Here is a 144,179-nt window from a genome sequence, read left to right as displayed (position 1 = left end):
TCCAACATCTGGTTGCGACAACCAGATAGAAAGGAAAGGGGGAAAAGAGGGAGAGAAGCAACCGTGAGTACTCATCCAAAGTACTCGCAAGCAAGGAACTATACTACATATGCATGGGTATATGTGTAAAGGGGCATATCAGTGGACTGAACTGCAGAATGCCAGAGTAAAAGGGGGATAGCTAGTCCTGTCGAAGACTACGCTTCTGGCCATCTCCATCTTGCAGCATGTAGAAGAGAGTAGATTGAAGTCCTCCAAGTAGCATCGCATAGCATAATCCTACCCGGCGATCCCCTCCTCGTCGCCCTGTTAGAGAGCGATCACCGGGTTGTATCTGGCACTTGGAAGGGTGTATTTTATTCAGTATCCAGTTCTAGTTGTCATAAGGTCAAGGTACAACTCCGGGTCGTCCTTTTACCGAGGGACACGGCTATTCGAATAGATAAACTTCCCTGCAGGGGTGCACCACATAACCCAACACGCTCGATCCCATTTGGCCGGACACACTTTTCTGGGTCATGCCCGGCCTCGTAAGATCAACACGTCGCAGCCCCACCTAGGCTCAACAGAGAGGTCAGCACGCCGGTCTAAACCTATGCGCGCAGGGGTCTGGGCCCATCGCGCTATGCACACCTGCACGTTGCGTACGCGGCCGGAAGCAGACCTAGCCCCCTTAATACAAGCGCGAGCTTACGGTCCAATGCGGCGCGCGCCACTCAGTTGCTGACGTCAAAAGAGCTTCGGCTGATACCACGACGTCGGGATACCCATAACTACTCCCACGTAGATGGTTAGTGCGTATAGACCAAATGGCCAGACTCAGATCAAATACCAAGATCTCGTTAAGCGTGTTAAGTTACCGCGAACGCCGACCAGGGCCAGGCCCACCTCTCACCTAGGCGGTCTCAACCTGCCCTGTCGCTCCGCCACAAAGATCCACTCGCGGGTACTCCTACGAGCCGACCCGACTTTAGTCCTCACATGTGTCATGTATATAGTATATAAGTATATACCCGTGATCACCGCCCAGGTGATCACGGCCCGATAGTATAGCACAGCAGACGGACAAGAATGTAGGGCCACTGATGGAAAACTAGCATCCTATACTAAGCATGTAGGATTGCAGGTACAGGTAACAACAGTAGTAGCAAGGATAGGCTATGCATCAGGATAGGATATCGAAAAACAGTAACATGCTACACTACTCTAATGAAAGCAGTATAGAGAAGAATAGGCGATATCTGGTGATCAAGGGGGGGGGGGGGGCTTGCCTGGTTGCTCTGGCAAGTAGGAGGGGTCGTCGACTCCGTAGTCGAACTGGGTAGCAGCAGTGTCGGTCTCGTAGTCTACCGGAGAGAAGAGGGGGAAGAAACAGTAAATACAATGCAAACATAAGCATGACGATGCGTGACATGACAATGAGCGGTGCTAGGTGTGTCCTAACGCGACAGTAGGTGGTACCGGCGAAGGGGGGAACATCCGGGAAGTATTCCCGATGTTTCGCGTTTTCGGACAGACGGACCGGAGGGGGAAATTTGCTAGTTCGATAGGTTAGGGAGGTGTGGTGGACGAACGGACTGCGTATTCGGATTCGTCTCGTCGTTCTGAGCAACTTTCATGTTGAAAATATTTTAATCCGAGTTACGGATTAAAAGATATGATTTTCTAAAGATTTTATTAATTTCTAGAATTTAATTATTTATTTAATTTAATTCGAAATCTGGATTTATGACATCAGCATGATGTCATGCTGACATCAGCAGTCAACAGGGGTTGACTAAGTCAAACTGACATGTGGGTCCAATGGGACCCACCTGTCATTCTCTGTTTAGGTTAATTAGGGTTTAGCTAAAAAAATACTGTTTAATTAAATTAATTATCTAATTAGATTAATTTAAACAGGATTAATTAACTTAATTAATTTAGTTAATTAATTTAAAATTATTTTTATTTTTATTTTTTTATTTTTTATTCATTATTTTTTATTAATTAATTTATTAATTAATTTATTATTATTATTATTTTATTTATTATTTTTATTTTTTATATATTTTTTTTCTCTTTTTTTTGTAAACGTTCTGTGTGGGGGGGGGGGGGCGGGGGGCGCGGGCCCCGTTTGGCAGTGGCCCAGAGGGGGCGATGCGGGTGCGGGTTACGGGCGCGGGCGCCCGTTAGTGTGCGCCGCCGCACCCAGAGGGGCGCCGGCGGGCAGGGCGCCGGCCGGGGTAGGGCGAGGCCGGGCCGGGGCACCAGAGCCAGCGGGCGTCCGCCGGCGAAGCTGCAGGAGGGCGGCCAGGGGGGGCGCGCGGGCGCGCGGCCGGGATGTCGGGCGTGTGGGGGGGGAAGAAGCAGCGAGGGGGGGGGGGCGCGGTCGAGGCCATGGGCCTGCACGCGACGGCGACGGGAGCAGCAGCAGGTAGCGACGGCAGCGGGCGCCCGTGCTCGAGGGGAGAAGGGCGCGATGGCAGTGACGGGCGGCCGGCGGTGCGGGAGCGCGTGTGGGGGCGGACCGCGGCCAACGACCGGAGCTTGGGCGACACGGGCATGGCTGAGCGCGAGGCTGCGGCGCGGGCCACGCGGCGGGGCGAGGGAAGGAGAGGAGGACGAGGCGCGGCGGTGCTCACTGTGGCCGTAGGGGGACTAGCAGCGGGGCGCGGGGAGGAGGCGAGGACGACGGCGACGCGGTGTCGGGGTGCAGGCCGGCGAGGAGGCGAAGGCAGGCCGGCGGGGCAGCGCTCCGGCGAGGGCGAGCTCCGGGCGGCGACGCGGGGTCGGGGTCGCTGCCCCCCGATCCAGATCGAGTGAGAGACGAGGGAGAGAGGGGATCGTGGGGGTGTGGGGTGCGGCTAGGGTTTCGGGGGGGGGGTAGAGGCCTAAGTAGGCCATGGGCATGGGCCGGCCTGGCTGGGTCGTGGCCCAGTTGGGCCAAGGGGTCCAGTGGGGGGGCTTCTCCTCCTTTCTTCCCTTTTTTTCTGTTGCATTTTCTTTTCTTTTTATTTATTTTCTTTTCTGTTTTAATTCATTTAAAAGTATTTAGGCATTTTATAAAAATGTGTTTTCTCCACAATAATTATCAGTGCAATATCTGGCACCCACCGAACATTTTTGTTTAAATTTTTGAAAACTTTTATTATTGACATTAAATTGAATTTAACTTTTGAAACGGTTTCGAATTATCCCGAGATTAATTACAGTGACAGACGTGACGTGCCATCATTAACGCGAGATTACTGTAGCATGATTATCCGGGCGTTACAAATCTCCTCAACTACAAGAAATCTCATCCCGAGATTTAGGAGGTTGAAGGAAACAGTGCGGGGTATTCTTCGCGCAGACGATCCTCTCGTTCCCAAGTGGCCTCATCTTCAGAATGGTGCGACCACTGGACTTTGAGAAACTTGATCGCCTTCTGACGTGTGCGGCGTTCAGCTTGGTCGAGAATGCGGACCGGATGCTCCTTATAGGAGAGGTCTTGCTGCAATTCGAGCACTTCATGATCCACAGCTCGGATTGGGTCCTTGAAGCAACGGCGGAGCTGTGACACATGGAACACATCATGAACCTGAGAAAGGTTCGGCGGTAGCTCCAGTTGGTATGCCACTTTTCCACGCCTTTCGAGAATAGTGAATGGGCCAATATAGCGAGGAGCTAGTTTGCCCTTGATTCCGAAGCGGTGAGCACCCTTCATAGGTGTGACTCGAAGATAAGCCTTTTCGCCAGGTTGATAGACCATGTCTTTATGATGACGGTCATACTAACTCTTCTGACGTGACTGAGCAGTCTTGAGATTCTCACGGATAATGCGGACTTGTTCTTCGGCATCTTGGATAATATCCGGACCGAAGAGTGGGCGTTCCCCAGTTTCTGAACAGTTCAGAGGGGTTCGGCACTTTCGTCCATATAACACTTCGAAGGGGGCCATCTTCAGACTAGCTTGATAGCTATTATTATAAGAGAACTCAGCATACGGGAGAGATTCCTCCCATTTCTTGCCGAAGGAAATAACACAAGCTCGAAGCATGTCTTCGAGAACTTGGTTGACGCGTTCAACTTGCCCTTGCGACTGAGGATGAAACGCAGTACTGAATGACAGATGAGTTCCCATGGCTTCTTGGAAACTTGCCCAGAATCTTGAAGTGAATAAGCTACCACGGTCTGAGCTGATAACCAATGGAATACCGTGGAGTGAAACAATCCTGGACATATAGAGCGTTGCCAACTGGCTAGCAGTGATTGTTTCTTTGACCGCCAGAAAATGTGCAACTTTGGAAAGCCGGTCAATGACGACAAGAATAGCATCATTACCTTTCTGTGATTTGGGAAATCCAGTGACGAAGTCCATCTCAACATGGTCCCATTTCCATTCAGGAATAGAGATAGGTTGCAGAGTTCCAGCAGGCCTTTGATGTTCTGCTTTGATACGACGGCAAACGTCACACTCAGCAACATATCGAGCAATGTCTTGCTTCATATTAGACCACCAGAATCTCTGACGGATGTCTTGGTACATCTTTGTACTACCAGGGTGGATACATAGAGGCGTATCATGAGCTTCTTTCATAACTTCCGGTGTCATATCCAGGTTTTTCTCTGCACATGGCACCACTAGGCGGCCCTTGAAGTATAAGGTGCCATCTTCAGCAATGGTGAAGAATGAGGGCTTTCCTTCTGCGAGGTAGCGCTTAATCTTGTGGGCTTCAGAGTCATACTTCTGTAGCCTTTTGATGCTGTACTCGAGATCTGGGTTAGCAACTAGGGTATTGAGGGAACCCTGGGTAACAACGTGGAGGTTCACCTTGCCAAACTCCTTAGGAGGGGGAGCGAGTGCACCCGGAGGAACAATATGGAGGTTCAGCTTCCTGAATTCTTCAACAAGCGAGGCTGAACTTTGTGAACCTGGAGGTGGTTGCAGTAAGACTTGCGGCTCAAGGCATCAGCCATTACATTAGCCTTGCCTGGCGTATAGGAAATACCCAAGTCAAAGTCTGCAACAAGCTCCATCCATCTCTGCTGACGGAGGTTCAGGTCTGGCTGAGTAAATAGATACTTCAGACTTTGGTGGTCAGTGAAGATCTCGCAACGATTACCGAGAAGGTAATGTCGCCACTGCTTAAGCGCATGAATGACAGCAGCCAGTTCGAGGTCGTGAACTGGGTAGTTCTCTTCGTGAGGGCGCAATTGCCGAGAGGCATAAGCAATCACTTTGCGGTCTTGCATTAGGACACAGCCTAATCCTTGACGGGAAGCGTCGCAGTAAATGACGAAGTCCTTCTTAGTATCAGGTGGAGCTAGAACTGGGGCAGAAGTCAACTTGTCTTTGAGTGCCTGGAAACTTTCCTGACACTTGTCTGTCCATTGGAACTTGACACCCTTATGCAACAGGTTAGTCAGAGGCCTGGCGATCTTAGAGAAGTTCTCGACAAATCGACGGCAATAGCTGGCGAGACCGAGAAAACTTCTGACTTGCTTAACGTTCTTGGGAGGAGTCCAATCAAGAATAGCCTGAACTCGCTCGGGGTTGACGGCAATACCATCCTTAGAGATGACATGCCCAAGATAGGTTACTTCCGGTAGCCAGAATTCACATTTGGAGAACTTGGCATATAGTTGATGCTCTTGTAGCTTTTCCAGCACAAGTCGAAGATGTTCAGCATGTTCTTCTTCGTTCTTGGAAAATACCAGGATATCATCCAGATAAACCACGACGAACTTGTCGAGGTAATCCATGAATATATAGTTCATCAGACGAGAGAAGGTGGCTGGAGCATTGGTTAAACCGAAAGACATGACGGTGTACTCGTATGAACCATAGCGAGTCACGAAGGCGGTCTTTGGGATATCCTCTTCGCGAACACAGATCTGGTGGTAGCCCAACCTCAAGTCGAGCTTAGAGAACACTGACGAACCCGCCAGTTGATCATACAGATCATTGATCCGAGGAAGGGGGTATTTATTCTGAATGGTAGCTTGGTTTATAGGACGGTAGTCTTGAACTAACCGGTTTGTCCCATCCTTCTTCTTGACAAAGAGGGAAGGTGCTCCCCAAGGAGAGCAACTTGGGCGAATGAATCCTTTGCGAAGAGATTTGTCAATTTCCTCCTTAAGCTCAAGGAGTTCATGCGGCGGCATTTTGTAGGGTCGCTTGGCTATAGGAGTGGTGCCTGGTTTCAAGTCGATGATGAATTCGACAGCTCTAGCAGGGGGAATCCCTGGAAGTTCTTCAGGAAAGACGTCGAGGAATTCACTCACAACGGGAATGTTTTCAATGCCCTCTAGTGGTGCAGCATTCAATGCATTCAATGCATAGAGCCTTGCCTCGGCATTTTGCACCAGATGGGCTTGGTAAGTAACTATCTCATCTGAAGGGTGTAGCAGATGGACGGTCTTAGTGGCGCAAACTATAGAAGCAGTATGCGCTTTCAACCAATCCATACCCAAAATGAGGTCGATGTTAGACGACTTCAGGATAATGGGAGAGGCATAGAATTCCAGCCCTTCGATTTCCACGGGGACGTCGATGCCAACCAGGGAGGTTTGACACTGTCCCACGGGGGTTTTGACCAATACAGAGGTGTTCATCTCCTCACATTTAACGTCGTGCTTGTATGCAAAATCTTCTGACATGAATGAATGTGATGCACCTGTATCAAATAAAACGGATGCTGGTACTGAATTTACGAGGAGTGTACCCATCACAGTAGCAGGTTAGTCTTGAGCTTCGTTGAGATCAACGTGGTTGGCATGAGCACGACCATAAGACTTAGCATTGTTGTTGCGGGGCTGGTTGTTACCACGGCCCGTTGCTGGAAGGGCAAGTTGATTCTGATTCTGATTGCAGTCCCTGGCACGGTGACCTGGTTGTCCACACTTGTAGCACAGACCATTATTGGGAGTGGGAACAGGAGCTTGGGATGGTGGAGCTAGAAGTCTTGACTGCCTAGATGGTGGTGGAGGCAGACGAGGTGCAGCATAGGTCTGCCTTGGGGCAGATGCATTTGGACGGTACATGCTGTTCGGGATCCATATCTTACGCTTCTGTGAGGGCGAGCCCGAAGATGAGCCCGTGTCACGGTTGCGTCTGTGTGAGCTCTGGTATTCCTGCAGACCAGTTTCGACATTGATGGCCTTGTTCACCAAGGTGGCGAAATCAGCAAAGTCATGCACTAGAAGTGCGAGCTTGATGTCAGCTTGAAGGCCATCACGGAACTTCTCCTGTCTGCGTGCATCAGTTGCAATGTCCTCTTCAGCATAGCGAGACAAGTCCAGAAACTCCCGCTGATAAGCTTCAACAGTTTTGTTGCCTTGGGTGAGGTTGCGGAACTCACGCTTCTTCCGGTCCATGACTCCCTGAGGAATGAAGCGGGCACGGAAAGCTGCTTGGAAGTCTGGCCATGTGATGATTGTTCCAGCTGGCAGAGTACGCCTGTGGCTGTCCCACCATTGAGCTGCGGGTCCCTTCAAGAAGAAGGAAGCAAAGGTGACATAGCTGGCAGGGGCTACATCAGCAGACTCCATCTCATAGGTGATGTCACGGAGCCAGTCATCAGCATCCAGAGGCTGAGTTGAGCTGCGGTAGATGGTTGGGTTGAGGCGTATGAAATCTTGAAGAGTCACTTGGGCTGGCTGCTGGTTCATATTGGGGCGAGGAAACCGAGCCATCATATTTTCCATGAATTGGCGGTTCAGTTCAAACTGTTGGATCATACCAGCCATGTACTCAGGTGGTGGTGGGGCATCGCCACCACGACCACGACCACCTGGTCTAACCATCCTGCTAATATATAACAGGGGTAGTTCAGCATTTGAGAAATATTTGCAAAGACAAGAATCATTCACGATGAAACATGCATAACGAAAGGAGCACGATAGCTACTACATAGTAGTCGGCATAACTTACAAAAGGGGTCATGCATAGAGTTCAGTACATAGAGTTCAGTACATAGACTAAAACATCATAGGCGGCACACAGGCTCGCGGCGAATGCAACTAATAATAACAGCAAGCCTACATCAGTCCCAAGAGGTACTGTGGAGGTAATCGTAGCCCGACAGCTGGTAGTGAGGCAACGGATAGCCCTCCACGTCAGCAGACTGGGGGGCCGCAGATACTCAGGTGTAGAGCCCGACGCTCAGGTGGCAGAAGAGGACCAAGTGCGGGGGAGTAGCCTCCCACCTCTGGCCAACCGACACCGTGGGGCATCACGGTCCTGGCTGGGTAGATCGCAGTACGCGGTAGCTGTCCAGATCGGACAAAGGGGTGCAGCAACGTCAGAGCACGGTAAAGGTGCTGACGGGTGGTGTACATCTCGTGGCGAAGAGCTCGGTTAGCTCGATCCAGCCCATCAGCATGCAGAACCAGGTTCTGATGGTAGAAGGGCTCTCGGGTGACAGTGGAGTAGGCAGCAGTATAGTATCCCTCCGCACCAATATCAGATGCGATAGCAATATGCCTGAAAGGGGAGGTGTCCAACTCCCGATACTCTCCACGAAGACGTGTCAGAGCAGCATAGGCAGCATCGTGGACAGCCATATCGATGGTCACACCAACACCATGTGCGGTGTGCAGCACAGTAGTGGAGTCATACTCCCGAGAGTAGAGGTGGACGATGGCACGGTACTGCTCCTGGTTAAAGTCCTGGTACTCCTCGTAGACGGTGTACTCAGGGTGCCAGCGATAACCCAGATAGGTCATCATGTCAGCTAGCACAGCAGGTGATCCCGAGGCACCAATGGCCGTCGTGTGGCGCACGATCTGCCTCGTGGGTTCCATCTGAAAGCAAAGACGTTTCAAAGGAGTCAAATGACAGTGTGTGAATTGTTCAAAATACTATTCTAAGAAACAACTATGGCTTATCCAACTTTGGGGTGAATGCGGTCACGGGATCCTAGTGTTAGTTAGTAAATTCGTTTAACCCGAGTAGAAGAGAGTTCAGAGTCCCAGAGTAAAGGTCGAGGAGTAAAAGATCCTAGTACCACCCAATGGCGACGTGGGCCCGTAAGACACACAGCCATGTTAGTAAAAGTTTTGTAATGTCTAGACTCGAATTCGGCCAAGGAGTGTGGAAAGGGGGATTCCTACAGGCAGTCGGCTCTGATACCAACTTGTGACGCCCCCGATTTGACCGTACACTAATCATGCACGCAAATGTGTACGATCAAGGTCAGGGACTCACGGGAAGATATCACAACACAACTCTACAACATAAATAAGTCATACAAGCATCATAATACAAGCCAGGGGCCTCGAGGGCTCGAATACAAGTGCTCGATCACAGACGAGTCAGCGGAAGCAACAATATCTGAGTACAGACATAAGTTAAACAAGTTTGCCTTAAGAAGGCTAGCACAAACTGGGATACAGATCGAACGAGGCGCAGGCCTCCTGCCTGGGATCCTCCTAACTACTCCTGGTCGTCGTCAGCGGCCTGCACGTAGTAATAGGCACCTCCAGTGTCGTAGGTGTCGTCGTCGACGGTGGCGTCTGGCTCCTGGACTCCAACATCTGGTTGCGACAACCAGATAGAAAGGAAAGGGGGAAAAGAGGGAGAGAAGCAACCGTGAGTACTCATCCAAAGTACTCGCAAGCAAGGAACTATACTACATATGCATGGGTATATGTGTAAAGGGGCATATCAGTGGACTGAACTGCAGAATGCCAGAGTAAAAGGGGGATAGCTAGTCCTGTCGAAGACTACGCTTCTGGCCATCTCCATCTTGCAGCATGTAGAAGAGAGTAGATTGAAGTCCTCCAAGTAGCATCGCATAGCATAATCCTACCCGGCGATCCCCTCCTCGTCGCCCTGTTAGAGAGCGATCACCGGGTTGTATCTGGCACTTGGAAGGGTGTATTTTATTCAGTATCCAGTTCTAGTTGTCATAAGGTCAAGGTACAACTCCGGGTCGTCCTTTTACCGAGGGACACGGCTATTCGAATAGATAAACTTCCCTGCAGGGGTGCACCACATAACCCAACACGCTCGATCCCATTTGGCCGGACACACTTTTCTGGGTCATGCCCGGCCTCGTAAGATCAACACGTCGCAGCCCCACCTAGGCTCAACAGAGAGGTTAGCACGCCGGTCTAAACCTATGCGCGCAGGGGTCTGGGCCCATCGCGCTATGCACACCTGCACGTTGCGTACGCGGCCGGAAGCAGACCTAGCCCCCTTAATACAAGCGCGAGCTTACGGTCCAATGCGGCGCGCGCCACTCAGTTGCTGACGTCAAAAGAGCTTCGGCTGATACCACGACGTCGGGATACCCATAACTACTCCCACGTAGATGGTTAGTGCGTATAGACCAAATGGCCAGACTCAGATCAAATACCAAGATCTCGTTAAGCGTGTTAAGTTACCGCGAACGCCGACCAGGGCCAGGCCCACCTCTCACCTAGGCGGTCTCAACCTGCCCTGTCGCTCCGCCACAAAGATCCACTCGCGGGTACTCCTACGAGCCGACCCGACTTTAGTCCTCACATGTGTCATGTATATAGTATATAAGTATATACCCGTGATCACCGCCCAGGTGATCACGGCCCGATAGTATAGCACAGCAGACGGACAAGAATGTAGGGCCACTGATGGAAAACTAGCATCCTATACTAAGCATGTAGGATTGCAGGTACAGGTAACAACAGTAGTAGCAAGGATAGGCTATGCATCAGGATAGGATATCGAAAAACAGTAACATGCTACACTACTCTAATGAAAGCAGTATAGAGAAGAATAGGCGATATCTGGTGATCAAGGGGGGGCTTGCCTGGTTGCTCTGGCAAGTAGGAGGGGTCGTCGACTCCGTAGTCGAACTGGGCAGCAGCAGTGTCGGTCTCGTAGTCTACCGGAGAGAAGAGGGGGAAGAAACAGTAAATACAATGCAAACATAAGCATGACGATGCGTGACATGACAATGAGCGGTGCTAGGTGTGTCCTAACGCAGCAGTAGGTGGTACCGGCGAAGGGGGGAACATCCGGGAAGTATTCCCGATGTTTCGCGTTTTCGGACAGACGGACCGGAGGGGGAAAGTTGCTAGTTTGATAGGTTAGGGAGGTGTGGTGGACGAACGGACTGCGTATTCGGATTCGTCTCGTCGTTCTGAGCAACTTTCATGTTGAAAATATTTTAATCCGAGTTACGGATTAAAAGATATGATTTTCTAAAGATTTTATTAATTTCTAGAATTTAATTATTTATTTAATTTAATTCGAAATCTGGATTTATGACATCAGCATGATGTCATGCTGACATCAGCAGTCAACAGGGGTTGACTAAGTCAAACTGACATGTGGGTCCAGTGGGACCCACCTGTCATTCTCTGTTTAGGTTAATTAGGGTTTAGCTAAAAAAATACTGTTTAATTAAATTAATTATCTAATTAGATTAATTTAAACAGAATTAATTAAATTAATTTATTTAGTTAATTAATTAATTAAAATTATTTTTTTATTTTTATTTTCTTTATTTATTTATTCATTAATTTTTATTAATTAATTAATTAATTTTTTTATTATTATTTTATTTATTATTTTTATTTTTTATATTTTTTTCTCTCTTTTTTTTTGTAAACGTTCTGTGTGGGGGGGGCCCGTTTGGCAGTGGCCCAGAGGGGGCGATGTGGGTGCGGGTTACGGGCGCGTGTGCGGGCGCCCGTTAGTGTGCGCCGCGGCACCCAGAGGGGCGCCGGCGGGCAGGGCGCCGGCCGGGGTAGGGCGAGGCCGGACCGGGGCACCAGAGCCAGCGGGCGTCCGCCGGCGAAGCTGCAGGAGGGCGGCCAGGGGGGCGCGCGGGCGCGCGGCCGGGAGGTCGGGCGTGGGGGGGGGCGCGGTCGAGGCCATGGGCCTGCACGCGACGGCGACGGGAGCAGCAGCAGGTAGCGACGACAGCGGGCGCACGTGCTCGAGGGGAGAAGGGCGCGACGGCAGTGACGGGCGGCCGATGGTGCGGGAGCGCGTGTGGGGGCGGACCGCGGCCAACGGCCGGAGCTTGGGCGACACGGGCATGGCTGAGCGCGAGGCTGCGGCGCGGGCCGCGCGGCGGGGCGAGGGAAGGAGAGGAGGACGAGGCGCGGCGGTGCTCACTGTGGCCGTAGGGGGACTGGCAGCGGGGCGCGGGGAGGAGGCGAGGACGACGGCGACGCGGTGTCGGGGTGCAGGCCGGCGAGGAGGCGAAGGCAGGCCGGCGGGGCAGCGCTCCGGCGAGGGCGTGCTCCGGGCGGCGACGCGGGGTCGGGGTCGCTGCCCCCCGATCCAGATCGACTGAGAGACGAGGGAGAGAGGGGATCGTGGGGGTGTTGGGTGCGGCTAGGGTTTCGGGGGGGGGGGGGTAGAGGCCTAAGTAGGCCATGGGCATGGGCCGGCCTGGCTGGGTCGTGGCCCAGTTGGGCCAAGGGGTCCAGTGGGGGGGCTTCTCCTCCTTTCTTCCCTTTTTTTCTGTTGCATTTTCTTTTCTTTTTATTTATTTTCTTTTCTGTTTTAATTCATTTAAAAGTATTTAGGCATTTTATAAAAATGTGTTTTCTCCACAATAATTATCAGTGCAATATCTGGAACCCACCGAACATTTTTGTTTAAATTTTTGAAAACTTTTATTAGTGACATTAAATTGAATTTAACTTTTGAAACGGTTTCGAATTATCCCGAGATTAATTACAGTGACAGAGGTGACGTGCCATCATTAACGCGAGATTACTGTAGCATGATTATCCGGGCGTTACACCCTATGCAGTCAGGAGAAGGACTGTTGTGGACTACATGTTCCATACTAAAGAACAGCAGGATTTCTATGAGACAGTGCTGGTTGACAAGAAGCCCATAGTTTGTGATATGAGATGGGTTGACTGGGATTATATCAAGAAGAATGAAGAGCACTATCCTGGAGTTTATGACAGTTTCACGTCTTGTGGAGTAGAAGACTTTGTTGGGCAGAAGCTCACAAAGTGGAATGATGAGCTCATTATGCAGTTTTACTCCACATCTCATTTCTACCCAGATGGGAGGATAGTCTGGATGTCTGAGGGTACTAGGTACCAATCAACAGTTGAAGAATGGTCTGAATTGATCAATGTACCAAAGGAAAATGAGGATGACTTGGATGTCTATGCCAAGAAGAAGAAAGATCACAACTCCATGCTCACATGTACAGAGAGATCCCAGATGCTGCACTTGAGACACACAAGTTTGGATCTGTACATTACCTATTGTCAGGATTGCCTACAATCAAATGGATTTTAAGGCATACTTTGCTGTCCAAGTCAGGTGATCACAAGATGATTAGAGGCCATGCAATTAATTTGCTTCACATATTTGATGTGCCTCAGAAGTTCAAAGTCATGAGCCTGATTGTGGAAACAATCAAAAGGACTGCTGCTGATCAAAAGAGGAGTTGTGGGTATGCCCCACAGATTCAGGAGCTTATAAACTCCAAGATGGGCACTGGCACATATCTCTTGGACAAGGAACACCTGCCCATCTACCCTGATTTTGAGGACAACACTGTTGTGATGGATGACAATGAACCATCTTCTGTGCAAGCACAAGAGAAGAAGGAGAAGGCAAGGGCTGAGAAGGCTGCAAAAATGCCAACTACTGAAGAGGCATCTCAGATTCTCCTGAAGAGCAAGCAAGATCAGCTTGGCTACTTGATTGCCTCCACTCTGAGGATTGAGAAGGGCTTGGCCACCCTAACCCAAAACCAGGAGAGCTTGGAGAGAATCATGGAGCAGAAGTTTTATGCTCTTGATGTCAAAGTGACAGAGATCCAAACTGCATTTGAGCAACTTCAGGAAGATGTGGAGGAGAAGAAGGGCAAGTCAACTACAGATGCTTTTGCTAGAGTGCCCAGAGGTCAGAGATCTGCTGCAGTTCCTGTTCCAGACACCAGAGCTACAGCATCAGCACCAGCAGCAACAGCTCCAGTTCGACCTCTAGCGGCTACTCCACCAGCTCCAGCTACTTCATCTGAAGCCTTCATCCTTGGAGTCATCTCTACACCATCCCATGAAGACCAAGCCTGAGAGTCGTTTTGCACTATGCATTTTTTATGAACTTTTTGGTAACTTGTTGCCAAAGGGGGAGAAAATGTATAGATCATAAGCTTCGAGAGAGAGTGTTGCTTTCGGTCTCTCTTGTCTTTTTGGTGGTTGAACTTCATTTTGTGTGTTTGCTCGTTTGCTTAATACTCTATGCCTTTGTGATACTTGGATGATCATGTGTTTGATCATATGCTACCTCAATGCTTGTTGGATGACATTATCCTTTTATTCCTGTATGATCATTCACTTTGCTAGGTGATGAGTGCATGTATTTAACTATTTTCATTTTGAGCGCTCCACCAAGATGCATGTGACATGGAAGAGTAACCCATGATCCTAACTCATTGTGCATTTGCAGTCCAAAGCAAATTTTAAATAATGCACAAATTTAGGGGGAGCTCTTACTTTTGACATACTTCTCAAAGCGACAATGTTTTTCAATCTTATTATCATTTGTTGAAGCTTTGATCTATATGTTGTCATCAATTACCAAAAAGCGGGAGATTGAAAGTGCAACTATCCCTGGGTGGTTTTGGTAATTCCTAACAACATATATCTCATTGAGCTAATGCTACTTCAAGATGAATATTTCAGGAAAGCTCAATGATTGGCATGGCATGGATGAGAAAAGTGGATCCCTCAAAATGCTAAGGACAAAAGGATTGGCTCAAGCTCAAAGCACAAGACTCTACATTTTCTATTTTAGTGATCCAAGATCACATTGAGTCTATAGGAAAAGCCAATACTATCAAGAGGGGATGAGGTGTTGCTTAATGGCTTTCTTGCTCAAGTGCTTAGTGATATGCTCCAAACCCTCAACTACTTTCTCATATCCACATATGACCCAAACCAAAAGTCTAACTCGGCCCTACCGATTCTTTCTATCCGGCGCAACCAAGTTCAGATGTCATAGCCATTGCCACAAACCCTAGGCAAATCGGTCTCACCGATAGGGATCTCGGTCTCACCGAGATGGGGTTGTAATCTCTCTGTTTCCATTTGTAACGTTTCGGTCAAACCGAGATGAGCGATCGGTCCCACCGAGATTACAATGCAAACTCTCTGTTTCCTTTTTGTAACGTTTCGGTCTTACCGAGATGAGCGAATCGGTCCCACCGAGTTTGCCTGACCAACTCTCTGTGTGTCCATTACCAAAATCGGTCTCACCGAGTTTGAGTAATCGGTCTCACCGAGATTACGTTATGCCCTAACCCTAATCATATCGGTCCTACCGAGTTATCATGTCGGTCCCACCGAAAATCCTAACGGTCACATGATTTGCTAAATCGGTCCGACCGAGTTTCTCAATTCGGTCCCACCGAGATTGGTAAGTTGTGTGTAACGGTTAGATTTTGTGTGGAGGCTATATATACCCCTCCACCCACTCTTCACTCGTGGAGAGAGCCATCAGAACATGCCTACACTTCCAGCATACATTTTCTGAGAGAGAACCACCTACACTTGTGTTGAGGTCAAGATATTCCATTCCTACCATATGAATCTTGATCTCTAGCCTTCCCCAAGTTGCTTTCCACTCAAATCTTCTTTCCACCAAATCCAAATCCTGTGAGAGAGAGTTGAGTGTTGGGGAGACTATCATTTGAAGCACAAGAGCAAGGAGTTCATCATCAACACACCATTTGTTACTTCTTGGAGAGTGGTGTCTCCTAGATTGGCTAGGTGTCACTTGGGAGGCTCCGTCAAGATTGTGGAGTTGAACCAAGGAGTTTGTAAGGGCAAGGAGATCGCCTACTTCGTGAAGATCTACCCTAGTGAGGCAAGTCCTTCGTGGGCGACGACCATGGTGGGATAGACAAGGTTGCTTCTTCGTGGACCCTTCGTGGGTGGAACCCTCCGTGGACTCGCGCAACCGTTACCCTTCGTGGGTTGAAGTCTCCATCAATGTGGATGTATGATAGCACCACCTATCGAAACCACAGGTAAAAAATCTCCGTGTCAACATTGCGTTTGCCTCCTCAAACTCCTCCCCTTTACCTTCATATGCAATTGTTTTACATTCCGCTGCTATACTCTTAGAATTGCATGTGTAGGTGGATTGCTTGACTTGTGCTAAGTTGCTAAAATCTGCCAAGAACTAAAATTGGGAAAAGGCTAGATTTTTATTTGGTCAAGTAGTCTAATCACCCCCCTCTAGACATACTTTCGATCCTACACTTCCCGGTGCGACAGGATCCGGACGCCTGCTTCGCCAGCTGTCTGTGAGGGGGGTGAGAGAGACAGAGGCCACAACGCAGTCTTTTTTAGATCTGGTGAAGAGGGTGAGAGACAGTGAATATAGCAAACCCTAACAAAGGAACGTTGAGCCTCCAGCGTGTATATATATGTAGTGCGGCGAGAGTGTGGAGAGTGCAAACCCTAGCGAACAAGCGCTGAGGCTCAAGCTTATATATATAGTGTAGTACGGACTGAGCTCCGGTGCCTTAACTGCACCTGCTTTTGGCTATATGACCGGTGGGCCAGCCACATTTTGGGCCCACCTGTCATAAACCCAAAGGCAGGTGCACTAAAGTCAATGAAGCTGCGTCCATATAGTACTCGTGTATACGACTAATATATAGTGGAGTGGTTTTCTTATTCTCTCCATAACAATCGTTTTAAATTGTGTAAGTACGAAACGAAAATTTTTATTTAACGTACCAGTGAAGAAAACTACTACTCCCTCTGTTCCTAAATATTTGTCTTTCTAGAGATTTCAACAAATGACTACATACGGAGCAAAATGAGTGAATCTACACCGTAAAAATGTCTATATACATACGTATGTGGTAGTCCATTGCAAACCATTTGAAAGACAAATATTTAGGAATGGAGGGAGTACTTCCGATGAACTAACGATCCACGCGTCCTGGTCGCACTTCCTGTCCTTCACGTGCGGTACACTACCCTCCCTTAAGTGAACAACCACACATGCGCCAATTATCGGAAACGTGTGAGAGTGTGTACAAATAAAGAATTTTAATTTCAATTATCGGAAAGGTTTGAGAGTATGTACAGTTTGCCCTCTCTAATAATTATGGTTTGTTGTGTTCGGCCTAAACTTGGTCAAACTTTACAAAGTTTGACTTCAGCCAAATCTAATATGCGGAGTAAATAAAAATGGAGGGCTACTACGTCCATCCGGGTTTTTAGTCCACACCATTTTTTAATCAAAGTTAATAGCTGGACAAATAAAATTACAGGGGAGCTGGAGACAAAGTTGTGAGAAGGCTTAGGAATCAATACAAAACTTATGCTCTTAGTACCAACGTCGATCCTTCTTCGAGGAAACATTTGGTTCATAGCCAATTGTGTGATAAAATTGCACCAACGTGAAAGACGTCCGCGTCTCCAACGCAACCAAGGTGAACTGATGAAGGATATCATCTTTGTGGGTAACAAGCAAAGAGCACTGATGGAAGACAACTTGTTTTTCATTAAAAATCAATCATCTTCACCAGCCGACGCAACCATGAGGCGCAACCATGAGCATCGATAGGTCATCGTGGTGATGCATCATCCATTTGGCATCAAGTTTGGGTGAGGCACCTATGAAGTTCAACAAATCCTCACCATGGTCTGTTTCTTCTCAGTAGTCAAGCTCGAGGAAGGAAGAACCACGTGGCAGAGGACAGTGAGGCGGAACAACAATGGCCATCCAATTTTGTGCACTTCCACTAAAATTGAGGAAGACATGCCCGGGTATGGAGATACGCATCGCTGTTTCCAAAAATATAAAAAAGGGATGTAGTGTTGTTACTTTGTTTTACAAGATTAACAACGACATCTCAATTGTCAATAAGAATTATGAAAAGTACACCAACAAACAGAAGCATCATGATTATCTTGATGGGAACTAAACCAGGATACCCGAGAAAAAAACATTTCTTCATTTAACCAGTGATAGTATTAGATTAGCAGCAACAATAGGAGCATATGGACAATGACCGCACAACCACCATGTACTTTTTGTCGAAACAAAATGTATACCTCCACCGAGGCATAAATCAGGACAACTTTTTGAGTGGCATTTCCTCTATAATAGTAGGTGATGTTGGACCAGCCGACGAACCCTAGCTACTATATATACATGGGGAGCTGGGGAGTAGTCGCATAGAAGAAAACCCGCATGCAACGACCTGGGGAGCTGGACCAGTACAAGAAGTTATACCTCAGGTGGGCGAGATGTCGCTTAGGCGGGCAGGCGAGATCTGCCCACATGACGGCAGCGAACAAGGGCGCGGAGGACCTTCGTCCGCGCCAGCGCCGTCTCCGAGAGGACAGTGCGCATCGGCTTCCTCCATCGCCGACGGCGACAACGTCAACGCTGCACCTCCTCACCTCCCGCAGCGGACGGGATTCAGCCGGATCTGTGACCACCGGTGAGGAGAGAGATAGTGTGGACACTGCCATCTTGTTTTGATATGGAGAGGGTGAGAGAGCGAGACGCGAGAAACTCTATCAAACAAGAGGCTATAATGGAGTAAAACAATCTCTCCATAACAGTGGTTTTAAATAGAATACGCGCGTTCCCGTAAAAAAGAAATGAAAACTGGCGGACAATTTTTTAACGTACCAAGAAAGAAAACTCGATCAAAAACACGCCCCCGCTTCCAGGTCGCGAGAGTCGTCACGCACGCACACATAGACATAGACATGCATATCCGTGTTTACGTAAAATTCCATTTCCATCTCCATCTCCAATCATATTTGTCCAACTGGCACATTATTTACGTTGTTAATTATATACGCGGCAATATGAACGTACATCATCTCTTGTTTGCGGGCGTCCGGACCGCTGCCACGGCCGCTCCTGACCAACCCGAACCCTCTTCATCACCCGCGCGTGCTTCCCGCCCGAAACGGTCAGTGCCGCATTCATGCCCGGCCAGAGCGGACGCGACCTCTCACTGGCGTCGGCATTGAAGCGGCGCGTCGGCCGAGAGAGCATCGCCCGCGCCGCTTCCTGGTGCACGCGACTGCTCCGCGTTCAAAGGTCACAATAGCCGGCCACAACATGCATGTAAAAAGTTCTTGGGAGTCCGTGCTACAGCTAGCTGTCCTCCCCAACTCGTCAATCTCTTCCAGTAGTACTAGTACTCCATGGCGCGATCCATCGACAAGCAGGCGGGAAAGTTATCGTATACTCGGTTTGTGGTGAGTGGCATGCCGAGCGACCGTGTGGGGTCGAGCCATTGAGGAGGGTGAGACACGAACGCGACAGACGTGATTTAAACGTTGGTTTTGCTCAATGGCGCGATCCAACGAAACGTTGGTTTCTCTTCGTTTCCATTTTTTCTCCGGAAAAACGAAAACTTTCCACTCCATTTTCATTCCTACTCCAAGGTTGCCCCGTTACAACATTCCATCAAATACAAAGGAAAACTAACACGCATGCCGATGCATCTCAATGATTCATAGATCATAGCCGATATTTACTTCACAACTAAAGACAAAAGTTGTGAGAGCGTGTACGAAAGAAAAACTACTGATGGGGTCACTACGACTTAAACCCTAAACCCTAAACAGGATTTAATTTCCTGTCCAGGTAGAACCTGTCGAAGGAAAGACGGCTAGCACCCTCGGATCATACGATGCTTTTGTGCAGTTCCACTAAAATCGAGCTGAGCATCCCTGATGGCAAAGATATTGAAGAAGTGTGATTAGAATAATAGTACTGGCACTAGTTCATGAGACATAAACTCATCACAAGTAGAAGCCGGTAGAAGTAGAGAAAGATCGACATGGATATGGAGCTACGTGGGGAGCTGCGGCAGTGGAGCAACCCGGTTCCAAAAGGAAGATGGACTACCTGGGACGTCGGGCTGTAGCTAGAAGGGCGGTTGGGACGCGGCATTGGCCCATACAGCGGTGACCCCCGATTGGGACGCACCGACTGTGGATTTTCTCCCTCGCCGATGTTGACCGCGTCTACGTAGAACATTGTTCCCTTCCCCCAGCTGCGGGATCAGGCCGGATATGTGTCCAGCGGTGTGGCCACCGTCGTTCTATGCTTGTGAAGAGAGCAACCCAAGCAAGCAGGCTTGTAGCTTAGGCTCCTGCTAGTGTATATATAGTGGTTTTCTTTTTCTCTCCATATCAACCATTTTATATTGCGTACGTGTCATTGAAGAGTGAAATGATGGTTGCTTCTTCCAACTAACTTACTGTGTGATTTGACTGCTCCTTTAGTGCCCCCTACACGTACTCCCCCTACGTGTATGCAACAGTCACACGTACACATGGACGCAAAAACGCGCGCGACGCCCTAATGCATGCATGTCCGAGCACACGACGGAACACACACGGTCACGCTCAAGTGCTCAACCTACACGTGCATGCACACACATACTCGGCCAAGGTGAGCTAGTGACCGTATAAACACCGGAAAATGTATATATTGAGCGCAATGAGCGTATTATGAAGTCCACTGACCGTATTTTTACAAATATACAGTGACAGACAGTGTATTTATCTCGTTTGAAATTAAGCCATATTAACCAGAGAGGAGGCAGTATGGACTAGCATTACTTTGCTGTGCCCTGTCAACTTGCCGAACGAGGAGAAGCTTGCAGGACGGGAGAAGCTTGCACGCGGTGGCTCGCGGGACAAGGATAAACTTTTGACTAATGCAAGCTATTCTTCGCTCAGGCGGTGGACGTGCAATAGTTAATTCGGTGTCAGATTGCCAGAAGCATACACTATACAGTACTATTATTGTTGCACTTCCCGAAGAGGTGAACAACCAAGCGCAAAGTTTACTAGTACTAGTGCTACTACTATAGTCTATAGAGGTATGTACTACTATACTAGTACTAGGAACCGGATGGAGGAGCGTATGCACTCTTATTATATTTTTAAAATGTGATAAAGCAATCTTCAACACATTTGGTTCTCTTTGAGGGTTCTCGCATGTGATAATGGAGTTGATTGCATGGAACACCCGCCACAATTCTCGCTTAATTCTGGCTCATATCCTGTTACAAATAGGAGCGCTCGGTAATATTTCCTCTTTTTTTTGTTATTCAGCATGTAAACAGGCCAGCAAACCTTGCGGCACATCTTTGTGCGAACCGTGCTTGCTGCACTTTGAATGTGGCCAAGAGCTGGCTTGATGAAACACCTCGCTTCCTACTTCTTTTTTTGCGTGGTACCTCGCTTCCTAGTGACCAGTGTCTTGGCTGATTGTCCTAAGAATGCTTATATATGAATAAAGCTCTCTCATTTACCCGCAAAAAAGATTAAGCCACATTAACCGGAAAGGAGGGAGTATGGACTAGCACTACTTGTTGGTGTGTCCCGTCAACTCGCAAAACGAGGAGAAGCTTGCAGGACAAGGTGAAGCTCGCTTACGCCTTTTGACTAATGCAACGTACCCTCGCCCAGGCGGTGGACATGCATCAGTTCATTCGGTGTCAGATTGCCAGAGGCATACACTGTAGTACCGAACATGCGGAGTACCATCATTGTTCGACTTCACGAAGAGGCGAAGAGCCAAGCGCAAGGTTTAGTAGTACGAGTAGTACTACTACTAGAACCGCATGGTGGAGCCTATGTACTCTTATTTTTCTTAATCTCTGATAAAGTACACATTTATTTCGGAGAAGGGCGGAAAACGGCAGCCCAACATGTAATGATGATATCGATCAACCATGCTCGAATATATCTTGGCCTCCGTGCGAGCCCGTTTGTGTGTTCTCGCTCCTTGTTTCTCTCAAGGAACGGCGGGTTGGCCATTTTGCCGTCAATTGAGATTGGTTTGCTCACACTCCGGTCCCACATGTCAGTGATATGCCAAGAGGAGGTGCGTTGACCGACTGGCCATACACGTACTTGGTTTTGCACCTTCATACTACTCCTCCCTCCGTCACAGTTTACAGGGCGCGCTTCATTATGATGCATTTCTCTTAATGCATTTCCACCACCAGAGAGACTTTAGACGCGTTTGGTTTAATGCTCAATTAATTAGGGCGTGGTAACCGCAATTTTCTCTCGATGTAGTACTACGGAGTGGAGTAAGTGCATGCATGTGTGTACCCAGGGTGGAAGCACTGCATGCATGTGTGTACGCATTATTTCCTCTAGTAATAGACGCCGTGCTATAACTACCAATGCTATTTTTTAGGCTGATCGCTAGTCGCCTTGGTCCCAGAGATTTTCTCTTTTTGTAAAGCGTGCTCTATAAACAATGACGGATGGAGTAGTATGAGCGGATTCAAAGAAGAGCGTATTGATGGTTGCTTCTTCCAAGCAACTTACAGTGGGAAAGGTGGGGCTTATGATTTGACTGCTCATTAATCACTATTAATGTGGCGCAACGACCGGTCCGAGTCTCCCATGCGGCTGTGCACTACCCCCTCGGTTCTTAAATATACTCCGGAGTAATTGTCTTTCTAGAGATTTCAATGAGTGACTACTCAAATATTTGTCTTTTTAGAGATTCAAATGGACTACTACATACGGATGTATATAGACATATTTTAGAGTGTAGATTCACTCATTTTGCTCCGTATGTAGTCACTTGTTGAAATCTCTAGAAAGACAAATATTTAGGAACGGAGGGAGTACACATACGAAGCAAAATGAGTGAATCTACACTCTAAAATATGCCCATTTGAAATTTGTAAAAAGACAAATATTTAGGAACGAAGGAGTATAATTTTGTGCATGGCACATGGACCCGCATGCCGAAGAGGCTTCTGACAATGCTATCAAGCATCCAGCATTTGTTTACATAATTAACATACTATACAAATAATTTTCCAGCGACATGAAATTGTACAATGGTGTGAGCTTTCAGCTTTTGTTTCATGTGTCTTGCCATCGATGCTCTTTTGGAAACAATAAAAAACTAACTTCCTTGCTAATCAAAGCTAATATTTACATCACAACTGAAGACAAAGTTGTGAAAAGGTGTTATATTAAAATTGATCCATGCTTTCATTGGCAGCAACGCCCCCAGCTCTGTCTAAATCAACAAGGCATGTTGGGAAAAAAAGTAGCTGTCTGGAGCATGCAACATTCCGATCATTTTGTGCAGTTCCACTAAAATAGAGCTGAGCGTCCCTGTTCCAAATATATTAAGTGTTATTACGATAATAGAGGACTGCTAATGAAACAATAAACACACAAATAGAAGCTGGTCACCCTTGCAGTCTCTCTTAAGACTAACTAGTTGGAGAAGATTAGGCTCGGAGTTGGATGAGGAGGATAGAGCAAAAACCAATCTCCCTTTGTGCAGTCGCACTGAAATGTAGAGACGTTGCCCGTGTAACATTTTGGTAGAGTTGCACAAAACACTCTTAAGAAAAAAGTGATTTGTGCAGTTCACCAAAAGGTCGCAATAGCAACGAGGTGAAATGGATAGCCCTGTTTGCAAAAATGAGGTAGAAAGGAAACAATTACTAGCCAATAACAGTTGATGACACATGCGACGACAAAAATGAAGCATATTCCTTGTCCTAAGGGAAGATAACAACACGGTTGAGTTTGTCTAAAACGGTGCGAGGATGAGATTGCAATATGGAAAGTATGCTGGACGAGCTACGTTTTGGGCAAAGAACTATGGAAGATCCACATGCAACGACGTGGGAAGACGGGCAGTGGAGCAAGGCCAGAGGGGATACCTGGAGGTCGTCGGGATGTAACTAGGTGAGCGGTGGCGGGCGGAATCTGCCCATACTGCGGCAGCGAGCAGGTGGCGTAGGCCCTACCACGCCCGAGCTTGGTCAAAGAGAACGACGTGTACCGCAGATCGGGACGTGCTGCCTCGGCGCCATCGAATGGAGAAACGATGCACGTCCTCCCTTTTCGCCGACGGACGGGATGCGGCCGGATCAGTGACCAACGGTGAGAGAGAGAGAGGCCACCGCAGCCTTGTGTGAGATACTCTAAAGAGAGACAAACCAGGCAGGCAGGCTCCATTGTAGTATATAGTGGAGCGGACTACCTTTTTCTCCATAAAAATCGTTTTATATTCTGTGTACATGCCATTGAGCGATATAACTTTATTTAAAAATAACGCGCCAACGCATCAAGTCGAACTTTGTTTCGTGCACACGTGGTACACGACCTCCGTAGGTAAACAACCGCTACACGCGTTCAAATTAGCACGTGGGCTGCCATTTCGTACAGAAATGAGCTCCACCGTGTACCCGCGCGGGTGTGGCTGGGCACGAAGCGTGAGTACATGCACGGTGCACCTATTCTCTTCTTGTATACGTACACCACCTACGTGGGGTTGTGTGAGAGAGATACAAACATAGAGAGATATAGTGTGTGGGTTCGTGAGAGTTTTTTTGGGGGGTGGTCAATCAAAAAATGTAACATATGCAATGTGTGTGAAATAGAGTCCTGGATATATCATATATATAGAGGGGGCGATCCACGAGAAGAGAGTGGAGGTATCATCGGCTTGAGGTGTCCATAGACTCGAAGAGAGGGATGATGTGTGTGTGTGCGCGCGCGCGATCGATAAAGAGTGCCATCGAATTTGTGTGTGCCCACGTCAAAGATATAGAGTGGCTGGCCTACTGGAACATGAGAGGGGACAGGTGCAGTTTGTCTCTATGGCATGGATACCTACCTACAGCGCTCGACTATCGGTGTGTGGTGGGGGGGGGGGCGAGGGAGGCCTAATTAACTATAGAGGTACAATGGCTGGTATATGTGTGGAGGAGGAGAGAGGCCTACCTCATGTATTAAGGGAGATCGATCTACCTCATGTATTAAGGGAGATCGATCGGCATCCATGCATATGTGTAGGAGAGGAATAAGGTTGGGAGAGAGACAGAGCTAGAGTGTTGGAGGGGGTGGTAGTGGAGTTGCTTCTAACAAATGGTGGGATAGGCTTGCTAGACAACCGGAGGGAACGCCTGCAATATCAATAAGAGAGGGGATGGCTGCCTGTCTGTGCACGTGTGTGTGAGAGACAGGTCAGGATGCATGCACGAATGATGAGGGGGGGGGGGCGATATGGCTGTGGTAAGCAGACATAACTACATAGGAAGATCAATCGTCCTTTGTCAGAGAAAGGAGAGACATAACTTGTGAGGTACGTCGATCGATGGGGGATAGTTAAAGTCGACCTAGGTATATGTTGGGAGATCGATCGGTATACATGCATGTGTGTGTTAGAAGCAAATGAGGCACGGGGAGAAGGATAGAGAGAGAGAGGGATGCATCTAGGAGGTGGTGCGAGAGTCATACTATATCGAGGGTGGAGGAGTGTGCGAGTACGAGATCGATGAAAAGAGCGGTGGGAGTGAGGCATGGACGGTGATAAGAGAAGAGGGGAAGCTTGTGTTTTGTGCTAGGCACACCTTGCTAGAGAGGCATATCGATCGATGTGTGTCGTAAGAAGGAGCTGGGGGGCCTACACACACCGTGGGTGAACGACCTAAAGTGAAAAGACGAATTAGTGCGATGGAGCTAGAGAATGCTTAGGGAGGGTGAGAGGGATGCTGGCGTCTGCATGCACGAGAGAAAGTTAGTGCTAGCTAGCTACAAAGATAAGAGGATTGTGTGGGTGTAAAAGACGAATAGAGATCATACTTCATTATAAAAAGCGAATTCGGATATTTGAAGAATTTATCATAGTGTTTTAAACCGACGCATGTGTGAATATATATAACGGTGATACACATGGTGTGGTTATGAACATGTTATACTACATTGAATATATTTCATCTCTACTCTTACAAAAAAACGGAGTTGTTGATGATGGTGCCATCCTGCAATATAGGCCGTCTGATTTATATCTGATGGATAGGAAGGAAACTATGGCAATTTTGAAAAAAGATACCCACACCCTCTCCATATTTGCAAATTAGGCCTCCCCTTGATCATGTTGATGTTTTGTGGAACGCATGGGCATCTTGCTAGTACTACGTATAACATATAGAACATTGATCATAATTTGGGCTAATGTGTGGCTTTTGCAGCTCAGGTCTAAATACTTGTCATAATGTAGGGGGCGGGGCACTATACTATGTGTGATAAACACGTATGGAACATGGTTTAGATTATGAATATATAGTTAGTACATCAAATGTACTATTATTTGGAATCAACATCAAGTGTATTCAAAAAATAGAATTCGAGTTCATGTAGTACACATAGTTCATATCTATCTCTATAGTAATCATGTGGTGTGTTATTAAGGTAATACACGAATGATGGTTGAAGTTGGCAACAATCATGATTGTAGATTCTTATTGAAACAGAGAAACGAATTCAAATTCTGTTCGAATTGCAGCGGTAGTATAGACATTTGGAATGCACTAAAATGTTGGTATGAGTAGGTTACATGCATTATACAGCAAGCGAAAAAATTTAATTGGACATAACATGGATTCATACTCCCTCCTTCCATCTATATAGGGTGTAATGCGTTTTTTAAGACCGCCTTTGACTATTGACAAGATTAATAGTACATGACATGCACAATGTGAAAATTATATCATTGAAAGAACCTTTCACAGACGAATTTAACGGTGTGCTTTGTGTAAGTTGCATGTCATATATTATTGCTCTAATATTTGGTCAAAGTTAGCATCGAAAAACGCATTAGGCCCTATATAGATGGAAGGAGGGAGTAGCTTTGAATAGCATTTTATAGTAAAACGGGGCAACACGGGGAAAAACGCATTCTTTGTGTGGTGTGAATAGTTTTATTTTTTCGTTTTCTTTTTGGTTGAGGGAAGTGCGAATTGAGTTGGTACGTACAAGTACAATATTACACGTTAGGCTTGTCCCTAAAATTCAACCCGCGCCTTGTTATATCCCGAAAATTCAGATATCGTGCTCCCAAAACTGGCGCCTCCACAACCCGCGCCTTGCTATCCTGAAATTACAACGCGTGCGAAAACTCCCTCCAGCTGCCAAATCCCGACACGCGAAATCCCCCTTCTAACCCTGAGCCGAAAGGGCTGCTAGTTCAAATCGGTGGGGGGTACTTTTGTAACACACCCTACATTTTGGACAAGCGCGTCCCTAAGTCATGGTTCACCCCCTCCCATCGCCTCCTTTTTGCCATTCGAAATCCCAGGCCGCCATAACCTCTCCGCTCCAGCCGCCAAACCCCACCCTCCTCCGTTCGCCACCTCACCGCTGCCCAGCCGAAGCCTCTTCCCCGACGACATCGTCCTCCGCAACAGCTCGACATCCCTCATCCATCTCCCCGGATGAGGATCCGTCGTCCATCTCGTCGTCCCGCCGGTTCAGCCGCCCCGTCCTCCACCTGCAAGGAGTTGCTCCGACGATCGCCTCGTCTATCGCGGCTGCTCCATCCCCACAGCGCCGCCTTAACCTGCTCCACCGGAACCGCAACATCCTCACCGACTCCTCGGACGAAGCCGAGGCCTACTCGGCACCACCAAAGAGGTTGTACACTCATCGCATTGCACCTTCTCCTTAGCTCGACCTCCCGGCGCCGACGGTGCTCCATCCCGCACCCCCATGGAGCGGCTACCTTGAAGCCGGCGCCGCGGGCGACATCTCCACGGCGGCTCTCCCCCAGTGTGAGGCCCCTTCGGTGGCGGCGGCAATACCAGCCGGATCTGCTGCTGCTCCGGCTCTCGCTCACTCGCTCGCGCTGCTACTGCTCCGGCTCTCGCTCGATCGCTTGCTCGCCCAGCTAATGCTGCTCCGGCTCTCGCTCGCTCGCGCTGCTACTTCTGCTCTCCCCCTCGCTCGTGCTGCTGCTCTACTCCGATTTAGCTACACTTCAGTCGACTGAATCGACTTTTGGGTCAGTCGATTTTCAGGGGGTGGGGGGGGGCTCGCCGGAGTTAAGGAAGAACCACCCCCAGAGGGGACGGGGGATCGCCGGAGAGGTACCCCACTATCTATCTTAGGGTTCAGGGTGGGGGGCGAGGGCCTATAGGGCTAGCCGGGGCGGTGGCGGACCGGCGGTGGGGAGTTGTTTCGGGGCGGCGAGGCGGCGGCGAGGCCGGTGGTGGCTGGCGGCTCACGGGGATGCAGGTTGAAGATGAACTGCAGGCCCTCCCTAAACTACATGTCAAGTGCCTCTCTGCTACCACTGCGTTCAGTTTCGACAGTAACATTCAGATTCCACAGTAAATTTCAGTTTCGACAGTTAAGTTCAGAGTCAACAGTTTTTACCTCATCATTTGTAGTTAGGTGGTTTTTGGTGATGTAAATTTTACATCTATTTTACATCATCTATTGGAGATGCTATTAGAATCCCACTTGAGATTGACGATGTCTGTCTTGTGCTGCTTTAGCCTTGACGTCTTACGGCTCACCGGGGCTGCTCCAACGACAGAACGATCCATCACAACAGAGCAGTGCCCTGGACGCCGTCTATAGATTCCTCAGATCTTCCTCCACACCTCCGACAGCCACCTCTGCCTCAACTGCTTCAGCGACCAACCCAATGATGCTGAGGTCGACACGGCTACAGCAAAGAGGTTGTACACTTGTTGCATCACTTATTACTATACATTCATGTCGATCCATTAGGGCTATTTTGGTTCGACGGAAAAACATAGCAATAGGGAATTTTCCAATGGCACTCTACTATTCAATTATTCATGCATTTTGTTGGAAGGAATGAAGCAAAACATCCACCTGGACCTACTTTTCAAAATCCTATGCATGAAAACAAGACCAAGTGCATTAGTGGCAGAATAACATTCTAACTGTACACGCTTTTATATGGTTTCACTTTATTTTGGCCATGTTTCTTTGCATTCCTCTGCTCTTCCAATTCCTGTAAACCAAACACCCAAGTTGACAGAAATCCTGTGTTTACAAATGCTTTGTGTACCATGTGCATTCCTATCCTATTCCGGTGTTTTTCCTATCCCTGCGTTTTTAGAATCATGCAAGCCAAATGAGGCCTTACAGAATTACTTCAGTTACAGGTAGGTGTCGAAGGGAACTTTGTGTGGTTTGTCCTGCTCCTGCCGCGACGTCGTCCACCTCACCTGAGGTCTTCCATCGACAGAAACATCCACCAAACCAGACATCACGACTCCTGATCGTCTTTGTCGCCTCAGATCTCCTTCCCTGCCGCCGGCACCCACCGCAACGGCATCACCATCATCGACTCAGTAGATGAACCTGAGGAGTACACGGGTCCATAAGAGAGGTCGCTCTCTTTTGATTCTGCTTATGTTATGCATTGCTTAAAATTACCTGCTACTTTATCGTCCTGTTCACCTCTTGGACTCCAAGTCAGGTCCAAATTAATGTTCAAACTTGAGTTCTAAATTAGTTGTGGGGCACATATCAAGGAAACAATGAATAGTATCTCTGTCTAATATCTGGTTCACCTAGGGTATGCCTATGTTGTTCATCTTGGGTGGGAAACAAATAGTAAAGCAATCATCATCTGTATTTTTATTAAATTAAAGCAATCATCAGCCTGCTATCATTATTTATGGATCCATCCACTGGTTGTTACCATCACTCTAAATTTCTGCATGCTCTCCTTACATAATCTCACCATATTTTTTCGTATGCATGTCAGATATTGTACACAGTCATGTTGAACATGTAGAGAAAAATAGAAGAGTTTTGTGCGGCAATACAATGTCATGCAGACATCGCTCCATGGTGGGTTCAATGGCAAACCCTCCCCACCCCTCTCCAGATTGTAATCCAGAGGAAGATATCTGTTCTCAGGCGGATTCAGATGCCGCTGACCACTCCTATTTACCCCCCAAGGTGTTTGCTCTACCTTGGCATGATGATGTTAGTCATATCATGCATATGTTGCCTTGCAGTGCCTACTTTTGACATCATATATGTCATCTGCTTAGTTTAGACATGTTCTGTCGCCACCTGTTTAGTTTCTATATCATATATGGGAATTATGCAGTCTCATGTCTTTTAGCCAGCCATAATATATGTGAAATGTGCAATGCCATCCTGTTTAACCAGGCATCATATATTTGAATGATATCTTGCCCATCCTTTTCTTCATTACATTTCCATTTGTCGACAATGTTTGTACATTAAACTACTCTTCCTGTGAATCAACCATTTGGGTGGGAGATTGAAAAATCTGGAGTGAAAACAAGGCCTTTAGAGCAGACAGTGCTACATGTCGAAGCAGATCTCTTGTTGGGTCCCGATAGCTCCTCAGAGATGGATTCAGAGACAGATGACTAGTCCTATTCCCCCATCGAGGTGTATGCTCTAACTTGGCACGGCGTTTTAGTTATTCATCATATCTTTGAATTATGTTATGCTATGCTATCTAGTTTAGATAGACATCATATATGTGAAATTATGTCATGCTATCCGTTTTAGTTAACAATATACATGTCAACTATTTCATGTCCTCTTTTTTCCACACTATCTATTGCATCTGTCTCTCATACAATGTCTGTACATTCAACTATGTTTCCTGTTTATCAGCCATTTGAATTGTAGCGGGTGATGCCAGCATCTAGCGGACTAAAAACACGGTCTTCAAATAAAACAGTGCTACCTCTTGGTGGAGATAGCACCCCGGTTGTACATGCACGAGAACCAGCCCTACCACACATAACCCAAACTCCCGCAAATTGTACCCCTACTGCGATGGACAGAGAACTAGCTTCACCCAATCTAACCCCAACCCCAGCAGATAGTAACCCAGTTCCTGTTGACACAGCACCATCTCCACCACAGAGCTCCCAAACAAGAGCAGTTAGTAAGGCAGCTCTAGTGCCCAAAGGGCCAGTACTACCACGGCGAACCCCAACTCCACCAGTTAGTACGCCTATTCCTGTGGAGGAAGCACAACCAGCTAGTCGTAGTTTAGCATCTATCGCATTTGATGTTGTTAAATCGTATGTGCGTATCTTCCCATCTTGGAAATATTATACTGAAGATGAAGGAAAATGCCAGTTGCAGGTGTTTGTCCAGGAGTTATGTGTAAGTAATGTTATTCATGGCAATTACTTTGCTTTGTCCCATACATCCTACCTCCATGATGGTTATAATACAGCAAATTTTCCCATTTTTCTCTATAGAGAAGGACCAATTTGGAAACTCAGGATGAGGTAACCTGTGCTAATACCTCTACTATCTTCAAGAATGCTTGGTGGCAGTATCGGAATTACCTGAAGAAAACGTACTTCACCGGCAAAGAAACTCATCAAATTCCCTTACGTTCTCCTGAGACACATTTACTGGACGATGACTGGGAACGCCTTGTTCTGTACTGGTCCCGAACCAAGAATGTGGTAAGGTCTATGAGCTCATTTTCTTCTTTAAGTACTATATTCTTGCATCTTACTGTACTCTGTTCATGTAGAACAAGTGCCTAAACCTGAAGAACAACTGTTCTAATTTAAGATTCCATTGCTATCATAGTTCCAAAAAGCGCTAGGCGTTAATTGTGCGTTTTGCCACCGCCTTGCATTTTACTAACCAAAGCGCATGCTTATGCACAGTTATGCACAGATTAAGCGTAGTTATGCGCAATGCGTTTCGCCAATGCCTAGAGCCTAGGCGCGCTTAAGCGCTCGCTTAGGCGCGCCTTTTTTAACTGTGATTGCTATCGTGCATACTGCTTTGCTCTTGTATCACTATATTTACTCATACAAACTTATTTTAAATTGAAGGATCCAATCGAAACTCCAATGGCACAACAGGTATGTTCACGCATGTTTCTTTAACAGGCTTGCTCTTATCAATAGCACTGTTGATTTCAATTTCAATTGTGTATATAGTTGACTTCTCATATCATGCACATTACTAGCATCACAACAGAGCAAATAGTGTTGTTGTACATGTAGACCCGTGGTACCCATCTGAAATCTTGTTGTGCCGTGTAGTTTCCCACGCTTTGTATTCTTTCACTGCTGCTTTGTCTTGAACTGATATGATTTGAACCGTGTCTCCATTTTGGTTTGGCAAGACAATGCAGTGACCATAGGACATAGATATATGTTTGTTTGATGCTTTTATTTTGTACTAGTACTTGGCAATAGAAGACTTGGTAGTTTAATCCTGTCCACCTTACTAATGAACTGGTTCACCGAAATGAGTTTCATATACTAGTACATGCTAAACCTGTTATGTGTCTGCTTGTTTCTTCTTTTAGAATGCTGATAGAATATTGGAGAAGAGTGCCTTATTAAGCAATGGTAAAGGAAGTAATGCAGATAAGGTTCAGGATAGTGACACATCCTTGTTGGTCTCCAACAAAGCTGATAAAACAACTAAGGAAGACTTATCTCGATGACAGTGAGACAACCCCAAAGTCCTGTCTTGGTTTAGTGTTCGAGTTACTGGCCACTACCGCTTGCACAAGCTATTCAAACTCACTGTCTGAATCAGTTCGGTTTCTTGAGTCTCAACTATAAGCTGAAAGACATCGATCAGCTGTGCTGCGACAAGAAGCGGAAGGACTGCGGAAGTCCCTGGAGCATTCAGATGCATACTTTCTGGTGCAACAGCAAGCGTTGGGGGATTTTAGTGCCAAACAGGACAAAGCTAATAAGCTTGCTAAGCTTATTGCCAGCATGGTGGATACCACGTTTCTTGAGCTCTTCTGAAGTTGTTTCAGTTATGCTCTTGTTTTGCTGCCGCGTTTATTTGCACGGGTGGCCAATTTTGACGGCCAGTGTATGTAATATGCTGCTTTGTTCCCTATATTTGCACTGGTGTTGAACTTTGATGCCCAGTGGATGTAATATGTGTAATAGCGGTAATAGACTAGCGTTAATTGCTTGCTTACTTATTTCCTTATTGTCTTTGAGTTGTTTGCTTGTAGTCACTGCAGTTCTTTTTCTGTGTTTTTCTAGTGGCCACAATAACCTATCTTTGGAAACTAGGCCAAAATAATCATGGCAACACACGGACTGTTGTTTCCATGGGCCTCCTACGGGCCGTATGATCCATGCGCCTTCTACGGGCCGTAGGATCCATTGGTCTTCTATACGGGCCGTAGGATCCATGGGCCTTCTAAGGGCTGTACGATTCATGGGCCTTTTACGGGCCATAGGATCCATGGGCCTTCTACGGGGCGTTTCATAATTTCGCCAATCATGGGCCATACTATTCGTGGACAATAACGGGCCGTTAATAGGCCGTATTTGATAACTCTATGAAAACAGCCCAACGTTTTTTTGACATGAAAACGTCGCAACGTATTAACGGGCCACAAACGGGCCGACTGTAACCACGGGTTGAATTTGGCCCACAAGCAGAAAATGACAGTAACGGACCGTAAATAAACGAATGTGGAAATGAGCCCAAGAATAAATGGGCCCCGAGAAGGCCAAAAGATAACATGGGCTGGAAACGGCCCAATAGAATAATGGGCCGTTAATGGGTATAATGTGATACACTGTTCATTATGGCCCAGTTTCACCACGTGCCGTTAATGGGTATAAAGTGATACACTGTTCATTACGGGCCAGTTTTACCACGGGCCGTTAATGGGCCGAGAGTAATAAGGGCCTCATATGGGCCGAAAGACGTCATGGGCCATACATGAGCCGGAAGTTAAAACGGGCTGGAATTATATTAGACGGCCCAGATGACGCTACTAGGCCTAATTCGGATAGGCGATAAACGGGCCCTGGGTTAGCGGGCTGTAAATGGGCTATATGCGAACAGGCCGTTCATAGGCTTGCCGTGGGCCGGCCCGCCACCTTTTGACCAAGTCAAACGGGCCGGCCTTTTCACAGGAATGGGCCTCTGTTGGGCCATGCCACGTGTCGACGTATCATAGGCGCTTTGGTCCAATGAGTGGATGACATTTGTCCCAACGGTGAGCCGACACGTGTTTCCTCCAGCCAATGATGATTTTACACATGGAAAATCCCCATTGGTCGGGGCTGTTAACGGGTTATATGATCCAAAACCGGACCCGATAGCTTAACGGCGTTCCGTTACGGTGGGTGCCACGTGTCGGTCACCCTTGACGAAAGCACTTATGTGACGCGCGATTTATCGTCATGGAAGTGGACGGTTCCGTGATGATAATTTTGGTAATGTCATGGAACACTTCTACGACATCACAGGTATGACTATCTTGATTCTGTCATAAATTTGTCATGGATGTACATGCATGACAGAAAACGTGACCTACTGTGAAAAACACGTATCATCACGGAAGTGTATTTTTTTGTAGTGATATCGTGTGACGAATAAAAATATAGCCTCGAGTAAAATAACGATGGTCGTTAGAAGAAAAAGGGGATGCCACTCGGGGGCATCCCCAAGCTTAGTTGGTTGCTCATTCTTGGATAATAGCTTGGGATGATGGGGCATCCCCAAGCTTAGGCTCTTCTATCCTTCTTTCATCCATCGTAAGATAACCCAAAACTTGAAAACATCAATCACACAAAACTCAACAAAACCTTCGTGAGATCCGTTAGTGTAAGAAAAATAAATCACTACTATAAGTGCTGTATCAAACCAATTCTTATTTTGTTTTTGTATTATATCTACTGTATTCCAAATTTTCTATGGCAAAAACTCATCAAAGAAAACCATAGAGCCATCAAAATAAGCACACAACACAAAGAAAACAGAATCTGTCAAGACAGAACAGTCTGTAGCAATCTGACTTTTGTGAATACTTCTGGAACTCCAAAAATTCTACCAAATTAGGAAGACTGGGGTAATTTGTATATTAATCTTCTGCAAGAATAATCAGGGAAAAATCTCTTTTCTGTGATTTATGAAAATTATTTTCGTGAGCGCAAAGTTTCTGTCTTTTTCAGCAAGATCAAACAACTATCACCCGAGAAGATCCTAAAGGCTTTACTTGGCACAAACACTAATTAAAACACAAAAAACACAAACATAACAGTAGCATAATTTTTCTAACACTCAAGAAAAGAAAGCAAAAAGCAAAAATAAATTTTATTCATTGGGTTGCCTCCCAACAAGCGCGATAGTTTTACGCTCTTAGCTAGGCATAAAGCAAGGATCTAAGTTTTGTTTTCCGAAGTTTTGGCAACTTTTGTAAGGGTTTTCTCAAACCCGGGAGGATCTTTACGCTTCCTTAAATTCTCCGGAAAAGAAACCATCTTAAGATCCAAAATATCCAATCACTTGTTGCTAAGAGTAATCAGAGTATTCATGCGATTGATACTACCATTGAGGTGCTTGAGGGGTTTATTATATTTCTGTATTTCAACCATATGTTTATGCAAATCACCAAGTTTATCCAACATTTGAACTCCCTCAGGGGTAAAGGAAAACCCCTTCTTTTGAGGAGGAATTCCCAAAATCCCTTCCAAAATTTCATAGGCAGCGTTTGCATCAAGTTCAATAAAATTTCCTTTAGCGGCAAAATCCAGAAGTTGTCTATGATGCAAAGCTAATCCTATGTAAAAATTACGAAGCAAAACCTTAGCATCCCCCTTTAGATTGGAAATACGATATGATTCCATAAGCCTATACCTGGCATCTTTCAAATTTTCTCCTTGTCTTTGCTTGAAGTAAAGAACTTCAAAATCTGGTGACAAAGGAGGAGTAGGGACGCTAGCCATCAGGAAGAGACAAGAGGTCGGTGAAAAAGAGAGGCGAATTAAAATTGCAAATCTTTGTGTAGTGGGGGAGAGGAAAACGAGAGGCAAATGGCAAATTTTGTAAATTGCGAGGAGATGAGATTTGTGATTAGGAACCTGGTTATGTTGAAGATCCTCCCCAGCAAAAATTCCTTTTGATCGCTCTCTGACTATAGCGCCAGAAAAGCTCATGTCTGCTAGGACTACGTCGGTATTTCCCCAAAGAGGAAGGGATGATGCAGCACAGCGATGGTAGGTATTTCCCTCAGTGAAGAAACCAAGGTTATCGGACCAGTAGGAGAACCAAGCAACACAATGTAAACAACACCTGCACACAGAAAACAACACCTCGCAACCCGATGTGTTAAAGGGGTTGTCAATCCCTTTCGGGTAACGATGCCAGAAATTTGTAATAGATTGAAATAATAGATCACAAATAAAATAAAGTGCAGCAAAGTATTTTTGTATTTTTGGTTTAATAGATCTGAATAAAAATGCAAAGAAAAAGTAGATCGCAAGAAAATATATGAGGAAGAAGACCCGGGGGCCGTAGGTTTCACTAGTGGCTTTTCTCGAGAAAGATAGCAAATGGTGGGTAAACAAATTACTGTTGGGCAATTGATAGAACTTCAAATAATTATGACGATATCCAGGCAATGATCATTACATAGGCATCACGTCCAAGATTAGTAGACCGACTCCTGCCTGCATCTACTACTATTACTCCACACATCGACCGCTATCCAGCATGCATCTAGTGTATTAAGTTCATGGAAAAAGGAGTAATGCAATAAGAACGATAACATGATGTAGACAAGATCCGTTTATCTATTGCGTAGATATAGATCCCATCCTTTTATCCTTAGTAGCAACGATACATACATGTTGTTTCCCTTTCTGTCACTGGGATCAAGCACCGTAAGATCGAACCCACTACCGGGCACCTCTTCCCATTGCAAGATAAATAGATCAAGTTGGCCAAACAAAACCCAAATATCGGAGAAGAAATACGAGGCTATAAGAGATCATGCATATAAGAGATCAAAGAAACTCAAATAACTTTCATGGATATAAAAAGATATAACTGATCATAGACTCGAAGTTCATCAGATCCCAACAAACACACCACAAAAAGAGTTACATCATATGGATCTCCAAGAGACCATTGTATTGAGAATTCAGCGAGAGAGAGGAAGCCATCTAGCTACTAACTACGGACCCGAAGGTCTACAAAGAACTACTCACGCATCATCGGATAGGCACCAATGGAGGTGGTGAACCCCATCCGAGATGGTGTCTAGATTGGATCTGGTGGTTCTGGACTCTGCGGTGGCTGGATGAATATTTCGTCGACTCCCCTAGGGTTTCTAGAATATTGGGGTATTTATAGAGCAAAGAGGCGGTCCCGGGGGGGGCACCTGAGGTGGGCACAACCCACCAGGGCGCGCCTGGGCCTCCTGGCGCGCCCCGGTGGGTTGTCCCCTCCTCGGGACTCCCCCAGGTGCAACGAGGGCCCAATGTTTTCCTTTTGGCCCATAAAAAATCATCGTGGAGTTTCGTGGCATTTGGACTCCGTCTGGTATTGATTTTCTGCGATGTAAAAAACATGGAAAAAACATCAACTGGCACTTGGCACTATGTCAATAGGTTAGTACCAAAAATGATATAAAATGACTATAAAATGATTATAAAACATCCAAGATTGATAATAAAACAGCATGGAACAATCAAAAATTATAGATACGTTGGAGGCGTATCAATCATCACGTAGATGGGGTAATCATCAATGGTGAACATCTCTATGTTGATCATATATACTATATGATTCACGTTCGACCTTTTGGTCTCCAGTGTTCCGAGGCCATGTCTGTACATGTTAGGCTCGTCAAGTTTAACCCGAGTATTCCGCATGTGCAAAACTGTCTTGCACCCGTTGTATGTGAACGTAGAGCTTATCACACCCGATCATCATGTGGTGTCTCAGCACGATGAATTGTCGCAACGGTGCATACTCAGGGAGAACACTTATACCTTGAAATTTTTGTAAGGGATCATCTTATAATGCTACCGTCGTACTAAGCAAAATAAGATGCATAAAAGATAAACATCACATGCAATCAAAATATGTGACATGATATGGCCATCATCATCTTGTGCCTTTGATCTTCATCTCTAAAGCACCGTCATGATCTCCATCGTCACCGGCTTAACGCCTTGATCTCCATCGTTGCGTCGTGGTCGTCTCGCCAACTATTGCTTCTACAACTATCGCTAACGCATAAAGTAAAGCAATTACATGGCGTTTGCATTTCATATAATAAAGCGACAACCATAAGGCTCCTGCCAGTTGCCGATAACTTTTACAAAACATGATCATCTCATACAATAACGTATATCACATCATGTCTTGACCATATCACATCACAACATGCCCTGCAAAAACAAGTTAGACGTCCTCTACTTTGTTGTTGCAAGTTTTATGTGGCTGCTACGGGCTTCTAGCAAGAACCATTCTTACCTACACATCAAAACCACAACGGTGATTTATCAAGTTTGCTGTTTTAACCTTCAACAAGGACTGACGAAGTCAAATTTGATTCAACTAAAGTTGGAGAAACAGACACCCGCCAACCACCTTTATGCAAAAATGGTTGCATGTCTATCGGTGGAACTGGTCTCATGAACATGGTCATGTAAGGTTGGTCCGGGCCGCTTCATCCAACAATACCGCCGAATCAAACTAAGACATTGGTGGTAAGCAGTATGATGATCACCGCCCACAACTCTTTGTGTTCTACTCGTGCATATCATCTACGCATAGACCTGGCTCGGATGCCACTGTTGGGAAACGTAGCATGCAATTTCAAAATAAATTCCTACGCTCACGCAAGATCTATCTAGGAGATGCATGGCAACGAGAGGGGGAGAGTGTGTGTACGTACCCTCGTAGACCAAAAGCGGAAGCGTTTGACAACGCAGTTGATGTAGTCGAACTTCTTCTCGTTCCGACTGATCAAATACCGAACGTACGGCACCTCCGAGTTCTACACACGTTCAGCTCGACGACGTCCCTCGATCTCTTGATCCAGCAAAGTGTCGAGGAAGTATATGAGTTCCGTCAGCACGACGGCGTGGTGACGGTGATGGTGAAGTGATCCACGCACAGCTTTGCCTAAGCACCGCGAGAATATGACCGAGGGTGTAATCTGTTGAGGGGGGCGCCGCACACGGCTAACAGATGTTGTTGTGTGTTCAAGGCGCCCCCTCCACATGTATATATAGGTGGGAGAGGGAGGGGAGCAGCAAGGGGGCTCCCCAAGTAGGAGGAATCCTACTTGGGCGCCTCCCCAATTCGGCCTCCCCCCTTCCATAAGTTCCGCAGGGGGAAGGAAGGAGGAGGGAGGAGGGAAGGAATGGGGAGGCCGAATCCCTCCCCTTCCTTCTCTCTTGCCCTCTTTCCTTCTCCTCTTGTTCGGCCCATATGGGGGAGGGGGAAGCAGCCCCTGCTGGCTGGTGTGTTTCCCCGCTTGGGCCATTCGGCCCACATCTTTTGCCGGGGGTGCCCGGAACCCCTTTTAGTGACCCGATATGTACACGGTACCCTCCGAAACACTTCTGGTGTCCGAATACTATCGTCCTATATATCAATATTTACCCCTCGACCATTTCGAGACTCCTCGTCATGTCAGTGATCTCATCCAGGACTCTGAACAACATTTGGTCACCAAAACACATAACTCATATATACAAAATCGTCATCGAATGTTAAGCGTGCGGAGCCTACGGGTTCGAGAACTATGTAGACATGACCGAGACACCTCTCCGGTCAATAACCAATAGCGGAACCTGGATGCTCATATTGGCTCCTACATATTCTACTAAGATCTTTATCGGTCGAACCGTTACGACAACATACGTTATTCCCTTTGTCCATCGGTATCTTACTTGCCCGAGATTCGATCGTCGGTATCTTCATACCTAGTTCAATCTCGTTACCGGCAAGTCTCTTTACTCATTCTGTAATACATCATCCTGTAACTAACTCATTAGTCACTTTGCTTGCAAGGCTTCTTATGATGTGCATTATCGAGAGGGCCCAGAGATACCTCTCCAATACTCGGAGTGACAAATCCTAATCTCGATCTATGTCAACCCAACAAACACCTTCGGAGATACCTGTAGAGCATCTTTATAATCACCCAGTTATGTTGTGATGTTTGATAGCACACAAGGCTTTCCTCCGGTATCTGGGAGTTGCATAATCTCATAGTCGAAGGAATATGTATTTGACATGAAGAAAGCAATATGCTAAGCTAACGGATGGGTCTTGTCCATCACATCATTCTCCTAATGATGTGATCTCGTTATCAAATGACAACTCATGTCCATGGTTTGGAAACTTAACCATCTTTGATTAACGAGCTAGTCTAGTAGAGGCTTACTAGGGACATGGTGTTTTCTCTATGTATCCACACATGTATCAAATTTCCTGTTAATACAATTCTAGCATGAATAATAAACATTTATCATGAAATAAGGAAATATAAAATAACAACTTTATTATTGCCTCTAGGACATATTTCCCTCACTAGCTACGATGACTAAGACGGGCCCCGCGTTGCTGGGCTCGAACTAAGGAGGGTGCCCGGCCGAGCCGCCATCGCGCTCCGGTGAAGGAGGAGGACTCCGATTGAGCTCGAGTGTTGCTGGATCTAGGCCTTATGAGCCACTGTGGTTGCGTAGACATTTCTGTTTTCTTTTTCTGCATCAAGAAAGGAGTAGAAGGCCCCGTCGGGGCATGTAATGAACCATGGCGCTTGCGCCATTATGCTATGCTCGTTATTTTTATATTATGTAGTGACATCCGCGCTGCTACTCGGTGTGGTCAGGGTGACTTAGCTCGATGTGCTCGTGGTAGACTCCCATGTTGTGAGGGCGTGCCCTTTCAGGGGCATCTTCCAAGGGCTTCCTTCTTGAAAACTCGAGAATCGTTGAGCCTCCGGAAGCATCATGTGGCTGCAGGGTTAGAAAACCTCATGAGGTGCCATACCTCATGCAAGCCCCCAAGCGTGGGGTTGGTCGTAGCTAGTACGCCACGTCGCGATGCCCGAAGGCATGGACTCAAGAGGCACGCATGCCTGTGAGCTTGTTTGAGAGCGTCCCGCGAGATTAAGGTGCCAAAGCTGGGGCAACAAGGTTTTGGTGGGGTGTGGTCGCGGGCGAGCCCAGGCGCACACACCGTACCCAGCCCCCACACGCGGGACGCGCGAGGAAGAGCGACGAGCAATTGCCACTCTTCCTAAGACAAGGTTTCAGAGGGCGAACACTGTGGGGAGAGAAAAGAAAGAAATTTCCTAACCCTTGCGAATGAAAGACATGAAAGTTCCAAATTTCATTCAAGAAGTCGAAAACCAGCTACAGAAAGCAAATAAAAGAACAGCTGCGTCCAGCACCTAGACTAGTCTTCTTGTCTTCCCACCAGCGCGGAGCATGGGGCCTCCACTAGGACGTGGGTGGGAGCCCCCGTGAGGCCCAGGGGCAGCACTCAGGAGACTCCGGGGCGTGTACAGCCCCAACTCATTATTACGTGAGAGTGTCACGGGCGGAGATCTTCACAGGCACGGGGCCTTGGTCATGGGTAGAACTTCCGGAGGTGCTGGATGTTCCAGGTGTTCTGGATGGGGACCCCGTCCAGCGTCTCCAGGCATGCGGCGTTAGGCCTGGAGACGCGGGCGATCCTAAACAGGCCCTCCCACATGGGTGAGAGCTTATGAAGCCCTTCCCTGGAGAGCACCCGCCTCAGGACAAGATCAGCCACCTCGAGCGTCCTGGAGCGGACACTGCGGCAGTGATACCGCCGCAGCGCCTGCTGGTACCTCGCTGCATGGAGCGAGGCTTGGCAGCGACGTTCCTCCCCCAGCACGAGGTCCATCCCCCACAAGGCGTCCTGGCGCACCTCGTCGAATGCCAAGACCCGCGCGGAGCAATGCCTGACCTTGTGAGGGAGGATCGCCTTGCCTCCGTAGACGAGGAAGAACGAAGTCTCGCCCGTGGGCTTGGTTGCGGTGGTGTGGAAGGACTACAACACGGACTAGAGCTCATCAAGCCAGCCCCTACTGCAGGCCTCGAGCTTCTTCTTGAAGGTCCTCGCCTTGAGGCCCCTCAGGACCTCCGCGTTGGCGCGCTCGGCCTGGCCATTCCTCCATGGGTGTGTGATACGTCTCCAACGTATCTATAATTTATGAAGTATTCATGCTGTTATTTTATCATTCTTGGACGTTTTACAATCATTTTATAGCAACTTTATATCATTTTTTGGGACTAACCTATTGACCCAGTGCCCAGTGCCAGTTGCTGTTTTTTGCTTGTTTTTTACAGCAGGAAATCAATACCAAACGGAGTCCAAATGCAACGAAACTCCACAATGATTTTTATGGTCCAGGAGACATCCTTTGGGCCAGAGCAGCACATGGGGGGGGGGTGCCCCAAGGGGGCACAACCCACCAGGGTGCGCCAGGCCCCCTGGCGCGCCCAGGTGGGTTGTGCCCACCTCGGTGGCCTCCCGCGCCCCCTCTTTGCACTATAAATTCCCAAATATTCCGAAACCCTTTGGGGTTAACCTAGATCAGAAGTTCCGCTGCCGCAAGGCTCTGTAGCCACCGAAAACCAATCTAGACCCCGTTCCGGCACCCTGCCGGAGGGGGGAATCATCTCCGGTGGCCATCTTCATCATCCCGGCGGCCACCATGATGAGGATGGGGTAGTCCACCCTCGGGGCTGAGGGTTTGTACTAGTAGCTATGTGTTTAATCTCTCTCTCTCTCGTGATCTATATCATGGGTTTTGTTAATATAGTCGGATCATATGATGTTTCTACCCACTATACTCTTGTTATGATGAATGGAATCTTTACCCTTTGAAGTTTTGTCTTGTCGGATTGAATACTCAGAGATGAGAACACATGATATATGTCTTGCAGTATGAATACTTGAGGTGACAATTGGGGTATCTTATTGATTCACTTGATATATGTTATGGCATTCAATTCGCGGATTCCCGTGGTGATATTGGGGTAATCTATGCACAGGGGTTGATGCACGTTTTTCTCTGACGGAAACTTCGGGGTCTCTTTATAGTTATTTGTGTGGATTGAGTATTATGAATATGAATTTGCTTTGGTGTTATTATAGTACGAACTCTAGGATAGATCAAACGAAAAAAAGCTTTGTGTTATTTTAGTACGAACTCTTGAATAGATCGAACGGAGAGAATAGCTTTGAGTTGGTCTCGTACCCTACAAACAATATCTATCTTTTGTTCTCCGCTAATAGGAACTCGGGAGTGATTCTTTATTGCACTTTGAGGGATAATCATATGATCCAACTATGTTAGCATTGTTGAGAGTTTGCACTAGCGAAAGTACGGACCCTAGGCCTCATTTTTAACCATTGCAATACCTTTTTGTGCACGTTTACTATTTGTTACCTTGCTGTTTTTATTTATTCAGATTATAAGAATATATTTCTACCATCAATATTACACTTTTATCACCATCTCTTCGCCGAACTAGTGCACCTATACAATTTTCCATTGTATTGGGTGTGTTGGGGACAGAAGAGATTTCTTGTATTTGGTTGCAGGGTCGTTTGAGAGATACCATCTTCATCCTACACCTCTCACGGATTGATAAACCTTAGGTCATCCACTTGAGAGAAAATTTCTACTGTCCTACAAAACTCTACGCTTGGAGGCCCAACACGTGTCTACAAGAATAAAGTTGCGTAGTAGACATCAAGCTCTTTTATGGAGCCATTGCCGGGGAGGTGAGTGCTTGAAGGTATATCTTTAGATCTTGCAATTGAATCTTTTAGTTTCTTGTTTTATCACTAGTTTGGTTTATATAAAGAAAACTACAAAAAAACGGAATTGAGGTTGCATAATATTATTGATCATCTTTATAATATCTTGAAAATGATGGATCGGAAAATTGTGCTCAATTGTTAGAAGAAGAAGTCAATAAAATGTTTGGCACAAAATATTTATGATGAGCATGATTGCAATGTTGTTAGTATGAATTATTTGCATATCCAAAATGCTAATGATGATTGCACAAGTCATGACAAAAATGTTTCTTATAAGCATGCCACTTTTTGCAGAGTGAGTTGGGAGTGCCTTTGCACATCAAAAAGGGAAGATAGATTTTGTAAGAAGCATAAATATTTAGAAACAAAAAAGTTGCAGGAGAGGCTAGATGATTGTGCTGAAACACGTAATTTTTTTGGCCATCCTTGTGAACTTTGCAATGAATGTGGTCATTTAAATCTCCAATGCAATTTCTTTCATGATCAATTCGTGTCAAAAAATTGTGATAACTTGATTACCCTTGAGCATCATAAAGAGCTTAGTCTTCTTTTGGGGTATGAAGAAATGAAATGTATAATTACCTATGTTGCTGACCATTAATGACTAGTTCGAAGACCAGGAGCAGGAAGGGTATTCCAAAATTTAATCTCGAGAGATTTCTTGATTTTGATCTAGAAGAAATTTACATGTTTTGTGCGGTAAATTGCATTGATAATCCTTATATTGCCAACTATCTAAAGTCAAGAAAACAAATAGAATATGAAGAGAGTACTAATGAAAGGGAAAAGGAAAATGTTTCCCAAAACCCTCCTAGTGTTTATTATGATGAATCATGTAACGAGGAGGAGCTTCCTATCCAACCAATCTCATCAATAATAAGAAGAAAAGATTTAATGAACCCACACATGATGTGGTGAAGAAGAAGAAAAGAAGAAAGAAGAGAGGTAAAAAGGTATCTCTCCCAAATAATGTTGCTCCTATTATTGTTGTGCCTCATGAAAATGAATCAAAAATAATTGTGGAAGATGATGCACTTGATGATGATTTTGCTATGCCTATTGCTTGTTATGATGATTATGATTGGGAAGATAATGATACTTCTTATAATATTGGAAATCTTTTTGGCACCAACTTGGGAAATTAGGATGATATCAATTGTTATACCATTGGTGCTATTCATACTACTAATGATGAGAGTGATTATGCTTATGATATGCCAAGCCACAAGCTTGGGGATGCTATGTTTGATGAGGATGACATATTTGAGAATTTATTTGCTGCAATTAATGTTTGTCCCAAGCTTGGGGAGGCTATGTTTAATGAAGATGATCTTTTTAGTCCCCCTACTTTGATTGATAAAACTTATTTTGATGATAGCATGCCTCCTATTTATGATGATTACATTGATAAAAGTGGGTTTGGAAGAGTGTCAACTCTAGGTAGTAGTGATCCCACTATTTTGGAGGGTGTTGAATCTCATTACAATATTGATGAAAGTGGATTTGGAGAGGTCATGACTTTATTTAGTGATACATCCACTATTTTGGAAGAGTTTTCAACTGACTATGGCAATAAAGTTGCTTTCTATGATGATTATTATGATGACATGTATGCCATAGAGAGTAATGAATTTTCTATGCTTATGGATCATGAAGAGAATGCTTTATGTAATGTTTATATTGATGAATCTATTCATGATGCTACTGAAAATTATTATGAGAGAGGAACTTATGATGCATGATGTTCTCTTTGTGTTTCAATTCTTATCTTTTAGGTGAGCATCATTGACTCATCATGCCTAGCTAAAAGGCATTAAAGAAAAGCGCTTGTTGGGAGACAACCCAACACTTTTACTTACTGTTTTTGTGTGTTCACATGATTATGATACTGTATTGATCATGTTTTACTACTTTTGTTTCAATAAAGTGCCAAGTAAAGCTTTTGGGATCATGTTGGGTGATAGTTGATTTGACCCTGCTGAAAAACAGAAGCTTTAAGCTCACGAAAATGGGTCCCATTTTTAACAGGAGAGTGCTTTTGAGTTGATGCTTTTTGCAGAAGTTTAATATAAAAATTTCTCACGTGGTATAATTTGTTTAATAATTATTGGAGTAGCAGAAGTATGGTAGTTATCCAGATCATTACAGACTGTTCTATTTTTGACAGATTCTGTTTTCAATGCATAGTCTGCTTGCTTTCTAGTTTCTATGGCTTATATTGCTCAATATAAATTGTAGAAATGATATGCTACAGTAGGAATTGTGTGAGAACAATTATGAATCTTGTCTTTGACAGTACCAAAAGTGAAATGGTTTGCTCTTTATCATACTAACCTATCTCACGAAATTACGTTAAGTTTTGTGTGATTGAAGTTTTCAAGTTTTGGGTTAGATATCGATATAAGGAGAATAAGGAGTGACAAGACCCTAAGCTTGGGGATGCCCAAGGCACCCCCAAGTTAATATCCAAGGAATATCCAAGCAACTAAGCTTGGGGATGCCCCGGAAGGCATCCCCTCTTTCGTCTTCAACATTATCGGTAACCTCACTTGGAGCTATGTTTTCATTCGTCACATGATATGAGTTTTACTTGGAGTGTCATTTTATTTTGTTAAGATCTGCTTGCTATTATTTATAATAATGTTTTGCATCTTTCATTTCAATAAAAATGTCAAGGATAGCCTTTACCATGCGTATCTTGCAAGTATACATGTTGCTGTTCAAAAACAGAAAGTTTATCGATGTTGCAAAAATTCCCGAGGAAAGTCAGAGTGTGATAACAATTTTGAAACTTTTTGGATAATAAGATCTGATAAATTTTCTACAGTGTGGTAGAATTTCATAATGTTTGGAGTTGGATAAGTATTGATACTCTTGCATTCTTTACAGACTGTACTGTTTTGGCAGATTGCTGTTATGTTTGCATTGTTTGCATATGCTTGCTTGTTTAATGAATCTATTTGAGGATAGGAGTATTCAATATGCAGAGGCATTTAGTATGCAATGTTGAATAATAATTTTAGTGATTTTCTACAGTAGAGAATGATAAGGTTTTTTACATTGGTTTATACTAACTTATCTCACAAGTTCCTGTTGAGTTTTGTGTGGATGAAGCTTTTGAGATCTAGGAAAACCGTGATATGAGAAGAACTAAGGAGACACAAAAGCTCAAGCTTGGGGATGCCCAAGGCATCCCAAGATAATATTCCAAGAAGTCTCAAGCATCTAAGCTTGGGGATGCCCCGGTAGGCATCCCACCTTTCTTCCTTCAACAATTATCGGTTAGTATCGGTTGAGCCTAAGTTTTTGCTTCTTCACATGATGTGTGCTATCCTTGAAATGTCATTTTGTTTTGTTTTGCTTGTTGTTTTAATAAATTACTTAGATCTGAAAGTTTTTTTTAAATAAGAGAGAGTCCTCAAAATAGCTACCTATTTACTTAACTACTCGCATGATCTTCACTTATATCTTTTTGGAGTAGTTTGTCATTTACTCTCGTGCTTCACTTATATCCTTTGAGTAAATTGTTGAATAAATTGAATGTCATGAAGTTGAAATCATATCATGCCTAGTGGTAGCTTCACATTAGGTTTAGAAAGTGAAATCTTTTGAGGCTTGACAATCACAATATTGGTCATACAAGCAATTCACGAATAATTAGTATAAGGAAGAGAACTTTCACATGCAAATACACTGTCGTTGAAATCTTTTGCGATTGTGAGCCCCCATCAAAATATTATATGCCAAAATTGTTGACATTGGAAAAGGAAGACAACGTAATGATTTATGTTTGTTCATATTCACATAGAAGTTATATTGTCATAGATCCTTCAACATGTGGTGCTTGCGCCCCATCTTTGCTAGGCAAAAATTCCGCACCAAGTAGAGATACTACTTGTGCATCCAAAAACCCTTAAACCCAAATCTTATTTTCAAGAGGCCACCATACCTACATATATGCGGTATTTCCCTGCCGTTCTAAGCAAATTTGTATGTGCCATCTCTAATTTTCAAAAATAAATTTCTCTTTTGTGTGCTCGTACCGCTCGCGAAGCGGTGAGTGGTGGCCAATATTTTCCATGCTAGATGTGTTATTCTCACGTTGAGTGTTTATTCACTTGTCATTGAACGAGAGTAAGGCAAAGGTATTAGGGATGCCCAGTCCCGAAATGAAAATGAATTTACTTTATGTTGTCAAATAATAAATTCCTTGGAAAGTGTTGGTATGGAGGGCACCCGTGGATACGGCTAGCCATGGAAAGTGAAAGTATGGTGGAAAAAGGAATAACCTTTATTTTCTGTTTGGGAACCGCATATGATATATCTAGCATGGAAAGTGGTGGGAGCTCTAAGTCATTTTCGTTGGTGGGAAAAGTATGCCTCTCAAAATGTTTTTATCTCTCAATTTTCGCTTTGAGCTCTGGCACCTCTACAAATCCCTACTTCCCTCTGCGAAGGGCCTATCTTTTACTTTTATGTATTTACTTTCATGCAAAGAGTCAAATTTATTCTCTCTATTCCTTTTTATTTTTCTCTTTTGGCAAGCATCATATGGTGAGGAAAGATATAGGCACATATGTCCAGTTGAATATGGGTAGCATGAGTTATTATTGTTGACATCACCCTTGAGGTGAATACATTGGGAGGCAAAACAATGAGCCCCTATCTTTCTATGTGTCCGGTTGAAACGTTTTGCTCATGTGTACAAGGTGAGTGTTAGCAATCATAGAAGACTATAAGATGGTTGAGTTTGTGGAGCTCTTACTTAAACTCCGTTGAATATGTTGAATTGCAATTGCTTGGTGACTAAGAACATAGGTTGTTGGGTTTCAAGAGAGTTCATTGTTTAAACCTTAACATGTGAATTGGTTGCCACTACAACATGAGAAATTTTATGAGAAAGAATTGCGGTTATGATGCTAGGAAAAGTGATTGAAACTATCATTGATCAAACTTATGCACTTTGCTAGCATTCACACTTCATAAATTATTTCTTTTATCATTTGCCTACTCGAGGACGAGTAGGAATTAAGCTTGGGGATGCTGATACGTCTCCAACGTATCTATAATTTATGAAGTATTCATGCTGTTATTTTATCATTCTTGGATGTTTTAAATCATTTTATAGCAACTTTATATCATTTTTTGGGACTAACCTATTGACCCAGTGCCCAGTGCCAGTTGTTGTTTTTTGCTTGTTTTTTACATCGCAGGGAATCAACACCAAACAGAGTCTAAACGCAACGAAACTCCACAATGATTTTTTATGGGCCAGGAGACATCCTTTGGGCCAGAGCAGCACCTTGGGGGGGGGGGCGAGGGGGCACAACCCACCAGGGTGCGCCAGGCCCCCCTGGCACGCCCAGGTGGGTTGTGCCCACCTCGGTGGCCTCCCGCACCCCCTCTTTGCACTATAAATTCCCAAATATTCCGAAACCCTTCGGGGTTAACCTAGATCAGAAGTTCCGCTGCCGCAAGGCTCTGTAGCCACCGAAAACCAATCTAGTCCCCGTTCTGGCACCCTGCCGGAGGGGGGAATCATCTCCGGTGGCCATCTTCATCATCCCGGCGGCCACCATGATGAGGAGGGAGTAGTCCACCCTCGGGGCTGAGGGTTTGTACCAGTAGCTATGTGTTTAATCTCTCTCTCTCTCTCTCTCTCGTGATCTATATCATGGGCTTTGTTAATATAGTCGGATCATATGATGTTTCTACCCTCTATACTCTTGTTATGATGAATTAAATCTTTACCCTTTGAAGTTTTGTCTTGTCGGATTGAATATTCAGAGATGAGAACACATGATATATGTCTTGCGGTATGAATACTTGAGGTGACAATTGGGGTATCTTATTGATTCACTTGATATATGTTATGGCATTCAACTCGCGGATTCCCGCGGTGATATTGGGGTAATCTATGCATAGGGGTTGATACACATTTTTCTCTGACGGGAACTCCGGGGGTCTCTTTATAGTTCTTTGTGTGGGTTGAGTATTATGAATATGAATTTTCTTTGGTGTTATTCTAGTACGAACTCTAGGATAGATCGAATGGAAAAAATAGCTTTGTGTTATTTTAGTACGAACTCTTGAATAGATCGAACAGAGAGAATAGCTTTGAGTTGGTCTCGTACCCTACAAACTATATCTATCTTTTGTTCTCCGCTAATAGGAACTCGGGAGTGATTCTTTATTGCACTTTGAGGGATAATCATATGATCCAACTATGTTAGCATTGTTGAGAGTTTGCACTTAGCGAAAGTACGGACCCTATGCCTCATTTTTAAGGATTGCAATACCGTTTTTGTGCCCGTTTACTATTTGCTACCTTGCTGTTTTTATTTATTCAGATTATAAAAATATATTTCTACCATCAATATTACACTTTTATCACCATATCTTCGCCGAACTAGTGCACCTATACAATTTGCCATTGTACTGGGTGTGTTGGGGACACAAGAGATTTCTTGTATTTGGTTGCAGGGTCATTTGAGAGAGACCATCTTCATCCTACACCTCTTACGGATTGATAAACCTTAGGTCATCCACTTGAGGGAAAATTGCTACTGTCCTACAAAACTCTGCGTTTGGAGGCCCAACACGTGTCTACAAGAATAAAGTTGCGTAGTAGACATCAGTGTGCCACCAAAGCATAGCATATCTGCATTCCAAGGTTAGCACAATATGTTTTGAAAAGGTTGCTCGGGAACTGTGAGCCATTATCGGTGATGATGCGGTTAGGAACCCTGAAATGGCTCACGAGGCCCTTGATGAACTTGACGGCCGAGCCGGCTGGAATGGTGCGGACGGCCTCCACTTCCACCCACTTGGTGAACTTGTCGATGGCTACGATGAGGTAGTGGTAGCCCCCGGGCGCTCGAGGGAATGGGCCCAGAATGTCCAACCCCCGGACTGCGAACGGCCATGAGAGCGAGATGGTCTGGAGGCTCTGAGCGGGCTGGTGGATCTGCTTGTCATGGAACTGGCAGGCCTCACAAGATCTTACCAACTCAGTGGCATCATTGAGCGTCGTGTGCTAGTAGAATCCACTGCAGAACGCCTTGCCCACAAGGGTGCGCCATGAGGAGTGATGCCTGCAGTCCCCGCCATGTATGTTGGCCAGCAGCTCGCATCCCTGCTCCCTGGAGATGCATCATAGAGAAACATCCGGGCGCCTTCGGTAGATCTCACCATCCTGGATGTAGTATGCAGTGGCCTAGCGGGCCACATGCTCCGCGTCTTCCTCCTTCTCCGGCAAGGCACCTCGGAGCAGGTACGCCTTGAACTCCTCGGACCAGCACCCCTCCTGAGGCTCGAGCGCAAGGAGCAGGTGGGCTCCTGAGGTTGGGCCGCAAGCTGGGGCACCCAAGGGGGCGCCGGGGGAAGCTCCTTCTGAGGCGATGCTGGTCCCGTAGCGGGGGGAACTGCTGACGGCTTGAAGAGCCGCTCCTCAAAGACGTCAGGCTCCCGAGGTTGACGCCCAGACGCCCTCTTGGCGATGTCGTCCGCCTCCTTGTTCGTGCTGCGCGGCACATGCTACAGTTCCAAGCCTAAGAATCGTTTCTCAATTTTGCATACCTCCTCAAGGTATGCCTCAATGTGCTCGTCCTTTGGCTTGTACGCCTTGTTGGAGAAGTTGACAAGGAGCTGGGAGTCACCCCTAATGGTGAGGCGCCTCACCCTCAGAGCCGTTGCCGCCTTGAGGCCGGCGCTTACGCCCTCGTATTCCGTGATGTTGTTGGATACCTTCTCGCCATGCTGGAAGCAGAACTGCACGGCGTAGTAGAGCCTGTCCTGGGTGGGCGAGATGTGCACGGCCCCAGCCCCCGCGCCTGACGCGCAAATGCACCGTCGAAGTACATGACCCTACCATCCGGTGCTTCGTCCACGGGCGCGAGAGAATGGTCCTTGCCCACTTTTCGGTCAGGGGCGTCAGTCCACTCCACCACAAAATTAGCGAGGGCCGCACCCTTGATGATCCTGGTGGTGCTGAACTCCAACTGGAACGCCTGTAGCTCAATGTTCCATTGGGCGACCCTTCCCATGGTTTTAGGGCTCCGGAGTACCCTCTCCAAGGGGTAGGCCGAGGCAACCTTGATGGGGTGGCCTTGGAAGTAGTGACGCAGCTTCCGGGAGGCAACGAGGAGTGCGAGCAAAAGCTTTTGTGGCATGGGGTAGCACGCCCACGCATCACGCAGCACCGTGCTGACGAAGTACGTTGGATGCTCGACGAGGGAGGAGGCGTCGGCGGGGTCTTGTGCCTCCTAAGGCTTGGGAGTCTCAGGAGCTTTGTCACTCGGCGGGGAAGCCGTGGCCTCAGGGGCGCCATTGTTGGGAGCCCTGCTGATTGGAGGGGTGGCCGAGGCCTCAGGAGCACCATCCTGAGGCCGCGGCGTCTTGGCCGGTTGCGGGGAGCTGCGCCACGCGGCCTTAACCGGACGCTCCTCCCGGACCGCCACGAGCACCGCGCTGGCAGAGTGAGGCGTGGCGGCCAGGTAAAGCACCAGGGGTTCGAGGGGGCGCGACACTACCATCACCGGCGGGCTGGTGAGATACCTCCTGAGGTCTTGGAAGGCCGCTTCGGCCTCCCGAGTTCACTAGAATGGGCCCTTCTTTTTCATCAGCTTGAAGAAAGGTAGGGCACGCTCACCTAGCTTGAAGATGAAGCGCCGCAACGAGGTCACGCAGCCCGCCAACTTCTGCATCTCCCTGAGGGTTTGCGGTGAGCTCATTCTTTCTATGGCCTTGATTTTCTCCGAGTTGGCCTTGATCCCTCTATGCGACACCAGGAAGCCCAGCAGCTTGCCAGACGGGACGCCAAACAAGCACTTTTCCGGGTTGAGCCGCAGGTTCACCTTGCGCAGGCTGGCAAATGTCTCCTCCAGATCTTCAACAAGGATTCTCGCCTCCCGAGATTTCACCACTATGTCGTCACATATGCCTCGGCGTTCCTCCCGAGCTGGTAACCAAGAGCGATGTGCATCAATCGCTGGAAGGTTGCTCTGGCATTGCGCAGCCTGAACGGCATGTAGGTGTAGCAGTACACCCCGCACGGGGTCAAGAAAGCCGTCTTCTCGACATCCTACACTGCCATCTTGATTTGGTGATAGCCTGACAAGGCGTCTAGGAAGCACAGTAAATCGCACTCGGCAGTGGACTCGACGATCTGGTCGATGCGCGAGAGAGGGAAAGGATCTTGCGGGCAAGCCTTGTTGAGGTTGGTAAAATCGACGCACATGCGTTCCTTCCCGCTCTTCTTGGGGACGATAACCGGGTTTGCCAGCTAATCTGGATGCCGCACTTCCCGAATGACGCCGGCTTCTTGCAGCTTGTGGGTCTCTTGGACGATGAACAACTGCTTCTCCGGGGCTTGTCACCGCGCCTTCTGTTTTACTGGGCGCGCGTTGGGGCACATCATCAGGTGGTGCTCGATTACCCCATGCGGGACCCCGACCAGGTCCGCGGCTTCCCAGGCAAACACGTCCTTGTTCGCGCGGAGGAAGCTGACCAGCGCCTCTTCCTGGTCTGGAGGGAGGCTCGCGCCTATGGTGAAGGTAAGGTCCGATCCCCGTCTTCGTCGACCGGCACCTGCTTCGTCTCGGTCCGATCTTGAAAAAACAACTACTTCTTCTTTGCTGGCGCGGCGCTCGGGCCCTCCGAAGCGCCCCCCGTGCTTGGCTGTGCGGCCGCCACGCTCCTGAAGGCGATCTTGAGGGCCGTGAGCGCGTCCTTGGTATGTCCCGACACGGTGAGGACACCGCTACTTCCCGTCATCTTCATGAGGTTGTAGCCAGGATGAGTCACCGGCATGAACTTGGCCAAGGCTGGTTATCTGAGAATGGCGTTGTACGGGAGGCCGATGCGGGCGATATCGAAGACGATGAGCTCAGTGCGGTAGTTGTTGCGTGTGCCAAAGGTGACTGGGAGGTGGATCTGTCCCAGAGGGCAGGCGGAGCCGTTAGCGATCCCAGAGAAAGGCTTGGTGGGGAGGAGCCGACCGTAAGGCACATGAAGTAGGCCGAACGCCTCCACGGAGAGGACGTTGAGGCCAGCGCCGCCGTCGATGAGGGTCCTGGTGATTGCTACATTGCAGATGGTGGGGGTGCAGAGCATAGGGAGCGCGCCAGCGGCAACCGTGGTCTCGGGGTGGTTCCTTGAGTCGAAGGTGAGGTCGGCCTTAGGCGCCACCCAACCCGGAGGGGCTCCCCGCTGCTCGTGGGCGGCGCCCACCCAGCGGAAGAACTGCTTGGCGTGGCGGTCCGAGGCCGGCGCTTGCGCCAAGGATGGCCGCGACAGCGTGGGGCGCCGGTGCCGCGAAGCGGGCGATGAAGAGGCCGCGTAGCTCTTCCCAGGAGGCCACTGAAGACTCCGGCAAGCCAAGGAGCCAGGCACGCGGCACACCCATAAGGGACATATGGAGCCATTTCGTCATGACCTTGTCATCGCTGCCAACTGCCCAGACAGCCTCCGCATACGCCTGGAGGAACCCCGCCGGATCCGCCATGCCATCGTATCGAGGCGAGAACTCCGGCTTGAACTTTGGCAACCATTGCACCTGCCGCAAGGCGGGGGAGAAAGCCCGGAAGCCCGCAGTGCTTCCGAACATGCCTGGCGGCCCGGCCAGTGGAGCGACGCCCGCCATGGGAACCGTACAGCAAGGGCCAGGTACAGCGGATGAGGAGGTGAATCTTCGACGCACCCCTACCTGGCGCGCCAAATGTCGGATTCAGGGCTCCATAGACCCGAGAAAGGTTCGAACTCTGGGGTGCGTGCGAAGAACTCAACCTCTCCAGCCTACCAACTCGTCGCTCTCATAGCCTAGCTCAATGAACGGGAAAGGAAAGGGGACGCGACAGTTTACCCAGGTTCGAGCCACCTTGCGGTGTAAGACCCTGATACGTCTCCAACGTATCTATAATTTTTGATTGTTCCATGCTGTTATATTATCATTCTTGGATGTTTTATAATCATTTTATAGTCATTTTATATCATTTTTTGTACTAACCTATGACATAGTGCCAAGTGCCAGTTGCTGTTTTCTGCATGTTTTTTACATCGCAGGAAATCAATACCAAACGGAGTCCAAACGCAGTGAAACTTTTTTTGAAATTTTTTGGACCACAAGACATCCGGTGGGCCGGAGAAGCACCTGGGAGGTGCTCCGAGGGGAGCACAACCCACCAGGGCGCGCCTGGAGGCCCAGGCGCGCCCAGGTGGGTTGTGCCCACCTCGGGTGCCCCATGAACTGCCTCTTTGCTCTATAAATACCCCAATATTCCAGAAACCCTAGGGGAGTTGACGAAAATCAATTCCAGCCGCCACAGAGTCCAGAACCACCATATCCAATCTAGACACAATTGATGGTAGCTGAAACTTAGCATCATTTGTGTGCAGGTGTTGTTTACGTAGTGTTGCTTGGTTCTCCTACTGGTTCGATAACCTTGATCTCATCACTGAGGGAAATACCTACCGTCGCTGTGGTGCATCATCCCTTCCTCTTTGGGGAAATACCGACATAGTTCTAGCAGACATCAAAAGGAATTTCTGGCGTCGTTGCCGGGGAGGATTAAGTCAAGATAGTATCCCGACAACTCGCCAATTCCTGGCGCCATTGCCGGGGAGACATCATCAACATCTACCAGGTTCCTAATCACAAATCTCATCTCCTCACAATTTACATTATTTGCCATTTGCCTCTCGTTTTCCTCTCCCCCACTTCACAAAATTTGCTGTTTTATTCGCCCTCTTTTTCGTTCGCCACTTTCTTGCCGGGTCCGTTTTTGAGTGCAATCTTGTTGCGTAGTCACAATGACTCAAGAGAACACCAAGTTGTGTGATTTCTCAAATACCAACAACAATGATTTTATTGGCACTCCTATTGCTCCTCCCGCCACTAGTGCAGAATCTTGTGATATTAATACTGCTTTGCTGAATCAATTTTTTGGTACTCCTAATGAGGATGTCGCGTCCCATCTTAACACATTCGTAGAATTATGCGATATGCAAAAGAAAAAAGATGTGGACAATGATGTTGTGAATATGAAATTATTTCCGTTTTCTTTGCGTGATTCTGCAAAAAATTGGTTTTCTTCTTTGCCTCGCAATAGTATCGATTCTTGGAATAAGTGCAAAGATGCTTTTATCACTAAGTATTTTCCGCCCGCAAAAATTATTTCCCTTACAACCCAGATCATGAATTTCAAGCAACTTGAACATGAGCATGTTGCACAAGCTTGGGAAAGGATGAAAATGATGCTAAGGAATTGCCCATCTCATGGGTTAAATCTTTGGATGATCATACAAAAAAATTATGCGGGGTTGAATTTTGTTTCTCGTAATCTTTTAGATTCCGCCGCAGATAGTACTTTTATGGAAATAACTTTGGGAGAAGCCACCAAATTTCTTGATAATATTATGGCAAATTATTCACAATGGCATACCGAAAGAGCTCCTACTAGTAAAAAAGTTAATTTGGTTGAAAAAAATTCTTCTTTGAGTGAAAAAGTTGATGCTCTCATGAAACTGGTTGCTAGTAAAAGTGCTCCTATCGATTTCAATGATATCCCTTTGTCTACTTTGATTGAGAAAAATAGTGATGCCGTAGATGTGAATTTTATCCCGCGAAACAATTTCAATAACAATGCTTATAGAGGTAATTTTAATCCTAGGCCTTTTCCTAGTAATTCCTCTAATAATTATGGTAATTCCTATGGAAATCCTTCTTATAATAATAATAGGAACACCTCTGATCTTGAGAATAATATTAAAGAATTTATCAACACACAAAAAGTTTTCAATGCTACAATGGAAGAAAAGTTGAATAAGATTGATGATTTGTCTAGAAGTGTTGATAGAATTTCTCATGATGTAGAAAATCTCAAGATGAAAATTTTTGTGCCTAAAGTTTAGGAATCAATTAAAGCTCTTTATGTCTCTATGGATGAAAGTAAGAAAAGAACCGCTATGCTTAGAGCTAAACGAGAATTTTTAGAAAAAGCGTTTTCTAGTTATTGCTTTCATAAAAATGATGAAGATCTTAAAATGATTGGTGTTTCTTCTTTTGATTCCTTGCTTAGTAAAATTAAGATTGATGAAAAAGGGACTGGAGAAGAGTCAACTTTACCTAGAAGGCGTCCCGATAATTCGGAGGGTGAAAAATCTTGTTGAGGAAATTGATAAAAGGGGTTTGAGGAGGTCAAAACTTTATGTAGTGATGTGCCCACTCTTTTGGATTACAAAGACTTTAATTATGATAGTTGCTCTTTGATCGATTGTATTTCTTTGTTGCAATCCATGATGAATTCACCCCATGCTTATGAAGAAAATAAAGCTTTTACTAAACATATTGTTGATGCTATGATGAAAGCTTTGGGAGAAAAGTTGGAATTAGAAGTCTCAATTCCTAGAAAATTACATCATGAATGGGAACCTACTATCAAAGTCAAGATTAAAAATTATGAGTGTTTTTCTTTATGTGACTTGGGTGCTAGTGTTTCTACAATTCCGAAATCGTTATGTGATGTGCTTGGTCTTACCGATATTGAAGAATGTTCTTTAAATTTGCACTTGGCAGATTCTACTATTAAAAAGCCTATGGGAAGAATTAATGATGTTCTTATTCTTGCAAATAGAAATTATGTGCCCATAGATTTTATTGTTCTTGATATTGATTGCAATCCATCTTGTCCAATTATTCTTGGTAGACCGTTTTTACGCACTATCGGTGCAGTGATTGATATGAAAGAAGGCAGTATTAAGTTTCAACTTCCACTAAGGAAGGGTATGGAACATTTCCCTAGAACTAGATTAAGCCACCATATGCATCAATCATGAGGGCATCTTATGGATCTAGAAATAAAGATGAAAAAACTTAGCTCCTTGCTTTATGCCTAGCTAGGGGCATAAAACGATAGCGCTTGTTGGGAGGCAACCCAATGAATAAAATTTATTTTTTATTTTTTCTTTCTGTTCTTGAGTGTTTGCACAATCATGCTACCGTTACGATTGTTTCTTCTGTGTTTTAATTAGTGTTCTTGCCAAGCAAAGCCTTTAGGATCTTCTTGGGTGATAGTTGTTTGATCTTGCTGAAAAACAGAAACTCTGCACGTCAGTCACAGAATTATTAAAAATCATAGAAGCGTGATAAAATACCAATTCTTTTTGCTGAAGATTAATATACAAATTTATCAGGTTGTCCTAATTTGTCAGAATTTTTGGAGTTACAGAAGTATTCGAAATATCCAGATTGCTACAGACTGTTCTGTTATTGACAGATTCTGTTTTCTTTGCGTTGTGTGCTTGTTTTGATGATTCTATGGTTTTATTTGAAGAGTTTTTGCCATAGAAAAGTTGGAATACAGTAGATATAATGCAAGAATAAAATATGAATTGGTTTGCAACTATAATTATAGTAGTGATTTGCTTTCTTATACTAACGGATCTCATGAAGGTTTTGTTGAGTTTTGTGTGATTGAAGTTTTCAAGTTTTGGGTGATATTACGATGGATGAAGGAATAAGGATTAAGAAGAGCCTAAGCTTGGGGATGCCCATGGCATCCCAAGCTATTATCCAAAGAGAAGCAAGCAACTAAGATTGGGGATTCCCCGAGTGGCATCCCCTCTTTCTTCTAACGACCATCGGTATTATACTCGAAGCTATATTTTTATTCGTCACATACTATGAGTTTTGCTTGGAGCGTCTTGTATGATATGAGTCTTTTCTTGTTTTGGATTTTGTTTTAAGTCTTGATCCCTTGCTGGACACACCTATTTGAGAGAGCCAAAATTATGCCATGACTTTTAGAATTTCTCTCTATGCTTCACTTAAATTTTTATGAGCTATGGAACTACTCTAGTGCTTCGCTTATATCTTTTTGAGCACGGTGTGCTTTAGTATTTTTGAAGAAATGCTCTCTTGCTTCACTTAGATTTATTTGAGAGTTAGTAAATTTTTAAGAAATTCTCTCTTGCTTCACTTAAATTAATTTGAGAGAAAGAAAAATTATGCTCATGATCTTCACTTATATTTGTTTGAGCCTATCGAAAGCAACACATGAAAATTAGTTCCAAAGTGATAGATATCCAAGTAGGATAAAATAAAAACTTTCATGAAGATCATTGGACAAAATAAACTTGATTCCTTGTAATAGTTTTGAGATATGATGATGTGATATGTGAGTCATGTTGATGAGTAATTGTGCTTTAGTAAGAATATTGGTGTTAAGGTTTGTGATTCCCTATGCACGCAGGAAAGTCAATAGTCATGCAATCAAATTACATCCTACTTGTGGTGCATTATTCGGTGTTAATTATGCTCAATGGTCGCTTATGAGATTATTCGTTTCTTGGTTGGTCGCTTCTCAATCTTTTGCTAGACTTCATTTTGCACTAAGTATGATCACTACTTGTGCATCCAAATCCCTTTAACCCAGTTTTGCCACATGAGTCCACTATACCTACCTATATGCGGTATTCTTTTGCCGTTCTAAGCAAATTTGTATGTGTCATCTCTAATTTTCAAAATAAATTTCTCTTTTGTGTGCTCGTACCGCTCGCGGGGCGGTGAGGGGTGGCCAATATTTTCCATGCTAGATGTGTTATTCTCACGATGAGTGTTTATTCACTTGTCATTGCACGAGAGTAAGGCAAAGGTATTAGGGATGCCCAGTCCCGAAATGAGAAATGAATTTACTTTATGTTGTCAAATAATAAATTCCTTGGAAAGTGTTTGTATGGAGGGCACCCGTGGACACGGTTAGCCATGGAAAGTGAAAGTATGGTGGAAAAAGGAATAAACTTTATTTTCTGTTTGGGAACCGCCTATGATATATCTAGCATGGAAAGTGTAGGGAGCTCTAGGTTGTTTTCGTTGGTGGGAAAAGTATGCCTCTCAAAATGTTTTTATCTCTCAATTTTCGCTTTGAGCTCTGGCACCTCTACAAATCCCTACTTCCCTCCCGAAGGGCCTTTCTTTTACTTTATGCAATTTTTATTTTTTATTTGAGTCTCCATCTTCTCTTATAAAGCACAAACTATGGGGCACTATGATCGTACTTGAGCATTGGGTGTAGCTAATATGCGAGTGTGTTTCATGAATAGATCAATGATTGAGCATGATGGGCTAGGGATAACTTATTTTAGCGTAGATATTTTGAAAGACATGGTTGCTTGTTGACATGCTTGAGTATTTAAGTCTCATGTCAAAACTAGACTATTGCTTTGAACTATATAGAAGTCCAAATGTCCATGCTATAAAGAAAATAATATGAGATGACATGTTAGGCAGCATTCCACATCAAAAATTCCGTTTTTATCATTTACCTACTTGAGGAAGAGCATGAATTAAGCTTGGGGATGTTGATACGTCTCCAACGTATCTGCAATTTTTTATTGTTCCGTGCTGTTATATTATCATTCTTGGATGCTTTATAATCATTTTATATCATTTTTTGGTACTAACCTATTACATAGTGCCAAGTGCCAGTTGCTGTTTTCTGCATGTTTTTTACATCGCAGGGAATCAATACCCAACGGAGTCCAAACGCAGCAAAACTTTTTGTGGATTTTTTGGACCAAAAAACATCTAATGGGCCGGAGAAGCACATGGGGGTGCTCCGAGGGGAGCACAACCCACCAGGGCGCGCCCAGGTGGGTTGTGCCCACCTCGGGTTCCCCCTGAACCGCCTCTTTGCTCTATAAATACCCCAATATTCCAGAAACCCTAGGGGAGTCAACGAAAATCAATTCCAACCGCCGCAGAGTCCAGAACCACCAGATCCAATCTAGACACCATCACGGAGGGGTTCACCACTTCCATTGGTGCCTCTCCGATGATGCGTGAGTAGTTCTTTGTAGACCTACAGGTCCGTAGTTAGTAGCTAGATGGCTTCCTCTCTCTCATTTGATTCTCAATACAATGGTCTCTTGGAGATCCATATGATGTAATTCTTTTTGCGGTGTGGATGTTGGGATCGGATGAAATTTGAGTTTATGATCAGATCTATCTTTTTATCCATGAAAGTTATTTGAGTCTTACTTGATCTCTTATATGCATGATTTATTATAGCCTCGTATTTCTTCTCTGATATTTGGGTTTTGTTTGGCCAACTTGATCTATTTATCTTGCAATGGGAAGAGGTGCTTTGTGATCGGCTCGATCTTACGGTGCTTGATCTCAATGACAGAAGGGGAACCGACACGTATGTATCGTTGCCATCAAGGATAACAAGATGGGGTCTATTTCTACATAAATAGATGTTGTCTACATCATGTCATCGTTCTTATTGCATTACTCCATTTCTCCATGAACTTAATACACTATATGCATGCTGGATAGCAGTCGATGTGTGGAGTAATAGTAGTAGATGCAGGCAGGAATCGGTCTACTAATCTTGGACGTGGTGCCTATATAATGATCATTGCCTGGATATCGTCATGATTATTTTAAGTTCTATCAATTGCCCAACAGTAATTTGTTTACCCACCGTTTGCTATTTTTCTCGAGAGAAGCCACTAGTGAAATCTACGGCCCCCGGGTCTCTTCTTTAATATATTTTGCCTTTGCAATCTATTTTCCTTTGCTTTTATTTTCAGAACTATTAAATCAAAAATAAAAATACCTTCATGCACTTTATTTTATTTGGCGTTCGATCTATCAATATTTACAACTCTCTCACGTCCGTTTGCCAATTTCTGGCGCCATTACCCGAAAGGGATTGACAACCCCTTTAACACGTCGGGTTGCGAGTATTTGTTATTTGTGTGTAGGTGCTGTTTACGTAGTGTTGCTTGGTTCTTCTACTGTTCGATAACCTTGGTCTCATCACTGAGGCAAATACCTACCGTCCCTGTGCTGCATCATCCCTTCCTCTTTGGGGAAATACCGACGTAGTTCTAGCAGACATCAGACCCTACTCCTGCTTTGGGGTGGATTGGCCTCGCGAGGGGCTGAGGATGAACTAGCACAAAGGAAGAACAACCTCAGGAGGTCAGTTCTTGTGTTGGTGTGAGCTAGTGAGTGTTCGGGTTCGATCCCCTCCTACGGTGGTGGCTAGGCCATATTTATAGTGGCTTTGGTCCTCTTCCTCCAAAGCGAAGGCGGGAAGGGATCCCACAACGACCAGTTTGAAGGGGGACAAGAAGTACATCCTATCCTGATGAAAGGTGTTCTTCGCCTGCAAAGCTTCTGCTTGTGACGCCATGGTGGGCTCGGCGATGACCTTCGTCCTGCCGCCCTGGCGATCTTGGTCTTGTAGCACGGGAATGGAAACCTTTGGCTGATTCCTCGGGACTCCACGCCTGCGCTTGCCTCCTTAGCACCGAAGAGGAAGCCTGCTGCTCTGCGCCCGCTGGCGCCCGCCTGGCGTTGGTCTTCATGGCTTACGTCACCTTAACCTCATGAGGTGAGCACCTGCGTAGGAATCGCCGCTCCTCAGGAGCTAGCCCAGGGAGGCCGCTCCCTCTGGAGGTATTGGCGTCATCCGCCTCGCGAGGCTTGGCCCCTCGCGAGGGTCTTGCCTTGTCGATGCTGAAGATGGGCCGTACCAGGCTGTTGATGGAGCCACGCCATGGGCCGCAGGCAGGCAAGTCTGGGTACCCTTGTTCCCAGAACGCCGACAACTTGCTCTTAAAATATTCATAAAGTAAGGGGCTGTAGGGGTGGCATGCAACTGATTGATGATTAACTGAGTGAGGCATGTGTGTCTGACTCAAGCCTAAGATTCCATAGGCCCAACTCTGGCTAATTTTGTGTTGGACGCTCTCAGGTTAGGCAAGGAGAAAGGAGGCTCTGGGTGGAAACCAAACAAGGTTCAAGCTAGCTTCGGGTTTCACTCTGGTTAGGCAAATATCTCTTGGTGTGGCAACCAAACATCCCCTTGCATCGCCGCTTGCGCTCTGGCTCGATCGGCAAAGAAGTGCACATGACCCCTGAGGTTTGGGAAAACAATCACATAACTTGTGAGCTTTAAAACCGGGTATTTAACCCCCCTCCGGAGTTTGCAAAACCAGATCAAACACCCCCTTAGGCCTTGTACAATGCAAGACGCTTAGGGGAGGTGCTTAGAGAAATAAATGAGCGTTTCTTTAAGCACCGGTGATTATTTGTAGAGGGTAGACGCTCAATTAGGCATATCTTCTGTAGAAATAGGCACTAGAGCTTCACAAAAACCCGATTTATTTTTCTAAGCACCTCACATTGTACAAGGCCTTAGGGCATCTACAGCCGGGCACCCCAAACCCGTCTCAAACGCCTGGACAGGCGGACAAGTCACAAAAAATCAACCCAACCGGACACCTCAAACCGCCCTCAAACGCCTGAGCTGACTGGCACCCCTTATATCCAACCCAAATATATGGCGGATATGAGGTGCCCCGGGCTCGTCCGCCCGGCCCAGCTCTGGCCCACCTCGACCCCATAAAATCACCATTCGGAGCAAGCCCTAGCCTCACTTCACTCCTCTCCCCTTTGCTCCAATCCGTCAACCCCCGAGCATTGGCGACCATGTCCAGCACCGGTAGCCACTCCGACGGCTCTGGCGACGACGATTGGGACGCCTTCCTCCGCGATGGTGCCAGAGACGAGGACGGGTTGGCCTTCTACATCGCGCTGGAGCACTCTCAGGTGGATATGGCCGGCAGCTTCGATTCAGGTGCGACGTCGCCTATCACCCATGGTCGCAGCGTCGGTGCCGACTGTCGGTGTCAAAACTGGCGGATCTCGGGTAGGGGGTCCCGAACTGTGCGTCTAAGGTCGATGGTAACAGGAGACAGGGGACATGATGTTTACCCAGGTTCGGGCCCTCTCTATGGAGGTAATACCCTACTTCCTGCTTGATTGATCTTGATGAATATGAGTATTACAAGAGTTGATCTACCACGAGATCGTAATGGCTAAACCCTAGAAGCCTAGCCTCTATGACTATGGTAATGAGTATATACTCTCCGAACTACCCCTCCGGTTTATATAGACACCGGGGGGATCTAGGGTTACATAGAGTCGGTTACATAAGAAGGAATCTTCATAGTTGGTCACCAAACTTGCCTTCCACGCCAGGGAGAGTCCAATCCGGACACGGGTACAGTCTTCGGCCTTCATGTCTTCACAGCCCATCAGTCCGGCCCATTGGTAACAGGCCGCACGCCCGAGGACCCCTTAGTCCAGGACTCCCTCAGTAGCCTCCGAACCAGCCTTCAATAGCAAGGTGTTCGGCATACAGATTGTCTTCGGCATTGCAAGGCGGGTTCCTCCTCCGATGACCCCCAAGTAATGTAGATGTTGCTCCCCTCGGCTTCTTTGCGTTGATAACTTCGTCTTCCACGTGTTGAGCAAATGCGGAAGGTCGGGGTATTTTTGCAAATAACACCCCGTCCAAGCAAGGCAGTGGGCCTATTTAAAGAGACTAGATCTTAGATCCATTCGACACCACACCGAGAAAATCCCCGGAGACTGCCAAGAGAAACCATTCCAACATGGCTAGCGTTCCCAGCTCCTCCTCCCGCTCCAGCCCAGAGAACCCGCGAGTGGGAGAAGTGTTCAGTGTCCCACAATCAATTGGCAAAGTTGCAATCGCAGGGATTTCTTTCTCCCGCGGATCTGGTCCCTGTCCGAGCAGGGCTGGCCTCCTTTAGCGGTGAGACTCAAGCGAAGGATTTCCCAAAACCATCTGGGGGGGGAGCGAGTGTGTTTCATCCCCTTTCTGCTAAGAGGCGTCGTATTTCCAATCCATCCGTTCCTCCGAGGGCTTCTGGAATACTACGACCTCCAGTTGCACAACTTTACTCCCGCCTCTATCCTGCACATCGCAGGTTATGTCGCTTTATGCGAATTATTCCTAGGCGTTGAGGCCCATTTCGAGCTATGGAGAAAGTTGTTCTGTCTTGTTCCGCGTAACCACGAGGGGTCAATATTTGAAGTGGGCGGAGCCGAAGTGTGGCGCATCGCCGATACCAGATACCTGTCCGGCACACCAAGGACGGCATCTGAAGAATGGCCTTCTGAATGGTTCTACATCGAGGACGTTGCACTCCCCGACCCGGTTCGAAAGGGGCTGCCTGAATTTGCAAGTGTTCCGCTGAAGAAACGTCACAGTTGGCGTCCCCAGAGTCTTGAAGAGGATGACAATGCGGAAGTTGGTCAGCGGAAAGATAAAGATGCTTGCCCAGTCCGGATTAACAATAGTCGAGGTAATGGCAACCTCCTTAGCGCGAGGGGTCCATCCACTTCAATATAGAGGGCCCCAATGTGGCACTACAATGGGGAGGATGACGCCTCCCGCTGTGGCCGGAAAGGTCTGGACACCCCTGCCGCTCTAGCCAAGATACCGGCCGAGCTGTTCAAAGGGGAGGAAAAAGAATTTCTTCGCATCAAGCAGGCACGGGTACTCCATGTACAACCCTCCCAGCTGGGTAAGTCCTAACCCCTTTGATTTTATTAACTTCGCTTTCTTAGCCATTTTTTAACAAATCCTCAATCCGCTTGTTTTGAAACAACATTGGCGGAAGGTAACCGAGGGCCTTAATAGCCCTGTCCCACAGCCGGAGAATCACAACCGGGAGCTTGATCCTGGGTTCGAAGAGGACCCGGATATATTCGTGGTACTCGCGGAAGGGGTGTTTTACCAGGCGAGCTATGACGGCACAGAAGTGGCCATCATCGCCGATTATCCTGGTCTTCTTCCAGCTTCCCACGTAAGTCATCAAGAGAAATCCCCCTTGAAAGAGTTTCCTCGCACTGCCTCACCCACCGCATTGCCTCATGCTCCAAAGGGGAGGCGTTCAACACGTCATGCTACTCCGGGGGCGACTCCAAAGAGAGCGGCTCCAGTGCCGAACAAGGCCTCTAAAAGGAAGGCCGGTGAAGACACGACGGGGCCCTCGTCGAAGAGGTATGGATATGAAGGTATACTTTAGTAGTCACATCCAACTGTAACTTGTACGTTTGTCTTGCGCCAGGAAAAAGGTTCGCCAGACAATGTCCGGGGGTCCGGCCAGCCGTACTCGCGAAAACCGGGGTTTAGGCCCCGCTGGAGAAACGGGAGCCGATATGGAAACAGTGCCGGACTGTCCTTCGGCCGAGGGTTCGGAAGATATGTCCGTTACCAACTCGGAAGTAGAGAGCGCCATGAATCATCGGCGCTGAGGGCTGTTTTACGAGACCCTGTGTTCTCGGACGAGGCGTTTAATGCCTTCAGCTCGGCTGACGCGTACATCCGAGCTGCTCGGAACGGCCTTAGCAAGGCCACAAAGTAGCATTTAACAGATGTACAGGTAAGTTTTTTCTTTATCCGAAAAGGATAACCATATGCCCGTAGCCCCCGAGACTGAAAGCAGTTGGTACAACTGATTTAAGGATCGTTGTATAACTAGGTCCTTACAGAGAAGAATGGCCTGCTAGCCCGAGAGCTGGAGCAGTGTCGGGCGCAGCTAAATGCTGCTGCCGCCGAATTGGAAAATTTCAAGAAGGCGTCGTCTGGTAACTTTCCCCTCCATCGAGGAACAATAATTGTGTACCAACTGTACTAATACTGTTGCTGATCGCATAATAGGATCGCCCAATCAACTTGAAGAGGAGTTGAAGATCGCCCAAGAGGGAGAAAAAGAGGCGAAAAGGCTACATGCCGCGGGCGAGCGTGTGCTGACCCGAGTTAGAGGGGAGAAAAACAAGCTACAGGAAGCCAACACCACATTGGGTGAAGAATTGAAAGATGTGCGAGCCCAGCTAGCCGATTCCGTGAAGGAGAACAAGAAGCTGCGGGGCGGCATATTTAGTATGTGTCGGAACTATTTTTACAGTAGTTTGGAGATAAGTGAAACTGATATAGTTATGATTGCAGGTATATTGACGGGCCGTCCTGAAGAGGAGGTGTCTGAATCATCGAGTGATCTGCTGCAAAGGCTGTCGCAAGTGCACGAGCAGGCTTGGCTGGCGATGCGGAGTGTCGCTAAGGCCCTATGGCCATCCGCCTCCCCTCCAGGAAGTATGGAGGAGCTTGTAGAGCTGTTCAAAGGAGCACGGCGGCGTTTCCGACTATGGAAGATATCGGCATGCCGAGAGGTGCGCGAGAGGCCTGGGCCATGGTGAAGACGCAGTATACCAAACTGGATCCTAATCACCTGGCCCGTGTCGGACCGCTAGGGTCGAATGGGGAAGAAATTCCCGTTAGTTTAGTATATGACCATGTAGAGGTGGCCGCCAAATATTCCCAACATGATTGTAAGTTAGAACGCCTTTTGGACGGTATAGAAGAGGAAGTGTTTGAGTCGAAGTGACTATGTACTTTCCTTGATATATTTTAACTCTAGCTGAATTGTATAGCATTTGTCATAGCAGACCTTTTCGCGTCAACCTCCGGACCCGAAGGTGCGAAGTGTTTCCGAATACCCGCACAGCCGAATAGACCGGAGTATGTGCGGAAAACTAGGCGTAGGGGTCATAGTTGCTTGAACAGACAAGTTGTATCCGGCTAGCTATGTTATATTACATTGAGAGTGTAAGAAACATCTTCCAGAGAGAATAGTTCCGTTAGGGGTTCCTTTCCCTGGGTGTGCATGCATTATTGTACATGTCTGAATTATGATGTGAAAATCACAGTGTGTATAGCTTCTGGGGGTTCACAATGGAGTGAGTGCGAAGAACATCTTTAATTCACCGACCTAATATTCCCTTAAGAACGCTAGCTTTCGGCTTCACCCAGTCCGAGGTACACATCCGGATGACCCGGCAGTAACAATCGCAGAGGTGCTCCCTTTATGCCCTAGCCGAACTAACGGGAACGTAGGGCATAAGCACAGGAGCCAGGCAACCCAGCTTGGCCAAAACTTAAGTCATATCGATGCATATAGTGGCGAAGAAAAGATACATATGGAAAAACTCGTATGTGAAGAGCTTGATGCTCCAGGAATAATAATAAAAAGCTTCTGTCCAAGAAGCCCCCAGGTATGATGGACGTACATATTTAAAGATGCATACGTCACAAGTGTGCGGTTGAGCCGCGCGAAAGCTTTAATGCTAAAAAAGAAAAGGAAAGCAAAAAAGAGAGAGACATAGGGTATATAGTAGGGAGAAGGGGACGAACAAAATTTCGGCGCTAGGCATAGAATCTTCGGAGTCTGGCCGCGCTCCATGGGTTCGGCTCTAAGCGATTGTCTGAGGCATCACGCAGGTGGTACGCTCCTCCGGTGAGAACTTCGTCAATGATGAAGGGACCCTCCCACTTGGGCTTGAGTTTGTCCTTTTTCTTCTCCGGCAAGCGTAGAACTAGTTCACCAGCATTATAAGTCTTGGGCCGTACTTCTCTGCTTTGATATCTTCGTGCCTGCTGTTGATAGAATGCGCAACAGGCTTTTGCGACGTCGCGCTCCTCCTCCAGGGCATCTAAGCTGTCCTGCCGATCAAGCTTGGCCTCTCTCTCTTCGTACATGCACACTCGAGGTGAGTCATGAATAATGTCACAGGGTAACACAGCCTCTGTGCCGTACACCATGAAAAAGGGGGTGTATCCGGTAGTGCGATTGGGCATGGTCCGCAGCCCCCAGAATACGGAGTCGAGCTCCTCAACCCAGTGCTTGTCTGATTCTTTCAAAGACCGCACTAGTCTGGGTTTAATGCCGCTCATAATTAGACCATTGGCTCGTTCGACTTGACCATTTGTTTGTGGGTGATAGACGGAGGCGTAATCGAATTTAATGCCCAGATTAGCGCACCAGGTTTTTACCTCGTCGGCTGTGAAATTGGAGCCGTTATCGGTGATGATGCTGTGTAGAACACCGTAACAGTGCACAACACCGGATATGAAATCTATCACTGGTCCGGCCTCGGCCGTTTTGACCGGTTTGGCCTCTATCCACTTAGTGAATTTGTCTACCATGACCAGCAGGTATTTTTTCTTATGGCTTCCCCCTTTAAGAGGTCCAACCATGTCCAGTCCCCAGACCGCGAAAGGCCAAGTAATGGGGATAGTTTGTAAGGCAGTCGGGGGCATGTGGCTTTGGTTGGCGAAGAGTTGGCATCCGACGCAGCGTTGGACAAGGTCCTGTGCGTCTGCTTGGGCGTTCGGCCAATAAAATCCAGTACGGAAGGCCTTGCTAACAAGGGCCCGAGCTGCGGCGTGGTCTCTGCCGAGACCAGCGTGAATTTCCGCTAAAAGCTGCCGCCCCTCTTCCTCGGAGATACATATTTGAAGTACTCTGGTAGTACTTTTCTTGTAGAGCTCTCCGTCGTGAACCTTGTAGGCCTTTGAATGCCGGACAATGCGGTGAGCCTCGTTCTGGTCTTCGGGAAGCTCCTTCCTATTAATGTAGGCCAAGAAGGGTTCGGTCCATGGGGCAATAACTGCCATAATGAGATGGGCCGATGGTGTTATTTCGGTGGCCGAGCCGCCGATATTATCGGTGTGTTCGGGATTTGGGGTTGTATTCGGATCTGGACTGTTGTTGCCGTCCTCCCCTTGCCACACCATGGATGGCTTGAAAAGCCTTTCCAAGAAAACATTAGGCGGGACGGGGTCGCGCTTGGCGCCAATGCGAGCAAGGACGTCCGCTGCCTGATTACTTTCCCGGGCGACGTGATGAAATTCGAGCCCCTCGAACCGAGCTGATATTTTTAAGACAGCATTACGATAAGCTGCCATCTTTGGATCTTGGGAATCAAAGTATCCATTTATTTGAGATATTGCGAGGTTTGAATCCCCGCGCACCTCTAGGCGTTGAATGTCCATGGATGCGGCCATCCGAAGACCATGCAATAGAGCCTCGTATTCGGCTGCGTTGTTGGAGTCTGTGTACAGTATTTGGAGTACATACTGGACGACATCTCCAGTGGGGGATGTTAACACGACTCCCACTCCTAGCCCTGCCAACATCTTGGAGCCGTCAAAATACATGACCCAATTGGAATATGCGCCATACTCTTTAGGGAGTTCGGCCTCTGTCCATTCGGCGACGAAGTCAGCCAGTACTTGGGATTTGATGGCTTGACGTGGCTTTTATGTTATGTCAAATGGAAGTAGCTCTATGGCCCATTCGGCGATCCATCCCCTAGCGTCGCGGTTGTTTATTATGTCATTTAGTGGGACTTCAGAAGCCACCGTGATTGAACACTCCTGGAAGTAGTGTCGTAGCTTTCGGGATGCCATGAAGACCGCGTATGCTATCTTTTGATAGTGGGGTACCGGGATTTGCATGGTGTGAGAATAGTGGATACATAGTATACTGGTTTTTGGAGATGAAATTTGTGTCCGTCCTGTTCTCGCTCGACGACGAGCATGGCACTCGAAGTTATCGGTGCGCCATAGAAGGCGATAAAGTGGTAGTGCCTTTTCTTCCAATCTGGAGATAAAACGGCTTAAAGCTGCCACGCAACCAGCAAGTTTTTGAACTTGTTTAAGGTCAGTTGGCGTAGCCAGTAGTGACAGAGCTCGAATTTTGGCTGGATTTACCTCAATTCCTCTACTGGAAACGATGAAGCCCAGTACTTTTCCGGCGGGGACGCCGAACACATACTTTTTCGAATTGAGCTTGATGTCATACGCGCGGAGGTTGTCGAATGTGAGATGTAAATCGTCTATTAGTGTTTCGACGTGCCTAGTTTTGATGACAATGTCGTCCACGTAAGCTTCAACTGTCTTGCCGATCTGCTTCTCGAGGCATGTTTGAATCATGCGTTGGTAGGTGGCGCCGGCGTTCTTGAGCCCGAAAGGCATGGTGTTGAAGCAAAACGACCCATATGGGGTAATGAATGTTGTTGCAGCTTGGTCGGACCCTTCATTTTGATTTGATGGTATCCAGAGTATGCATCAAGGAAACATAGTGAATCGTGTCCTGCGGTGGCGTTAATGATTTGATCAATGCAGGGGAGGGGGAAGGGATCCTTAGGGCAAACCTTGTTGAGGTCTTTGAAGTCGACACACAGGCGCCAGGATTTGTCCTTCTTTGGTACCATCACCAGGTTTGCCAGCCAGTCCGGATGTTTGATTTCTGTAATGAATCCGACTTCGATAAGCTTGGCCAGCTCCTCTCCCATGCCTTGTCGCTTGGGTTCGGAAAAGCGCCGTAGTGTTTGCTTGACCGGTTTGAATCCCTTCAATATGTTGAGGCTATGTTTGGCCAGCTTGCGTGGGATCCTTGGCATATCTGAAGGGTGCCAGGCGAATATGTCCCAGTTTTCACGCAGGAATTCTCGTAGTGCGGCATCGACTGTTGGGTTCAGTTGCGCTCCAATGGATGCTGTCTTCTTGGGGTCCGTTGGGTGGACCTGGAATTTGACTATTTCTTCTGCTGGTTTGAAGGAGGTGGATTTGGGGCGTTTGTCGAGGATCACATCGTCCCTGTCCACCGTGGAACGTAGTGCGGTTAATTCTTCGGCCGCGAGGGCTTCGGATAGCGCTTCAAGGGCCAGGGATGCGGTTTCATTTTCAGAGCGGAGTGCTATGTCCGGATCACTGACGAGAGTGATTATACCGTTTGGTCCGGGCATTTTAAGCTTCATATACCCGTAATGAGGTATAGCTTGGAAGCGTGTAAAAGCGTCCCGCCCCAACAGGGCGTGGTATCCGCTGCTGAAAGGGGCCACTTGAAAGGTGATTTCTTCGGACCAATAGTTCTCCGGCGTGCCGAATAACACGTCAAGTGTGATCTTTCCCGCGCATCATGCCTCTCGACTAGGAATGATTCCTCAAAAGGTGGTGCTACTTTTCTTGATGCAGCTCCTGTCTATTTCCATTTTGTGGACTGTGTCCTCATAAATGAGGTTTAGTCCACTGCCGCCGTCCATAAGGACCTTGGTAAGTCGAAACCCGTCCATGATGGGACAGAGGACTAATGCGGCTGGCATTCGGACTGTCCTGTACTTTGGTTTGTCACCGGCATTGAATGTTATAGCCGTGTCGTTCCAAGGGTTTATTGCAGCAATTTGGCAGACTTCGGCAAGGTCGCGAAGTGCCCTTTTGCGCTTGTTGTTTGAGGCGAATGTCTCAAAGACCATCAATACTCTTGTGTCGTCGTTTCCTGGAGGGTGCTGTTTAGGGGTGTCCTTGATAAGGATGTCCTCGCCGCTCTTGGCTACCTGCCGGAGTATCCAACATGCTCTGAGGCTGTGGGTTGTCACGGTATCAGGTGTCGTGTGTATTTTGCATGGGCCATCGAGCCATCCCTCCAGAACGGTTCCGTGTCGTGTAATGGGTTTGTGTTTCTTGACTGTTGGACTGAGCGTGCCACGGGGGTGTGCCCTCTTCGCCTGTACGAGAGGTTGAGTTGGGACCGACGGTTCCCAACAAGCTGCCTGAGTTTTCCAGGCGCTTTCCATCGTGTTGTACTTTTGTACGATAGTTGCTAAGTCAGCGAACTTCAGTATGCGGCGGCGATTGATGGCGTTGAGGATTCGTTCGTCCGCGCAATTGTTGCAAAACGCTGACATCGCGTCCTCGTCGCGGCAATATTTTACCTTGTTTTTGACAAGGAGGAATCTGGCACAGAAGTGGTGTACCATTTCCTGAGACTGCTGTTTAATGCTCATGAGAGCGTCTATGTCCGGGTGGGTGGGTGTAAATGAATCCGAACCCTGACCTGCCCGATTATCTGGAATCTGAAGACCTTCCAGACTCAACAGTCCGGGCTCCGGAGTATCTTCTAATTGTTTAGGACTGCCGTCCGATTCTATGTTCGGAGGGCTGGTCGTATCCTTTCGCTGGTGGGTATCCGGTTCTTCCTGATCGGTGATCCGGGCATAGTCCGTCTTCGATATGGAAGAAGACTCGCCGTCCTGCTCCTCGACTACCGCTATTTGGTGGGCGGCCGGTGGAGTTTTGATTTCTCCTTGATCGGTTTTAGGCCCGATCCGATCGTAATCTGTGGCGATTCCCAAGGCGGCGATGCGATCTAGGAGCTCGTTCAAGGAGGAAAACTCTGCCAGATCCATCTGCTTGGAGTGTTCGGTGTTGATGCGGAGGGGATTTTCGATGGCCCGAGAGGTCATCGTCAGCTCAACGGCCGAACAGGCAACCCTGGTAAAGCCGCCAAGCCGGAGGGTTTGGCCGGGGGCCAGGACTCCCCCGGAGGTGATGTTGTCTTTAAGGACAAGGCGAGCCATCGAACCTTATGTCGACGTCACAGTGGAACTCTCAATGAAAGCACCAGTGTCGGTGTCAAAACCGGCGGATCTCGGGTAGGGGGTCCCGAACTGTGCGTCTAAGGTCGATGGTAAAAGGAGACAGGGGACACGATGTTTACCCAGGTTCGGGCCCTCTCTATGGAGGTAATACCCTACTTCCTACTTGATTGATCTTGATGAATATGATTATTACAAGAGTTGATCTACCACAAGATCGTAATGGCTAAACCCTAGAAGCCTAGCCTGTATGACTATGGTAATGAGTATATACTCTCCGGACTACCCCTCCGGTTTATATAGACACCGGGGGGATCTAGGGTTACATAGAGTCGGTTACATCAGAAGGAATCTTCATAGTTGGTCGCCAAACTTGCCTTCCACGCTAGCTAGAGTCCAATCCGGACACGGGTACAGTCTTCGGCCTTCATGTCTTCACAGCCCATCAGTCCGGCCCATTGGTAACAGGTCGGACGCCCGAGGACCCTTAGTCCAGGACTCCCTCACCGACACCGGTCGTTCCCTCCCCGCACGTGGATTTGTGAGGGCAACTCAATTGGTGTTGCCCGTCCATCATCCTCCTCCACCTCCAGCCACCGCTCCACTCGGGCAGGGGTGGGTTCTAGTGTCAGGGCCGCGGATGCGCACTCCAAAGTCAGAGGCGCATGCCTCGTCCCGCGAGAGGCAGAGGGCAAGGGAGATGGGTCTACATCAAACAAGGCTGCGCAGTCCTCCCGCCGCCGCCGCCGCCGTCGTGTGATGCCAGCGGTGCCCGGCGAGGATGAGTGTCTCCTCTAGTGGGTGTGCTGCCGGTCACTTTACGGACGCCCGACGGCTCCGGAGGATCGCGCTCTGGTCGGCATTGAGAAGTTCGACTAGGAGGCGGCAGAGGCGGTGAGGGCGGCGAAGCTGAAGCGGAAGCAGGACCGCATTGTTCGGCGCTTGAAGGGTGATACGTCTCCAATGTATCTATAATTTTTGATTGTTCCATGCTATTATATATTCTGTTTTGGATGTTTAATGGGCTTTATTATACACTTTATATTATTTTTGGGACTAACCTATTAACCGGAGGCCCAGCCCAAATTGTTGTTTTTTTGCCTATTTCAGTGTTTCGAAGGAAAGGAATATCAAACGGAGTCCAAACGGGATGAAACCTTCGGGAGCGTGATTTTTGGAACAAACGTGATCCAGAGGACTTGGAGTGGACGCCAAGCAATCAACGAGGAGGCCACGAGGCAGGGGGCGCGCCTACCCCCCTGGGCGCACCCTCCACCCTCGTGGGCCCCTCGTAGCTCCACCGACCTACTCCTTCCTCCTATATATACATACGTACCCAGAAAACATCAGGGGGAGCAAAAACCCTATTTCCACCGCCGCAACCTTCTGTACCCGTGAGATCCCATCTTGGGGCCTTTTCCGGCGCTCCGCCGGAGGGGGCATCGATCACGGAGGGCTTCTACATCAACACCATAGCCTCTCCGATGATGTGTGAGTAGTTTACCTCAGACCTTCGGGTCCGTAGTTATTATCTAGATGGCTTCTTCTCTCTCTTTGGATCTCAATACAAAGTTCTCCTCGATTCTCTTGGAGATCTATTCGATGTAATCTTCTTTTGCGGTGTGTTGATTGAGATCCAATGAATTGTGAGCTTATGATCAAGATTATCTATGAACAATATTTGTATCTCCTCTGAATTCTTTTATGTATGATTGGTTATCTTTGCAAGTCTCTTTGAATTATCAGTTTGGTTTGGCCTACTAGATTGATCTTTCTTGCAATGGGATAAGTGCTTAGCTTTGGGCTCAATCTTGTGGTGTTCGATCCCAGTGACAGTAGGGGAAACGACACGTATTGTATTGTTGCCATCGAGGATAAAAAGATGGGGATTTTATCATATTGCATGAGTTTATCCCTCTACATCATGTCATCTTGCTTAAAGCGTTACTCTGTTCTTACCAGGCGAGCTATGACGGCACAAAAGTGGCCATCATCGCCGATTATCCTGGTCTTCTTCCAGCTTCCCACGTAGGTCATCAAGAGAAATCCCCCTTGAAAGAGTTTCCTCGCACTGCCTCACCCACCGCATTGCCTCATGCTCCAAAGGGGAGGCGTTCATCACGTCATGCTACTTCGGGGGCGACTCCAAAGAGAGCGGCTCCAGTGCCGAACAAGGCCTCTAAAAGGAAGGCCGGTGAAGACACGACGGGGCCCTCGTCGAAGAGGTACGGATATGAAGGTATACTTTAGTAGTCACATCCAACTGTAACTTGTACGTTTGTCTTGCGCCAGGAAAAAGATTCGCCAGACTATGTCCGAGGGTCCGGCCAGCCGTACTCGCGAAAACCGGGGTTTAGGCCCCACTGGAGAAACGGGAACCGATATGGGAACGGTGCCGGACTGTCCTTCGGCCGAGGGTTCGGAAGATATGTCCGTTACCAACTCGGAAGTAGAGAGCGCCATGAGTCATCGGCGCTGCAGGGCTGTTTTACGAGACCCTGCGTTCTCGGACAAGGCGTTTAATGCCTTCAGCTCGGCTGACGCGTACATCCAAGCTGCTCGGAACGGCCTTAGCAAGGCCACGAAGTAGCATTTAACAGATGTACAGGTAAGTTTTTTCTTTATCCGAAAAGGATAACCATATGCCCGTAGCCCCCGAGACTGAAAGCAGTTGCTACAACTGATTTAAGGATCGTTGTATAACCAGGTCCTTACAGAGAAGAATGGCCTGCTAGCCCGAGAGCTGGAGCAGTGTCGGGCGCAGCATTTAGCTGCTGCCGCCGAATTGGAAAATTTCAAGAAGGCGTCGTCTGGTAACTTTCCACTCCATCGAGGAACAATAATTGTGTACCAACTGTACTAATACTGTTGCTGATCGCATAATAGGATCGCCCAATCAACTTGAAGAGGAGTTGAAGATCGCCCAAGAGGGAGAAAAAGAGGCGAAAAGGCTACACGCCGCGGGCGAGCGTGTGCTGACCCGAGTTAGAGGGGAGAAAAACAAGCTACAGGATGCCAACACCACATTGGGTGAAGAATTGAAAGATGTGCGAGCCCAGCTAGCCGATTCCGTGAAGGAGAACAAGAAGCTGCGGGGCGGCATATTTAGTATGTGTCGGAACTATTTTTACAGTAGTTTGGAGATAAGTGAAACTGATATAGTTATGATTGCAGGTATATTGACGGGCCGTCCTAAAGAGGAGGTGTCTGAATCATCGAGTGATCTGCTGCAAAGGCTGTCGCAAGTGCACGAGCAGGCTCGGCTGGCGATGCGGAGTGTCGCCAAGGCCCTATGGCCATCCGCCTCCCCTCCAGGAAGTATGGAGGAGCTTGTAGAGCTGTTCAAAGGAGCACGGCGGCGTATCCGACTATGGAAGATATCGGCCTGCCGAGAGGTGCGCGAGAGGCCTGGGCCATGGTGAGGACGCAGTATACCAAACTGGATCCTAATCACCTGGCCCGTGTCGGACCGCTAGGGTCGAATGGGGAAGAAATTCCCGTTAGTTTAGTATATGACCATGTAGAGGTGGCCGCCAAATATTCCCAACAGGATTGTAAGTTAGACCGCCTTTTGGACGGTATAGAAGAGGAAGTGTTTGAGTGGAAGTGACTATGTACTTTCCTTGATATATTTTAACTCTAGCTGAATTGTATAGCATTTGTCATGGCAGACCTTTTCGCGTCAACCTCCGGATCCGAAGGTGCGAAGTGTCTCCGAATACCCGCACAGCCGAATAGACCGGAGTATGCGCGGAAAACTAGGCGTAGGGGTCATAGTTGCTTGAACAGACAAGTTGTATCCGGCTAGCTATGTTATATTACATTGAGAGTGTAAGAAACATCTTCCAGAGAGAATAGTTCCGTTAGGGGTTCCTTTCCCTGGGTGTGCATGCATTATTGTACATGTCTGAATTATGATGTGAAAATCACAGTGTGTATAGCTTCTGGGGGTTCACAATGGAGTGAGTGCGAAGAACATCTTTAATTCACCGACCTAATATTCCCTTAAGAACGCTAGCTTTCGGCTTCACCCAGTCTGAGGTACACATCCGGATGACCCGGCAGTAACAATCACAGAGGTGCTCCCTTTATGCCCTAGCCGAACTAACGGGAACGTAGGGCATAAGCACAGGAGCCAGGCAACCCAGCTTGGCCAAAACTTAAGTCATATCGATGCATATAGTGGCGAAGAAAAGGTACATATGGAAAAACTCGTATGTGAAGAGCTTGATGCTCCAGGAATAATAATAAAAAGCTTCTGTCCAAGAAGCCCCCAGGTATGATGGACGTACATATTTAAAGATGCATACGTCACAAGTGTGCGGTTGAGCCGCGCGAAAGCTTTAATGCTAAAAAAGAAAAGGAAAGCAAAAAAGAGAGAGAAATAGGGTATATAGTAGGGAGAAGGGGACGAACAAAATTTCGGCGCTAGGCATAGAATCTTCGGAGTCTGGCCGCGCTCCATGGGTTCGGCTCTAAGCGATTGTCTGAGGCATCACGCAGGTGGTACGCTCCTCCGGTGAGAACTTCGTCAATGATGAAGGGACCCTCCCACTTGGGCTTGAGTTTGTCCTTTTTCTTCTCCGACAAGCGTAGAACTAGTTCGCCAGCATTATAAGTCTTGGGCCGTACTTCTCTGCTTTGATATCTCCGTGCCTGCTGTTGATAGAATGCGCAACAGGCTTTTGCGACGTCGCGCTCCTCCTCCAGGGCATCTAAGCTGTCCTGCCGATCAAGCTTGGCCTCTCTCTCTTCATACATGCGCACTCGAGGTGAGTCATGAATAATGTCACAGGGTAACATAGCCTCTGTGCCGTACACCATGAAAAAGGGGGTGTATCCGGTAGTGCGATTGGGCATGGTCCGCAGCCCCCAGAATACGGAGTCGAGCTCCTCAACCCAGTGCTTGTCTGATTCTTTCAAAGACCGCACTAGTCTGGGTTTAATGCCGCTCATAATTAGACCATTGGCTTGTTCGACTTGACCATTTGTTTGTGGGTGATAGACGGAGGCGTAATCGAGTTTAATGCCCAGATTAGCGCACCAGGTTTTTACCTCGTCGGCTGTGAAATTGGAGCCGTTATCGGTGATGATGCTGTGTAGAACACCGTAACAGTGCACAACACCGGATATGAAATCTATCACTGGTCCGGCCTCGGCCGTTTTGACCGGTTTGGCCTCTATCCACTTAGTGAATTTTTCTACCATGATCAGCAGGTATTTTTTCTTATGGCTTCCCCCTTTAAGAGGTCCAACCATGTCCAGTCCCCAGACCACGAAAGGCCAAGTAATGGGGATAGTTTGTAAGGCAGTCGGGGGCATGTGGCTTTGGTTGGCGAAGAGTTGGCATCCGACGCAGCGTTGGGCAAGGTCCTGTGCGTCTGCTTGGGCGTTCGGCCAATAAAATCCAGTATGGAAGGCCTTGCTAACAAGGGCCCGAGCTGCGGCGTGGTGTCTGCCGAGACCAACGTGAATTTCCGCTAAAAGCTGCCTCCCCTCTTCCTCGGAGATACATCTTTGAAGTACTCCGGTAGTACTTTTCTTGTAGAGCTCTCCGTCGTGAACCTTTTAGGCCTTCGAATGCCGGACAATGCGGTGAGCCTCGTTCTAGTCTTCGGGAAGCTCCTTCCTATTAATGTAGGCCAAGAAGGGTTCGGTCCATGGGGCAATAACTGCCATAATGAGATGGGCCGATGGTGTTATTTCGGTGGCTGAGCCGCCGATATTATCGGTGTGTTCGGGATTTGGGGTTGTATTCGGATCTGGACTGTTGTTGCCGTCCTCCCCATGACACACCATGGATGGCTTGAAAAGCCTTTCCAAGAAAACGTTAGGTGGGACGGGGTCGCGCTTGGCGCCAATGCGAGCAAGGACGTCCGCTGCCTGATTACTTTCCCGGGCGACGTGATGAAATTCGAGCCCCTCGAACCGAGCTGATATTTTTAAGACAACATTACGATAAGCTGCCATCTTTGGATCTTTGGCATCAAAGTATCCGTTTATTTGAGATATTGCGAGGTTTGAATCCCCGCGCACCTCTAGGCGTTGAATGCCCATGGATGCGGCCATCCGAAGACCATGCAATAGGGCCTCGTATTCGGCTGCGTTGTTGGAGTCTGTGTACAGTATTTGGAGTACATACTTGACGGCATCTCCAGTGGGGGATGTTAACACGACTCCCACTCCTAGCCCTGCCAACATCTTGGAGCCGTCAAAATACATGACCCAATTGGAATATGCACCATACTCTTTAGGGAGTTCGGCCTCTGTCCATTCGGCGACGAAGTCAGCCAGTACTTGGGATTTGATGGCTTGACGTGGCTTTTATGTTATGTCAAATGGAAGTAGCTCTATGGCCCATTTGGCGATCCGTCCCCTAGCGTCGCGGTTGTTTATTATGTCATTTAGTGGGACTTCAGAAGCCACCATGATTGAACACTCCTGGAAGTAGTGTCGTAGCTTTCGGGATGCCATGAAGACCGCGTATGCTATCTTTTGATAGTGGGGGTACCGGGATTTGCATGGTGTGAGAACAGTAGATACATAGTATACTGGTTTTTGGAGCGGAAATTTGTGTCCGTCCTGTTCTCGCTCGACGACGAGCACGGCACTCAAAGTTATCGGTGCGCCGTAGAAGGCGATAAAGTGGTAGTGCCTTTTCTCCCAATCTGGAGATAAAGCGGCTTAAAGCTGCCATGCAACCAGCAAGTTTTTGAACTTGTTTAAGGTCAGTTGGCGTAGCCAGTAGTGACAGAGCTCGAATTTTGCCTGGATTTACCTCAATTCCTCTACTGGAAACGATGAAGCCCAGTACTTTTCCGGTGGGGACGCCGAACACATACTTTTTCAGATTGAGCTTGATGTCATACGCGCGGAGGTTGTCGAATGTGAGATGTAAATCGTCTATTAGTGTTTCGACGTGCCTAGTTTTGATGACAATGTCGTCCACATAAGCTTCAACTGTCTTGCCGATCTGCTTCCCGAGGCATGTTTGAATCATGCGTTGGTAGGTGGCGCCGGCGTTCTTGAGCCCGAAAGGCATGGTGTTGAAGCAAAACGGCCCATATGGGGTAATGAATGTTGTTGCAGCTTGGTCGGACCCTTCATTTTGATTTGATGGTATCCAGAGTATGCATCAAGGAAACATAGTGAATCGTGTCCTGTGGTGGCGTCAATGATTTGATCAATGCATGGGAGGGGGAAGGGATCCTTAGGGCAAGCATTGTTGAGGTCTTTGAAGTCGACACACAGGCGCCAGGATTTGTCCTTCTTTGGTACCATCACCAGGTTTGCCAGCCAGTCCGGATGTTTGATTTCTCTAATGAATCCGGCTTCGATAAGCTTGGCCAGGTCCTCTCCCATGCCTTGTCGCTTTGGTTCGGAAAAGCGCCGCAGTGTTTCCTTGACCGGTTTGAATCCCTTTAATATGTTGAGGCTATGTTTGGCCAGCTTGCGTGGGATCCCTGGCATATCTGAAGGGTGCCATGCGAATATGTCCCAGTTTTCACGCAGGAAATCTCGTAGTGCGGCGTCGACTGTTGGGTTCAGTTGCGCTCCAATGGATGCTGTCTTCTTGGGGTCCGTTGGGTGGACCTAGAATTTGACTATTTCTTCTGCTGGTTTGAAGGAGGTGGATTTGGGGCGTTTTTCGAGGATCACATCGTCCCTGTCCACCGTGGAGCGTAGTGCGGTTAATTCTTCGGTCGCGAGGGCTTCGGATAGCGCGTCATGGGCCAGGGATGCAGTTTCATTTTCAGCGCGGAGTGCTATGTCCGGATCACTGACGAGAGTGATTATACCGTTTGGTCCGGGCATTTTAAGCTTCATATACCCGTAATGAGGTATAGCTTGGATGCGTGTAAAAGCGTCCCGCCCCAATAGGGCGTGGTATCCGCTGCTGAAAGGGGCCACTTGAAAGGTGATTTCTTCGGACCAATAGTTCTCTGGCGTGCCGAATACCACGTCAAGTGTGATCTTTCCCGCGCATCACGCCTCTCGACTGGGAATGATTCCTTGAAAGGTGGTGCTACTTTTCTTGATGCAGCTCCTGTCTATTTCCATTTTGTGGAGTGTGTCCTCATAAATGAGGTTTAGTCCGCTGCCGCCGTCCATAAGGACCTTGGTAAGTCGAAACCCGTCCATGATGGGACAGAGGACTAATGGGGCTGGCATTCGGACTGTCCTGTACTTCGGTTTGTCACCGGCATTGAATGTTATAGCCGTGTCGTTCCAAGGGTTTATTGCAGCAATTTGGCAGACTTCGGCGAGGTCGCGAAGTGCCCTTTTGCGCTTGTTGTTTGAGGCGAATGTCTCAAAGACCATCAATACTCTTGTGTCGTCGTTTCCTGGAGGGTGCTGTTTAGGGGTGTCCTTGATAAGGATGTCCTCGCCTCTCTTGGCTACCTGCCAGAGTATCCAACATGCTCTAAGGCTGTGGGTTGTCACGGTATCAGGTGTCGTGTGTATTTTGCATGGGCCATTGAGCCATCCCTCCAGAACGGTTCCGTGCCGTGTAATGGGTTTGTGTTTCTTGACTGTTGGACTGAGCGTGCCGCGGGGGTGTGCCTCTTCGCCTGTACGAGAGGTTGAGTTGGGACCGACGGTTCCCAACAAGCTGCCTGAGTTTTCCAGGCGCTTTCCATCGTGCTGTACTTTTTTACGATAGTTGCTAAGTCAGCGAACTTCAGTATGCGGCGGCGATTGATGGCGTTGAGGATTCCTTCGTTCGCGCAATTGTTGCAAAACGCTGACATCGCGTCCTCGTCGCGGCAATCTTTTACCTTGTTTTTGACAAGGAGGAATCTGGCACAGAAGTGGTGGACCATTCCCTGAGACTACTGTTTAATGCTCATGAGAGCGTCTATGTCCGGGTGGGTGGGTGTAATTGAATCCGAACCCTGACCTGCCCGATTATCTGGAATCTGAAGACCTTCCAGACTCAACAGTCCGGGCTCCGGAGTATCTTCTAATTGTTTAGGACTGCCGTCCGATTCTATGTTCGGAGGGCTGGTCGTATCCTTTCGCTGGTGGGTATCCGGTTCTTCCTGATCGGTGATCCGGGCATAGTCCGTCTCGATATGGAAGAAGACTCGCCGTCCTGCTCCTCGACTACCGCTATTTGGTGGGCGGCCAGTGGAGTTTTGATTTCTCCTTGATCGGTTTTAGGCCCGATCTGATCGTAATCTGTGGCGATTCCCAAGGCGGCGATGTGATCTAGGAGCTCGTTCAAGGAGGAAAACTCTGCCAGATCCATCTGCTTGGAGCGTTCGGTGTTGATGCGGAGGGGATTTTCGATGGCCCGAGAGGTCATCGTCAGCTCAACGGCCGAACAGGCAACCCTGGTAAAGCTGCCAAGCCGAAGGGTTTGGCCGGGGGCCAGGACTCCCCCGGAGGTGATGTTGTCTTTAAGGACAAGGCGAGCCATCGAACCTTATGTCGACGTCACAGTGGAACTCTCAATGAAAGCACCAGTGTCGGTGTCAAAACCGGCGGATCTCGGGTAGGGGGTCCCGAACTGTGCGTCTAAGGTCGATGGTAACAGGAGACAGGGGACACGATGTTTACCCAGGTTCGGGCCCTCTCTATGGAGGTAATACCCTACTTCCTGCTTGATTGATCTTGATGAATATGAGTATTACAAGAGTTGATCTACCACAAGATCGTAATGGCTAAACCCTAGAAGCCTAGTCTGTATGACTATGGTAATGAGTATATACTCTCCGAACTACCCCTCCGGTTTATATAGACACCGGGGGGATCTAGGGTTACATAGATTCGGTTACATAAGAAGGAATCTTCATAGTTGGTCGCCAAACATGCCTTCCACGCTAGGGAGAGTCCAATCCAGACACGGGTACAGTCTTCGGCCTTCATGTCTTCACAACCCATCAGTCCGGCCCATTGGTAACAGGTCGGACGCCCGAGGACCCTTGGTCCAGGACTCCCTCACCGACACCGGTCGTTCCCTCCCCACACTCGGATTTGTGAGGGCAACTCAATTGGTGTTGCCCATCCATCATCCTCCTCCACCTCCAGCCACCGCTCCACTCGGGCAGGGGTGGGTTCTAGTGTCAGGGCCGCGGATGCGCACTCCAAAGTCAGAGGCGCATGCCTCGTCCCACGAGAGGCAGAGGGCAAGGGAGATGGGTCTACATCAAACAAGGCTGCACAGTCCTCCCGCCGCCGCCGCCATCGTCATGTGATGCCAGCGGTGCCCGGCGAGGATGAGTGTCTCCTCTAGTGGGTGTGCCGCCGGTCACTTTACGGACGCCCGGTGGCTCCGGAGGATCGCGCTCTGGTCGGCATTGAGAAGTTCGACTGGGAGGCGGCAGAGGCGGTGAGGGCGGCGAAGCTGAAGCGGAAGCAGGACCGCATTGTCCGGCGCTTGAAGGGTGATACGTCTCCAACGTATCTATAATTTTTGATTGTTCCATGCTATTATATTTTCTGTTTTGGATGTTTAATGGGCTTTATTATACACTTTATATTATTTTTGGGACTAACCTATTAACCGGAGGCCTAGCCCAAATTTTTGTTTTTTTGCCTATTTCAGTGTTTCGAAGGAAAGGAATATCAAACGGAGTCCAAACGGGATGAAGCCTTCGGGAGCGTGATTTTTGGAATAAACATGATCTAGAGGACTTGGAGTGGACGTCAAGCAATCAACGAGGAGGCCACGAGGCAGGGGGCGCGCCTACCCCCCTGGGCGCACCCTCCACCCTCGTGGGCCCCTCGTAGCTCCACTGACCTACTTCTTCCTCCTATATATACATAAGTACCCCGAAAACATTAGGGGGAGCAAAAACCCTATTTCCACCACTGCAACCTTCTGTACCCGTGAGATCCCATCTTGGGGCCTTTGCTGGCGCTCCGCCAGAGGGGGCATCGATCACGGAGGGCTTCTACATCAACACCATAGCCTCTCCGATGATGTGTGAGTAGTTTACCTCAGACCTTCGGGTCCATAGTTATTAGCTAGATGGCTTCTTCTCTCTCTTTGGATCTCAATAAAAGTTCTCCTCGATTCTCTTGGAGATCTATTCGATGTAATCTTCTTTTGCGGTGTGTTTGTTGAGATCCGATGAATTGTGGGTTTATGATCAAGATTATCTATGAACAATATTTGAATCTCCTCTGAATTCTTTTATGTATGATTGGTTATCTTTGCAAGTCTCTTTGAATTATCAGTTTGGTTTGGCCTACTAGATTGATCTTTCTTGCAATGGGAGAAGTGCTTAGCTTTGGGCTCAATCTTGTGGTGCTCGATCCCAGTGACAGTAGGGGAAACGACACGTATTGTATTGTTGCCATCGAGGATAAAAAGATGGGGTTTATATCATATTGCATGAGTTTATCCCTCTACATCATGTCATCTTGCTTAAAGCGTTACTCTGTTCTTACGAACTTAATACTCTAGATGCATGCTGGATAGCGGTCGATGTGTGGAGTAATAGTAGTAGATGCAGGCAGGAGTCGGTCTACTTGTCACGGACGTGATGCCTGTATAGATGATCATACCTAGATATTCTCATAACTATGCTCAATTCTATCAATTGCTCGACAGTAATTTGTTCACCCACCGTAATACTTATGCTATCTTGAGAGAAGCCACTAGTGAAACCTATGGCCCCTGGGTTCTATTTTCCATCATATAAGTTTCCGATATATTTACTTTGCATTCTTTACTTTTACTCTTTATCATAAAAATACCAAAAAAAATTATCTTATCATCTCTATCAGATCTCACTTTTGCAAGTGGCCGTGAAGGGATTGACAACCCCTTTATCGTGTTGGTTGCAAGGTTCTTATTTGTTTGTGTAGGTGCGTGGGACTTGAGCATGGTCTCCTACTGGATTGATACCTTGGTTCTCAAAAACTGAGGGAAATACTTACGCTACTTTACTGCATCACCCTTTCCTCTTCAAGGGAAAACCAACGCAGTGCTCAAGAGGTAGCAAGAAGGATTTCTGGCACCATTGCCAGGGAGTCTATGCACAAGTCAAGACATACCAAGTACCCATCACAAACTCTTATCCCTCGCATTACATTATTTGCCATTTGCCTCTCGTTCTCCTCTCTCCCACTTCACCCTTGTCGTTTTATTCACCCTTCTTCTGTTCGTCTTTTCGTTTGCTCTGATGTCTTACTTGGCTCGTTTGCATGTTCGGTTGGAATGGTTGTTTATATATTGCTAAACAGAGAACCTAAGATCCATGGATCCTCATCTGCTTGCTAATCTTTTTAAGAGGTCCAATTGTGATGAACCAATTGCTTGTGAGTTTTGTGCACTAGATTATCTTTATGAAGTTTTGCTTGAAATTCGTGAATCTGAAAATTGTGATGAAGAAATTTATGAAGAGATTCGCGATAGCTCCTTTAATACAAAGCATGATTGCAATGATTTTACTATAAATTCTCTTGATGTCAATTGTGCTAATAATATGCAAAACCCTAAGCTTGGGGATGCTAGTTTTGCTCTGTCTACTACTTGTTGCAATGATCATGATTGGGGTGATTCTCCGTATGATCTTGAAAATTTATTTAGGCCCCATGATGAATTTGAGATTGATAATAGTGTTTGCAATAATATCGAAAGTGGGTTTGGAAGAGTGTCAACTTTAGATCCCACATATTTGGATTTTGATCAATCTTATGAAATTTTTGATAAAAGTGGGCTCGGAGAGGTCATGACTTTAGCTAATGATAATCCCACTATTTTGGAAGAGTATCAACTTCACATGCATGTGGATCGTGTTGAGAATATGTTATGTGATAGCTATATTGTCGAATTTTCTTATGATCCTACATGTAATTATTATGAGAGAGGAAAATATGGTTGTAGAAATTTTCATGTTACTAAATTACCTCTCGTTATGTTGAGATTGCTATTGTTTCTTTCCGCTTCCTTGCATATGATAGTTTTTTCTTGCCTTGATAATTTGTTTGCCTATAAGATGCCTATGCATAGGAAGTATGTTAGACTTAGATGTGTTTGTCACGTGTCTTATGATGCTCTCTTTGTGCTTCAATTCTTGTCTTTCATGTGAGCATCGTTGAAATCTCAATGCCTAGCTAAAAAGGCTTTAAAGAAAAGCGCTTGTTGGGAGACAACCCAATATATTTCCTTTTTGTTGTTGAATAAATAAATAATCTAGCCACTGGTTAGATGTGGTTTTTTGTTTCAATTAGTGTTTGTGCCAAGTAAAACCTATAGGATCTTCTTGGATGATAGTTATTTGATCTTGCTGAAAAAGTCAGAAACTTTATGCTCACGAAAACAATTGTTAAAAATCACCAGAACGTGATAACGTAATGATTCCAATTGCAGTAGATCAATAAACAAATTATCTAGGATTTCCTATTTTGGTAGAATTTTTTGAGTTACAGAAGTTTGCGTTAGATACAGCTTACTACAGACTGTTCTGTTTTTGACAGATTCTGTTTTTCGTGTGTTGTTTGCTTATTTTGATGAATCTATGGTTAGTAAAAGAGCTTATAAACCATAGAGAAGTTGGAATACAGTAGGTTTACACCAATATAAATAAAGAATGAGTTCAATACAGTACCTTAAAGTGGTGGTTTGTTTTATTTCGCTAACGGAGCTAATGAGATTTTCTGTTGAGTTTTGTGTTGTGAAGTTTTCAAGTTTTGGGTAAAGATTTGATGGATTATGGAACAAGGATTGGAAACAGTCTAAGCTTGAGGATGCCCAAGGCACCCCAAGGTAAAATTCAAGGACAACCAAAAGCCTAAGCTTGGGGATGCCCCAGAAGGCATCCCCTCTTTTCGTCTTCGTCTATCGGTAACTTTATGTCATAGCCTTAGCTCAGGCCTTGCCTGCCTTTGCATTAGCCTCCATGCATCATGTCTAAATTTTATGAAACTTTGAAATGGGGGCTGATAAACCCTAGCAGCAAATAAAATTCAACTAGGGTCCAAATAAAATCATTTTCACTGAACCCAAAATGCCCTTCTGAAATGTTCATCATCTTTGCCTTGGTCTAGAACCTATGAATAAAATGGTGCACACTTTTCTAGGACAACAGAGGGTCACCGAATTAAATCATATAGTATTTGCATTTGGGCAATTAAATGCTATAAAATATTTTAAATGTCCAAATAATCATAAACTGAAATGTTTACTGTTGGATATATTCCAAACAGTGGCTTTGAGCAATTTCATGATTTTTGAGTTAGTTTTAGTATTTTAATTAAAGCCCTAAAGTTACAAAAGAATTAGAAAACAGAAATAAGAGAGAGAGAGAGAGAGAGAGAGAGAGAGAGAGAGAAGAACTACCTGGCCCACCTACCTGTAGCCGGCCCAGCTCATTGGCCCAGCCCACCTGGCGCCTCCTGTCGTCTTCCTCCCCGAGCCAGTAGGCAAGGCGTGTGGCCGCCGTGCGTGCACACGCGCGCGCCACTTCCTTCTTCCCGCCGCTGCCCTGGTGCGCCTGGAGACGCCACGACACCCCCCGGACACTCTGCACCTCTCCCCTCTCTCGCTGGACCTCCTCCCCCTCCTCTGCATCTTCCCGCGGCGCCACCGAACGCTGCCGTCGCCGCCGCTCGCCGTAGACGCAGCCACCGTGCTCCCCGCGCCTCCCCGTGCTGTCCAGTACCTCCGCCTCGACGCCCTCGTCCTCCCCGTTGACTCGCACGACGCCGGATGCCTCAAAACGCCGTCCTCGACCTCGCCTTCGTTGTTCGGCCGCTGAGATCGCCGGCGACCTTCCGTCGCCGTCCGGCCTTCCCTGAGCCCGCTTCGACGCCTGCTGCAACCGCTGTGAGCCCCTGCGTTGACCCCCCCTCTCCTCTGCTTCTTTTGCTCACCTTAGAAGCCACCCCCTTGCTGACCGTAGCACGCCGCCGCACAAGCTCATCGCCGATGAGGCTCCGGTGACCAAATGGTCCCGTGCATATGTCCGTCGTCTTCGTGAGCGCATGCAGCACCCGTAGGGACTAACCGTTGTTCCTCCCGTGCACCGTGTCGTCGCTTTCATCGGCGCCCGAACTCCGGCGGCCGCAAAAGAGCTCGCCGCCGTTGACTCCGTCCACCCCCACTCGAACCACGGCCACCCACAGATGTGCCTCGCTTCCCTCTTTCAAATGCGCCCTTCCGCGCGTCAAACGGTGGCCTGTAGGCGAAACCCGAGCCACTCCAGTGCGCCTCCGCCGCGTTTTGGTCGCCGCCGGCGTAACCCCGGCGAGGGTGACGTGGCAGATTAGTTAGGGCTAATGACGCACTTAGTCAACACCTAGTGATACTGACAGCAGGGCCCCACTGACTAATTAAACTTAGATTAGTTTCTGCTTAGTATTAACTAATCACAGTGGCCCCACGCGTCAGCATTGACCTTGCTGACGTGGCCATTGACTGGGTCCACATGTCAGTGACCCTAACTAGCACCGTGACGCTGACCAGTAGGACCCACTGGTCAGGTTTGACCTGGACCCAGCCCTGTTGACCAGCTGACGTCACAGTGACGCAGTGCTGACGTAATAAGTTATTTTCTGGATTAAACTTAATTCAGGAAATTCCAGAAAATGCCCAAAACTTCTAAAATTCATAGAAATTAATCTGTAACTCCAAATGAAATAATTTATATATGAAAAATGATCAGAAAAATCCAATCTATCCATATGTACTAGTTTCATGCATGTTTAAACAACTTAACCTTGCTGTTTAGTTAAAAACATGATAATGCACTATTTAAATCCATAATTTGAACTTGGGGTTGAACCTTTGGTTCAAAATGACCCAAACCCATCTGATTGTAGTTGCATTAGCCCAACACACTCATTTTGCCATGTCATGATCATGCATCATATTGTGCATTGCATTGATTGTGTTTCCTTCTGTGTTGCCGGTGTTTGTCCCCGCTCAGTAAACATGGTTTCGACGATTATTCGATGACACCGATGGAGAACTATATTATCTTCAGAAGTGCCAGGCAAGCAAAACCCACTTGTTCATTCTGATACAATCCCACTCTCTCGCTTCTGCTCTCTTTTACTGCATTAGGACAACAACGCTTCAACTGTTACATGCTGCGGTAGTTGAACCCCTTTCCTCTGCATGACCTGTCATTGCCACAGTAAATAGATGAAACCCACTAGCATGAGTAGGAGTTGTTTGAGCCCTGATGTGCCTACTCAGTCATGCTTGTTGTCATGCCTGCTACTACTTAGAGTTGAGTCAGGTCCGATTCATGGGGGATGAATTGGAATGTGGTGAACATGTCTTATTGTTGAGAGCTAAGTGTGTGAACATGATTTGGTAAAGGTAGCGGTGAGAGGCCATGTAGGAGTACATGGTGGGTTGTCTCATTGAAACCGTCCTCAGGAACTGAGTTCTGCGTTTGTGATCCATGAACAGCTACTACCATGCATTGGGCCTGAAATATGACCCCGCTCGACTTCTTAACCACACTAGTCCTCTGTCCAGGAGTTGCAAGTAGTTTCTGGTGTTTGTAGTTTACTGGAGGCCGTGGGCAGCGCTGACCCACGGGGTGGGCTGTGATGTGGTAGGTACATGGCACGGTGTACCGGACGCCCGTTTGGTGTCTCGGGAACCCTGCACACATCGTTCGGGGCCGTATGTGGAAGCCTCGGCCGGACTCCTTGCGGATGGAACCTGGATAGGCGATAAACCTGGACTAGAGACTTGAGTGTTTAGGTAGGTCATAGTCTACACCCACGTCGGCTTTCGCTTGAAGTCTGCCGAGCACATGTCGTGTGCAGACGCTAAGTGGTTGTCGGGTGGTAGGTGCGACATATGCCAACGGGTGGCTTATCATTGTGGGAGCCAGTAAGACATTGCCGGTGCCTGGAAACGGGATAAGGCAAAGACATGCACGCCGGCGAATCTTACCCAGGTTCGGGGCTCTCCGTGGAGATAACACCCCTAGTCCTGCTTTGCGGGGTCTCCGCATGATCACTAGATCAACACAAGTGGCTACAGGTGGCTCCTTGAGCTGTTTGGCTAGAGGAAGAAGAAGGGCAAGGCTAGCTCTCCTCTTCTCTCTATGTGGTGTCTAAAACTCTAAGAGATCAACCCTTTGCATGGGTGCCCCGGGGGGTTTATATAGGTCTACCCCCCAGGGGTACAATGGTAATCCGGCTGGACGCGGGTCCTAGCCGCCAGTCTCTGTATTCGCCTGCTTCTCCGCCGGCCGCTGGGGCCCGCCGACTGGTGGGTCCCGCCGGCTGCCGGCCTCTTGGCCGACAGGCCGGGCCCACCGCCTTGGGGTCTTGCCGGCGGCTGGTTACTGTAGCCTCGCCCCTAATGACGAGGGCTTGGCCGAGGTAAGCATGGCTACAGTGCCGCCGTCTGGCGGGCTCTCACTGTAGCCTTACCTCGTCTTGTCACCTTAATGAGGCACATACTTCAAGGGAGGGAGGTAGCCGGCTATTGGGAGCCGGCTACACCCCAGGCCGACTAGGGAGGCTTGGCCGTCTTCGAGCATCTCTCTGGCTGAAGGGGCCCGCCGCCCGCGGGCCGTGCTGACAGCCTTTCGTGGGTGGCGTCATGGTCAACATGGCAACAGTGCCGTGCTGGACGGGGGATGGCCGACCCGTACGGCGCACTGTGGCCATGCTTGCTCCGGGATTCGGGGGTGGCAGGCTTTACTGTAGCCATGCCCCGTCTCATCACCGTTATGTGGTTGCAGTCCTCGAGGGTGCAATCTTGGCCGCTTGCCGGGAGCCGGCCCTCTTGTGGCCGGCATCGTGGATCCGGTCATCTTGTGGCCGGCTTCTGGGAGTCGGTCCTCTTGTGGCCGGCTTCTTGGAGTCGGCCTTCTTGTGGTCTCTTCGGGAGGGTTTTTAGGGCCGGGTCGCCTTCCAGCAGTCGGCCTGTGGGATAGCCGGCGAGGGGAAGGCGGCCCTGTGCTTTGGGTGCTCGAAGGCTCGATCGGCCTGATAATTTTTTGAAGAGCCAGGGGGAGTCGGTTAGGTTACCCGTGATCATTTACTCCGACAGTAGTCCCCGAAGCTGGTTGGGCTTCGTGGCTGAAAGGAGCACGAGAAGCTCAATCAGCTTCCTATCTTGAAGAGCCAGCAGCTAGGAGCCGGCTTTGATCAGGTGCGCCGTCTTGGTAAGGCTTCGAAGTCTGAAGGCGGGAACCACCTGGCGCGCACGCCAGGTTGCGGGCCGGCCGCTTGCCGCCCGCGCGCCATGTGGCGCCCTCCGGCTGGAATAGCCTGCCAGCCCACGCGCGCGACGGGACGCCGTCGCAGGCCTGGGCCCGCCACTTCCACGCCTAGGCCTAGGTGTGGATCTTATGTGACCCAAAACGGGCCGTTCGCCTTCCAGCGGCAGTTTCCGCACGCCGTTAGGCGCAATAATCGCGGGACGTGGGGGAGTGGGCGCAGTTAATCCCACGTCCCCCCCTACGCCTCGCCTCCTCGGCTTCGCCGCACGAGGCTATAAATAGGGGGAGGAGGGGGAGCGGCAGACGCTCGCATGCTCGCCCTCGCTCTGCCATCTTCTTCTTCTACCTCTCTGTCGCTGCAGCCCCTCGCCGTCACGTCGTCCCTCTAGTCGTCGCACTACCCCGCAACTTCGCCGCTGCGGGGCCGTGGTTTCGCCGTCGCCACGCCTTTTTCCTCGGCTTCTTGCCCTTATGTCACGCGGCGGAGACTGGGATGGCTCTAACGTCCACGCGGACCACATCGACTTCCTCCGCAAGACGCGGCGGTTGCCCAGCAGGGATCATGTGCGGGTCCGTCTCGCGCCGGAGAGGGAGATTTCGCCAGCGCCGGAGGAGGGCGAGCGGGTAATCTTCCACTCGCACTGCCTGCGCAGCCTCGGCCTGCCTGCGAGCGGCTTCTTCCGCTCCTTCCTCAAGTTCTACCAGCTCCAGCCGCACCACCTCACTCCAAACACGGTGGTGCTGCTGTCTGCTTTCGTCACTTTGTGCGAGGGCTTCCTCGACGTCCTTCCCACCCTCGAGCTCTGGGGGAATTCTTCCAGTCCAAGCTCGGTACCGCCATGTGGGGCGTGCCGGCTCAGAGCGGCGCCTTCATTGCGGTGCGGAGGCCGGTATCCGACAACCCTTTTCCTCCCATCACGCTGATCCAGTCGGTGAAGCTCTGGCAGAAATCCTACTTCTATGTGAAGAACGTCGCTCCGCAAGGCGACTTCATCAACTTGCCAGCTTATGTAGCCGGCCTGCCAGCTGGGAGGCGGCCCCAATGGTCCTATCGGGCCAGAACGCTATCGCCTGCTGGAGCCACCGCCGTCGCGCGACTTCGGGTAATGGTCCAGTCGGAGGGCCTGACCGGGTCCGACCTGCTGACTGCCTTCGTGGCGCGCCGGGTGCTCCCGCTCCAAGGCCGCCCTCACATGATTTGTCAAATGAGCGGCCAACTCGATCCGAGTCGGTTGTGTACCAAGGAGATGCCTCATGCAGAGGTAGCTCACATGGTGAACTACCTTGCGACCTGCAAGCTCACCGACGAGTGGCAGTTTGGCAAGGAGCCGTACTCCCGTGCCAATCCCCCGCCTATGGTAAGCTTTCTTTTTCTTCTCTTCTTTACTTTTGTCACCAAGTTTCTCTTGGCCGACTCTAACCAGTCGGTTTGTCTTGACAGAGCCCCCTCCTTCGACCGGCAGCCGGGGCAGCGGGGGTGGAGCGCCAATATCTTCCCGATCGGACGACGCACGACTTGGATGACCCCGACTTGGGGGCGGCCGCTCTGGACGACGACACCGTGGGGGGAGGCAGTGAGGCAGGCAGCTCCAGGCTTGGAGCCAGCTTCGACGACTGACCGGATGATGATGAGGCGGAAGTCGTCCCGCGCCGCCCGCCGGCGTCCGATCATGGCGGGGGTTCATCTGCCGCGCCGGCTGTCCGAGGCGGCACGCAGAAGTGCGGGGCCGCGCCGAGCCTATTCGGCAGTCGGCCGAAGAAGCCCAAGAGCGCGGCGGCGGCGACCAAGTGGGACGAGGCAGCCGCGCAGGCTGCCCGCTTCCGCAAGGTGGTGAAGCAGCCACAAATGGTTTCGGCATAAGTGTCGATTCCCTCGCGTATTCCTTCTTCTTTTTTGTTCATATTCTTCTGAGTCCTTGTCTTGACTTATCAAACAGGGCTCCGCTTTCTCTTGAGCGGACCGCTGCCGCCTCCGTGGTTGGAGCGGCGGGAGGATCTGCCAGTGCCCGCCGCGTGGACCCCCGTGCCGAGCTTCAAGCGGCGACGGAGCGGGAGGCGCGGGAGGCGGAGGTTCTGAGGGCGGCCACTGCCAAGGCGGCGCAGGAGACGGCGGAGGCACAAGCCGACGCAGCGGCCAAGGCTCAGGCGGAGGCTGCAGCCGCAGAGAGGGCGGCGGAGGCCCTGCGTAACCGGCCTCCGCAACTTGTTGTCCCCCTGCGCGCTGTGGCGCCTGAGATCCCGGAGCCCCCGCCGGAGGAAGCCGGTGGCGACTAGCTGGGGATGGAGAGGGAGGAGGACGACGTCGTCGTCCGGGAGAGGGAGGCGGCACCGCCATCGCCGACTGGGACGGACCAAGGCAGCCGGCCTAGCGCGCCGCCCGTGCAACCGGCTGGGGGCGAGCCGGCTGCGAGGGCAGACCTTGTGGTCCGGTCACCATCGCGCCAGCGCGCGGGGAAGGCGACTTCGGTGCCGGACCCGCAGAAGGCCGCGGGCTCTAGCTCGTCGGCCCAGGATCTAGAGACGACCAGCGCCAGCTCGGGGTGGACGCCGGGTGGTGGGACGGCCGTGTTGAACGTGGCGGCGCAAGAAGTCCGGAACCGGCTTCAATCCCAGGCCACCGTGCTGAAGCAGTATACTCAAGAGTTCCTCACGACACGGACGGCCATTCGGGTGAGTCTTCCCATTTTTTTTGTTTCTTGATTTCTTCCGTGGGGGCGCGTCAGCGCACCCACTTGGTGTAGTCCCCGAGTTCCGAGTCGGCTGCTGAGCAGGCGGCTTGGAACTTCTTAGTAGACTTCGATTGCTATCTTGTTCTTATTCGCTCCTCTGTCCTATTTGCAGGACTATCACAACCTCCGTGCGGCTACCTTCAACTCCCAGGCACGGGAGCTGAACCAGAAGACCATTGATCTGACTGAGAGCCGGAGTAAGTGCTTTATCTTTTACCTCACGTGGGGGCGCGTCAGCGCACCCACTGGGTGTAGTCCCCGAGATTCGGGCTGACTGCTGAGCAGTCGGGCCGGATCTTTCCTCGCGACTTCTTTCTTATTGCTTTTTTCTTCTTTGCCATATCTGTAGAGGCCAATGTCGACCTGAGGGAGCAGTTGGGTGGGGCCCAGACCGCCCTTCGCACCAAGGAAGTCGAGTGCAACGCCTTGGCTCAGGAGCGTGACCGCTTGGTCAAGGAGCTGGCCGACCAGGAGGAGAGCCATAAGGCGGCCCTGGAGGCAGCGCAGGACAGCGAGGCCGCCCTCCAAGCCGAATACAAGACCGAGGCGGCGAGCTGGGCTGAGTCAAGGCAATCGCTGAGCGACGGCTACGGCCAGATCGAAGATTTGGTTGACGGTAGGCCGCCTTGTTCTTCGTTCCTTTGCTTGCCGCCTGCCATTTGGTCCATTTTATGACTGTGTTTTTTCTCTTCCTTTCTTACTTGTGCAGAGTACTTCACTGGTTACTCCGTTGCCGCCAGCCAAGTCATCGAGGCCCACCGCGAGGTGCAAAGGTAGGCTGGAGCTGATATCGCGCCGGATGCTCGCCGCTCGCTTGAGGAGCAGCTTCTGGCGATCCAAGCCCGCCTCCAGCCGGCTCACCGCATGCTCCGCCGTCTTCAGCGCGTTGGGGCGCAAGTGCTGGCCACCCTCTGGCCCGGCGAGGTGGTTCCTCGTACCCCCAGTCGGACTACCGACTGGCTGGAGGTAGCGGTTGGCCGCTTTGAGGCCTAGAAAGCTTCTGCAGCTCGGTCAGGTGCCAGGCGAGCACTGGAGTTTGTCCGAGCTTGGTATCCTGGGCTGGATTTGGACCAGCTGGCCACCTGGCGGCAGGAGGCCAACGTGGAGCTTGAGGCGGTGCGGCCGGCTATCATCCAGCGCACCTCGGCGATCGCCGACTACACCGACGCCAGTGCCTCTGCCCCTGAGGTGGATGATGACGGTGTTCCTCTGCCGGAGGAGTGGTTTGGGCTCAACCCAGCGGATGGTGAGGACTCGGCGAAGGAGATCGACTCCAGCGACGAGGGCGAAGAGGAGGAGGGAGAGGATGGTGAAGACGCCATGCCAGACGGTGCAGCAACCGGCCAGCCTCAGCTTGATCGTGCCTCCAGCAACGAGGCGCGTGCGAGCGCGCCGCCTGCAGCCGGTGATGATCAAGCCGAGACTCGCCAGACGGCCACTCCTCCAGCCAGTACTGCCGTCTCCACTGACCTGCCTGGCTCGCCTGTTGCACCTTTAGCCTGATCCGCCACCTTTGCTTTCCTGTTTATTACTTTTTGAACAGTATTTTTTAAGTTTGCGCAGTTCCACCCACTGGGGGTGTATTCAAACTATGTTGAATGCCGGCCTTTCGAAGGCCTTTTGTGTAAATATAATCATGCATGTGCTTGGCTTCCGATTGTATTTGCTTTTCATCCTTTTGGCTGTTTCCTTTGCCGCCCTCCCTTGGTCGCCGCCTTCCCAGCCGGACAGCTGCTCTGCAGTCTGTGGCTGGGGACGGGCTTGGCCGTTTGGGAGGGCAAGTACTCTAGCTTTCTTAGATTGTAGCAAGGTTAATGGGAAGCCGGCCAGCCGGCAGTTCTGACAGCCGGTTGGCGGGGTGGGAGGCCGACTTGTGTTATATAAGTTCCTTAGTCCTTAGCCGTTTTTTGTGTGGGCATCCTTTCCTGCCTTTGACTCTTGCCAGTCGGACAGTCGATTCTTCGAGCTGCAACTTTCAACAAGAGAGGGCTTGGGTGCCGGCTCACTACTTGTCTAACTGCAGGTAGAACTTTAATATAACTCAAGGCGGCAAGTCCCCGGGCCGACTGATCGAACTCGGTGCCGGACAGAAAAACAAATGTAGTAATACATTCATAGGTATGACACTCGTCATACATAGATAAAAGATGGTAGTCCCCGAGTGCTCCTCGGGGGGCCCGTTGTCTTATACTTAATACAAAAGGTAGCGTGGTACATACTGCTTTTAACTGTAAAATCTTCGGAGGAGATTGGCGTTCCATGGTCGTTCCGACTCCTTGCCGGAATCATCTCTCTTGCGTGCCTTCGGCTTGTGCTCAGGTAGTAGGAGTCGTTGCCTAGGGCCTTGCTGATGACGAAGGGGCCTTCCCAAGGGACCGAGAGCTTGTGCTGGCCGGCTGTTCGCTGGATCAGCCGGAGCACAAGATCGCCTTCTTGGAAGGATCTTGGCTTGACCTTCCGGTTGTGGTAACGGCGCAAACCCTGCTGGTAGATGGCGGACCGACTGAGTGCTAACAGCCGGCCCTCTTCCAGCAGGTCAACACCGTCTTCGCGCGCTTCCTTGGCCTCCGCCTCCATGTACATGGTGACCCGAGGTGAGTCGAACTCAATGTCAGTTGGGATGACAGCCTCGGCACCATATACAAGGAAGAAAGGGGTGAAGCCGGTTGACTTGTTCGGGGTAGTACGCAGACTCCAGAGGTTGGCCGGCAGCTCGTCGAGCCAGCAGATGGCCGAACGCTCCAGTGGTACGACCAGTCGGGGCTTGATGCCGGAGAGTATGAGGCCGTTTGCTCGCTCGACTTGGCCGTTTGATTGCGGGTGGGCAACAGACGCTAAGTCCAGTCGTATGCCCTGTGTCGCACAGAAACGTGCCAGTGCTCCTTTGGCAAAATTCATGCCATTGTCGGTGATGATGCTGTGTGGTACGCCATACCGGGTGGTGATATCTGCGATGAATGTCACAGCAGTCGGCCCGTTCAGTTTCTTGATTGGCTTCGCTTCAATCCACTTGGTGAATTTGTCCACAGCGACAAGCAGATGTGTCATGCCGCCGCGCGCCGTCTTGAATGGGCCCACCATGTCCAATCCCCAGACGGCAAAGGGGCAGGTGAGGGGGATGGTCTTGAGTGCAGAAGTCGGCAGGTGTTGCTTGGAGCTGAAGACTTGGCACCCTTTGTAGCATTTGACTAATTCCTTGGCGTCTTCCAAAGCAGTCGGCCAGAAGAACCCATGGCGGAAAGCTTTGGCGACAAGTGATCTTGAGGCCGCGTGGTGGCCGCATTCACCTTGGTGGATGTCCTTGAGGATCGCTATGCCCTTCTCTGGCTCGACGCAGCGCTGGAGGACTCCAGTGACGCTGCGCCTAACGAGTTCTCTGTTTATTATTGTGTATGCTCCGGCTCGGCGTTGAACTTGTCTTGCCGAGATCTCGTCAGTCGGCAGCTCTCTGTTTACCAGGAAGTTGAGGATGGGTTGGGCCCATGATGGAGCTGTGAGTTCTTCTATTGCCCATACGGCTACTGCGACCAGGGTGGGTGGGTTGGGTGGTGAAGAGTTGGAGTCGGCCACCGCCTGTTGTGTCATTGCAGTCCCCGGGCCGACTGCTGCAGTCCCCGGGCCGGGTTCTGAAGTCCCAGAGCCGGGTGCGACTACGGCAGTCCCCGGGCCACCTGTCGAAGTCCCCGAGCCGCCTGCTGGGTCCCCCAAGTCGGATCCGACTGCATCAGGGTCAGGCGGTACGAAGATGGAGTCTGATTCTAGAGACGGCTTGACAGACGGTTTGAGGAGGCGTTGGAGAGAGACGTCGGTCGGTATAGCTTGTCGGGTGGAGCCGATTCGTGCCCGGGCATCTGCTTGCTCGTTGTCGGCCCAAGGCACGTGGAGGAACTCGCATCCTTCAAAGTATCCGCTGATTTGCTAAACGAGGAATCGGTAGCTCGCCATGTTTGCGTCCTTGGCGTCCCAGTCGCCGGATGATTGTTGGACTACCAAATTCGAGTCGCCATAGCACAGGATCCGGCAGATGCCGAGCTCTTTGGCTAGCCGGAGCCCATGTATGAGCGCCTCGTACTCGGCCACGTTGTTTGAGGCGGCAAAATGAATTTGCAATGTGTATATGAGTTTGTCGCCCTTGGGAGAGGTGAGGACGATGCCGACTCCCAAGTCGGTGCGCATCTTGGATCCATCGAAGTGCATCCGCCAATGAGTGGAGTCGGGAGCCGGCGGTAGGTACTGGGTCTCAGCCCAGTCGACAAGAAAGTCGGCCAATGCTTGGGACTTGAAGGCGGTGCGGGGCTGGTAGAAGATCGTATAAGGAGCCAGCGCAATGGCACACTTGGCCACCCGGCCGGATGCATCCCGGCTGCCTATGATCTCGGCAAGCGGGGCAGTACATACAACCGTGATGGGATGTTCTTGAAAGTAGGGCTTCAGCTTCTTGGCAGCAAAGTATACTCCATAGCACATCTTCTGGTAGTGCGGGTAGTTTTGCTTCGAGGTGGACAGTACTTCGCTCAAATAATACACCGGCCTCTGGACTAACTGAGCCCGGCCTTCTTCTGGGCGTTGGACCACAATATCTGTGCTGACCACTCGGCTAGTCGCGGCAATGTAAAGGAGCATGGGCTCTTTCTCAGTCGGCGCCACCAAGACAGGTGGCGTGGTCAGCATCTTCTTCAACTCGTGAAAAGCTTGGTCTGCTTGGTCGTTCCACTCGAAGTGGGTGGACTTTTTCATGAGTCGATACAGGGGGAGAGCCTTCTCTCCTAGTCGGCTGATGAAGCGGTTCAGGGAGGCCAGTCACCCAGTAAACTTTTGGATGTCTCACAGCTTGGTAGGAATCTCCATTCTCTCTATGGCCTAGATCTTTAGTGGGTTGCACTCGATGCCGCGTTCGGAGACCAAGAAGCCTAGAAGCTGGCTGGCTGGTACTCCGAACACGCATTTCTCAGGGTTGAGCTTGATTTGAAACCGGCGCAAGTTGTCAAATGTTTCTCTGAGGTCCTCCAGCAGGGTGCCGTGCTTCTCCGTCTTCACCACAATATCGTCTACATAGACGTGGGCATTTCTGCCGAGTTGCTTGAGGAGGCATTTCTGCATGCAACGCCGAAAAGTGGCACCGGCGTTTCTTAAGCCGAATGTCACAGTCAGGTAGCAGAAAGCTCCGAATGGTGTGATGAAGGCGGTCTTCAGGTGGTCGGCTGGATCGACTTGATCTGATGGTAGCCTGAGTAAGCATCCAAGAAACTCAACAGCTCGCATCCGGCTATGGAGTCTATCACTTGATCGATTTGAGGTAAGGCAAACGGATCTTGGGGGCAGGCTTTGTTGAGGCTGGTATAATCTATACACATGCGCCATTTATTGTTTTTCTTCAATACAAGAACCGGGTTGGCAAGCCACTCTGGAAAAAACACCTCCATAATGAAGCCGGCTGCCAGAAGCTGGGCTATCTCTTCTCCTACGATCCTTCTCTTTTCCTCCGACAGTCGGCGGAGAGGTTGTTTGACTGGTTTTGCGTCTGCTCGGACGTGTAGCTTGTGCTCGGTGAAATCCTTCGGAACACCCGGCATGTCCTTTGGGGACCATGCAAAGATGTCCCGATTCTCATGGAGGAAATCGACGAGCTCGCCTTCCTATTTGCTGTCGAGGTTTGCTCCAATGACGGCAAACCTCTCCAGGTTCTCTGGGTCCAGAGGTATCTTCTTTGTTTCCTTGGCCGGCTGGAAGGAGCCTTGAGCATCATATTCCTTGGGGTCAGGGGACAGGGTCGGCTGCTTGCCGGCCATAGCCACGACTCGGTCCTGCATCTTTTTTCTTCAGCAATCACGAGGGACTCGGCCAGCCGGCTGCTGGCTGCAGCACACTCAGAGGATTTCTTGTAGTCTCCGGCTATGGTGATGATCCCCTTCGAACTTGGCATCTTCATCTTGAGCTAGGCGCAGTGGGGCACAACCATGAACTTGGCCAGGGCAGGTCGGCCAAGCAACGCGTGGTAAGGGCTCTCTCTAGATCCTCCACTTCAAACCAGACTGCTTCTTGGCGGAAGTGATCCTTGTCTCCGAAGAGAACATCTATCTTGATCTTGCCTATTGGCGAACAGGACAGGCCGGGTACGATGCCATGGAACACAGTTCGGCTTGGCATGAGTTGCTTCGTCTTGATGCTCAGCTTCTCCATGGTGTCGCGGTACAGTATGTTGATGCTGCTCCCACCATAAATCAGTACACGGGAGAAACGGGCAGCTCGCCTTTCTGTCGCGAGGGTGGCGTCTAATACCAACGCATAAGAGCCGGGGGACGGCATCACCTCTCGGTGATCGGCCCGGCTCCAGCTGATAGGCTTCTCAGACCAATGCATAAACTCTGGGTTGTTAGAGGCGACCGCGTTGACTTCTTGGTGTTGTCGGCGCCGACTGCGCCTGTCTTCAGTTTGGCTTGTAAAGACGACGTAGGCGGCGTGCTCGTCCGGGAACTCATCTTGAATGGCTCCGAGTGCTGGTCGAGCAGCCGGCTGCTGAGGGGCTGGAGGTGGCTGGCCAGCAGGTGGAGGCGGCACCAGCCCATCGCCTTTGGAGATCCGCGTGAGCCAATGACACTTCCGAGTCGTGTGGTTGGACGGCTTCGCACCGCTGTGGAACTTGCAGGGGCATCAAGGGTTTGCTCGTAGGAGAAAGCCGGCTGCCAAGCCGGCCTGCCGCCCTTCTGCTTCTTGGGCATGGGCCGCCCTTCAGGTTGTTCGTCTTCGACTGTGGCTATTTGCCGACTGGTGGAAGACGGCACAGGGGCCTTGTGCTTGTTGTCGTTCTGGTAAGGGTGTCGATTGGAGTCACCAGCCGGCGTCTTGGGAGCCGGAGCGAGCACCTTTCCAAAGGCATCCACTCTAAGCTCGGTCTTCATTGAAGAGTCGGCCGTGGCGTACTTGTCTGCTATGATCAGCAGCTTGTCGAGGGTAGTCAGCTCGTCGCAGAGGAGCCGGTGCTTGAGGAGGGTGCCCTCTCGGCACCCGGCGGTGAAGTACTCTATGGCTTGAACCTCGTGCACCCCTTCATAGGAGTTGCGGAGCTCAGCCCAACGCGTGAGGTAGTCGCGAGTTGATTCGCTGGGCCCTTGGACGCACAAGGAGAGCTGGCGGGGCTTGGGAGGCCGCTTGTACGTGCTGGTGAAATTATGGATGAAGACTTCCGTGAAGTCTAGCCAGCTGTTGATGCCGTAGGGCTTGAGGCTGTTCAACCAAGTGCGTGCCGTGCCTTGAAGCATGAGCGGGACGTACTTCACAGCAACGCGCCTGTTGCCGTTCGCTATGCGGACTGCGGTGGAGTAATCGATCGACCAGTCTTCCGGCTTCATGGAGCCGTTGTATTTTGGCGTGTCTCTTGGGAGTGAGAACCCTTTGGGTAAGGGTTCATCGCGGATGCGGGGGCCAAAGCAAGGCGGGCCGACATCATCTTCTTCTTCTAGCGCCAGGGATCGCGCTAGGCGGTCGATCCGGTGGCGGGCGTCATTCTCGCCGACTCCTTCGTGGTGTCCTAGTCGGCCGCCGAGAATCGGATGTGTAACAGGCGGCAGGGTGGGATATCTCTCCCCACGAGGCGGGGGAGGGGGTGGATCGCCTCGTCGTTCCACAGCTCGGGGGTGGCCTTCTGCGTCGCGCTCGATGGTGAGCCGAGTCTGACTGCGGCTAGTAGCCGGCTCCTTGTCATTTCTCGCGCGGGCGCCGTCTGCAGGCGGTGTCCGGGATGTCGCGACGTGCTCTCGGTGTGGGGGAGGACTTTCAGCGCGGGCGCTGGCTTCATGCCGCTCTGCGGCCGCGTCGATCAGCTGCTGGATGCGTCTAGTCATGTAGGGGAGCTCGTCGGCCCCCAGCCCGTTCAGCTCGTTTGCGGCCGCCTGAGCGGCACGCAGGTTCTCGAGTGGTGTGGCGTAGACTGGGCGGTCTGCTCCCAGCATGCTGGCGATGGCCGCGCCGCACTTCTTGACGATGCCGGCTCGGCTCGGCCCGCCAGGAGGTGGCGTACCAAAGGTGGCACGGTCGACTTCGCGCTGGTGAGCCTCAGTGAGGCGTCTCATGGATGCTATCTTGTGGCCCTCCACGATGAGGGTGAGGCGGCCTGCCTCCAATGTCTCGGCGTCGGCGTCGGCCGGGATGGGGGCGAACAAGTCATGTAGCGCCGCTTGTAGGGCATCGTGGGCGTTCCTGCCTGAGGCGGCGCCGTGGCTGATGCCAGAACCTCAGTGACAGCGCTACTGCCACTGTCGGCTCGAGGAAGAGGGTCCTCGATGATCATTACGTTGGTGGGAAAGGCGTCAAGCGATGCTGTGTCGGAGTCGACAAGCATCGGGTCGGTGGAGCCGACCGACTCCAAGTCCACAGCAAGCTCGCTGGAGACGTGAAGCTGGTCGAGGAGGCTGACGAGGTGGCTCTCGGGGCAGTCTGTGCCCGCGTCGGACGCATGCTCGTCGGAGATGCGAGCCTCGCCAAGAAGATCGGCGAGGCAGCTCGCCGCGCAGGCGTCATCGACGCCTTGCAGCGCGTCGGGGCAAGCGCCATTAGGCGCGCCGGGCTGGCTACGCTCGTTGGGAAGGAAAAGGGTTCCCGTCCAGAACAGGTCTCTGGACGACGTGCACCTGGCCCCACGGTGGGTGCCAAATGTCGGGTGGTAGGTGCGACATATGCCAACGGGTGGCTTATCATTGTGGGAGCCAGTAAGACATCGCCGGTGCCTGGAAACGGGATAAAGCAAAGACATGCACGCCGGCGAATCTTACCCAGGTTCGGGGCTCTCCATGGAGATAACACCCCTAGTCCTGCTCTGCGGGGTCTCCGCATGATCACTAGATCAACACAAGTGGCTACAAGTGGCGCCTTGAGCTGTTTGGCTAGAGTAAGAAGAAGGGCAAGGCTAGCTCTCCTCTTCTCTCTATGTGGTGTCTAAAACTCTAAGAGATCAACCCTTTGCATGGGTGCCCCGGGGGGTTTATATAGGTCTACCCCCAGGGGTACAATGGTAATCCGGTTGGACGCGGGTCCTAGCCGTCAGTCTCTGTATTCGCCTGCTTCTCTGCCAGTCGCTGGGGCCCGCCGACTGGTGGGTCTCGCCGGCTGCCGGCCTCTTGGCCGACAGGCCCGGCCCACCGCCTGGGGGTCTTGCCGGCGGCTGGTTACTGTAGCCTCGCCCCTGATGACGAGGGCTTGCACTACAAAAAAATACACTTCCGTGATGATATGTGTTTGTCATAGTAGGTCGCATTTTCTGTCATGCATGTACATCCATGACGATTTTATGACAGAATCAAGATAGTCATACCTGCGCTGTCGTAGAAGTGTTCCATAACATTACCAAAATTATCATCACGGAAGTGTCCACTTCCATGACGATAAATCCCGCGTCATAGAAGTGCTTTCGTCAAGGGTGACCGACACGTGGCATCCACCGTAACGGAACGCCGTTAAGCTATCGGGTCGGGTTTTGGATCCGATAACCCGTTAATAGCCCCGACCAATGGGGATTTTCCACGTGTAAAATCATCATTGGCTGGAGGAAACACGTGTCGGCTCATCGTTGGGACAGATGTCATCCACTCATTGGACAGAAGGCGCCTATGATACGTCGACACGTGGCACGGCCCAACAGAGGCCCATTCCTGTGAAAAGGCCGGCCCGTTTGACTTGGTCAAAAGGTGGCGGGCCGGCCCATGTAAAGCCTGTTAACGGCCTGTTCGCATATAGCCCATTTACAGCCCGCTAACCCAAGGCCCGTTACGCCCTATCCGAATTAGGCCCAGTAGCATCATCTGGGCCACCCAATATGATTCCAGCCCATTTTCACTTCTGGCCCATGTATGGCCCATGACGTCTTTCGGCCCATATGAGGCCCTATGTATCTCTTGGCCTATTAACGGCCCGTGGTGAAACTGGCCCGTAAGGAACAGTGTATCACTTTACACCCATTAACGGCCCGTGGTGAAACTGGCCCGTAATGAACAGTGTATCACTTTATACCCATTAACGGCCCGTTATTCCGTTGGGCCGTTTCCAGCCCATGTTATCTTTCGGCCTTCTCAGAGCCCATTTATTCTTGGGCTCATTTCCAGCATTCGTTTACTTACGGCCCGTTACTGTCATTTTCTGCTTGTGGGCCAAATTCAGCCCGTGGTTACAGTCGGCCGTTTTGTGGTCCGTTAATACGTTGGGCCATTTTCATAGCATCATCAAATACAGCCTATTAACGATGGCCCGTTATGGTCGGCCCATGAACGGACGATTCCAACTCTAGCCCGTTTACGGCCATAATGCGGCCTGTTATTGGCCCATGTTGGCCAATCGATCATACTGCCCGTATAAGGCCCATTGATGATACGGCCCGTAGAAGGCCCATTGTTTCTACGGCCCGTAGAAGGCCCATTGTTTCTATGGCCCGTAGAAGGCCCACTGTTTCTACGGCCCGTAGAAGGCCCACTGTTTCTACGGCCCGTAGAAGGCCCACTGTTTCTACGGCCCGTAGGAGGCCCAGTGTCACTACAGTAAATATTAGCCCATGGTTATTATGGCCTAGTTTTAAAAATAGGTTATTGCAGCCACTAGCAAACCGCAGAAAAAGAACTGCCATGACTACAAGCAAACAAATAAACAAGACAACAAGGAAATAAATAAGCAAGGAACTTACGCTAGGTTATCACGGCTATCACACATATTACATCCACTGGGCATCAAAGTTCCCCACCAGTGCAAATAAATGCGCCGACAAAAGAATATACAAAACTGAGAGCACTTCAGAAGGCACTAGGCCTGGCCACGTCGGCCCCCCCCCCAAATAGCTGAAGAAGCTGAGTAGACCTCAGTTGTGTCAACGATAGATGCATCAACACTAGATTTAAGGCATGATGGTGCACACGACAGTCCTCTGACATCTTCATTGCATCTTTGACTTCAAGTCGGAGCTGAGCTGAAGCAAGCTTTTCCGCTTTAAGTTGAGACTGAAGAAGTCGAACTGATTGAGGCAGCGACTGCACAGAGGTTGTCTCACACCTGCTGGTGAGTAGCTTCAACTCACTGTCTTCATCAAGACATTACCTTGGGGTCATCTCGCTATCCTCAAGATGGTATGGCTCACTATCTTCCCTAAAGTTCTGCCTGGCGTAAGAGATACGAGTCTGAAAGAGAAACAAGGAGACACGTAACAGGTTTCACAATTATATAAGCAAATAAATGGATCTGTTCTGCATAAGGAACATGTTTTTACAACTACAATTTGAAACTGGTAGTTGTTGCAAACATCCAATCAGATGTAAACAGCAAAGCAAACAGAAGTGGAGGAAATGATGCCTATCTAAATCTATACTAGAACAAAGTTTGAAGGCTTGAGAAGGATGAACTTACATTACATGTTAACACGGGCTGGACAAAGCCCTTCTCCATGTTGATGGAAGGATAATTCAATAAATTCCCCAAAGAAAATTCTTTATAAGCGTTGCCATTATTCTACATTTTGCAAAGAGTAAATATAGATCAAATAATATTGGAAGAAACAGAGGATAATGAAGCTCAGGTGCAGACTGATGATACATAATCAAATAGCAATTAATTAAGTACAGCGTTACAAGGCAAAAGGGAGAGAGGTACTGACAAGAGCAATGCAGAGCCCATTATTGTTTTGAGATCGTATGATCCTTTGAGCAAGGAGATTCATCTGAAATTAGTTTTCATACAAGAGAGAAGGTAAGGCACAAGCAGAAATTTAGGAGTTCAAAATTTGAATTGATATCATAGACAGTACCTGACGCTGGGCTCCCAACAGTTCTAATAGGGGTTTGGCCACTGGAGTAGGGGTAAAGTGTGGTACAGTTGGGCCTGTGTTTTCTGTGGCTACTGATCTATCTGATTTAACAGGTATCACTACCTTTTCCAAATACCTAGTTTGTACTCCTTGAGGATCTGCACTCACCCTCTTCCTTTTGGACATCTATTACGAAAGAACAACATTTGACTGGAAAAACATAGTGTGACGACACATGGAATAGGTACAGAAAATGGATAGGTATGGCATATACTCATATATGATGCTTAAACTAAGCAGATGGTGTAACAAAGTAGAAGTAATGCAAGAGGTCAGATGCAAAATATGTGCGACCAATACAACTTTGCAAAGTTAGAGCAAGCACCTTGATGGGTGAATAAGATAGGCCATCCTCCACCATACCAAGTTTGTTAGCCAGTGGATCGTTCCGCAATATTCCTCTCGTGCGCCCATTCTCATATTCATTTTGATAATGTTCAATATCTGACATGCATGAAAACATAAAAACAAGTGAGATTTTCTTTGTAATGCAGAAGTGATTCTAATCCAATACTGCCTCTTTGTAAACCCCTTTGTGCTATCTCTGCAATTCTTTTAAAAGATGTCATGCATGCTGTAATTTGTTGTGTGCATTAATATAATGTGGCCTACTACTCAAAATATGAGAGCTCCAGAAATGATGACACTTCGCAGATGATAGCTTCAACATATAGTAAAGAAGAACAAGTCGACCTGACCTGACAGATTCAAAATATACTAAGGGAGAACAACTCGACCTGACCAGTCGACCGCAAGAGAAGAGTATCATCTTAAAGAAGAGCAGAAGAGCAAGCAGATTGAAGATATTACAAGTCTTTCAATACAATGTCGGTTCGCCACCCATGATGAACCAGAACGCACAGAGAAATACTATTCTTTCCGGTCTCTCCATATGTGGCTCACATGCATTTCGAAACTAAAGTAGGAACATTTAGCTAACCAATTAAACATCTCTCAGTTTTACTAATATCAGCAATAATATCAGATATGAATTTGTACAACTAAGTTTGTTTAGCTCGATGGGTGGAGCAGTGCTATTACGACACGAACCACGTAGGCTGATTGTGGTCATCATAAAATGGGGAAAACATAATCATGATGAGTACAGTGTTGACCGTGGCAGTGGGATGGCAGATCTGAAGCTGCAAACCGTGCAAAGGGTAGTTAGCAACCGATGTTTGCTTTGAAATAACAACTAAGATTTGGTATGGACAAGAAAGTACGGTCAACAAGTGACAAAGAAATGCAATTATGTTATCTCTCTATATGTCGCGACATGCATTTGGAAACTCAAGTGGGACCTTTAGCTGACCAATTAAATGTGTCGGTTAACTAATATCAGTATCATATCACAATCATATTTGAACAACTAAGCTTTCGAATTCCGAGTGTTGTGTTGTTTAGCTTGAAGGGTGGAGTAATGCTAGTATAACAAAAAGCACCTACGCAGATCATAGTAGAGTAGATAAAAGGGGAAAACCCTAAGCATCAAGAGAAAAATCGGGAAAGTGGAACTAGCTGGACCAGTGGGTGGCGCACATGCTTTTCGAAACGAATATAGGAACATTAGGTGACCAATTAAACGTTCTCTGTTTTAGTGATATGAGCATCATATTAGATTCGTATTTCAACACGTAAGCTTTGGGTTGAGGTCTTGAGGAGCAGTGCTAGCACGACACGAAGCACCTATGGTGATGGTAGTGAATATAAAGGGGGGAAACCATAAGCTTTACGAGTATAGTGCCCATGCCATGGCGGATCTGAAGGTGCAAACCGGACAAAGCTACTTCGCAACCAATGTTTGCTTTCAACTAGCCACTACGATTTGGTACGGACAAGAAAAGTACAGTAAACAAATTATGATCTATTTTCCGGGTGAGATCAATAACTTAAGCACATATGGAAGAGTACCACCTCTCTTGCGACGCCGTGTAGGCCTATGCTGATACGTTGAGGGTGCTGCGGGTGCGATGGCTGTCGGCGGCGGGGAAGAAGACTTTAGATGGCAGACGGCCGGGTCGGGGGATATATCCTGTTGTCGTGGATGAGGCGGTCGTAGGAGCGACAACGGCAAGGTGGACGACGGTGCCGATGAAGTGAGAGGAGGCGATGAAAGGATCCTAGTCCAGCGCCGTGGATGAGAGATGTCCATCTCTTGCAGTGGACGACAGGGTAGGGGTAGCGGCTCCGGCAAGGTGGAGGATGGGGTGGCGGACGGAGGAGGCTGGCCGCAGTGCGGAGGTTGTCATGCCGTCGACGGTGTATGAATGGGGAAATGGAGGGGAGGGGGATCTCAAACTTTGGGACGCGCTTCTCTGAAATGGGGGAAAGTTACGAACTTATCCCCCGTTTAAAATTTCGGACATCGCGTCGGTTGGGGATAGGACGGTAATCTCGCATCTCCCAAATATTTGCCGGTAACTATTTCGGGCGAGGAGAGGGTGTTTTGCTGCCCACGGTTGGCGCCCACGGTGTATGAACGGGCCTGACAGGTAGGGCGGTTGTGTCACGTCTGATGGAAGTTACACATCTGCCCCTATTTATATTAGCCTACATCGATTTCGGACGAGGAGAGTTTGTTTTGCCGCCCACCATGTATGAATGGGGAAATGGAGGAAGAGACACATGTCTTTCGGATGAGCTTGAATCAAATGTGTTTTGCCGCCCACGTTTGGCGCCCACCGTGTCTGAATGGGCTCAGAGGCCATCGTGTCACGTCTGATTGAAGTTACTAGTCTACCCCTATTGACAGCAGTGTAAATCCGGTCGATAAGGATGTCAAGTGTCAGGGGTAGACAGTAATTTCCATCTCGCAAACACTTGCTTCGGGCAGCCCACAAATTATAGTGGGTGTTTAGCCGCTTCGTTCAAAACTTGGGAGAATTAGCATTCACGTTTGCCCTGGGACCTGGCAAACTAAATTCAAATCCAATTTGTATTCGATTACGAATATCCACAGATAATTATACGTTTTGTTATTTATTTCTTCAAAACAACAACAAAGATTTATTCCACCTTTATATATGATTATGATTTAGAAATGCCGTGATCTTTGAATTCAGTAGGTTGGATACACTCTGAGTCAAACAGTTATTTCATCCAATACAATATGCTCACACGAAAAACAGTTCACCTTATGTCAATCATACAAGTACTGAGGATTACCTCGCCTAAAAAATTCGGATCATTACAACACATGGACAACATAGGGGGTCTTGCAACATAATCCATTCAGAGACATGACACAACATGCAAGTACAATAATCTAATGACAATTTCAAGTGGTATCTAAAGAAGAACCGGGATTACCTTGGGCTTCAGATAGCAGAAACAGCAGGACCTCCTCCGTCTTCAAACGCAACATTCTTACTTCCTCCAATTCTTGGGTTGCTTGCATAATGCTGCCGCTAATTCCGTAATTTCCAGCCTCAGGATAAAGATTACCTCATTCATGGTAGCCACACCATCTCTTTCTGCCTCTAGTAGAGCCTCAAGCACTATAATATCTGTGCTCAGACTGCTCTCCAGCGGTGTTGCCTCTGAACTGCTACCATCTGGTAACATGGATGGCGCACTGCTTCCACAAATAGATTCTGGGGTTGTACATTCTGTCCTAGTGTGAACGGCATCCTGAAAGGTTTCTGCTGGACATCAGTAAGAGATAGTTATCGTATGATCAAGGCAGTAAGCTTACATGGTAAACGACGGACGAATTATTGCCGAGCATGGCAAACTATATTTAAATGGTTCGAAGCAGCATCAGCCGAAAAGAAATTAAAATGGTAAGATGAAAATAGGGATGTAAGTGGCAAATAAACGACATCCGCCAGTCCCATCTAGTTAGTTTTTGCTACCTCCCTAGTTCATTTTCCTCAAAACACAAAAACTCTTTTGAACTATCATACCACTAGTGGACTTTAATCGGGATTAAACGGGACCCAGTTGACATCCCTAGTTGAAAGGGAGTGTACAACCGCTATATTTAAGTTGCCAAGGCATCTAAGCAGTTGAAATAATCTGAGAAAGCACTTAACAGTGTGGCCTCATATAAACTATGAAGACAGTCTTGTGATGAAGTTGAGAGGAAAAGTTAAGGACTCAAATGAAATAGGCATGCATTTCTTTATGATAGTACAGCAGGCACTGCTGGCATATTGGCCAACTCAGGTATAGCGTAACAACAAATAAGCATTCGAATCAAGCAACAGCAAAGCAGACAACTGAACTATTTGTAATTCGGTAGGATTACACGTTGAGGGCACAAGCCAAGAAAGCAGCCCACTCGTATTACATTTCACATGTACTAAAACACACTGGCTTACCATATGTTGTTGTGAATCATAGCTGCTGTTGCAATGTTCTTTGAAGATATCGGCAGCGTCCCGTGGTTGCAAATCTAGTTGTTGTAGTTTATTCTGCACCATCTATTTAGGTAAAATTAATTTTAATCACATGCACTGGTCCGAATTGATCATCAATGGTTCATCTAAACTAATGAAAGAACGGTGTGTGCATACACGACAATATATCTGCTTCCCTCTATTTTTATGCTTGTTCGAGGTGCCAGCCCCAAAAGAACAAATATTTTGCTTGATGGGGTTGGCAGCTCCATAATTAATAGAAGCATCAAATTAGTCATGCAACTTGGGAAGATCAAGAACACACAAACAAGTAATGAACAGAGGCTCGGAGCAGTGATGTAATAGCTAGCATCAGAAAATGTAGGGTAAAACGAACAAAAAGCAGCGGAACCACATGCTAGTTTGCTGATGTGTAATTAAGCATAGAGAACATTAAGCAGTCTGATGGAACCAACAAGTGGCATCAGAACAAAACTAAAGCATATTAACTATATGTGCACTGGTATGTAATTTAGCACATGTAACATGTTCACTGCTAGAAGTATGGCCCTACAGGTGCAAGCAGAATAATGCGTCTCATGAAAACTGAATGATGCCCTGAAGAAATTCAAAGGTGCGGTGCTTATGCTAGGAAAGTGAACGTAGGCGCCGGCCGTTGGATAATAGTACCTGATTCTTGGCGGCGTATGGGTATCGTTGTCATACTTGATAGCTAAGGATCGTCGATGGTGCTCGTGTTGCGGTTGAGTTTGGGCCGGCTGTCGCCGTCACTGAAGCGGCTCCGGTGCTACGGTTGCGGCGCCTGTCGACATACAAGAAAGCTCATCTGTGGTAAGTGAACAGTTGCACGATAGAGAGAAAAATCGAAGGAGTACAAATCAAAATAACCTGATGAGGCTGCGGCGTCGGTAAAGCAGGGCCGGTGGAGTTGAATATGGCGTCCATGGAGCGGGTCCGGTGCAGTGGACGAAGGCTTCGGCGGGCGCGTTGTACAGTGCTTTCGGTGAGGCGGATCTGTTGCGGCGGACGAGGGCTTGTATGAAGGGCCAGCGAAGGGGCGGACGAGGGAGTCAGTGAAGGGCCTACGCTGTGGAGGACGAGGGCGCCGGTTAAGCAAATCTGGTGCGGTGGACCATGATGGCGGTCAAGGAGATCTGGAGCGGTGGACAAGCCAGTCGCTGAAGCGGCTCTGGTGAAGTGGTGAGTTGGCAGTTGGGGGTTCCAAGGTGCGGAAGGTAGATCCGGCGGGGTGTGAGGTCCACCGCTGCGACGGATGACTAGATTCGGCGGCTTGCCGTGGTTGGGGGATCGGGGAGGGGAAGGGGAGGGGCTCTGGGGAAGAATGTTGGGGGCAAAGAGGGGAAAACAATGGAGTTACCAAAGCAGCCCTTTTCCGTTCATGTGGCAGGGGTAAAACAGGAATATCGCAGGGCTAAACTTTCGGGCGCGTGATATTTCGATGTGAGCGGGAAGTTTGAAAGCTTTTGGCGCCTAAAATTATAAGTATTCTGCTCTCGTACGGCCGACTATGATATCATGGCCGACAATTTGTTTGTTTTGCACGCAAAAAAGTGCAAGTTTTGAAAATCAATGTCTCCAACTCGAAACTTAGATTGTCCATTCAATTCAAATATGGATCATTGAGCTACTACAAGCAAATACCATCATATGGTCCAATTCAAATGAAATTCCAAATGTGTTTATCCTAAATATGATGACAAAAGCAAAAATGTGTATGTGTATGAATAAAGTGGATGATTATAAAGTTTGAACATGCCCGTATGTGTATATCTCTAGGTTTGATATATGAATTTGAAATCACGAAATCCCGGCTTAAAAATGTACCTCCGTTTAAATGAATTACAAAAGCTAATGATGGAGTCGAATTCCAAAATTCCAATCTTAGGTTTGTAATTCTGGTACATCAAGGTATATCACTCATGTTCAAAAGTATCATTATCTCATAGTACAAACTGTGAAAAAATTGATCAACCATGAGTGCACAATATCTCAATTACGCTAAAGTCCCTCAAATATAGACATCTCACTCTTTATCTAAAGTCAAACCCCCCCCCCCACCACCACACACACACACACATAGAGAAGTCGTTCTCTCCCCCAAACACCAACAAACGAGCACAATAACACCCCTCTCTCTTGTAAAGTCCGGACCCCAACATAGATCTCTATCACTTTGTCTCTCAGGCATGCACACATCTCTTCCCTCACTCTCTAGGTCTCCCGCTATCTCTCTTACCCAAGCACACGCACTATGTAGAGTGTATATTTCCCATACACACAAAACGTCGCCCCCAAACGTCTATCTCCCTAGTCATGTGGTTCTCGCGCACTCACCTCACACACCACCCCCACTGCAAACAAGCACACTTTGTCTCCTTGTGCACCACTCTCCTCTTTCTATCTCTCCCACATGCGGACCCACCCCAGCTCCTTCCCTGTATACATATATGCCGTGACTCTTTGCATAGTTCCCTAATGTATAATCATTCTCGATTTCGCACATTGTTCTCTACACCATCTATTCTAGATCTCTCATGAAGTCCCTATCACACACACGATGACTCGCTTCCCTTGCATCTCCGTTCATAGGCCAATTTCGGACAACATCAACATTGTCTCCCTATCTATACGCCATTTATGGACACAAACGACCCCTCTCGCCCCCTCTCTTCCTCTCTCTCTCTCTCCGTCGCTAGCTCTCTCTTTCTCTCGCTCTCACACCCCTCTCCCACACACACTCGATGTCTCTTCCAAATAGTCTGCTCCCCCCGCCCGCACCCGTGCTATCTCGCTACCACACATGTCACACCATTCCCCCTTCCCTTATACTAGGTTTACATTATCAGTGGTCTCTCTACTCCACATATACTCTCGCCCTCTCACACACAAACGCGTGCACAAACACACACAGACACGCACAAACACCCATTTATCTGGATCCTCATCTCTCCTCATGTCCGCATGTGTATCTTACACACTCACTCTCTAATTATGTATATGTGTCTCCACTTTACACAACACAAAGCCCCATGTACATGCCTCTCTCTATCCTACACACACATAGACATAAAGAATCTGTTATCATTGCCTCAGTCTCTAACATATCACACACGCACACTGTCTCTCTCTCTCTCTCTCTCTCGCAAACACGCTCAACAAGGGTTTCCCCGTGAATAACTTACCGTCTATTCATCAACAGTCGTGGCAGTATGGCGAACACGAGACGTGAAAAAGAATAAATCTACACGAGCTTAGACCACCTAGTATGACTACTAGGACTAGAGCAAGCCAAAAAAAGCGCCGCCGTCACCCCCTCCTAGTCGACGACGGGAAAATCTTTGTTTTACACAGTCGAGAAGTCATTGTGCTAAGGCCCAACATGCCGAGGCGTTGAATAGAATGTAGATGCTAGTTTACGGAAGCAAGTATCGATAATACGTTTGTATCTCCATACTTATATTTCTTCTCTTATAAAAAACCGAGTTGGTGATGATGGTACGTGTGCCATCTTGCAATATAGACCATCCGATCTATATCTGACGGATGGAAATTAAACTAAAAGATACCAGCACCCCTCTCCACATTTGCAGACAAGGCCTTCCCTCGTTCATCCTTATCTCCAACAAACCTCATTGTTGAGCAATTAAGAAAGGAAGCCTCTGGGACAAACTGGCATGGTGGCCGCTGCCGGCGTCGTCAATCCCCATGCCTCCGCTCAGTCCGACCACCAACCACCACCACACCCCACTCCTCTTCACCTTATCTCATATTTCTCGAGATATCATTAGTTTTTACACATGGGATTACTCCCGCAAGGGTCAATCACAACAAGTGTTTTATAAAAAAATGCATCTTGATGTTCCGTGCAATGCACGGATCTTGCTAGTACTCCTACACAAGACTAAGTTGGTGATGCTGGTGTGTCTGCCATCCGTCGTTTCTGACAATTAGATCTACATCTAATGATTGTGAGGTAAGTTGTTGCCTTTTCTCACCAACATCCCTCTTGTCTACCAATTTGTAGAAAAACCCATAATTAGTATCTTAAAATGTCAGGACCCCGATTCCAAGTCACATCGATCTAGCCGGTAACACCTCATATCACTTTGCGGCCTCACGCACGGTATTCCCACGGGTGTCGCCTTACCATGGCCCGGGACCGTTTGCGCCTTTTGGCTCATGTATATGATACTGTCGCTAGCATCCATATGACAGAGAACCCGGGCCGACATGACTAGTCGTGAACCCAAAGTGGCACTAACTTATGGGGACAGGCATACATGAATCAACATCGAGCATGTCGGTCAGCAGCGTGTGAATCCGGGTTGTAGCACTGGGCTAACAGGACTCCGGGAACCCGGGCTGTAGCAGGCTAGGCTGGACTCCGGATGTCACCGCGTGACATTTCCCCGAAGGGACAGACACAGGAACGAAGTGAATCACATGCCGGCCAGTCAAGTGTTCCGGAGCAGTAGTGCTGGGCTAGCAGGACTCCGGTGAACCGGGCTGTATCGGACTACTATGGCTCATGGAAGCACAAGACTACATTTCCCCATAAGAGAGGCTACCAAGGATAAACAACTAGGTTGTCGGATCCCACACATACCAAGCATTTCAATCATACACACAATATGCTCGATATGTGCAAATACAACATGGCATCACAACAAGACTCTACGACTCAGAGTATTTATTCATTAGGCTTCGAAGAGCCAGATATTACAAACATGGGTCTCATGACCCAACATTCAGAGCATACAAGTCAAAGCACATGCGGAAGCTTAACATGTCTGAGTACAGACATCTACAAATGAAAAAGGCCGCGAAGCCTGACTACCTACCAGATCCTACCGAGGGCACAAGATCGCAGTTACGGTATCAAGCTAAACGTCGAAGTCGACACAGAACTACTAGCGAGACTGACGTCTCTCTGCAAAACATAAAATAGGCAAACGTGAGTACAATTGTACCCAGCAAGACTTACATCAGAACTATCTACATATGCATCAGTATCAAAAGGGGGTGGTGGAGTTTAACTGCAGCAAGCCAGCTTTGACTCGGTGGCTATCCTAAACTAGAACTGCAAGTAACTCTTTTGAGGTGGCGCACACGAGTCCACATATTCACCATATCAATACACCACTATGGATCCGCTCCCGTCTCCCTACGAGAACGCCATCCATAGCACTCACGCTTATCTTGCGAGTTTTAGAGTATCCACTTTCACTTGTCTATGAACTGTACAGGCAACCCATAAGTCCTTTTCCGCGGACACGGCTATTCGAATAGATGATCTTAACCCTGCAGGGGTGTACTTCATCACACACGCTCTCGCCACTTACCACCATGTACACGTCGTGTATCTCGGCAACCTTCAAGCGGAAGCCTGGCGAGGGAGTTGTCCACGACCTGACTAACCACACAAGTCTCTAGTCCAGGTTTATCGCCTATTCGGGTTCCATCCGCAAGGAGATCCGGCCGGGGTGTCGCTCACGGCCCCAAACGATGTGTGCAGGGTTCCCAAGCCCACCTCGACGGATGGATCTACGGTTGGTACACCGTGCCACAGTGCCTATCTGTCCCAAGCCCACCTGTACCGGGTACCACTTGGTAGACTACTAACACAACCTACAAACACCAGAAACTAGTTGCAACTCCTGGACAGAGATCAGGTTGATTAATAAGTCGAGAGGGGTCGAGTTACCGGAACCCAATGTGTGGTAGTAACTGTTCATGGATCACAAACACAGAACTCAGTTATTGAGGACGGCTGCGATGAGACAACCCACCATGTACTCCTACATGGCCTCTCACCGCTACCTTTACCAAATCGTGTTCACATACTTAGCTCTCACACAGTAGGACATGTTCACCACTTTCCAATTCATCCCCGATGAATCAGACCTGACACAACTCTAAGCAATAGCAGGCATGACAAACAAGCATGAATGAGTAGGCACATCAGGGCTCAAACAACTCCTACTCATGCTAGTGGGTTTCATCTATTTACTGTGGGAATGACAGGTCATGCAGAGGAAAGGGGTTCAACTACCGCAGCAAGTAACAGATGAAACGTTGTTGTCCTAATGCAGTAAAAGAGAGCAGGAGCGAGAGAGTGGGATTGTATCGGAATGAACAAGGGGGTTTTGCTTGCCTGGCACTTCTGAAGATGATATAACTCTTCATCGGCGTCATCGGACTCATCGTCGAAACCACGTCTACCGAGGGGGAACAACACCGGCAAACAGAGAAGAAACACGATCAATGCAATGCACAATATGATGCATGATCATGACATGTCAATATGCTATGATTTGGGCTAATGCAACTAGCAACAGGTTAAATGAAGTTGGTTTGAATCCAAGATTCAAATTCAAACTCCATATGTGGAAATTCAAATGCCATTTACATGATTTGTCCTAAACAGTAGCTATAAGTTGTTCTAACATGCATGAAAAAGGTACAGATGGGTAGATTGGATTTTTCTGATCATTTTCCATATATAACTTATTTCATTCTGAGTTAGGGTTGATTTTATATGATTTTTAGAAGTTTATAACATTTTTTGAAATAAATAAATCATTTAAGATTTATTTAAATTCCAGAAACAATTACTACATCAGCGTGACGTCACTGTGATTTCAGCGGTCAACAGGGCTGGTCCAGGTCAAACCTGACCAGTGGGGCCCGCGTGTGAGTGGCTAACTAAACTAACCTGGTTTAATTAGCACTAACGTAGGTTAAACTAATTAAGTTTAAACCTAAATTAGATTAATTAGCCGGGCGGGGCCCGCATGTCACTGTGAGAGAGGGTCAAACCCCTGGGCAGACGGGGTCAAACCCAGCCGGTCAAAGCGGTCAACCCGCCGGCGTTTAGCCGCCGGCGAGGCCGGACGCGGCGGAGCGCGTCGGGATCCACCTACAGTGGCTCTTTTGGCGCGCTGGGAGCAACTACGGGAAGAGGGTGGAGTGGCACACCCAACGGTGGCGGTGGCTGGGTTGGCCGGGAGCAGCGCCGGCGACGAGGTTTGCGGCGGCCGGAGCTCGGGTGCAAGCGGGGATGGGGCTACGCTGCGCAAATGAGCGTGGCGAGGTGCTAAGAAGGCTCTACGCTATGCGGGGAGCGCGTTGGGCGGATGCCTGGGACCAAATGGTCACCGGAGCGTCACCGGCGATGAGCGCGGGCGGCGGCGCGTGCGGGTGAGCGCGGTGCAGTCGCTACGGCGCACGAGGAAAGAAAAGAAGAGGAGGGGGAAGGTAAGTGGCTCACAGCGGTCACGTAGAGAAGCTCGGTGGGCTCGGGGAAGGGTTGGTGACGGCGTGCGGTCTCCGGCGATCTCGGCGGACCGAGGTTGAAGAAGACGGCGTTGGCAGCGTTTTAGGGCTTCCGGCGTCGCGCGGCTCGGTGAGGAGGAAGAGAAGGTCAGGGCGGAGCACGGGAACACGTCGGAGAGGCACGGGGAAGGCGGTGGCCACGGCTGCGGCGGTCGGCGGCGGCGAGCACGCTCGGCTGTGGTGGGGAACAACGAGAGAGAGGCGGAGAGGAAAAAGTGCGGTGTCTAGGGGGGTCGAGGGGAGGCCGGGGAGGCGGTTCAGGCGTCGCGGTGGCGAGGGACACAGGCAGGCAGGGAGGTGGCGTGTTGCCACGGCGCTCGCGTGCGCTGTCTCCCTCCTCTGCCTACTGGCAGAGGTAGAGGATGACTGGCATGGGCACTGGTGGGCTAGGCCACCAGCTGGGCCAGCCAGGTGGGCTGCCAGGTAGTTCCAGGTGAGTGGCCCAGTGGCCTTCTCTCTCTCTCTCTTACTTAATTGTTTCTGTTTTCTATTTTATTTCTCTGTTTTGAATTAGTAAAAATACTAATTCGTTTTGTAAGATCCTGAAAATAATTGTGGGCACTTTTGAAACTATTTCCAACAGCCCTCAAATGCTTTCAAGATTATTTGGACATTTAAAATATTTTATAGAATTTAAATGTCCAAATTCAAATACTTATGATTTAATTCAAAAATCCAGAATGTCCTAGAAAAGTGTGCACCATTTTTGCCAGGGGTTTTAGCCCAATCCAGAAATGATGAACATTTTGGGAAGGGCATTTTGGGTTCATTGAAACCAATTTTAGTAAACCCTAGTTGGTTTCAAGGGGGTGCTGGGGGTTCTGTCATCCCCATTTCTACTTTCTTTCAAGATTAAACATGATGCACACATGAGGCTAGCCTAGTGCATTACCAGAAGCTAGGGATGTGACAACTCACCCCTACTAAACAAGAATCTCGTCCCGAGATTCAAGACGTGAGTTAAGAAGACAGAGGGGACGCAAAGCTAACACGATCTTCATGATCCAACTGTCCTTCTCGAGGATGTTGATTCATTGCATCATCTTGATCTCGACGTCTTGCTTTGAGAACTTCATCCGACATGGGGACAGAAGAGCGAGATAACTCCACAGGAATGGATCATCTTAATGATCACAGGATCAACCCACGGAACGAGACGTAGAAACATCTCTTGAGCTGAGGGGCAAAACACATATGAGGGGCGATGGAAAGAAGCAGGTGACGAAGGTTCAGATTAGAAGGCAACGATTCCATGCTTAGAAGATGGTGCATGGTTTCAAGATAGCGAGGAAATAATCGCCATGATTCCCTAACAGGGCACCTTAGGAATGGTGACTCATGGAATTATTCCCTTAAGTGGCAAGAAGAATTACTTTTGATACATAGATCATTGAGATTCGTTATGCCAACCTAAGGCAATCAAAATCGATCATTTGAAGGAGTTCAAAAGAATGACATACTCGGACTAGAATGGATGATGTGGACTACCTTGTTGAAGACAACGCGGGGAAAGATTTTTGCTTGTCATCAGAAATGTATGGGACCCATGGTAGGACCACTCTTGAAGGTGATCCTAAACAACAATTACTGAGAGGGCAGCCCATGGAAATTGGCACAATGGCGGTGCAAGCTGGGAACAAAAGTAGATGTTGGGAATGTTCCAACCATCATATCTGCCTGAGATTCAGTTCTGGTTGGTGTCAGGATATTCCATACTCATCCAGTCTAGAGAGAAAAAAAATGAAAGATTGCAACACAAATCGGCGAGATGACGTTGTGAGATTCTCAGGGTGTGAACTACAATAGCAAGCTCCAAAACATGAGCTGGTTCTGCTACAAACCTGTGAACATGTTGTCCAAGACAAGAATGACCACATAGTAGTCTTATAATAAAACACTATCGAGTTCTGGTTAGGATCCATCATCAAGGATTTCGAATTCTTTACGCGCACTAGACTTCTTTTCCTTGAACAAGTCAATCAGTGGCTTGGGTGCTAGGAATTCATATGTAACGAAGATGATTAGTCTAACATACCACAGAATACTTTGCACGTGCATAGCTGACTTGGGATGATTCCAGAGGAAGCAAAAACAATCTTTCTCGAATTCACGGCGGCAACTTGCACCTAATGCACGTGACTTGGAGGAAATCACTTCTTACACCAAACATGTATTTCATGAACGGGACATGAAGATAATGCTTACAAAAGTTTCCAACACTAGCTTGATGTTCAACATGAATCATGGAGGAGACGAGATGCTGCTGATGGGCTCAATAGCAACTCATCGGAATTTCCATATCACTGGACTTCCACCATCATGTGAACACGGTGATAGCATTAGTCAGACCAAAAGATGTAATGGTGTATGCTCGAGGGATCAACCACGAGTAAGACAACATTACGAACATCGTTGGTTCTGATTTGACTTGACGATAGCCCATACTCAAGTCAAAGTTCTGACAAGGCAATAGATCCAACAACTGATCACGAGGACCAATCGATGGAGATATCATCTTTCTTCAACACACACACACACACACACACACAAAAGATATCCCTTAACATGAACTAAGTCGGACAAGCTTTTATCTTCCAACTCTCCAAGTTGTTGTTTAGCTTAACCAACTAGTTCAGGGGTATCCAACACAGATTCTTGGAGAAAGAGTGGTTTATAGGAAAACCATTTGATCACGAGCTCAACATAGCGGTCAGGTGACAACCTGGTGATACTTCTGAGAAGATATTCGGAAAATCACGAACCACCGATATGTTACTAAGCTCGAGAACAATCTTGCTTTTCGGGGCAAGACGATATGATCAACTGAGCAAGGGTTTGACAAAATCCTAACTCATTGATTGAAGAGTGCACCAAAAATAAGGACTAGGTAGCACGATCAATCTTAGGATGATGATTCAATAACTAGCACACTAAGAATGAGAGTATTGCCATTAACTACCAAGCAACGAGTTGTTCAGAGTATAGATTTCACACATGACGGTTCACTTGTCGGTATTCCGGTTGTGACAACACGGGACCGAGGAATGAATAATGATGGTGAGAAGTATCACTGCGTCAAGAATTCATAAGAGGTGGTGCAATTCTCATGACACTCTTGACATAAAGATGGTAACGCTCCAAGGTAGAGCAGAGCAAAAGCTGGATTGGCATTTTGGTCTGTGGAATACAATCACTTTGACCCAATCCTAGATATGGACGAGGTTCTGGAGTTTGTTTCTCCTAGTCATTCTGAAATAGAACGGCTTGACGGACCACAAGGATAGTACACATCGATAACACGGATGTACAACTAGTTCTGACTATCAATTGATAGACAGAGGTCAGAATAAAACTAAAGAGAGACAACTCAAAGGAACATATGGTTTTCTGAGTTGCGGATGCATAGATTTAGTATGTCAACAAGTTCAACATATTTCTTCCAGATAATCCATGCAGAAAGGTAGGACTGGCAGATCCACAATGCAGAATGGAGAACTCATCAAGAGCACTCTGGTTGTGATCTTTTGGTTCAAAGGAACTTCTGCCATATTGGTTCATGGTATTGGAAGAATGAGAAACCACGAACCTCGAGGACTATCACAAGGTTACTAATATCCTAAAGGAACTAGCAAACACTATCAACATGAAGTAGGGTGAAGCTCGGGTTCAAAATCCCAGGAATAGAATGCCTACTAACTAATAACATCATGGGATGCTTTCGAGAAAGATGGCCAAAATCATCACACTGGGAACACAAAACATGGCTAGATTATTAGGTGATCCTCTAAGACACCTAGGGTCGTAATAATAATTCCAACATATATGCCGAGGCAATAGAATACCTCAACTCAGCAATTAGTGTGATTAACCTGGCCCAAAAGAACATCAAAACTAGAGGGAAAGGATTTGCAAATGCATCAGATTGTTTAGAAACCTGGGATGACTCGGACAGCATAACGGCTGTAAATGCTCAGGAAAAGATTTGAGACATTCACAAGGATTTGCATAGTCACTTAACAACATCATATCAAGGTTCTGGTTCAACTGACAACATACTAAAAGTAGTAGAAACTGAACTGAAGATTGAGACCAACAATCCTACGAGTCTACGGATTAGTAACACGTGATCCTGGTAGAAAGATGAGAAAGCCTAGTTCCTAATCCCCGTAGAAAAGAAGAAGATGACTCAAATCAGAAGGGCATAAGGTAAAGGAGTAAAAAGAGCCTTACGTTCCCTTCCACAATAAATTCCCTTATATAACTAAAGCATTTCTAGACTCAACTTCGACCAGTTTGGCTTGGTAATCCCACAGGCAGTCAGGCTCTGATACCAAAGCTGTCAGGACCCTGATTCCAAGTCACATCGATCTAGCCGGTAACACCTCATATCACTTTGCGGCCTCACGCATGGTATTCCCACGGGTGTCGCCTTACCATGGCCCCGGACCGTTTGCGCCTTTTGGCTCACGTATATGATAGTGTCGCTAGCATCCATATGACAGAGAACCCGGGCCGACATGACTAGTCGTGAACCCAAAGTGGCACTAACTTACGGGGACAGGCATACATGAATCAACATCGAGCATGTCAGTCAGCAGCGTGTGAATCCGGGCTGTAGCACTGGGCTAACAGGACTCTGGGAACCCGGGCTGTAGCAGGCTAGGCAGGACTCCGGATGTCACCGCGTGACATTTCCCCGAAGGGACAGACACCGGAACGAAGTGAATCACATGCCGGCCAGTCAAGTGTTCCGGAGCAGTAGTGCTAGGCTAGCAGGACTCCGGTGAACCGGGCTGTAGCGGACTACTATGGCTCATGGAAGCACAAGACTACATTTCCCATAAGAGAGGCTACCAAGGATAAACAACTAGGTTGTCGGATCCCACACATACCAAGCATTTCAATCATACACACAATATGCTTGATATGTGCAAATACAACATGGCATCACAACAAGACTCTACGACTCAGAGTATTTATTCATTAGGCTTCGAAGAGCCAGATATTACAAACATGGGTCTCATGACCCAACATTCAGAGCATACAAGTCAAAGCACATGCGGAAGCTTAACATGTCTGAGTACAGACATCTACAAATGAAAAAGGCTGCGAAGCCTGACTATCTACCAGATCCTGCCGAGGGCACAAGATCGTAGCTGAGGTATCAAGCTAAAGGCCGAAGTCCACACGGAACTACTAGCGAGACTAACGTCTCTCTGCAAAACATAAAATAGGCAAACGTGAGTACAATTGTACCCAGCAAGACTTACATCAGAACTATCTACATATGCATCAGTATCAAAAGGGGGTGGTGGAGTTTAACAACAGCAAGCCAGCTTTCACTCGGTGGCTATCCTAAACTACAACTGCAAGTAACTCTTTTGAGGTGGCGCACACGAGTCCACATATTCACCATATCAATACACCACTATGGATCCGCTCCCGTCTCCCTACGAGAATGCCATCCATAGCACTCACGCTTATCTTGCGAGTTTTAGAGTATCCACTTTCACTTGCCTATGAACTGTACAGGCAACCCAGAAGTCCTTTTCCGCAGACATGACTATTCGAATAGATGATCTTAACCCTGCAGGGGTGTACTTCATCACACACGCGCTCGCCACTTACCACCATGTACACGTCGTGTATCTCGGCAACCTTCAAGCGGAAGCCTGGCGAGGGAGTCGGCCACGACCTGACTAACCACACAAGTCTCTAGTCTAGGTTTATCGCCTATTCGGGTTCCATCCGCAAGGAGATCCGGCCGGGGTGTCGCTCACGGCCCCAAACGATGTGTGCAGGGTTCCCAAGCCCACCTCGACGGATGGATCTAAGCTTTGGTACACCGTGCCATGGTGCCTAGTTTATCCCAAGCCCACCTGTACCGGGTACCACTTGGTAGACTACTAACACAACCTACAAACACCAGAAACTAGTTGCAACTCCTGGACAGAGATCAGGTTGATTAATAAGTCAAGAGGGGTCGAGATACCGGAACCCAATGTGTGGTAGTAACTGTTCATGGATCACAAACACAGAACTCAGTTCCTGAGGACGGCTGCGATGAGACAACCCGCCATGTACTCCTACATGGCCTCTCACCGCTACCTTTACCAAATCGTGTTCACATACTTAGCTCTCACACAGTAGGACATGTTCACCACTTTCCAATTCATCCCCGATGAATCAGACCTGACACAACTCTAAGCAATAGCAGGCATGACAAACAAGCATGAATGAGTAGGCACATCAGGGCTCAAACAACTCCTACTCATGCTAGTGGGTTTCATCTATTTACTGTGGCAATGACAGGTCATGCAGAGGAAAGGGGTTCAACTACCGCAGCAAGTAACAGATGAAACGTTGTTGTCCTAATGCAGTAAAAGAGAGCAGGAGCGAGAGAGTGGGATTGTATCGGAATGAACAAGGGGGTTTTGCTTGCCTGGCACTTCTGAAGATGATATAACTCTTCATCGATGTCATCGGACTCATCGTCCAAACCACGTGTACCGAGGGGGAACAACACCGGCAAACAGAGAAGAAACACGATCAATGCAATGCACAATATGATGCATGATCATGACATGTCAATATGCTGTGATTTGGGCTAATGCAACTAGCAACAGGTTAAATGAAGTTGGTTTGAATCCAAGATTCAAATTCAAACTCCATATGTGGAAATTCAAATGCCATTTACATGATTTGTCCTAAACAGTAGCTATAAGTTGTTCTAACATGCATGAAAAAGGTACATATGGATAGATTAGATTTTGTGATCATTTTCCATATATAACTTATTTCATTCTCAGTTATGGTTGATTTTATATGATTTTTAGAAGTTTATAACATTTTCTGAAATAAATAAATCATTTAAGATTTATTTAAATTCCAGAAAGAATTACTGCATCAGCATGACGTCACTATGATGTCAGCGGTCAACAAGGCCGGTCCAGGTCAAACCTGACCAGTGGGGCCCGCGTGTCAGTGGCTAACTAAACTAACCTGGTTTAATTAGCACTAACCTAGGTTAAACTAATTAAGTTTAAACCTAAATTAGATTAATTAGCCGGGCGGGGCCCGCATGTCAGTGTGAGAGAGGGTCAAACCCAGCCGGTCAAAGCGGTCAACCCACCGGCGTTTAGCTGCCGGCGAGGCCGGACGCGGCGGAGCGCATCGGGATCCACCTACAGTGGCTCTTTTGGCGCGCAGGGAGCAGCTACGGGAAGAGGGTGGAGTGACGCACCCAACGCTGGTGGTGGCGGAGGCTGCGGTGGCCGGGAGCAGCGCCGGCGACGAGGTTTGCGGCGGTCGGAGCTCGGGTGCAAGCGGGGATGGGGCTGCGGTGCGCAAATGAGCGCGGCGAGGTGCTAAGAAGGCTCTACGCGATGCGGGGAGCGCGTTGGGCGCATGCCCGGGACCAAATGGTCACCGGAGCGTCACCGGCGATGAGCGCGGGCGGCGGCGCGTGCGGGTGAGCGCGGTGCAGTCGCTACGGCGCACGAGGAAAGAAAAGAAGAGGAGGGGGAAGGTCAGTGGCTCACAGCGGTCACGTAGAGAAGCTCGGTGCGCTCGGGGAAGGGTTGGTGATGGTGTGCGGTCGCCGGCGATCTCGGCGGACCGAGGTTGAAGAAGACGGTGTTGGCAGTGTTTTAGGGCTTCCGGCATCGCGCGGCTCGGTGAGGAGGAAGAGAAGGTCAGGGCGGAGCACGGGAACACGTCGGAGAGGCGCGGGGAAGGCGGTGGCCACGGCTGCGGCGGTCGGCGGCGAGCACGCTCGGCTGTGGTGGGGAACAGCAAGAGAGAGGCGGAGAGGAAAAAGTGCGGTGTCCAGGGGGGTCGAGGGGAGGCCGGGGAGGCGTTTCAGCCATCGCGGTGGCGAGGGACACAAGCAGGCAGGGAGGTGGCGTGTCGCCATGGCGCGCGCGCTGTCTCCCTCCTCTGCCTACTGGCAGAGGTAGAGGATGACTGGCATGGGCCCTGGTGGGCTAGGCCACCAGCTGGGCCAGCCAGGTAGGTCCAGGTGAGTGGCCCAGTGGCCTTCTCTCTCTCTCTCTTACTTAATTGTTTCTGTTTTCTATTTTATTTATCTGTTTTGAATTAGTAAAAATACTAATTCGTTTTGTAAGATCTTGAAAATAATTGTGGGCACTTTTGAAACTATTTCCAACAGCCCTCAAATGCTTTCAAGATTATTTGGACATTTAAAATAATTTATAGAATTTAAATGTCCAAATTCAAATACTTATGATTTAATTCAAAAATCCAGAATGTCCTAGAAAAGTGTGCACCATTTTTGCCAGGGGTTTTAGCCCAATCCAGAAATGATGAACATTTTGTGAAGGGCATTTTGGGTTCATTGAAACCTAATTTAGTAAACCCTAGTTGGTTTCAGGGGGGGTGCTGGGGGTTCTGTCATCCCCATTTCAACTTTCTTTCAAGATTAAACATGATGCACACATGAGGCTAGCCTAGTGCATTACCAGAAGCTAGGGATGTGACATAAAACCAACCACATCCCTCCCTGACCTCACCAAAACAGCCCAAGGAATATATTCTAATTGAAACATAATATATCTCTAGTGACATATGTATATCAAAATTAGAGTGTTTTGTACCAAGTTTGTGAATAAGTATTATTCTAATTATGATTCGTTGCAACGGACATGAACATTGCTAGTATTTCCAACCATGCATTTTTTTCCTAGTATTCCATAGTTTCGAGTTTTCCATCAAGATATTAGTCACTCATGGTTGATATTTACTTTCAATCATGTACACATATGCACTATGTAACTAGCCTTGCTTATTGGCTTCCAAAGCTTAACTTTCACTCCTACTTACAATATGTAGAGTATTTAACAAAAAACTACCACTTTCAACTAGCCCTAGGAAGAATCCATTGTACAAAAAATAGCAAAAACATACCCAAAATTTCTTAATCCACGCCAAAAACTACCTAGTACTCCTACCGATTAGGTTCGTTTAAACCCATTTATGACAGGGTTGGCCCACACGTCCGTGCTGAGAGGCAGCTTAAACCAACACATTTTGTTTGACCGTTGACACGAGGGACCCACATCTGACCTTCTGTCCTGTTATTCCCCCTCAAATCATTATTTTTCCTGAACATTACTTCAAACAGTACTGATGCGTGTTCGTCGGTGGCGCCGGTGATGAGCGAGTTGGCCGCCGCTCCGCCGGACGGGCAGGACGCCGCGCTGGCCTCCGCATGGGTTGGCAGGCTGGCCCGAGCGTGACTCACGAGCGAGCATGCCGTCGCGCTGGCCTTCGCTCGAGCCAGATGGCTGGCCTTAGCGCGGCGCGCGCGAGCAAGCCACCGCGCTGCCGTGCCAATCTAGCTAGCAAACCTTGCAGACAAGCAGCTGGACGGAGCTATCTTGGCTAGCTAGCGACCGCGAGCGCCGGACGGAGCTGACATTCGGGCTGCCGCAACATGGGCTCCGCGCCGCCGGCGGTTTTGACCTCGCCTTCTGCCGGCGGCGGTAGTTGTGTCCCATGCCCGAGGATGACTAGGTGGACGGGCCAGAGGTAGGAGGTCACTCGAGGATTTTTGTTGGTAAGAGCATGTACAATGGTTGATAAGGTAGTCTTATCTTAAGTCTGCCACGTATGCAAGTGGTAGTAGTTTCTTGGCATTTTAGTGGTTTCTTGCATTATTAGAGCAAGTACAATAGAGCTGAGTCAGTGGGCTATAAGAAATAAACTAGTATATTTCTGCTTAGTTGGAGGAAAGAGAAGAGGAGAGAGAGAAGGTAAGCGGGCTCTTCTTGAAGAGCCAGCTCTAGCACGTGCTCCTAGGCACTTTGTGAGAATGAGAAGTGGGCCACATAATAAAAAAGTAGTACACTCTTTTCATCTATTATTGTACATGTTGGCTATAAGATGGGCTGTAGATGACATGGCACTGGCTTATAGCCAGCAGCTGGCTATACTATTAACCATTAGGGGTTTCTTGTAAGGAACAATGTACGTACTACTAGCGACAAAAGGCGATTCTAGGTTGCGTTGTACTCCAACGAGTACTACTAGTGGTCGCGGGAGTGTATACCTCGTTTTGTGGGTTCGATCCCGGCCGAACGCACGGCGGTTTAAAAAAAAGTACTACTACACTTCGCTGCGAGCCAATATTTTACACGGGTAGTTTGAGTTTTGAAGTCAAACGGACGTGCGGCCCCACAATCTGGGTGCACTGGACAGCCTAGCCACGTGAACGGGTTTTCCTTCCCAGCATCCCGTGGCTCGCGTGCTCGCCCTAGCCGCACCTCACTTGCAGCTTCCAGCTAGTAGCATATTTAAACTAGCACCTCCCAATTAAGCCCGAGGAGCCGGAAAAGCCTGGCGGGGCATATGGAATTGTGCAATATGGGTCTGTACGTAAAGTGCTCTACTACTACTCTGTAGCTTGTGGCGTTGCACGCATGGACTTCACTCCATTATCGGCTCTACTATAAAAGAAATTCCTCTTGACGTGTTTTTTTAAACGGAGGCAAAAGCTTTGCTTCATCTCATTCATAAAGAAGGAACTACTAACAAAGTTTGACGAGATCCATTACACCTCCACAAATGGAAGCGAAAAGCCTAGTCTCGCTGTATCAAATAACTCAAATGTTCTGCCCCCGCAGTAACCGTCGCTGATAAACAGGCTGCTAGTGTGTGCGTGAGAGGAGCGGCTGAGTAGGCCAGCTACGTGAGAGGAGCGGCTGAATAGAGCACCGAGAGTACCCACTAGGCCACTACGCAGGTGTACTTCCCCTGCATTGATAGTACAGCGATGGTTCTAGAGAACAGTAGTACCCACCACTTCCAACTGTAGCTCCTTGGCCCAGAAATTCAAGAGTTCAAAACTGGTGCACTATACTAGACTAGACTAGAAGTACAGTACATCGCCCTACTAGTTGAGAAAAGTAGTACTAGTACTGCTACAGTACGAGTACGTACTCCTCCGTCACATAATGTAAGACGTTCTTTGACACTAGTTGGCGTGTACAAAAAATGGCAAAAACATACCCAAAATTTCTTAATCCACGCCAAAAACTACTACCTAGTACCAAAAATTTCTTACTAGTGCTATTATTTACAGTATAATGCAATCCCATAACGTTCCATAATGCTAGTACTAGTAGTAAATAATAGCCTCACCCCTTCGCTGAGGAACGATCTACAGTTGGAAGGGACGAGGCCCTGCGGTTACTACGCTCTTATCTCCTCCTCGCCAGTTCCCCTCCTCCCGAAGAGAAGGCAGTTCGTCGCTGCAGCCATGGATTCGCCAGGCGGTTCTCCTCCTCGTCGGGGCTGGGAGACCTTGGATGACGATCCTCTAGGAGAAATCGCACGCCGCTTGGACGTCCTCACCGCCGCAAGACTCGGTGCTTCCTGCACCAACTTTTTCAAGACGCTGCTTAAACAGGCTTGGGAAAAGGCCATGCTTGTTGGTCTTCCATGCGTCCTCGAGGAGAAGGTTCTTCTATGGGACAATCCTTCGAACAGTCCACCGCTCCCTGGCCATGGTTGCACGTTGACTCCGCTAGAGTTGCCGACGTTGAGAGGTAGTCGGATTTTGTCCAATGAGCAGGTCAGTAATGGAGTTTGATCATGTAGTACTTAGTTATTCCATTTCCATCCCGTAATTTCTCCGCTGCCCACCGTCTTATATATAGGTCTGGGTCGGTGCCAACGAAGATTGGCTTGCATACCTCCGGCCGGATACCACCATCATTTTGCACAACATCCACAACAATGCGGCCGTTCCGGTAGACCCCTTCTCCACCATTGGGATCGGCCTTCCGGACTGGCTGGGCTTGAATACGTATGATGATGCCTACATGAGATTGAAGAAGATAGCAATTGCGGACCCGCCGACAAAGCGACGCGGCTACGACGATTACTATCTCATCGTGGTGTTCGACATAAGGATTGCCATCAATGCAAGAGGCAGTAATGGCAGAGGCTGGCGCATGTTGGTGGCGGCAGATTTGTACCCCCACACGTTCGAAGACGCCGTGCGCCATCTAGGCCGCATCTTCGCGGTGACAAGCCAGGGGACTTGTTTCATCTGGTTGCCATCCTATGGTACCGGAGATTACAAACGGAATGCACAAACCATCATTTGCATCCCTAACGGTACTCCATTATTTTTCAGGGACCAGTCATCCCTCGATCAAAATAAGATCGCCGATCCTGGATGTGCATTTGCATCCGCGATTCGGTCTAACCTGGAACCTTGTAGCTGACTGTGGCATATTGGGATCAACTATCTTAGCAGTCGTTACCCATGGTACCACTGATGTGCAACATGGTCACACAATCTACCACGATCGGACCGTCACCATCTACCCAGGTATTCCATTTTTTAACCCTCTCGCCTTCTCTTTCATTGTTGTACTAGTAGTATACTTTGTAGTACTAGTAGGAGTACTTTTTACCTTGGAGGACGCGTATAGCTAGCTAGGCCCTTGAAGACTTGAACCCACTAGTTGCCACCATTTTTGTTTTTCCATGTCTTACTATCTCATCCATGTAGCCAAGAGTGGCTATATATAATAAGCCGGTTATTTTACTTCCTCTATACTGGAGTAGTACTATTTGCAGCACAGCATTACTGACCGCCATATTTGAGCACAACATTATTATGCATGGACCTTGACTATGTACGTCACCATGTGTCCAGATCTGGGATGCCGCGTGTACCAGATGAACGACGCCGAGTTCGACCCCCGTGATGCTACGTGGGTGCCGAGGAACACTCTTGGAGAGTACTCGCTTTTCATCGGGGACAGCTACCCCATTGTGAAGCGGATGCCACCTTCCGTGCACGACACGAAAGGCCTGCCGTTCATGAAGCATGGTTGTGTCTTCAGTGCGCACCGCCGGATGAACGTCATGCTGGGACACGCTATCCCTGATTTATGCCGCTTCAGCTTGGATGAGTCTCCATCGTGTGGAACCGGACTAGAAAGTTGCGATAATGATTCCCGTTGCCCACCGCTATGGATCATGCCATCCATGAAGAACACCTGGGACTGGAACCTGGAGGAGGACATGTAGCCCATCTATAACGTGTAAGTGGAGTACGGTAATTGTGAACGGTAGCGCTGTGAATATATGTAGACTAGTCGTGCACAAATTTATCACATGAATTGGAGATGAACTTGTGTGGCATACTGGCATTTGTCCTTTAGAATTTATTAGTAGTAAATGTGTTATGTGTATGTGCAACTTGTGTGGTTGTTGCACGGGCTCCAACACGCTCTTTGAGAAAAAAAGGTGGCACAGCTTTGGATATACGTGACGTGGCGGCATCATACAGTAGCATCGTTCGCTATAGTTGTAGTACATTCCTACTAGGACGACAACTCCTATAAAACCTTGCGCTTGGCTCTTTGCCTCTTCGGGAGGTTCAACAGTTCGTACTCGTGTGAACCTTGCACTTGGCTCTTCGCCTCTTCGGAAGGTCCAACAATGATGATACTACAGTACAATATGCTTCTGGCAATCTGACACCGATTGAACTGCTGCACGTCCACTGCGAGGGTGAGGGCGAGGGCGAGTGAGAGGGAGAGGGAGAGGGAGAGGGCGCTATAGTCAAAACCCTCTCCTCGTCCTGCGAACCACCGCGCGCGTGGGCGAGGGAGAGGCGTAGTAAGCAAGCTTCTCCTCATTCGGCGAGTTGACGGGACACATCAAAGCAGTACTAGTACTAGTAGTAGTAGTCCATACTACGTCCTTTCCGATTAATATGGCTTAATTTGAAACAAAAAAAATACACTGGCGGTCAACGTATGTAATTATACGCTCTTTACGGTCACTACATATAGTTTTGCAGCGATTATACGATCACTAGCTCATCGTAGAGCACCGTATTGCACCCTACTGACCAGCCACATAGTCGACGTGGCACTTTGTTGACTGGTTAAATTGTCACTTGGTTTCTGGGTCCCACCTGTCAGTTGGCAGAGCAAAGAAATCAGTTAAACAAAACTTTACGCAGGCGCGACACGAGTCCAACCCTTGCGCGTGAACCGCCCTGGCTGTGTATGTGAGTGCATGCACGTGTCCTCCCTCGGTCTTCCAACAAAGAGTGTACATGGTCTATAAAACAAAGAGTGTAGTACATGATGTACATCTACACTTCCAATGCATTTAGCCTTTAATCTAAATCGATATTGATTGACTAATGCACCAACTTGTGATGTAGGTATAGGCTACATGTCTATCCTTAATTACAGAATGCAACGGCCTTCATTTAATCTTCTTATCTCAATGGTCGCATGCACACATAAGTCTGCTACTTTTGGGCGTTAAGTATGCCTTGGTCAATGTGTAAATCTCTAAATGTACAGTCTTCCACGGACGTAGGGAGTAGGTTGAGCACTTGAGCGTGAGCGTGTGTGTTGCGTCGTGTGCTGTGTGCCGCATGGGTGCGTGAGTGTTGCGTGCGTCCATGTGTACGTGTGAGTGTTGCATGTTGCATGCATGCATGCATGCATGGGGCTTACTCCCTCCCATTGACATGTTCATATTTCAAGCTTCCTCTGTTCCCTCCATATGGTGATACTCCCTCTGTTCCCAAATAGTACGGAGTAAAAGCCTCCCTCTGTTCCCAAATACGGAGTATTTGTCTTTCTACAGATTTCAACATGTGACTAGGTACGGAGCAAAATGAGTGAAGTGAGCGTAGAGGCATAGGGATACTGTAGAAAGGAAGTCCTCGCGATCCATTATTCCCCATCTCGGTCAGAGAGAACTATTCAACTAGTCTTCGCAGTGAAGTGACAATACACGCTGCAGCAGATGGGACACGTAATTAATAAGCTGAACCAGCGTGTTGGTGTTACTAAATCAGCCTTGCCCTGTACTGCCATCATGTTTGCCAGTAGAGCACGCTTCCACAAATACGCCTACGCACCTCTGTCCTCCATTAACTGACATATGGGCCCTGTTGTGGTAGACCCACATGTCATCGGTGTAACTATTTACACTCCGAAGGACGGTATATCCTGGTAGTAGTACTAGTAGAATTGAGATTGAATGCACTTTCTTCCCCGTCTTCCACTCTTCTTCCTCCTCTCTTCTTCTTCCTCCTCTCTTCCCCATCGTCGGCCGCACACCATTTACCCCTGCTCACTGCTCGCCCGCCCGCGCCATCTTCCTTGCTAGCTCGCGCGTACCATACCCCCCGCTCACTGCTCGGCCACACGAGGAGAAGCTTCTTCGCTCGCTCGCCCGCCCGAATCCACTTCCCCGCTGGCTCGCAGGCACCGAAAACCCCAATGGCAGAAACGACTGACAAGCAGAGCCACGATTGGAATTCCCTCCCCGATGTTCTCTTGGAGCAGATCTGTAGTCGTATGGACCTACTCAGCACCGTCCGTCTGGCCGCATGCTCGGTGTCTTTGTACCGTCTACTCGTCTGCAACCAGCCGGCTCTTTTCAAGACACCCTGCTTGCTGATGCACGATCCTCGCAGGTGGCCCAGACACCGACTTGACGATCCTACGGAGGTTGTCGTGGTTCCCCTAGACATGCTACCACTACCCGTCCACCCGTCCTTCATGCGCGGCCACTACTTGGCGGGCATGAAGGCCAACTGGATCGTCCTCATCCACCACATCGGTAGTCCGTGGCGTCTCGTGGATATCTACACCCAGCAAGAGATCACCCTTCCATCGTTGGATACCGCCGCCATCGAGCCTCGCGGCCCGCCGGACACTCCTGCCTACTACGCACGAGACGCGTCAAGCTTTTGGCTCGACCTCTGTTTGCAGAAAGTTGTAATCTGCGAAGTGCCCACACCATCAGAAGACTACATGGATTACAAGCTCATTGCCTTGTTCAACATGGGATTAGTCTATCTGGAATCCGGTCGCCATACATGGTTATGGCTCATCATCAATACTATTGAGGCAACATTTCTGTCTGATGCTATAGTGCACGATGGCATCGTTTACGCGGTCGACGCACAGATTGGCTGCCTATACTGGTGGAATCTATCATCGTGTAATTGTTCTATCTCATCTCATCTTTACCTTATGAATATGACTGCCTGTTCATTTGTTACAAATTTAGAATGCATAGCATGTCTATAACCACATCATTGCTATATGTTCCTCTCATTTCCTAGATTTTTATGACCACACATGTTATTGTTAGAGTTGATATGAGAACAATTGGCATCTAATGATTGTTAGAATACATATTATGAGCATAACATCATGATTGCTATATGTTACTCTCGTTTACAAGATTTTTATAACAACGCATGTTATTGCTTAGAGTTGATATGAGAACAGTAGTAGTAAGTGCTATGGTAGAATATGAGTAGGCGCTGTCATAGCTGTTTTCCTCTCATTGTTACATGATGTTTGAACCATGACATATTGCTAGAATATGAAAGCCATTGGCTTAATTTTTTATAACTTGGGGTATGATTATGACCACGGCATTGCAATTCTCTGTCTATGATATGTGTCATTGTTATAATAATCTTAATTCCACACATACTCTGAACATGATTGTTTATTTTTGTCCTTTTGGTCTCCAATTTGAATTGTTGCAGCAGACGCAAATGCGCTGGCCTTCATGATTCCAGGACCTGGAATCATACCAGCCGATGGGCGGTGGTTTATCGCTCGTTCAGCTGACGGCGGTCATTTGATGCTCATTCGCACGTACCAAATTGACCAAACCATTACATCAAACCACATGCAGTACAATGTGTGGGGCGTTCATGACATTGATGGCTATGGCTGCTTCGTGTTCGAGAAAGATCCCAGCTCTGTTGGGCCAGGCGTATTCAACTGGAGGCGGGTTTACAACCTCGGCAACCACTCCTTGTTCCTCGGGCTCAATTATCCGATCATCCAACCAATCATCGATCATATCACTGGCGATGATTACTGTGCTATGCAACTTCCATTCGCGAGGGGGGCTGTGTTTACACATCATACCATGGGTTTCATGAATCACCATATCCAGAGATTCGTCGACACAGCTTGTTGCCAGATAATCTTCAGTGTGTGAAAGGCATCAAGCTTCCATGCGATGGATGGCTTTTGCAAACCCGACATGCGGCGATGTGGTTCATGCCAACAGCAAATATGCACAACTTGATTCGTGCTGATATCTAGACTGAGCCATGTATTCTACTGCTGTAGCACGACCCTCTTTTGTTGGATATTATGTACTATTGTTAGTTTGAAGCACTCCTCTGGTTTGAAGGATAGATACCTTCCTGGGATCAAGTGCATGCTAACTCACCTACGTAGGATGTACTGATAATGATGATGGAGATGCTGTGCAGAAGCCATATATATATATATATATATATATCAGTTAGGCTTCAAGTGCGTACTTGTTAGTTAAACCTATGTATAAATTGTGACACTAAATATGACTAGTAAGTAGTACAGTAGCAGTACTAGTATACGTCGGTCAAATTATTCATCATGTCCACACATTGAATTGACGTGACAACATGCTGCACGTGAGGTGACATAAGAATCCCGGCGGCGTGTTCGGGTATTCTGGACTTCAGATTTGGAGTACCACTTATCTGTCGAAATCTTTCATCATTCACTTAAAACAGTCGATTGATCATACATTGAGTACCATATAACTGGAATTACCGATGCAAGTCGAAGAAGGATTGGCCGGTGCTGCCGGCTGGCGTCAAGTTCGATCCCACGGATCAGGAGCTGATCGAGCACCTTGAGGCCAAAGTGAGTGCTGACAGCGCGAGATTTCAGTCTCTCATCGATATGTTCATACCAACCATCGACAGCGAGCACGGCATATGCTACACCCAACCCGAGAAACTTTCAGGTAAGACACCGATCGGCCATCTACTTGCACAAACATATTCCTTTGTTTATAGCTCTATTTTTCTTTTTAGACACAAACCTGGTGAAGCAATTACAATTTGACAGTTAATAAAAAGTGAAACAAGTGACTGCAACATGCCAAAGATGTTATGAAAATACCAACTAGGTACACTAAAACCTGTATTCCACAATACTGCAGGTATCACACTGAGTGGCCTAAGGAAGCATTTCTTCAAGCACAATTCCAGGGTGTTCAAAAGGGGCACGTGGACACGTCGCAAGATACAGTCGGAGTGCGGCATGCACGCGATGTGGCACAAGACCGGCAATACCTTGCCGGTGATGGTCAACGGCCGGCAAGACGGGCAGCAAAAAAGGTTCTGGTGCTGCACTCCAACAAGAACTTCGACCAGTAGAGGACAAACTGGGTGATGCACCAGTACCACCTCGGGGACCTGGAGCAAGAGAAGGAGCGGGAGCTGGTCCTCTGCAAGATTTTCTACCAGACGAACACTAGGGCCAGGAGTAAAAAGATTATAAGTTAGTTTGGTATTGGTAGTTGTACTACCTTGTCGTCCGCAAGTTGGTATTGTTGTTAACGATCTTTTGGTATGAACTTGCATTTGCTTCCAACCATCATGCCGAGGGTCGACGTGGATATAAAGCTGAATCATTTGTTTTGAAACGAATTTTCAGGCACCTGATTTTTATTTGATGGGTAGCATAAGCACCCGCCGTTCGAATTCCCAGTTCTCCAATTTTTTTTGAAACAAGTGCATGCACTTATTATCACGATAAAAAAAATATCCGTGCTGCATCCCAGTTATCAGTCTGTACTTGCAGAATTATCTCGTTTATGGAGCACGTATATTGTTTTTTCAGGTCGAGCAAGTTTCAACTGGGCTGTAGACTGCCCAGGGTTGGTTTTGTTTTTAACAGGCCCAGCCCATGACGACAACGGGGCCCAGAGATCCAGCAGGTATCTACTGGCCTCTAGCCCGCCAGCGTTAGTTATATTTTGTCTTACAACATCCGCAGGCAGTTTTTTTTACTGAATCAAACACACAACCCAGTTCTATTTTCCTCTTGAAACGCATGTCCTACATCCGTTTTCTAATCTCTACCTATAGTTTTACTAGTTCATATACACGTATCATTATATTGAAAACACATAAAATTCCCTTTTCATATTTACATCCTTATTTTTGTTGTTTTTTCCCACCCAGCGCTGATTTTTTTACCACTGGTTTTCCCTTAAATCAACTCAATTGTCCCACGTCTTATTTGCTTACAAAAACAAAACAATTTTTTGGCAATCAATAAGTTCTTAAAAAAATGTTTATCATTTCGGGATAACAACAGTTCGGACTCCACGGAAATATGCAAAATAAGGTTGAACTTTTTGACCGTGGTCCTGGGCAGAAAATGGGCTGTTATAAATTACTTAAGAATTAGCAAATGGGCTGCAAATTATAAAAATTAGCAAATGGGCTTTATGTTGTCTGCCACAGATTTGGAGGCTGACTTGTGGGCCTACTAAGTGCATGCGTACACAAGGTTTCTTAATAAAGAAACTTAGTCAACAATCGACTCTACCAGTGTCAGACCGTTAGATGTCAATCTAACGGCAATCGTGCTTCTTCAGTCTCTGATCTTCCTGCCCCAGCCGCCCAAACCAGCGCCGTCGGAACCGCCTGCTCCCGCCTCCCGGGGCCGACAGTGCTGCCGGGCAGGCCTCACGGCCCCATGATACTCGCATCCCTGGCATGTCTATCTCTCTACTCACCCACACCTCCTATTATTTTCCGGCGACGGCAGCCGAACGAGTCAACCCTCGTACTCTCCACCGCGTGGGCAGCCACTGCCGTGTCTTCCCTGGCTCCATGTCGTTCCCTTCGTAGGCCTCGCCGTCGTCCACCGCCCTGGTGCTCTCGGCGCGGCGTGGTCAACGATGTCCATCCAACGGCCGTAGTGCTTCTTCAACCTCTGGTCTTCTTGCCCCAGCCGCCCAAAGCAGCGCCGGTCGTGCCGCATGCTCCTGCCTCCCGTGGCCGGCTGTGCTGCCGTGGAGGCCTCACCGTCCCCATACTACTCCCACCGCTGGCCAGGCCATCCCTCCACTCACCCACTCCCCCTGTTATTCTGCGGCCACGGCAGCCTCACACCGCAGCCGAACCAGTGAACCCTCGTACTCCTCTCCATGTGGGCATCCACTGCCGCGTCTTCCCCGGCTCCGCGTCATCCAATTCCTAGGCCTCGCCGTCGTCCACCGCCGTGGTGCTCTCGGCGCGGCGTGGTCAATGTGGTCAACGACCGACTTCCATCGGAAGAGTACTATACATGGAGAGGCTGACAGCTGGGTCCACGACAGCCGCAAGGAAGTGCCTCCTTATTACGCGCAAAATAATTATTCCTCCACCTGACAGCAGGGACCCACCGGACGGGCCACCAGTATTTCGTGGAAAAAACGTTTCCCCCCTGACTGCTGGGACCCACCGGACGGGCCACCGTATTTTGCGAAAAAAACGTTTGCCCCTGACTGCTGGGACCCACCGGACGGCCACCGTATTTCGCGAAAAAAACATCCCCCCCGATGTCAGCTCGGACCCACCGGAAGTGCCTCCTTATTACGCATAGAAAAATGAATACTCCCCCTGCTAGCTGGGACCCACCATGGTGGGAGGCTGACTTGTGGGCCTACTAAGTTGACGGGGACGGAGGGCTTTGTCAACTTAGTCAATATGAACGATTCTAGCTCCAGTGACCGTACGATGTCCATCCAACGGCCGTAGTGCTTCTTCAACCTCTGGTCTTCTTGCTCCAGCCGCCCAAAGCAGCGCCGGTCGTGCCGCATGCTCCTGCCTCCCGTGGCCGGCTGTGCTGCCGCGGAGGCCTCATCGCCCCTACTATTCCCACCGCTGGCCAGGCCCTGCGGCGACGGCAGCCTCACACCGCAGCCGAACCAGTGAACCCTCGTACTCCTCTCTGCGCGGGCTTCCACTTCCGCGTCTTCCCCGGCTCCGCGTCGTCCCCTTCCTAGGCCTCGCCGTCGTCCACCGCCGTGGTGCTCTCCGCGCGGCGTGGTCAACGTCAAGGAATGACTTCCATCGGAAGAGTACTGTACGTGGAGAGGCTGACAGCTGGGTCCACGGCCACAACCCAGTTTTTTTGTGATTTGCCAAGTAAGTCGCTTTGTCAGGCATGTTGGGCTGCAAATCTTTCAAGACGAGGAGAGCTTTCATTCGGCTGGCCGAGAAAATGGCCCATCAGTAATGAGAAATGGGTTGTACATTTTTAAAACACATCAAACCGGTAATTAGTTTCAAATATCTTTTTTTCATTTCGAGATTTTAAATTACATTAATTTTTATGCGTGGAGAATTTGTTGGATTTTATATTGATATACATTTATTTTTAAAATCAGTTTGAATGTGAGTCAAAATTTCGGGATTAAAAACAGTTCGGACCACACCGAAATATGCAAAATTTTGTATAATTTTTTAACCGTGGCCACAATATGGGCTGTAATGCTAACAAAAAGAATATGGGCTCCAAAAAAAACCTTAATAATTAGCAAATGGGCTGTAAATTATTAGAAATAATGGCATATGGGTTGTATGCTATTTTCCACAGATTTGAGGCTTTCCTAAAAAAAGGTTGACGCACAAGCAGTGATTGTTGGATGGCCATCCAACGGCCGTCGTCCTTCTTCAATCTCTGCTCTTCCTGCTCCAACCGCTCAAACAAGCGCCGGCGGGACTGCCTGCTCCCTCCTCCCCGCGGTCGGCTCTGCTGCCGCGCAGGCATCACCGCCCCACCGTACTCCCATCGCTGGCCTAGCCATCCCTCTACTCACCCACACCTGCTGTTATTCTCCGGCAACGGCAGACGAACCAGTAAACCCTCGTACAGTCGTACTCCCCTCCGCGTGGGAAACAACTGCCGAGTCTTCCCTGCCTCCGTGTCGTTCCCTTCCTAGGCCTCGCCGTCGTCCACCGCCCTGGTGCTCTCGGCGCGGCCTGGTCAACGTGGTCAACAACCGACATGCATCTGAAGTGGACTGTACGTGGAGAGGCCGACAGCTGGGTCCACGGCCGCAAACAAGGAAATGCCTCCTTATTACGCGCAAAATAATGATTCCTCCACCTGACATCAGGGACCCACCGAAAGGGCCTCTGTATTTCGCGAAAAAAATGTTACCGCCGCTGACAGCTCGGACCCACCAGCTATATCTTCGCACGCAAGGAAGTGCCTCCTTATTACGCACAAAAAAATGAATACTCCCCCTGTTAGCTGGGACCCTGTATAGTGGCAGGCTGACTTGTGGGCCTACTAAGTTGACGGGGACGGAGGTCTTTGTCAACTTAGTCAATATGCACGATTCTAGCTCCAGTGACCGTACGATGTCCATCCAACGGCCGTAGTGCTTCTTCAACCTCTGGTCTTCTTGCTCCAACCGCCCAAACCAGCGTCGGTCGTGCCTCGTGCTCCTGCCTCCCGTGGCCGGCTGTGATGCGGCGGAGGCCTCACCGCCCCCTCCTACTCCCACCGCTGGCCAGGCCATCCCTCTACTCACTCACACCCCCTGTTATTCTGCGGCGACGGCAGCCTCACACCGCAGCGAACCAGTGAACCCTCGTACTCCTCTACGCGTGGGCATCCACTGCCGCGTCTTCCCCGGCTCCGCGTCGTCCCCTTCCTAGGCCTCGCCGTCGTCCACCGCCCTGGTGCTCTCGGCGCGGCGTGGTCAACGTGGTCAAGGAACGGCTTCCATCGGACGTGGACTGTACGTAAGAGGCTGACAGCTGGGTCCACGGCCGCAGCAAGGAAGTGCCTCCTTATTACGAGTAAAATAATTATTCCTCCACCTGACAGCGAGGACCCACCGGACGGGCCATCGTATTTCGTGAAAAAAACGTTTCCCCCTGACTGCTGGGACCCACCAGCTACACCTTCGCACGCAAGGAAGTGCGTCCGGGCAAAAAAACGATTCGCCCCCCTGACCGCTGGGACCCACCAGCTACATCTTCGCACGCAAGGAAGTGCCTGACAGTTGGGACCCACCTGGTCGAAGTGTACGTAGCGTTGTCATTCTGGTCGCAAACGTGTACGTACATATATACTAGTGGATGTAGAGGCGCGCACGTGTCGTAGTAGAGGCGCGTACGTGTCGTAGTAGAGGCGCGCACGTAGCATGTACACGTACGTACAGCGGCCAGGGTGCAAGAAAGAAAAGGCCACGTATGTATACATGCGGGCGGGGTCTCGAACGCCTACTCGCGCATATGTACGGCCAGGGCTCGTGTACATGGCTGGGTTGGAACGGAGAAACAGCGTCGTCGTCGTGTTCATGGGGAGGCAACAGAATGCGTCGTGTTCATGGGGAGGCAAGGGAATGCATCATGTTCATGGGGAGGCAACGGAATGCGTCGTGTTCATCGGGAAGCAACGGAACGCGTGGGAGCCAACGGGCTGGGTCGGAACGGAATGCGTGGTCGTGTTCATTGGGAGGGCTTGGACGGAACAGGCGATGGAAACGAGGCCTGGCGTACCGCAAAACGGAGGAAACGGACCTCCTATGGTCGAAACGGGGGTCCTGTTGATCGGGAGGGGTGTGGCGTACCGCAAAACGGAGGAAACGGACCTCCTACGGTCGAAACGGGGGTCCAGTTGATCGGGAGGGGTGTGGCGTACCGCAAAACGGACGAAACGGACCTCCTACGGCCGAAACGGGGGTCCTGTTCATCGGGAGGGGTGTGGCGTACCGCAAAATGGGACTCCACGGGATACTGTTCATCTCCACCGTCGACCTCCTCCAGCCTCCACGGGCTACCGTCGACCTCCTCCAGCCTCCACGGGCTCCTGTTCATCCAGCCGCCACCGCGCGCTACTCCACCGGCTACTGTTCAACCACCCCTCCACCGTCTACTGTTCATCCAGCCCTCCACACCACGGGGTCCTGTTCAACCATCCCTCCACGGGAACCCCTCCACCGTCTACTGTTCATCCAGCCCTCCACACCACGAGGTCCTGTTCAACCACCCCTCCATGGGCACCCCTCCACCGTCTACTGTTCATCCAGCCCTCCACCACACCACGGGGTCCTGTTCATCCAGAGGCAATGCCACCGCTCACTGTTCATCCAAACCCCCCCCCCCCCCGCAACACTCACTGTTCATCCCAGAGGCAGCATCGATCGGCTTCAGTTAGCCGCAGTAGCGAAGGAATTGCTCAATCGGGTTCAGTTAACAACCATCGATCGATCGCTCGGGTTCGGTAACGCGTAGCCTGCAGTGCAATCGCTCGGGTTCAGTTAGAGCCCAACGCCTCGCTCGGGTTCAGTTAGAGCCAACGCCTCGCACACGCGCGCATACGTGTACGAGAGAAACGCGCATTGCTCGGCCCCCGACCTCCCACCGTAACCGGGAACTCCTCGAAATTTTCCTCGCCCTCGCTTCTACCACGGTTTTTTCCGTCATGGACGGCCCAAAGAATGTCATGCAGCTGCGTCTCCGGCCCGCCCAGGACGAAAAGCCCATTTTCTGTCATGATTTTTTGTCATAGAAGTAGGAGCCCACCACATCTGTGATGATACCGGGTTTTGTCACAATTATCGTCATAGAAGTGTCATATGTATGACAGAAAAATATTTCGTTCGGCCCAAAATGTCACGGATGTGTCTTTTTTTTGTAGTGTTGCCGAGGTAAGCACGGCTACAGTGCCGCCGTCTGGCGGGCTCTCACTGTAGCCTTACCTCGTCTTGTCTCCTTAATTATGCACATACTTCAAGGGAGGGAGGTAGCCGGCTATTGGGAGCCGGCTACACCCCAGGCCGACTGGGGGAGGCTTGGCCGTCTTCGAGCATCTCTCTAGCTGAAGGGGCCCGCCGCCCGCGGGCCGTACTGACAGCCTGTCGTGGGTGGCGTCATTGTCAACATGGCAATAGTGCCGTGCCGGACGCGGTATGGCCGACCCGTACGGCGCACTGTGGCCATGCGAGCTCCGTGATTCGGGGTTGGCAGGCTTTACTGTAGCCACGCCCCGTCTCATCACCGTTATGTGGTTGCGGTCCTTGTGGGTGCAATCTTGGCCGCTTGCCGGGAGCCGGCCCTCTTGTGGCCGGCATCGTGGAGCCGGTCTTCTTGTGGCCGGCTTCTGGGAGTCGGTCCTCTTGTGGCCGGCTTCTTGGAGTCGGCCTTCTTGTGGCTCTCTTCGGGAGGGTTTTTAGGGCCGGGTCGCCCTCCAGCAGTCGGCCTGTGGGATAGCCGGCCAGGGGAAGGCGGCCCTGTGCTTTGGGTGCTCGAAGGCTCGATCGACCTGATAATTTTTTGAAGAGCCAGGGGGAGTCGGTTAGGCTACCCGTGATCATTTACTCCGACAGTGGTGGAAACATGTATGAAGAAGTACACCCCTGCAGGCTTAACATCATCTACTCGAATAGCCGTGTCCGCGGTAAAGGACTTCTGGGTTGCCTATAACAGTTCATAGACAAGTGAAAGTGTATACTCTAAAATGCGCAAGATAAGCGTGAGTGCTATGGATGGCGATCTCGTAGGGAGACGGGAGCGGATCCATAGTGGTGTATTGATTGGTGAATATGTGGACTCGTGTGCGCCACCTCAAAAGAGTTACTTGCAGTCGTAGTTCAGGATAGCCACCGAGTCAAAGCTGGCTTGCTGCAGTCAAACTCCACCACCACCTTTGTTGATACCGATGCATATGTAGTTAGTTCTGATGTAAGTCTTGCTGGGTACATTTGTACTCACGTATGCTTAATTTATGTTTTTGCAGAGAGACTTCAGTCTCGCTACTAGTTCCGTGTGGACTTCGACGTTTAGCTTGATACCTCAGCTATGATCTTGTGCCCTCGGCAGGATCTGGTAGATAGTCAGGCTTCTCAGCCTTTTTCATTTGTAGATGTCTGTACTTAGACATGTTAAGCTTCCGCATGTGCTTGTTGCTTGTATGACTTGAATGCTGGGTCATCAGACCCATGTTTGTAATATCTGGGTCTTCAGAGCCTAATGAATAAATACTTTGAGTCGTAGAGGTTTGCTGTGATGCCATGTTGTATTTGCACATATCGAGCATATTGTGTGTATGATTGAAATGCTTGGTATGTGTGGGATCCGACAACCTAGTTGTTTATCCTTGGTAGCCTCTCTTATAGGGAAATGTAGTCTAGTGCTTCCACTGAGCCATGGTAGTCTGCTACAGCCCGGTTTACCGGAGTCCTGCTAGCCCAGTTACTACTGCTCCGGAACACTTAGACTGGCCGACATGTGATCCACTTTGTTCCTGTGTCTGTCCCTTCGGGGAAATGTCACGCGGTGACTTCCGGAGTCCTGCTAGCCTGCTACAGCCTAGGTTCCCGGAGTCCTGTTAGCCCAGTTGCTACAGCCCGGATTCACACGCTAATGACCGACACGTTCGATGCTAGTTCATGTATGTCTGTCCCTGTAAGTCAGTGCCACTTTGGGTTCACGACTAGTCATGTCGCCCTGGGTTCTCTGTCATATGGATGCTAGCGACGCTATCATATACGTGAGCCAAAAGGTGCAGACGGTCCTGGGCCAGGTAAGGTGGCACCCGTGGGAATACCGTGCATGAGGCCGCAAAGTGATATGATGTGTTACATGCTAGATCGGTGTGACTTAGGATCGGGGTCCTGACAGCTTTGGTATCAGGCCTGACTGCCTGTAGGATTACCAAGCCAAACTGGTCGAAGTCGTGTCTAGAAATGCTTTAGTTATATGTAGGGGAATTGATTGTGGGATGGAGCGTAAGGCTCTTTTTACTCTTTTACCTTATGCCCTTCTGATCTGAGTCAACCTCTTCTTTTCTACATTGGTTAAGGACTAGGCTTCTCGTCTTTCTATCAGGCTCACGTGTTACTAATACGTAGACTTGTAGGATTGATCAATTCAAGCCTCAGTTCAGTTCCTACTACTTCCGTGTGTTGACAATTGATCTCAGAACCTTGATATTGTGGTGTTAAGTGGTTATGCCACCATTTTTGCAGGATGTCTCAAATCCTTTGAGCATTTACAGCCATTATGCTGTCCGAGTCATCCCAGGTTTCTAAACCATCTGATGCATTTGCAAAATCCTTTCCCTCTGGTTTTGTTGTTCTTTTGGGCCAGATTAACCACACTAATTGCTGAGTTGAGGTACTCCACTACCTCGACATATCTGTTGGAGCTATTATTATGACCCTAGGTGTTTTAGGGAGTCACCTAGTAATCTAGCTATGTTTTGTGTTCCTAGTGTGATGAATCTGGCCATCATTCCTGAAAGCATCCCGTGATGCTACTTAGTAGTAGGTATTCTATTCCTGGATTCTTGAACCCAAGATTCACTCCACTCACCTCCTGTTGATAGTGTTTGCTAGTTCCTTTAGGATATTAGTAACCTTTGCGATAGTCCTCGAGGT

The sequence above is a fragment of the Aegilops tauschii genome, chromosome 5, assembly GCF_002575655.3.
Source record: "Aegilops tauschii subsp. strangulata cultivar AL8/78 chromosome 5, Aet v6.0, whole genome shotgun sequence".
NCBI classification, from domain to species: domain Eukaryota; kingdom Viridiplantae; phylum Streptophyta; class Magnoliopsida; order Poales; family Poaceae; genus Aegilops; species Aegilops tauschii.
The sequence above is the reverse complement of the archived record's forward strand: the minus strand, read 5'-3'. Positions refer to the sequence as shown.